Source organism: Galendromus occidentalis, unplaced genomic scaffold (assembly GCF_000255335.2).
Source record: "Galendromus occidentalis unplaced genomic scaffold, Mocc_1.1 scf7180000076319, whole genome shotgun sequence".
In the NCBI taxonomy this organism is placed as follows: Eukaryota; Metazoa; Arthropoda; class Arachnida; order Mesostigmata; family Phytoseiidae; genus Galendromus; species Galendromus occidentalis.
In genome coordinates, this window is record NW_003804308.1 from 661,489 (window position 1) to 800,021 (window position 138,533).

At 52.3% G+C, this 138,533-nt stretch overlaps 2 protein-coding genes and 1 pseudogene across 2 annotated transcripts; 1 reads left to right on the forward strand and 2 right to left on the reverse strand.

Moving 5' to 3' along the window:
* Positions 1-476: 476 nt before the first annotated feature.
* LOC100903344 (putative neural-cadherin 2) lies at positions 477-57,819 on the forward strand. Its single transcript, XM_029113112.1, is given in 23 exon segments — positions 477-543; positions 44,656-44,793; positions 46,200-46,243; positions 46,386-46,526; positions 47,099-47,213; positions 47,741-47,875; positions 48,133-48,299; positions 48,878-48,985; positions 49,080-49,183; positions 49,382-49,574; positions 50,619-50,842; positions 51,263-51,413; positions 51,943-52,210; positions 52,792-52,848; positions 52,851-52,883; positions 53,138-54,510; positions 54,664-55,050; positions 55,114-55,702; positions 55,760-55,913; positions 56,122-56,366; positions 56,496-56,633; positions 57,347-57,523; positions 57,605-57,819. Coding segments are annotated over 23 exon segments (5,223 nt in total).
* Positions 57,820-77,469: 19,650 nt separating this feature from the next.
* On the reverse strand, positions 77,470-78,988 carry LOC100903488 (uncharacterized). Its single transcript, XM_018641834.1, has 5 exons — positions 78,762-78,988; positions 78,403-78,593; positions 78,189-78,221; positions 77,942-78,091; positions 77,470-77,830 (listed from the first exon to the last, which is right to left on the reverse strand). The coding sequence occupies exons 1-5, from the start codon at positions 78,781-78,783 to the stop codon at positions 77,696-77,698; spliced, it is 531 nt and encodes a 176-aa protein (XP_018497350.1). The 5' UTR covers positions 78,784-78,988; the 3' UTR covers positions 77,470-77,695.
* Positions 78,989-116,005: 37,017 nt separating this feature from the next.
* LOC108865126 (uncharacterized protein K02A2.6-like) lies at positions 116,006-120,314 on the reverse strand (annotated as a pseudogene).
* Positions 120,315-138,533: the final 18,219 nt, after the last annotated feature.

Consider the following 138,533-nt stretch of genomic DNA (forward strand, 5'->3'; position numbering starts at 1 on the left):
AGGACTCCTATCCCTCGCAGGTTCCTGGATGGAGCTTATCACCGAGCATTAATCAAGAATAATTCTCTTCGTCCTCCCACCCAATGCTGAACTACTACGAGCAATGAGCGAGGGGGAAAGGGGGACCCGTGCGCCGACGATAAAACAGAGAAAAGCTCGCGAGAGAACTTCCGAGGGGCGCCACTTCTTCAATTGGCGCTCGAAAGAGCCGGGCTTTTCCGAGGGAGCAGCGGAATCCGTGGTATGCGCCCCGGACGCTGCACGGTCTATTTACGCCACTGACTAGGATACCCTGATCATCTTTCGACTGTGCTGAGACCTCATACTGTCAGGAGACGCTCCTCAGTCTTGGCTGTGTATCTTAGGAGCGACGGATTTGAGCGTCCACGCACGTAAACTCGTGATTCGCCGGAGTCTTCCCTCGTTCAGCGTCCCCAGCCTGGGTCGAGCCATACTGCTACGATCTTGCGCCGAAGATGACGGCGTCCTTGACGATGCGGGACAAAAAGTATCGTCTCCAGAACAGCTGCGAAGTTAGAGACGGTAAGCCAGGTCGTCGTTTAGAGCAGGGATGCGCAGTCTATTCTGTTTATGGTTTGTGGCGATTTGGACGTGGGCAGCATGCTCAGCACTCTAGCGCCAACTGGCGCGGATCGGCAGCGGGCGATCTCTATTCTTGACCCGGCTGAGAGTTCTACCGAGCCTGAGGTTCCTCCTGACACAGGACGTGCGTTCAATTTCAAACGTTCCTTTCGATTCGGAGAAGAGCTTACCACTTGAGGACCAATTCTTTATCCTCTCGGATGGTTTGCGAAGTGATTCCGAAGTAGGAAGATGGTCTCGAATTTTTAGGATACCGCGCTTGAAAGAGAAAAAGAGAGAACCTGTGACAACTTCCTCTAAAGGTTTCCCTTCCGGGACATCCAGACTACTTCACAGCTAATGACCACTCCGACAGACAATGACCGAGCCGACCGAAGGCCGAGGCTAGAGGCAGCCCCCTGCGCAGGGAGACATTTCCCTCCTCATCCCCATTCCCGCCGAGAGAAAGCTCACGGCGCAGCATCGGTGGGCCGTACTCGGGGACTCTCGTCCCCCACACAATCTACAAACCACGCGCTTCTCTCGCTTGATCCCGCGGGGAAAAGTTTGAGACCGTTTTCATTCTGAACCGCAGAACGTTCGGAATCCCTGCAAAGTTGCTCGTTAGCGGGGAACAATATCTCGCAGCTGGAAATGTCCGCCAGGGTTTGCCATGGGTCGCCATGGGGAATTATTTCGGTTGTCCCAGGGAAGTATTCCCAATGCTTTTGTGATCCTCGGGGACCTCGTGTTGAGCCAATCTTGTTTCTCTCGAATTTGATCCGGATAACCTGTTCGAAAATCTCGAGGAATGCAAGTTCACATCGTCCCCCGACTCATTCCCTTATTGCCCTTATTTCGACTGTCCGCTGCCGAGAAATTCGTTCGTTTCAAGCGGATGGCGCACGTCACTGATCGGATCTCATGAATAGACACCGACTCCAGAAGGAAATTAAGTTTTTGGCCCGGGTCATGCTCCAGGACAGCTGTCAGAGGAGCGGGTTCGAGATTCATGAGATGACGTTCCTTCCCCCGTGCCGCCGCCACGCCGACACAATCCATCGTTGTGTCTGTTCTCTTGCTCGCTCTAGAATCTCGGCTCACATCGTCTCATCGGAAGTCGGAGTTGCCCCCGTCATCAGCATCTGATTGAAACAACAGAGGAATCCGAATGATCTGCAGTTTGTGTTCCGGTCGCCCTTCGTCTGATCGCCGTGGCGGTCCACATCGTCCGCGGGGGGGGGGAGCGAGATTGAGAAGGGACGAGCAACGCGAAACCTTACGCGTTCATTCTCTTTGAAGTTTCTTTTAGGTTTTTTTTTCTCGACGACGACGTCCCCTTCATCCGCTCGGTCTGTTCTCCGCTTTATTTCTATCTCTGGCGCTCCTCCTTGAACCGTTCAATTGAATCAAAGCTTATCGGGCAAAAAAAGAGCGTTGCTAGTCTTTTGTCCGGAGGCTGTATGTTGTTCCGGAGAAGCAGAGCGTTTTCTCTCTCCCTTCCTCCCCTACGACGAGCGAGGATGGACGGTATTGGAGTAGACATTCAAACGAAGACCGCGTGCTGCACTGCACAAAGGACGACCGGAACGATCGCGGAATGTCAAGGAAACGTATTTCGCCATTTTTCATTTATTCGTCCATTGTCTAATCTTGGGGGCGGTCGCGTGAAAATGGTAGAACTCTCTGCACTGGGCTCGATTAGCAGATGTCTCAACCAGCCGATGGCCGAAGATATCTCGTAGCGGGTTTGGAAAGTGAATGGGTTCCGGGCGGCCTGGTGCAGTACCGCGACCTGTTCGAAACCGGAATCGGTGACACGGATGACGCCGGATTGCGCGTTTGATGACTCGATATCGGCGGCTGTCGAAGATTGATACGGATCTCATCGCGCTCACGTTCTGTTCTGGTTCGCCTCGCATGAGCCGAGTTCTCGTGGAGGAAATTCGCTGAAAAGCGCTCAATCCGCCTCCGATGGTGAAATCCAGTATAGTTGATTTTCCTCTGCGGTTTCTCTCCGACCGATAACTATGCTTCTCCGGTGAATGATTGGATGGAACGAACTCTGAACACTCTGAAGCCAAACTCCATCGAGCTTAATAAAGCCGGTAAGATTGATTCTCCTGCCCACTTGCTCATGAGTTATTCGATAATTACATCTTCCGAGGGGGCGCCGAGAGAATACCATTGATCCGATCGCGAATCGACATTCCATGACCCCGAACGGGATTTTTCCTTCTTCGACCTGGGAAGCATCGCACAACGACCCTCAAGCGGGTTGCGCCAACCGCTGGGAGTGTGGTCGCCACGCAGTCTATATACTATACGAGCGTCTATCTCAACTCAACTAGGACACATTCCGCGCTCCGTGATAATCCGGGCATTGCGCCCTCCAAAATTCAGCAGACGCCCAGAACGAATGAACGGTCGAATCAGCCGCCGCACTGTTCGGCGATGTGAGGGAAAATAATCACGTGAGTCACCTTTATCATAGCGAATGACTCTACTGCGAGCTCCCGTATCTGAACGGCGCAGCGGCGTGGGAACAGCATGCGCGGGCTCGTTTTCAACGGCCATTTCCTCAGTTTTCTCCGCGGCCGCTCCCTCAGTGGAGCCAGCAAGCCGCCGGCTTCCATTCGTTCCATCAGGAGGCTTTGCAATCAGAGCTGACCGCCATGTCATCGTCTGTTTGTCTCTCCAACGTCCATCCCGAGACTCGCCGTCCATTCGTACACCAGTGTGATTGTGGTTCAAATGATGATGGCGACAACGACGACGGAGCTGGCGACAACGACGACGGAGCTGGCGACAACGCGGAAGGAGAAGTCTGCGAATAATACGGCCTTACACATCCATGCAGCAACAAGACGCCCAATGCACGCGAACCTTCTTTCTCTCGCTTGATGTTCATAATCAAAGGCCGCTGCCTGCACGCGTCGATAATTACGGCCGGAGAGTTTATGTGAATAAGGAGCACCGTTGCCCTGGAGTTGCCGGACTCCATGATGCACTTCTCCCTCACCGACTAGATATCGATCCAGAAATCTCAGCGGCCGACTCCAAACAGGGCCACACATGATCGTTGAGTCACGCAGACTGGAAAATAGGGAATGGGCGCAGCTCTCGATATCTGCGGACTCGATTTACGTCTTGCTTCACAGTATCATCATTCGGCCTTCGATCTGCAACGGTTTCCTGCCGGGCCCCGCGGATTCGCTCGGATGTGAATAATTGATGCATTACACCTTCGAATAGATTGCTTCTACCCTGCAGTACGCGAGGCGAAGGGAGAAAATACGACGTATGGTACTCGCTATTCATGAAGTTAATTACATCCATTTCTAAGCCGTCCTACACGGAACTACACGTACTCTCGGAACGTTTACGGCAGCCATCGGTCGAGCCTCCATCGCGCGCCCGTCGTTTCGCACTGCGCGCCGATTTCGACCTGTCTTCCTCAGCTAGCGCCGGGAAAAAGCCGGGAGTTCTCATCAAAGCATCGCGGAAGTGTTTTGCTTGAAGTTGCTCTCGTGTCAAAAACAGCACCATATCACCCTCACAATCAGCTCAGCGCAACACGTGACGAGACCTCGAAACAATGTCGGGGAAGCGCCTGCTCGAACTCTGGAGCTCTTGAAAACGCGGCGCCTCTCGAATTATCCCTCGATGTTCTCAAGCTTTATAAATCAAGCTCAAACTCTTGATAGTCAAGAATTCTGAGGATTTCCTGCACTTATCGCTGCCGTATCGGCGGACTCTGAACATAATCGCTGCGTTCATGACCTCTAGCGAACTGCATTTCATTAACCTGATTTCCTCACCGTTTTTTTCGTCCTCGCAGAAGTGAAGAATCCGTCCGTGCCCTTGGCTGCGCGCGAGACGGTGTTCTGCATCATTGCGTCTCTGAACGTCGTGAGCGGACATTTTCTTCAGAGACTCTCACTTCGGTGCAGGCTGCCAGCAGGCACAGTGTCATCCGATGAACGGAGCTCGAACGCTCCGGAGCTCGCTGTTTACGGCATCGTTGCGATCTGGGATCGGCTCCACTGGACGAATTGCGATTTCGTCTTTGGATGTCATAACTTCCGATGCTCATTCCCCATCCGGTATCTGGAGGGAAAGGTTCTCCAGAGCCTCTCTGAGAATCGACCCGCTCGCGGAGCTGGGTACATACATTTCCCCACCTGCCAAGCGCCAAGATGGAGCACGGCTTACCCAATCACTCGTCTGGAAGTCGGACAGGGGTTCGACTCTTTCGTCTTCGGTGGAACTTTCCGTGGCGGGACGACTCACTGACACGATGCTCCATTTTTTGTGTTCGAGCGAGCTGCGAGACGAGACCTCGTGACTGAATGAGGAACCCTACACGACCCATATACCTGCACCGACTTCGGGATCACATTGAACGAAGTCCGTTATTGACTATTATGAGTCGAAGCGAGACCCCGGGAGCCCAATTTCTCGAATTCTTATAAGAAAGTAGAATTTCAGACATTCTCTACGATTCGGTGCGAAACAGTGACTTGGAGTGGGACAGCAGCCCAACATAATTCTTCGCTTCCTTGTTGAGGAAGTGGTCGTTGGCGCTGAGGATGCCCTTGTTTTTCGTCACCCAGTTCTACGCTAACCGCCATTCGTACTCAGGGCTAGACGACACGACGCCGACGCCTGGCGTCTCATGAGACCTCAGCCTGCTCCCACACCAATTTGCTCCGCATACTCGAACCTGTCGAGTTCCATCATCGTGTTTTTCCGAAAGGAATTTATGAATGAAGTCTCTTACGCCGCGCCGTATGAATTCGAGATCTCTCAACAATCGCCGGAATACCCAGAGCCAGAAAGTCTCTGTCGGGAAGCGATTCAAGCACGAAATGAGCGACGAGGATGCGCTCTCGAGCTCCTTACTCGCCGGAGCGGGGCTCGGACTCCGGGGGTTCTTCCACGCGCGAAGCTATCCCCGATTCGCTCGTGACGAAGGAGCGTAATGACTTCGACCAATGCTTCTCTGATTCGACTTTCGGATTTCGCTTGCCAGTGGGATGGAAGTCGCATGAACGAATGACTTCTGAGCCCGTGGGCGGATCCGCCATCACGAGAGACAGATAGCCGACCCAGCCCAAAGCGACTGACAAGACTCCACCGCCCCCACGGTGCCGTATCTCGTCGCAGGTTACAGTATCCGCCGTTCCCTCTCCTCTTTCCCTGCCCACCTCTTCGTCGATGTTCTTCCTGTTTCCCCTGTTCGTTTTTGTCGCTGAGTCGCTTCCGTCAGGAAAGACAATTCGTTTTAACGAGCGCCTGTCCTCGGACGACGTAAACTGCTACTTCCGCCTGGCTGATGCCATCATCTGTTCAACAATCGTCACCTAATTCCGGAACTTGGTTTCTGGCTACTTTTGCTGAACGATCGACCTGGATGAAAGAGTTCAGCTTATTTTCAGATCCAACCGTGTCTGCCAAATCGCTCTCGGGACTCACCGGAATCGGTGGAAGACTCCAAGGTTGCGTAATCGTTCGGAGTAAGATCCGAGGGAGCGATAAATATTCGACCGGCGCCTAATCCGTACGGAGAGCTATCGGTCGCCTGATTGAACGGCTCTCAGTGTTTAGTTTTCTCGTATTGCCCCGACTGATGGGATCGAACGGTCAGTGTAGCTCTATGAGAGGGGATTTCTCGGTGTTCTCGGGAGCCGACGAGTTTAAGCAGACTGACTCCTTAGTAAGTTTCAGCAATTTGGCCCGGGGCGCTTCCCGGCGGATGAAGCTTCCTTCGTTAAGACCTCTTAACAGAGCCAGCTCCCCACGCACGTAATCAAGTGGTCAGTCGGCCGTGCGCACGTTCCAGATTTTACGCGATTTGCTTTTTTCTGTCCGGACACAATCTAAGTGACGCGACAGCTTCGTTGAGAACGTCACCGTCTCACGTTCGACCAGGACGGCTTGCTCCATTCACATCACTCAATTACCCAGGTGAGCTCCGCAGAGGTCGGATCTCTGCTGCTTGAAATTCTCGAAACCAGGCTTATATCTCCCACCTCAAAGAGCTTCGGTCGAAGAAAAAGGAGGTACCTCACCGGGAATATGACGGAAAATGAGTTCATCATCATTCATCATCGAACCAGCTCGATTATCCATCGACGCTGCTCAGATGACTCCGACATGGGTCCTCGTGCGAAGCTTATCGCCAGGTTGTAAAAAAATACGCCACCGTAAGCGCTTCTTTGGCTGCGCGAGTTTCGAGTCAATTCTGGCAGGAGACTACTTCGAAAGGAGCGGCTGGCCTGGAATTCATTGCTTCTATAAGATGATCGATGATCATAATTCCGACTTCTATACTAATCCGACGAAAATACCTACTGATGGAGCTCGCTGACAATCCATGGTGATAAGAACGCCTCCCATCAAGATGAGCGTCGCTCCACTTCAAAGCGAATCGGGCTTGCTCGCTACAGCATCCGATCCCTTTACGTAATCAATTTAGCGTATTATACAATTTTAATGAGTGTATCTCTTCAGTCGATTGTTACATGACCCTGATCGCCCCATGTAGCACCGGGAACATCGATATCCCCGGGCCCATTCGATCTCGAATTGAAGGCCATCAAGCGATTCATTCGAAGCGCACTATTCCTATCCGAAGTCGAACATCGAAGTTGAGGGATGCACCGACAGAGTACTCGACGTTCTCGATACGAGACGATTCATATGACGAACTATCGACCCGAAAGCGGCCCGCTTGATTTCGGCCCCCGTTGCCATTCATTTTGAACGGCGGGAGCTTCCTCCTTGTCACTCTCGACTCGGGGGGCCGTCACTCGTCGACGACGCCGTCGAAGACGCGGCAAGCGATTGTCGTCGCAATTGATTTCCGATACAAAGCCGAGGAACGCAGAAGACACTTTTTTGTAAAGCACACACACAAACACAGATTTGGCCGTGACGACAGTTCTTGATACTCGATCCGGACGGACGCGTCCCGTGCAGACCCCGGGCAGCGTCTCGATGGGCGAGTATTGAGGTTCGGGCGGACCTTTCCTCGTCGGAGTGAGTTAAGCGACACGCGCAAGGGGAAGGAGTCGCAACTCATCCACTGTCTGAGAAGTCAAGAAAGGCTCGAAGAAGAAAGACGAAAACTTCCTGAATTTGAATGTCGGAGAGCGAGCCTGCGACAAGTCGGAAACGGAATAGAGATATGAGGAGAAGATTTTAAGATATCGGAGTTTTTATCCCATTCAAGAAGGTACGGATGTAGTGATAAGACGGCGAGGACATCCCGGAGTAAAATCTTCTCTTTCGAACGCAGTTCTCTCCTCTGCGTCGGAGGTTGAAACGGTGGGGCTCTTCTTTCGATCTGGAGCCATCGCTCCGAGGAAGATGATCATGAAGCCGAGTCTATCAAACTGATATTGGTCGAGCTGAGAATCGAGAAATGGGTGACATCTCATTCTTGTTCGAGAAGGGAGGAAGGAGGAGCGGGCGGCGAAGCGGATGGGCTGATCGCGAGAGAGGGTGTCTAATGAACGGAACGTACACGAGGATGTTCTCAAATCAGCAGAAGACGGAAGCACGACGGAGCGCTGGGAAGTGAAGACGAGCTCTCCCACGGAGCACCGAGCGATCACATCGGAGCGAGCGAGCGAGCGACCACCCGCCGGAATGAGAGACACGCTCTCTCTCAGAGTTGGAGTACTCAGTGATCCGAATGATAAAAGTCCGTCATTAATGTTTAGGGCGCCAATTTAATCGGCTCTTCGGCCTGCCGTCGTATATGGGGCACCGGAGTTTCCTCGAGAACGATGAACGTCGCGTTTCTAATAAAGCTGCCCGGGAACTTCACCTCCGTGAAGTTGGAAAATCCCTCAGAACAGCATCGGCCCCTCACGGAGATGATCTCAACGTTTGCCACTAGCTCGCGGTCCCGGCTAAGCAGTTCGTCGATCGGGTTCTCGCGAGAAGAATTCAGGGGCTGCGAAGAGAAACCCGGAGAGCTCGCTGGGCGGCCCAGTTGGGGAGTCTCGAGGAAATTATGCGTGATTCCTAGGGAATTCCCGGGCCAGAGCTGAATGATCTCACCACTGAGGGAGAACTCGTCGCCCATATAGAAGGAAGTTGCATTCATCAAAGGGAGCTTAGCATCAAAATTCACTTGCCAACACTTGCAGCTATCTCCCATGGCCACTCCCTGTCTCTCTATCCCTCTATCCTTTCTCCTCAAGCCGGTTTAGTAACAAGTTTTGGTCTCATTAGAAGGTCGTTACTGTCGCGACGTTGGGCGAGCAGCGGACTTGGCCGTCATCAGGTGCTTAATGCTCGCATCACAATGGCCGTTCTGTGGAAGATGTTCTCTTTTCTTTCCGGCCTCCTCCAACGAGCCGCCAGCCACCGCGCGCACCGCCGTCCCGCTCGAGTCCGGACAGCGACTCGCTTTCGGTGCACGTGTGTTTGGTTTCACTCGGATATTCGCTCCGATCGAAACTGTGGAGACTTTGCTCCTTTCGAGGGGTCTATTCTCGCGTTCTGCAAGTTCCGTCTGCCGGCTCAGCGAGGTGGATATTCGGAAAGAGTATTCGAGTCTACAGGACAGGGCCAATCTCTAACGGAAGCCTCATACCATGGATGAAGGCTGACGGGCCCAGCTGAGTTCAACAAGGCGATTTTGAACGAGAAACAGCGGTATATGGCCTCACGGTGTGCATCCAGCTGTCTCCACGTGTTGTCATCTTATGCAAACCCTGCTTCAAAGAGAAGCTGCTCGACCAGTGCGCTTCTCGTGCCGTCGACCTTTTCCCACGGGACCGTCGCGTTTTAGCGGATTTTTTGACCACACGGGATGACCGGAGTCTTTCCGAGCACATCATCATCATCTGCATTTCATTCGAGCTCCGAGCTAATCAGGGAGCGTCGCTCAAACGACGCACTGTGAGTTCCCGACCCATTTTTTTGCATCCTAGCTCAGCGCTCCTTCCAGGGTGGTTCTGCAACCCCTAGACCGAGACTCGAGGTGATCTGGTTTCATCAAATTTCACACGTCATAATCCCGAAGGGGCATCGGAGTCACAATCAAAAACTTCGACTATGGTTTTTCCCCGTCGTCTCCGAGTGCGAAGTCCCGATCATACGCTCCGAACGTACTGATCAATGATACATGTGATTGTTGATAGATGACCGCAGATGGCTGGACAAATATGTGCACCTCATACGTATGTTTCGCAGGTTGCCGGAAACGGATGAGCCGAGGAACAGAACCTCGGGCCGAAAGTGAGCTCAGCTCTCTCTCGCCAGTGGGAGCAGCAAGAGAACTCCATTTTGAATGTGACGGGCGTCGGCTGCACTTACCTTATCAGCGAAGGCTCCTCATTGCTAAGCCAGAGAAATGGCCGAGGGCTTCTTATGACCCGGCACCGCGACGGCAACGGCCGCTGCAAGGGTGTGAGCTGAGGAAAAAATGTCTGCGAAGGAAATGAAGCAAAAAGTGTCTTTGCAATACTGTAGCAAGTCAGCTCTGGAGCAGAGGCGACCCGCGAGAGAATAAAAAAGACGAATGAATCAGAAGACGGGACTTTCTGTGTGCGTGCGGTCGAAGGAAGGAACGAGCGAACGGAAGCCGGCGTCATTGATTCGAACATTGAAACATGACAACTCCGTCAAAGGATTGCGAAACTATCCGAGCCTCCGGGGCGCTCTCACAGAGAGACTCGCCCGCATTGAATTCCATCCGAGGGCATTCGCACGCGAAAACCAATGAGAGGAAGGTGAGGATTCCCTTGAATTTCCCGCCCGGTTCGTACCGCGGAGCGACGCTGGAAGTATCGCTTGTCCTCCGAGCTCCTAATTATGAACGAGGAATGCACCGCCCTCAATATTGTGCCCAAGTCTCCGATTTATCGTGAGCATTCCATGTTCTCTCTCTCGTTCAGTCTCCTCTCTTATTAATTTCTCGGGACGTTCCTCGGTCTCCAACGGAAGCAAACTTTAAGTCTCTACATATTTGTTCGAGGACAAATAAAGCACGAAGATCACAACAGAGCCCGAACTAATTACCACGGTAAGGGGGAAGAGGGACCAGGCCGTCGTCATTTGTCATCTAGAAGCGGGTTCGTTCGTTCATTACATCGGCTCAGTCGATCACCGAGAGACTGCTATTCAGTTTCTGGTCCGTTCTTATTCGCTACCCATGTTCTGCAAGCCACAGCATGATGACACACAGGTTTACGAGAAAGTAATTCCCGCGAGGGCATCGCTGGAACTCGGCGGAAGATTCTTGTTTTGCGGAGAAGCAAGAAAGCGCCGTCGGTACCGCCTGCAGTGCTCCGCGTATTGAACGCTATCTCGCCTAGAGTAAATCATTTTCTGAGCTGTTTCGCTCTCACTCTAGATGATCTTCTAAAAACTTTGAAAATTGAGCATATCGGAAAACTAGTAGAAGACACCCGTTCGAGTACTTTGTGCCATGAACGTGCTAAAAACGCCCTAAACGATGGAAGGAAAGCGTTGATTTTTAGTAGGGAGCTTTTTTCTTCCAGGGGGTGCGACTCCGAACATCACGACGAAGCGGTGACCCGCTGGCTGGGCGACCGACCGACCGAGCGATTGATCGACCGACCGAGCGATTGGCCTGTGCTCCAGGAGGAGGCGATGCCGGAGGTCGCTCGTTCCAGATTCATCGAGCGCAGGAGCAGGCCGACGACATATTACAAGGTACATACCATTCCAGCTCAGAGTATAAGGATCGTTACCGCTCGCTAAAAGAATCTCACGCGCTGGCACCCACACTCTCTGGGACCAGATTCCTTGGAGTTCGATAAGCGTTTCGCTATGAGTGCGAAAAACAAATAATATGAATCGGTTCTTCTCCAGATCTTCCACTAATTCTCGTACATTTGCTTCACCGTTGTTAACCCTTTGCTATCTCATTGTTTACTCTATGCTGAAGCCTTATGTACCGTTATCTCTAATTACCTTCCTCTAGAGGGCACTGATCCCTTTCTTCCCCACGACGTCGTCGCTTTCTTCCGAGTGAAAAAACACTGTTCGAGCCACATCGACCGACGCACATATCAGTTCGACGTGCGGACCCGAATGGCCCTTCAAAACTACCGTGTTTTGTCAGAAGGGAAACCTTGCAGGAAACCTTGCCGGGAAACCTGACGAAAACCGATGGACACCTCACGACGGCAAGAAACTACGCTGGAGATTCACACGTTCCGATAAGCTCCGGGGTTCCCAGAGCAGATGAGTCAAGGAAATACACGCGAGCCGCCGCCGCTCAAGGCTGTAAGGGTGGGCGCCGCCGGTTTCGGATCCCGGGAACAGAAAACGGGGACTCGACGAAGAACCCTCCTCGAGAATGATTCGCGACATCAAGAGACTACTACGGCAAAGGGAGAAAGAAACCAATAATATCAGCTGAGAATACTCGCCTCTGAAGTGGAAGTTCCATTTGAAATGAGAAATGTGAACTTGATAACTCAGAAGAACCTGAAGACAGCAGAACTACAGCTGTCTCATGCGGTTCACTTGAGTCTGTCCCATGAGAAAAGCGCGTGCGGGTGGTGGATCGAAGTCCCCGTGTTAAATCCCTGCGGCACCGGAATTCCGACGGCAGCTCACCCAAAACAGAGTCTGTGCGCTCCGGCAGAGTTTTCAGCCTGGACTCATGCATCCCGTCGCGTCGGCTCAAGTGAACTTGAAAGCGTCACCTATTCGATCGCCCGGTCGCTCGAAAGGAAGTCGGAATAATTGTTGCCCTTCCGCGTGGATTGCTCAGCCCTGATCGGCAGCGGGAAAGTTTAGAGGACTGACTTGCTAGAAGGGTCTGCTCTGAATCATGTCTCAGTAAACTACAGTTTTCCCCTCTGATTTTAAGTCTGTCCAATTTGGTAGCGGACGTCTGCGAGGCGTCTGCATCTTTCCAGCACGCGGCGAAATCCACGGCCGTAGAATCGCGGAGACCTACAGATGATTTGGTCTGCTCTCCGGAGATGAAACTCCGAGGGAGTCGAACGACGGGGAAAAGCCCTGTCGAGAAGGAACGCTCTCAATGACGATTGATATGGAGCGCGCGCTCATGAATGAATTGACGCACAGACAATCCGATATCCCGATCATGCGGGAGCCTTTTTGAACTTTCGGAATCGCTCCAGAAACTATTGAGATGGTACGTATATTCCGCTCTGTCCTAGGCGAACAACGATTCAGACTCGCACAGGATCGAATGGTCTGGCTTTTCCGGCCGAGACATCGGGAACGACCTTCGCCGTCGCGGGACAGACGACCAAGGAGACGATTCATCACGACAAGAACGACTCGCTGGTCAATTGGGAACAACAACGAGATGAGAGGAACGGACGTCGGCGGCGTCCTCCTATATCCCCTCGTTGTCCGCGGCTGAATGTATTCATCATAATGACAGCGCACGGAGCACAAAGGTCGTTCGGATAATAAGGACGCAAACGAGTTTTTAATTTTGTTTCAGCGAGCGCGACGCAGATAACTTTCCCATATTCAGCCCGCTTGAGCTCTTTCTCTCCCTTTTCTGAAGAATCTTTTCCCTTAAGAAGCTCTTCATGGATTCTCCGCGCTGTTGAGTTTAACGAGTTCGAGAGGCATCTGACTTTTCGGGGATCGCTCCCGGGAAGGATCGTGGTCTCGATAGGCTCCCGCGTGGCGGATTCCTCCCGCTTTTCCGAGTTGAGGGAAAAATTTAGCGCCCTTCGATCTCTATCTGAATGCACGGTCGAGAAATGGGCCTCTCTAGAAATACCTAATCGCATCTTCATCAATCATCACGGAAAGCTCGGCAAGAATATCGCCCGCTAGAGCTCATGCTCACACCCCGACCCACACATATTGACGAAACGGAACGAGTCTAGCCGACTTTCATGAAGAACATCCTTTCCAAGTTTCTCTCCTGTTCTGGGACAGGAGCCGTGTTCTCTTCGGTGCTCGCCGACGACAATTCCTGTGGGAGATTCCCACCGCGGAGAACGAATCAGAGTCGGGTCCAAACAGGCAAGCCGTAGGACCAGCCGAGAAGTTATGTCACCGAGGGGGTTTCAGAGTCTCTTTATTGAGTCGACTCCTCGAGATTGGGTTTCGTCCTCCGTGTTCTTACCTTTCTTTTTCTTCTCTCTTCCTGACTTGGCTTCGGATTAGATCCGGCGACTCCACGGAGGGGCTAAACACAATCTGAGTCGAGGTATAAAGCTATACCTTCCACTTTTTAACACATCCCTCGTCGGCCCTGAGCAAATCGAGATCGGGTAAGAGAAGCCTTAGATCGACTTCGGAAGCTTTGCCGGATTCCGAGCCTTTGAAATAAATCACTTCTAGCCGGAGCAACTTCATTCCTCTCGATCGCGAATGTGTCGCACAGAAAGTATCGGAGTTCCAGAGTTGATCGATAGGTTCGAGAGAACACACAGCGCTCTACATTGCATTCCGGTGCGTCAAGGGAAGTTCAAGCTCGGGGTCGGAGCGAATCTCTCGGTCGAAATTCCGAAACCCGTCGGGTTTGTCATTGAAATTCAAAGCAATTGGTCGGTCAGCTCTCGAAAAGCGCAGCTGCCCCTTCACACAGCGCAATGAGTCGGACAGTCGGAGGGGCGGTCGGATCAAACGGAGCGGAGCTGGCGGTCTGAATTATAACCGACGTTCCGCGGAGGAGCGGTCCGCTCGCCTCACTCGTTTCGTTTCTCCTTCGCCCGCAGTCGTGTTCCTTCTCGTCGTTCGGCTCTCGGAAAGATAATCAGATAATCGGAAGCAGTCCACTGGTTCCGCCAGTTCCCCACTGTGACTCCGAGGTGCGAGACTCCAATTTGGCGGCAACGAATACCGACCAGAGCTCCAAATAGAAGCACTCGCGCCGTCCGAGCTCTCACCTCGTGCCGACTTAATACAGGGTCCTAATGACATCACCGAGAGCCCCTCGGACATAAACTATCACGCTTTCCGACCGAGTAGAAAGGAGGGCTTCAAGTGCGTTCAAGTCCGCCCGCTCGAGTAATGTTCAGTGAACGTCGGAGAGAAGGTCATCCTGGAGTTGTGGTCAGGGGCTCTCTGTACTCCTACCGAGCCGAATAATTGATTCGAACTCGATTCCGTTTTCGAAGTGTTCATCAACGTGCGATTTTCCATTTACGACCGATCCCATCAGGGAGTCGAGAAACTCGATGGTCGGCGAGGCGCTTCTGTCGGCTTGAGGATGTAGCTGTAAGGTCAGCTGTACCGGAATGAAACGGAATCTCGTGCGTGTTAGCAATATCTGAGTGACCGGTATGAATCAGCGGAATCTGGTCGCCGACGTCAAGTTCGTAATTGCTGCTTCAAGTACCCTCGAAGTTTCGAGAGCTCCTTGTGTTTCTAGCGGTGGAGTCAGAGGAGGAAATTTTCCTCAAGTCTGTCCTCCAATCTCCTTGCTGGAAGCACCGTTTTAATTTTGTACACTCGACCACAGACTCCAAGTGGATATTTCTCTCGTGATATTTTCGACCCATTCCCCGTTCCTCGGAGATTCTCAGAGGAGACGTATCCGTGAGAGTTGGACGGGTTTACTGATTTTCGATCGCGAGATATATCTCCCGAAGGTGGTCGCCGGCCGATCGAGTTGTGCTCAGCATACGGAGGTCTCAATAAGACTGAGAACTATCACTCGGTCCCAGCTGACCCCAGCCTCAACCCGACCCCCTTCCTGGCCGCAAAATCTTTCGAGATATACCCAACATCTCGTAGGTAACAGAAACACCTCCGGAATTACAGGCTCAACATTTCTGTTTCAATCGCCGATCGTCCATTACTCGACGGTTCCGTCACCGACTGAAGGAATATTATGTTCGCGCTCATAGACTCCGGACGAACTTCCACCGGGACATTCTCCGCGAAATACTACGGCTGCTGAGCGAGGGAATGCTCCCTCAGTTCGGGTGGATAAGGGACGAGGACGAGCGAGCAGACGAGAATCCAGGCGAGAACAGCGGGAGGTTGCGTCTTGATCGTCAAGACATTGGCCGGTTGCTGCACACGCTCGCTTCAGCTGCTGACAAAGCACAGTCTTGTTCCGTGGTGAGAAAAGCCTTTCCTGTGAGCGGGGCACTGGTGGCGGTGGTCGTCGTAGTAGTAGTGATCGCTCGGTTGGTTGTTGCGAACGGAAGGAAGACATTCCTCATGGAGTTCTCGCTCCTACATTATCTCTCATTCATTCGGGGCCCTCCAGCGAGGGATTCCGTTTGAAGACCCTCTTTAAGCTAAACGCGCGTTTCCTTCTTGACAGCGATGACGTGGTCATTGCCGGTCCGAGAGTTCGCTTGCTTTCGCCGGTTATCGGTACGCCACATGGACCCATTTCCTATGCTGAACCGGGAAGAGTGTTCCCGCTGGAAAGATGCCTCAGCTTTTTTCGGTTGCATGCTCTCGATTGTTTGCTCATGCTCGGAATCTCACGCCAGCGCCGGTCGCCGGGACTCCGAGCCGAGCGACCGGTGTAGGATTCCAGAGTCACAGAGCCCGGTGACAGCTCACCCCATTCCCTAGGACGTTGAGCGCTGTCAAGATTCACGTCAGGGTTATCGTTTCGAGATCCTCGGGCAGGTCTCTTCGTAGGAACTGTCGAAGAATTATTTCATTCAGATATGTGAGACAGGACCCGGGCCATCGATTCAGTGATGAGTTCACGAAGAGAGTAGATGCGTAGCAACATGCGCAAAATCTTAATGGTGTGTGCTCATGTCTCATCGCTGAATTTTCGAGAGGGAAAAAATATCCGTTAGGGAAACTCCTTCCGATTTGAATGAGGCAATAACCCGCGCATTTCGACCTCAGGTTCCCTTTCTTGGGATCGACCCGAGATGTATCCTGAGAAGGAGGGAGTTCCTGCCGATCGAGAATATTCGGAGACTTACGACCCGCACTACCGTCGCGTCGTATGAGCCCGAGCCCTGGGAGCCCAAAGCGTAGCGAGAGACGAGGCCGCCGAAATGGAAAAAGAGTTCTTGAAGCGTTGATTCCTCTAGGAGGTCCCAGCCATCACTGATCATCTTCTCTTTTTTAAGGCAGCTCTTTTCTCCCTCTCGAGCTTTCAGCAGGATCCATTCGCCCCACCCGACTGCAATCCGACAGCCGATTGTTCAGCTTCGTGAGCAGCGTCATCGTTTCTCGAGAGGAGCGATGCTTTTTAGGACCATTTAAAAAATTAGAAAAAAAGCGATGAGAGGAGGGTTCCTTAGAGCGGAAGCTTTGATATCGGTCAAGCGAAAGCTAGAAGGGTTCAGACACTTCCCCTCCGAACACGGTGACTGCTCGACGTGATTCGTTTCTCACATTCGATCGACGAGAACGATCCGGAAACTAGTTCTGCCTCAAGAGATCCACTATCCGGTTTATTCACGGCTGTCGATTCAAGTGATCAAATGAAATTCGACGTTGGGTCTCCTCGTCTCCGTATACGTAGGAAAATAACTTGCCACCGCCGGCTCCTCGAGGGATCCTTCCCTCGATCGGTCGGCCATCCCCTTATTCGCTCTCGAAAAGTACAGATGGGAATCACCGGTAGAACATTGAATGGGGAAGCATAGATACGGGAATGATTCCGTGGTCTCCGGGTCCTAAGGGCTTTGCGTGACTCCCGATGCCCCGACGGAATGGAGTATGCTTCCTCCTGCGCGTAAAAGAGCAGAAGGATCAACGATGATGGAGTGTCGGCATAGAGAAGACTCCGTAACCGAGTTGAGCTTCTGCTACCGTCGGTCGTCACCACCGCTACTGTTGCGGCGGATCCTTCCGTTGCCCTCGCAGACAGGCTTTGTCTATGCTGGAATGACGACAAGACGGCGGCGAGTCTTGACATGCATAGACATAGAATAAGAGTGTTGAAGGGTATAAAACGCTAGCACGTCAGCTCAAGCAGCCCGTGATGAAACACACGCGGAAAAACCCCTCGAAGATACTTTGTATATAGCACGCTATCGTAGGCCGCGGCCTCCCGTCCAGGAACACTCGACGGGAGCGTTGAGTACCCGCGATCGAAGCCTGCCGAATCTCGACCCTGTGGTCGGACGCGGATCCAGGGCATGGAGGTGTGTCATAAAAATCCCTTCAGAGGATTCTTACTCCGAATCCATCTTCTCACACACGTGCCTTGATTTCTTCTCCGCGAGAAGAGACCTCAGGCATATTGACCGTGACAATCCATTATAAAGGGAAGAAAATGGACTTCAGATAGATATCAAACTGACTCAATAGAGTGGTGGTCCATCTCTGTCGAGCAAGGCAGATAATTGGAGTGTTCATTCTCTTCCCCGTGTTCTTCCAGCCGATTAGATATCTGCGCAGCCGTCGGTCGAGCAGACAATACGCGGCGGCTTTGGGAAATTCTATCCTTATCTAATTAGAGTCAGCCTGGCTCAGATTCTGAGGGTTTTGGATCATGCTTTGTGCGCGTTCAATGTTGCGACGACCAACTCGAGACTTGAGTCAGATCGCTTTCAATAGCGAGAAGAAAAGTGAATTTTGACGGGTTAACTTTTTCCAATTTTGGAGGAATCACAATTTTACGTTCCGTTGGCCGCGGTCCTGGAATCGGCCAAGCGTTTTCGCTATCGGCGTCGGCTGCTCCGCAGACACTCAATTGCTGGGGGACTGGATCGAGAGGACAGACGGATCCTAGCCCAGGAGGACGATCTCGATTGCGACTCGCCGAGAGAAGGAGAAAACCGAACAACTGGACGCTGGAGTTCTTCGAGGGTTTTCTCAAAATCGTCTCCAGGTCTTCCTCCCACCAGAATTCGTACGTTCCCGGAACGGTAGTGCGCGACTCGCGACTCGAAGCGGCACATGTTCCTGTTTTTCTCCTGTTGACGCCACGCCGCTGCCGTCACCAGCCGTCGATTGCTCCTTGTGGAGGACGTTTTTCCCCCCGTTCTTTGAATCTGCTCCGGAGACCGTGAAAAGTCCCTCTAATGAGTTTTCGATAATCGTCCTTGCCCTTTTCTCCTTCTGTCAATAAAGGAATTCTGTTGAGGCATTCGTCGGAGTCATCCATTGACGCGCTCTGAAGCTCCTCTCGGAGCACCCCTAGGAATTCCTGATCCTTCCCCCCCCCAAACGTGATGCCCTCCAAGACTGCGGCGGGACTCGTTGTCGGACAAACCGCTGCTCTTCTCAGCCGAGATCACCCGCGCTCGTTCGCTTCTTCGCCAGTCAGTCATTCATCCAGACAATCTCGATTTTCGCGAGGGGAAAAATCACGGCTCGACCCACGGCTCCACTTTTCTCAATATTCAATCCCTTTAAGCGATCTGACCATCTGGCTTTTGCAAATTCATGAGTCAGCGACTTGAATTGAGATTAATTATTAGGTTCTGGGATGAGCTGAGATGCTGCCCGAGTCGTACTCACCCAGATGGCTCGGAACAGAAAGGGACTCACAGAGCTCGTACCACAATAAGGTTTTTGTGCCCTTCCATGAGAGTCGATGCTCGAATGCAATTCACATGTCTCGTTTTCTGAGCCGTCTATCTCCATCGTAATGTTGACTCTTATCACACTCCATGATCAATCCTCCTTAGGCGTGCCTTCTCCGCTTGTTGCTCTTAACATTCTTCTTCCTTCGAGCTGGAAATCTCGGCCGGACTTACTCGAGGGCGAAGAACACTTCTGGAAATTCACACTTTTAAACAAAGACAAACGAATCGTTCAATTCGCGATACCGCCGTCCTCGGTAAGACGAACAGGTGTTCCGAACGATGCGTTTTGGCCGTAAAGGACCCGCGGGCGAGCGCTCCGAAGTCTCGGATTCGGATCGTCCCCTCCCACGGAAGTTTGCTTCGCGTCGATTCCGACTCAAATAAAGAATCGCGATTCGAGGTCAGACTTCGCGAGCGAGAGAAATCCTTGTGGATTTCGTCGTTCGTCGACGTTGACGTTCGCTAGGAAGACTTGCACCCCCTCCCAGGCCTGGGAAATATGCGAGAGGGGAGTTGAGAGAATTATAATCGGACGCCCTCTCAATGAACGGCCGAAGTCTCCAGCGTCCGACCCTAATTCAGCACTCTGACCTCTTGATTCTGAAGCTTCGTCCCTCTGTTCGAGCCCTCGGTTGTGGGGGGAAGTGATTATAATCATAAAAGAATTCGCCTCGGCGCTCCGACGCGCTGAGCGCTGTCTCGGAACTGCAGAAGCCTTTTGCCTTATCCTGTCAGAGACTCCATGCACAGTAAGCTGAACGGGTTATCTGACGGAGGCGTATATGAATGCGGAACTCCTCTATCTGGGGTTCAGGGGAGCAGGGGTGGGGGGAGGAGCTACTGGCCGAGCCGTGAGCTAAATCATCGTTTGACACCGAGGTCCGGTGGTAGCTGTTTTGCGGCTGTACCTCCCGCTCGTTCCGCCAATAGACGAGGCCTAATCATGTTAGCGGTTATACAGAAGCGAGCTGCAAACTCAAGCGGGCAGATCCAACATCTGGTGCTATCCTCGCAGGGACAACAAGTAGACATTGTGTGAGTATCGCTCATGTTCCCCCGCTTTGCGCCACGCTCTACGTGACAACGAAGAAGACGAGCCATTCATGCCCCCTCTCTGTTGCGACACACGAAGCAATCTCAGATGAGCGACGATACTCGAGCGCGAATGTCATTGTGGCCTCTGATTGGATATTCCTCTCTCAGGATATTCCCGTGGAAAGGTGAATTTCCCTCCGGTGATCACCCTGGAAAGGAGTTTCGGACAGCGTCCGATATTTCTTTTCCTCCATCGCTTGAGGCTCCGTCTCCGTATTTCCAAGTAGCCTCCATCGCTCGGCAGATTCCTGACTGAGTGTCAGACAACGGAGCGGCTCATCGATGAACGGTGACAGGACACTCTGCTCTGTGAGAATGGGCTGGATAACATGAAGAGCCTGATCGGGAAGCCGATCTTGTCTTTTCGCACCGGGAAAGATTCCAGATAGCCGACCTCCCCGACTTTTGGCGAGATGCGCTCAGCTCCTGAGATTCATGCCTTCCGCACGGAGGCATTACTCTGGGAATAGAGGGCGAGTTTTTTTGCCTATCACAACTCCCATACTTCGGTGTAGACTGTCTAGAAATTATTGGATCAGTCAAAATCGATTGAAACAGGCATTGCCCCGAATATCGTGAGGGCACGGGACGATGCTGAGGCTCGCTCCCGTCGAGAAGCTCGCTCGGGAGGGAGTCGATCGTCGATGTCCGCCTTGAAACGCAAGCGCGAAGAACTTCCAATGGTCTTCTCGCTCGCTCCAAAACAGAGAAGCAGTTCGAGTGCCGAAGCAACGACAGCAAAGTGACTCTGGAGCGAAGCCCCTGATTGCGAAATGATTCTTTTACTGCTTAGAACGATTCCTCTAACTCTAAATGAAAGCTTCTCGGACTGTTCTCCGTTGAGCATTTCGTCTCCTTCTCATGATCTCGTCGCCCGGCGACACCGTTCGAAAACCTCCCGTATCTCATCGTCTTCCATGCTTTCAGCGTTCTCTCGTGGCTTGTTACCGTGGGTTCTTGAGGATTTAGAGTATTCGAGAAGAACTTTGTTTTTATATCATGAAATGAAAAAAAATGAGATGAATCGGACGCCTCGACGATTTAAAGCACGATTAGTGATGAATAATAATTGATGAACGAGATGGGATCTTCGGGAAGAGGAGCCTTCGTTCCGACCTCCATCTCGTTCATGGGAGAATCTGGGTTACGGAAATAAGCCAGGGAAATCGTGGCTCGTCGACCGATTACGTGGCGATGTATGGCGCACGTTGCAATGAACCGAATGGCTGATTCTAAGAACTACTAACGGAGAAATAGAGACCAGAGCCGATCAGGTCGGAAGCCGATGGTTAGCCACCTCGAGCTAACCAGCGAGCCTCAGCTCAGTGCCGGCAGGGAACAATGAGATAGAAGTAAATGACGATCACATCGGGGCGATGGGATCTACGATGAAAGGTACCTGACTTCGCGCGCGGCTCCTTCCGAGCGACCAATTCGACCGAAAGGAAGAGAAAGGCCCAGGACCACTCCAAGAACAGCACTGAAGCTACATGGCACCGGGAAACTATCGGAACTCGGCACTGTCTCGAGTCTCGAGACGCTGCAAAACGAGGAGCTCCGGCAGTAGCGATGGAAAATACGAATTCGAAAAAGTTTGGAATAAATGGAGCAAGCCTGAACGAGCGCGTGGTTCAAGGACGCGCCTCGACAGCGACTGGGCGACGTCATTCCATCGGCTGAGGCAAACACCTCCGCACCTCTGTCCAACTTTGCTTTTGGACTCGCGTCAGCTGAGGACCAGCGAAGGATGGGCGAAGCGACCAGGAGACTTGTCCCTAGACCTCTCCTAGAGCTCTCTAAAAGAAAGGCTAGTTGCTGACAAGTTTCGCTTGACCTCGAACCTGAGGTTCAATGTCAACTGATTTGCTGTAGCTATGCCGCAAGGATCATCTGTTCCCTCCCGGGGCCTCCGGGTGGAAACGGCGGCTGCCATGAGAAGAATCTCCAGAGTCGGAGAAGGGAAAAAATCTCGAGTAGGGATTTGGGATCTTCGCTGAATGATTGGTTTGATCGTGAAGTTCTATCGCGAAGAATGCTCGGATCGGGAGACTTGTCGAGAGACCATCGATCCCGTCTGCTGATAAAGGCTGGGGGCTGTGATAACATTGGTGCGCATTTATGGCGATAAAGCTCAACGGGCACATGTCCCCTCATAGAGACAGGGAGCCCAAGCCGCGCAATAGGACAGATCATCGCGCAGAAAAATTGGCCGTTGCGTCGTCAGAGATAAGCTAAGTGAACAGACGGAAGATTCTGACCCGGCAAGCAGACGAGCGGTATTCGGATCCACCGTGGACACCAGAAGACCGAAGCCCAACGCATCGTTCTGAGGAATCCCGGCAGTCGACCGCCTGAGGCTCCGATACGGAGAATATCTTCGGAAATCGCACGCGACCGGCGAAATAGGGCTGCGAGGGAATTCGGAAAGCGCTAAAGACGAGCGTGAGCCCCACACTCCAGTCGAATTTCGCACTCTTCTCGATCGTATCATATGTCGAAGCATTTTCTATGGCTCTTCTACTTCCCCGTCCGATATTTCTCCTCGAAAAGAACCCTCCCACAAACAAGACCCCGTTTTTGAAGTCCTCCGAGCGTGCATAAGGTCGTGTTTAGGTTATCTGATCACGGAGCGCGCGAGGAAGCGGGTGGTCGCATCCTCGCTCATCCGTCTGCTACTCTGGGTGCATACAATTACTCGAAGTCCTGTCGTTTGCCGCTCCGCTGGCGGGGGATGCGCCTGCCAATGGCTGTTCGATGGCTGCCAGTTTCGTTAGTCAAGCTAATATCTGACCCGGACGACAGGCGCGTGGTCCGTCCGTCTGGTTAGTCCGAGCAGCACCTCGACCACACGAGACGGGGGGGGGAAGAAAAACGAAGGGGCTCTTCGGTACATTCGGGGAAGACCATGTGTGTCCTCGGCCAACAAACACTCGAGGAGCAGCGTATCTGTCGTCGTTGTCTCCTCCACCGAACGGAGAAATCGTGAGCTTTGCACAAGCACGAATGCATGTATTACACACCCGAGCCAACAAACGACTTCAGTGAGAGCCATCTGCGGGTTCCTTCGATCCCGATGTCCGAGCGGCAGCAAAAAATGAATTCGGAGGGTCAACCATCAATAAGATTTTCTATGGAGAGCTCCGTGTGATCACCTGATCGATGTACATATGTCGCGGAAGCTCCGAACGTTTGGGAGCGAAATTCCCCTCCATCCTACTTGGTCGAAGCCAGATCCACTCAAATGAACGAGGAGTCGTTTTCGTTTTTTAATTGATTCCGGCCCGGGTTCCCGATATCGCACGAGTAGCTCTGGTGGGTGAGTCGCCCGAGACGAAGGGGGAGATACTAAACAGGACCAGACCGAGCTAGGGTCGGGAGGGAGAGCGTAAGATAAAACAGAGACAAAAATTCGAAACCGGGGTCGCGACAAAGATCAACGAATCCGACAGCGATTTGCACTTTTTGTGAGCTTGCTCACGAATGAGCACCAGTCCCCCTTTGCTTCTGTTATGCGCTGATTGTGCTCTTCATTAAGACGGATCTCAACTTACCTCCGCTCGTCCCCCGGCGGCCCAAGGTGCTAGACCGCAGCGGTGAACCGACCACAAATGAAGGGAGTTGAACTTCTCAGACGGCACTTTGTCCCTCGAACAGCCTCGGCTTGAACGCACCAGGGCATGCGATTTTTTGTCCGATAACTCCAGTTGTCCAGCTCAAGACGATCGCCTCGGACCGAACCCGGGCGAGATATTCGATATAGGCTCGTTTTCTCGTTCTGTCGGCGGGCGCCGACAATCGGCGGATTCGATGACGGTGTTTGCCGAAGGTGGACATCTCCGACGCTATAGGTTCGGCGAGAGTCGGAATAGGAGCGTATTATACTGCCGGTCAGTCCATTAGTATGACAAAAGAAGCCCATGCTAAAATACGATACTTGCCTCGTTATGTGTTTCGCAAGCTCTTCTCGGACTCTCACCGAGCAGGGGTGTTTTTCGCACCACACAAACTGCGGTGTCAGATGAAGAAAGACCGAACATTTCACAAGGGACCGTAACGCGTTCGACCGGAACGGGTTACCACCCCTCGTCCGGGTCAGGGGCTCGGACGCGAATATTATTTTCCGGGCAGAGCGAGGGCAAGCACCATCCAGCATCCCTCTATGGAATTCATTCCCTATCCTTCAGCTCGACGTCTCGGATTTCCGTTTTTCTTCCAGGTTCCCCGTGCTGCTCCGCGAGCCGCCCGTCAGAGTGGGTAAGGGCCGCGTTAAGCCGCGCAGAGGTTCGGCAGTGGACTAATAGTAGTCCATTCACCTGGAATTGGGTCGTACAGAGTTCCGGCTGCAGTCTAGTAGCCCATTCACGTCGGGTCCGAATTCCACGTCTTAGCTGAGATGACAGCGACTCAGATGTTCGTAATCGAATACGCTCTCCGAGCTAACGGCGGGGCGGAGCCCGATGTCACAATGATGCGATACCGGGATTAGTCCCGGATCAGTTTAGGCTGAAAGCGTTTCCAATGGACGGGGGTTCGTCACCGGAAAGATGCCGACTCGACCGGAATTCATGCCAGGAGTCTGAACAAAAGGCCGTCCGGCTCGCTCAAAAACAATCTTTGTTTCAATCAGAGACGGAGACGACGCTTATGCTGGAGCCAATTCCCCACCGTAGGATTGCCTTGCCAGACGGAGAGGCGGGAATGAACGAAGCACGGATGATGAATGGACGGACGGAGAGCGTCTAAGCGTTTTTTCCCCCTGTCGTCATTTTTCCTGCCAGACCTCTCACTCCCGCTCGCTTATGCTTTATTTCGCGGGATTCTTTCCTTTCGATCAGAATCCCAGGAAGAGCTAGCGAGAAGAGATGAGCTGGTCTGTCTTTCCATCGCCACAGTCAGAATGAGTTATTGAGGAAGGAATAACGTGCCGCTGATTTTGGAGGGCAAGGCTCTCAGGAGAGCCCGAGATTCGCGTGCTTCACACGAAAGTATCCGACCTCTCACGAACAGTGAAAGTATGAGCGAACAGTAAACACTACGTGTCTAGGGCAGTTGAAGTTCTTGAAGAAGTTCCCCGCATTTCGATTATTATCGGTTGGAGCGGAAGCCTGAATATTCCAAGCGATTTTTTGAAGGATGCTCCGCGACATGCTGGACTCGCTCGTTTCTCGTTGTGTGGTGCTCGTTTTCAAAACGGGGAGTACCTCCACGTCGTCGCCGTACGCCGCCGTTAAGGTAGGTCGTAAGTATAACAATGAATTATTACGCGATGTCGGTAATCTTATTAAATCAACGACCTGGCGCTGGTCACGCAACGCTGCTAGCCAACCGGCGGCGGGTCCTCGAAGAGAGTAGTGACCCGACCACGAGTGAAGAGAACAACGACCAGAGGAATATCCGACGTCGTCAGCCGATGGACTTTTCCGAAGCCGCCGTAAAAGTCTGCATCGCGGGTTTTCTTGCTCACAGCGGAATGCAAAGGAACTTCGAGTCATTCTGTTCGTGCACATTATTATTATCTACCCGGCCATTCTTTCGGGAAAACATACACCGATGAGCTTTCGTCGTGAGACCTCCGACGTGCGACAGCTCAAAAAGTCGGATCTCGACACCGACGCCGATCAGTGCATCTTATCGAGAGTCCGTTTCCGTTTCCAAAACCACGGGACCACAGAGATTACGGGGAGGGCAACCGAAACTTTGCCCCGCGAAGCCTCAGTCTCCGCTCGACTCGTTGTCAGTCGCCGTGTTAGGCAGATTGCCTGCTCGCATGAACTTTGTCGTGGCAAACTTTCCCATCGTCGGGATGATCCGGAACTGAAGCGTTCAAAATGACATCGTCTGATTATAGCGGCGATCCCGGCACTATTCCTTGTTCGGTTGAAGCTCTCGTTGAAGGGTTCGCGACGCGTGACTTGATGACCAGGACGTCTTGTGGAAACCTCCACAGATTCTCCTGCCTTCATACTTTCGTCCGGAATGCCTCCGCGTCCAATCTGTTATTCATCCGACTTTTTTCTCACAGGCGATTCTCTCGAGCTGTCCCCGCGGCGCTTCTCGCGTTCGCCCGTTCCGCTCGCCGGCTAACTAATGGCTGGAGAGTTCCGCACCCTAATTTCACCGAGTGGTGGAGTTCGTGTTGGTCGTTGTCGCCGCGGTCGTGGCTTCCGTCCTCGACGCGCGCCGTTTTCCATCCACTCATTTGGGGACAGCGACCACGCGGAACCGAATGCGACGCCATGTTGGTGGCGATGAGTGCTCTCTTTCTGCTTGCCCTGATTTCTTCCTCGAAGAATTCCTATTGGAGAATTGATGTCGACGCGTTCTCCTTCGTTTTCCGCGCGAGCCCACGCGCGAACTTCCGACAGAATGGTGCTTCGCATCTTCCGGGCCTCAATCTCTGTTCTTCTCGCAACTTATGGAATGAGGGAAGACTTTCCTTCCGAAATTTGATACGTTCCCGCAGCGAGCCTTCGGGCCAAGGTCCGAGAGCCCGGCTCGCTCGTTTTCCACTTCGTAAAACACCGCGGGAAAATGTCTATGTCGTGAGCGCGCTTCATTGCGATTTGGCAGCAAAAAAACGAAACAACGCGGTCTCCGCGTCAGGACGTCGAGCATCACAGCCGATGGCTGCTCGAGGAAGCGAGCCGTTGTTTAAATCTTTGATGAGCTAGAGATGAGGCAGAGGTCTTCGTGGTTTTTTCCCTCCGAGGAGATTCTGCAACATTGTCGCGCCGAGGCTCCACAGTCCGCGTTCGCTCAGAGCATCGCGATCAAGTATTTACGAGGTTTGTCGAAGGGAATCAACTGTGTCACACTGTGACAAGAATGTCGAGAACTCACGCCATACCATCTGCCGGTCTAATCTTATAAGCTTCTCCACGATAGACTTATTGCGACCCTTGTTGCTTCATATATCGAGGAGCTCTTCCGATGTATTCGTCCGGGGCTCGGCGATCGATAGAGCGAAGAAGCGAACAAGGCATCAGAAGTCAAGCACAAGTCGTCTTATATGGCCGAGGCGGCTTAGATTCTGCTTTTCGGCTCCTTGAGAATTCATCTCGCTGATCACTGAAGGTCAATTCCCTGATAGATCCGAAGAAGTTGATTCTACTCGAACGTCAGGGAACGGGATCGCGAGACAAGACAGCGAGCAAGAAAGGACCCAAAATCACCGCATTGCGTAAACAGTACTCGCTTCTGCGGTTGTAGACTCTGTTTTGCATTATTCAGTCGCGAGCCCATTTTAGAGGCTTTTCATGAAGTTCCTCTTCCCGCTCGCTGTTCTGCGGCTTCATAGCAGCGGGCGTGCATCGAGCATCTCTGAACGTTTCCTGAAGCAAGAGATTGTGGGCGAATCATTCCTGAGTGGAATGAATTCCTTCTCCGCAAAAGTGAATCGCTCACACAGATCATTGATGCCACGCCCCGCCCCTTATGGCGATGAGCAAAGAAACGGGAGTTTCGGAGCCTGCATCGCAACATAGCAGTCTAGTTGGGTGGGGTTGACAGGTCGAGAGCCAGGTCCACATATTTACGTATGGTAAATGCCACTCCCTTCGCGAGTCTTCTGTTGTTCAGTGTAGGGGAATATACGGCGAGGATGGCCGCGTATCCGTCCCCGCGGGTCGCTTGTGACATCACAATTCCTAGGGCAGCATTCGGCGAAAATCTCCTTGTGACAGTGGGAACATTCCCTTGAGAAAACGACAAAAACTCACCAGTCATCACGATTTTCCGGGATCTACTCCTGCTTCATGCCGAAATATTGTTTCTCTCCGATCCGTGAATCGCCTGTAGAAGCCATACGTATCGCTATCTCATGCTTGCGAACACCCGGAAATTTCCTCGTGATGACCCGGTGCGATCACTGGAAGGATGAACTGCTCTGAGCCCCGGGGCTCCCGGGGACTATCGAGTGAGAGATTTCGCTGAGGTCGTACAAGACCTAAACGACTTGCTCCATTCGCCCATGGAAAGTTCCTAAGCCATCGGCGGGGAAAACGGTCGGGAATAGCTTCTCAGAGAAAAACGAGTCGCGGCATTTTGCATGCCGATTTTTATGCGCGTCGGTGAGGCAAGCAAGCGCCATCAACAAACCAGATCCTGCCGACGAACAGCTCGACGCCTCTCCTGTCGTTAAATCTCACCATGAGTTGCATGAGGCTGCTGCCGCCTTTGTCAGGTCCTGGAGCACGCAACTGTTCCCTCACTTCTGGTCCACCCTCTCGAGCGTCGCATTTGAGCTCTTGCCCTCGACAATGAAATTCTCGGAGCCGCGACGTTTCAATTGCGGGAATCCGCAAAATAGCCGCTGCCGGAACTCGTGTGAGCTTCCCGGGTTATCGCACCCATTTCCGCACCCGGTTCCCGGGTTATCCGTTTCCCGTTCAAAGAGCTGCCATTGCTCTAGTCCCCGATACTCGTTCTGCCCAACGATGAGTCGCTTATACCGAAGCACAGAAAGACCTCTACCTGGAGATATTGCCGGCCGACAATATGCAATGACGCGGCGCAAGAAAGTGCTGATCGGTAAACGGCGACGCGTGCCTTCCCGGGTCAGCGCTGTGTCACTGTACCCGTTAGTCGGCAGGTAAGTGATGACGGCTCGCCTCGTCGACTAACTACTCGGAAAGGAATTGATGCCACGGTAGGGGGTTCTGTATATGGGCAAGTTCGAGTCGATATTTCGGTCGTCGACTTTGTGAAAGCGCCCGCGCCCACTCCGACGATCCAAGGTCGCTCCGAAGCCCCACCGTGCTCCTCGTCGCGTCGTACCTCCGTTTCTCTCATGGACCGATGGAAGGACCTATGGACGAACATACGAACAACAGTCGTTAATCAGGAGCTTCTCTGCGCCCGCTCGGGCCAAACAAGGAATACGTGAGGAGAATTTCACGGAGCCGTCTAATTTTTCTTGTCTGTCTTCTGCGTTCTTCTAATCAGCTGTCTCCCGCTTGAGAAGCGAGGCGGACGAACTATCACTGCTGAGCAATCGGGTCGAGGCACTCCCATCTCCCTTTCTCTCGTTCGGCCTAGATTCTCTCGGTGAACCTCTTTGAATTGCTTATTATCGTAGAAAGCGAGCAGCTGTACTCGGTCTCCCTCTCGGGGACGTCCTCTCCGCTCTCGCGAACGTTCAGGCTACTCATACGTTGTACGAACATACAATGTAAGGTATTCAGGGATCCGGTTACGGAAAGAGGAGCGCAGCGACAATCGGGAGCTCACTGGCTGAGCTCCAATGGAAGACTCGTCTTTCGATCTGGCCGCGATGAGCTCGTCAATTGTTTGTCGGCGAGCGGAAACGGATCCCGATCAAGTGTCCTGCGCGGTCGGAAGTGATCAATCGATCGATCGGCTGCTTGGTTGGTAGGTCGATCGCGCCCCATTGCTGGAATCAATCGTGGAGAGGTGGAAACAGAAGGGCTTCGCAAAGAGAGTCGACAGCAATTTACGAGCGCTATTTGCAATTTCAAATAGGTGCAATTTGGAACGATCTCCGAAACGAAAAGTGAACGGCTTCGAAGATTGAGCGGAGGCAACTTCTGCCGGCGTTCTATTTATATATTGGATAGAGAGGGGGAAGGGGTAGTTTGGGAGGTATCTCTTTATCGGGCGCTTCCCGGAAGATAAATAGCGTACGATAATACTACCAGCCAGCCAGCCAGCCAGCCAGCCAACCAACCAAACGACCGACCGACTGACAAACGAACCCACCCGCCGACCAACTAGCTGGTCGGTCGTCCACGAACGAGCATATTAGGGACGCGGACTTTTTCTCATAAATCTCATATTTCAGCCATTGTCTCCGCAGTGTTTCTCCTTCTCTTATCCTCCTGCTCGAGCATCTACTGGGCAAGCGAACACGCACGAGAGCTCGCAACTCATGTGAACCCCCAAGCTAATCTGACACTTCGGTACTCGCGGTTGCAGCCGAACCTTTGCTAAACCGACGTCCTCTGATTTCAGAGAAGGCAATTGCATTGTTCTTCCGAGGGCTGGGTCAGGGCGGAGAATTCCATTCTGACTCGGCGTACCTGTAAGATGCCTCGGAGAAACTGAAATCTTGTCGAGCTTCGCAGTCGAGCATTCGAGACGAATATTATTCACAAAATCAAAGACCAGAAGCTTCCTGTCGATATGGACGAGACCCCGGGACTTCCGCGGTAGATGCGAGTGTTTTCCTGAGTCATCTGATCGCGCGGTAGAATTCGATCTCTCTGATTCGAACTTTGTTTCCTCCTCGTACAGGTTCGACGATCCACTGTGTTCCTTTTCCAATGAAGCTGAACGATCGACCCTTCAGGAAGCGCAAACTCAAATCAAGCTCCCTGTTTCAAATCCACGGAATAGTTCATCGCTCAAGGTCGCCTCGGGAGTTCAATCCGTTTTTCCTCGCGAGCCATCGTTTCATTATCAATAAAGTCTAATACTGTGCCTTCCGTTCCGAATGAGGAATCCAATAGCTCATTGCCCCAGGGACACAGTGAGAAATGGGTGCGACTGAGCCGATGAGTTCCGGCTAAACAACAGTCACGAATCCTCGCTCTATTGCTAATAAGAGAGCAAGATGGGCGAGAAACCGAGAGCCAATGACCTCTGCGCGGGATCCCCACGCAGCCTTGAATCAAGATGAGGCTGTTATTCCTTCCCCTTCGATGCTCGGACAGTGTTGGATCTGCGCCGGCTGGCAGTCCGGAATTCTTTCCGAAAATCAAGGCTCCGCAGCTGCTCAAGGAAGTTCCATTCAATCCGGTCGTGCCGTGATGCATCAAACTTCTGCAGCGGGAATCTGTTTTGTTTTTTATCCGCTCGCAGACGATATCTCCCTCACAGAACGAGTAGCCAGCCAAACGGTTCTGGTGGGGACGGGAGGCTCGCTCTTGTTTTGTTCATCTTTCTCGAGTTGCTCGCGGGTATTCATTTAATGAGAAAGGCCTTTCACGCTCCGTTCTCCGAAATGACCATCTGTTTGAATCGGAGGGAATTGTGCATTGTTGCCTCGTGTTCTATTCAAGTAGGGAAATCTTGGTCACAAAAGACCACCGGCGTCGAGGGACCGCGGAAGCCCATGAGAAGAAGACCTCGACGCATAGAGTGGCATCAACGATGAAGACGACGACGACCACCAGCAGCTCCACAAGCCTCTCCAGGCGCGGATGACGACAGCTACGATCCATAAACACTACATGCGTGTCTTTCCGTTCGCATTGAGGTCGTTGGTGTGCTCCAAATGTTGCATCATCAGTCGTGCTCGCCCATTCCGACACTGGACCGCATCCTGCACTTATAACAGATGGGCCACTTTTTTACCGGATGCTTTATTCCACCGTCCTGGTGAGGTTTCCATGTTCTCCTCCGGGTCAGGTCCTCTGATCAGTGGGGATATCTCGCGAATTCCGTCAATTCGACCAATGATCGTAAGCAAGTGGATCGTTATCGATTACGCGAGGGCAGTGGCAATCATCTTCCCTCTCAGCGTGAATGCTAATGGCACGCCGCAGTGAACGGGCGATGGGGAGTACTTAGTAACACCAATCGTGAGAGCTTGAACGATTTTGCCGTACTGATAGACCTCGACGTGTTTCGCGATGGGTTCCGGGGTCGCACCGTCGCTTTCGAGGCGCTTTCCGTGCAGTTGAGATACTTGTTCGTTTCATCAATCACAGCTTCGTAACGATATGACCAGCTCGCTCCGAAAACAGGTAGCACGGACTAGGAACGTGCAATCTCATTCTGACTAGCGAATCTATACACCGTTTGGGTTCTATTCTCATTCAGAACTGACATATGAATTATCCGCGCGAGAAAAATCACTCATGCCGCCGCAATCACGGCACCAAGATGGAATGAGACTGGGGCTCGAGCAAGATTTCTCTGCTGTAGACCATCGCCCTACGGCTCGCGATCACTCAAACAATCGCAGAAAGGCTTTGGCAAGATAATGGACTCATTCAAACAGGCCCGTGGAACAAACAGGCTCGTTAGCGATCATCAATATTCCGTTCTACATCGCACCTAGGCATTTGAATAGGTCAACAAATGGCAGTGCTTTTGTCCAGAGGCAACAATAGCTTGGAGAAAAACTGTCGAAAGTTTCGGTTATTAATGAAGCCTAAGATTATCGGATGTTTTCCAGCACGAACTCTATCAGGCGCCGCTCTGAATTTGTCTCGAGGACCCCGCGGCGTCGATGGTATGGTTTCGCCGAGGGAAATGGATTTCGCTTCCGACGTTACTTATTTGACTGGACCTTCTTCTTCACCGTGGGTCCCTCAATTTAGACAGCAACTTCCAGCAGGAGTTCGAGCCTGCTCGTTTCGATTTGATCTCCTTCTGGAAGCCGAAGTAGAAATCTTCCCGAGGTTCGAGAGCAACGCGGAAAACCTCTGAGGCATGGCAGAAATCATTCCGTGCTGTCGGCCTTGTCATCTCAATCGTTCAATTGGGGACGCCAACTCTCAATCTCCTCAAAATAAAGCCGTTATTACCCGTCGAGGATCTCCGATCGAGGATGGAATCTCCGTCTCGCAAGATGACTTAATCAAATTCAGTCCAATCGGTCTCCTTCCAATCTTCTTCTGTCGCGAGGAGAAATCGGGGAAACCTTCGATCCTTGGCTTTGCGGCTAGCTGTGATTCGTGGACCTGCCGCCGACGAACGACTCGATTTCCCTTTTGCTTGAGGCTCGTCGCGATCCGATCCGACGAGTTGATCTTCGCAGTTCTCGAAATCACGGAATTCAAGGGATTCTCATGACGACAATATGAGGCAAGAAATCTCTGATTGGAACATAATGCGGTCAGGAGATGCGAGTTGTCCCTACCGACCAAGCGTTGCGGATTTCAGGCGATGCTGCCTGTCCTCACGGGGGTACATAGATATGTACAAGACTCTCAATTGTGGACAAAAGGCTTTTCTCACGGCCGAGCTGTTCGCCGGGTTGTTCGAGGAATATTCTAAAGAGCTCAACGGCGCTCAAAAAGCAGGCACGCGAGCAACACTCGGTGTGAGTGCGCAAGATTCTGAGGGACGAACATTCTCAAGCATGATGGCTCCCAAGCCTCAGTCAACACATTCACAGAATCCAGACTTGAGAGACAGCGTTGTACAGCTTTTTCTACGCAGTCAGCTTCTGTTCTGATCAGAAGAGATGGGTGCCCTTTTCGGAATAATCTTGGAGGGATATGTCGGCGCTTATATGTACAACTCTCGAAGTTCACCGTAATTAATTTTCATCAGCTCCGAATAGCTCCGGAAATTTTCGCCGGATCTACATTGTTCCCTGATTCGGAATGATTCCATCAGATCGAGACACCGCAATGGGTCCTTGCTTCTCTTTTGTTCCGAGACGAGTATTCAAGAATCCCGCCGAGCTCGACGCAGCTTCGGAACTCGCGACGCTCCCCGTCTGGCGGCATCCGTCCATCTATTTACGGTCGGTGTCGTTTAAAAGTTTCGGGGCCATCTCACAATCCGCTTCGGGAAGCCTGAACCCAAGGAGCTGACCCGAGCTCTTCTCCCGGGACAGGTTCCCACCATGGATGCTCGTCCCGACAAGTCGAAGGCAGAGCTGTACCCTTTAGGAGCGATTCGAACGTCTGAGCTCGTGAGATTCGTAATTTTTTCATCTGTAATTCACCCTTGCAAGGGTTTCCGATTTCACAGATTCACGAGCCTTCGACAAGGCGGATACACAGTCCGAGACTCATCGAGAGAGACGCCGGCGAGCTAGAGAAATATAAGCCGATTAAAGTCGAAAAAAAAACGGACTCGCTGACGAAGATGCATCAGTGACACTGGATCAGTGTGTTCGGGAGAAACACCCCGAGATACGGATTCGCTCAGCTGAGGAGCATCTCGGAAGCGATGGAAAATTTTCCGACTGTGAATTCCCGCTCGCCCAAGTTTGCGAGACATGAAACTGATAGTGTTCACCCTCAAGAGACCACTCTTCCGACGTTTTCTACTGTAAGAGTAAAAGTAGATTGCGAAAGCACTCGCGGATATTCAAACGTGTTTTTTTTTACTTCCCGTGGGATGGGATCGGCTCCGAAACGTCGAGATGTCGTGTTCCTCGAACTTCTTCACCGCTGGATCGGAACCCAACTCCATTTGATTGTTAGACGAGGAAACCGATTCCGATACGGGAGCGGGTCGAATCGACAACTGAATCCGGAGCGCTGCCGAGCACTCATGTCTGCTCGCGTACCGAAGGTATTCATCGATGTCCCGCCTCGATCGCATAGAACCAAGAGCGTTGGGGTTTTTTCGAGAGTCATCAATTATTCCATCACAGCTGGGTCTTTTCCACAGAGATGGCCTCGGCATGGTGATATCAACTGCGAAAAGCGATGGGTCGGGAAATTCTTCTCGGTTCGAAAATGCATCGATTCACGTTCTTTCAAAGTGAGCTAACTTTGTTTCAACGGTTTTTTGGAATGAGGCATAGTCGGCAACAAGCGTTGAAGACGGATCGCTTCCACCGAGAATAGGGGTCGTGCGAGTCGAGGAAGATCCTCTGATGAGGAGATCCTGGAATCGGTCCGCTGATAACAGCTTCCCGTCTCGGCCAATGGCCGCCGCCATCCTCCAACAGGCTCTACACTAAGCCGATCACGAATCGACAACTCCGGAGGAATACTAGCTCGGAAGACAGTGCGACGACCGGCGGTGGTGGGAAGCGTGGCACCGGCGTCGATCCTCTCGACATCGGCGTAGACTGTGGCAAATCGAATCGTAATATCTATTTACGTATTCTCTGCGTTACTTGCGATGCCCCGGAAGTCTCCGCGGAAGTTCGATTTCCGAGCCGCTATCTCTCGCCGCGTCGGTCGCATGAATGCATGAGTGAGCATCACGCGGCAGAAAAAAACTTTTCGGTTTCATCGAAACACAGCCTCTTCTCATCAGACGTCCGCAGACGGGCCTGATCGCACAACATATCTGCCTTCGTGTTGACTGACTGATGCCTACTCTTATCCATTTCCAAGACGACGGCTTTGCGCCAGTCGCCCATCAAATTCCAGGGCATTCTGCCGTCGAAACGTTCTGAAAAGAGCTCGGCACGTATCAGAGCCATAAGTTTCCGGGAAGCGTGCCAACCCGTCTGCCTCCACCGACCCCGGACCTTTTTTCGGTCGTCAGGACGAACTGGGTGGGCGGGCAGCTCACGCAATCCAGGAACGACGGCCACTTTTGAATTGTGAGCGCTGCCCCAGCCGAGACACGTGTTTGCTTCTGCTTCCGATGTTCTTCGATAGAAACTAAACGCCTCTCATGATACGGCCAAGTATTGAGCGTCCTTGCTGCTCCGTTGTTCGCGTCACGATATTTTCCCTTCGCCGGCAATCCACCCCGCGCACTCCGCGGTTCAAACCTCGGGACGGAACCCTGCAGCTGCCGATTCCGGCACCGTTCCGCATCATGGGTTCTATCAGTTATATCGTCAGCCTGATCTAGCCGATCCCCTCACTTGCGAGCTGTACGGAGATCAGATGAGCATGGGAAAATGAACGGGCAAGTGATGGGTATGGAGCATTGGAACTAACTGTAGCGAGCGATGACTTCCAGGCAGAGCCAGATGTGGGGCATAGCTCACAACCACCAAGCTCGGAGCCCCCAGCGCATTGTTGGGACGGAGCCCCGGGCGGCCGAATTGGAGGGATCAGAAGTTCTCTGCCTCGCGATTTACTCGTCGGTTTTCCGGATCCAGTATCGAACAAGAAGACTCAGTCGCAGAATCCTCTGCCAGAACTCAGGCCGTCGCGTACAGCGCCCCGCTCAACGATAGTCGTTCCGACCATTCTTGAGGTTGAGCCAAGCATGTGTGTGCCCTCATTAGCGTTTTGCCGTTTTCCGTTGAGAGAGGGCGAGTTTCCCCAATTTCGAAGATTGTTTAAGGGGCTCTACTGTTCCTCCTGTACTGTTACTCCTCGGTCGAGCCAAGCGTAGGCATCGCTTGTTCTCGGCGAGCGGACGAAAAACGTCGCAGAATGAGATTCAGAGGAAGCTTGACGGGGGATCCACTGGCGCCGCGGAGGAGGGGGGCGAAGACATCCTACACCGGTTTTTGCTGTTTTTCTTTCCAAAAGCGCGGGTTGACGGGAAGCCCCCTTGGACTTAGCGTCGGATGCTCCAGCACCGGAGGGAGCCAGATGCGGTGTCTCGTTTGAGACAGCGGAATTCAGCCACACAAGTAACAACACAGCGATTCGACGCAACCGATAGTGTGCATAGGGAAGATTTCGAGACGGAGGGTATGAGGGTGAAGTGTCCGATGAGAGTGAATCAAACACGAACAGAGACGAGGAAGGTAGGGAAAGCGATAATAATCGATGACACGTGGCATCGAATCTGAGAAGAAGGAGGGACCGTTGCAAAACGGAGCATGCACGGAGCTAACCGCGTCGAGGCGGACGAGAGATGCGGGGGAATACGGAGCAAGCGGGTTTTGAGGGCAGGGAGAAGAAGCTTTCGTCGGGTAGGCGAGGCTGGTGGAGATGGATAGCCGACAGACCAGAACGGCGTGAGGATCAATCGCAGATTCGCCAGGACCCCCTGTCCCGTGCTAGGTATCGTCAATACAAATTCAGAATCCGGCTACTTGTCACCGAAAGAACTCGCAAGAGTTTCCTTGCCCTCATTCCCTCCGAATTAGGATGCCGGTGGATACTAGACCGCTCTCAAGTGGGCCTTGATATTGCTGCTTCGCGCCGAACATGTCCGACAGCTTTCTCGCAGGAGGGCCCGGAGGATGGCTACACCGAAGGAGAAGAAGGGACTGAGAGGGAGTGACGGCAGGTGAACTCGAGAGAAATGCTCGCGGTCTGAGTCATGCGTGCTGAGGAATATTGAAATTATTCAACCACCCGGGGCAACGCGGGAGAATTTCCCCCGTGTGGTTGAATGGAGCAAGGAAATTATTCAGAGAAAAGACTAACACGGTGGAGAAGGAATAGGGAAGAGGTCATGACAAAGCTTCGCTAGGAAACTTCAGCGGAACTTGTTCTAGAATACCTAGGCTGTTTCGAGGGAGGACTTCCCCCCTTGAGTCGGGTTGGGTCCAGCATCGTTCGGATTCGTCGCTGCATCGAATACCCCACTCTGAAGTAGAGGACCGAACACGTGGGTATCTGCCAGGGGGCGCAGCTCTCCGAAACTAGGAAAGGGCTTCCTTCGGAGGAGGACAGGACATTAGGCTCCAAGTGATGCAGTTCAGCCAGTGATACCGGTGCGTGTAGACCACAAGGTTCCTGTCACGTGAGACTCGGTGTTCTCCATAGGAGGAAGTGTACAGAACCTCACTCTATCTCTGGATTACTCCATGACTTGAGATAATCGAAAAATGGACAATTACCCACCGAAGAGCCCATTGTACATATGCGGCTTACCGTTCCTGAGAGACAATTAGAACTTCGATCGGTGTTCCGAGATCATGCCGGTGTCGGATATATTAAAATCAAGAAGAGGAATTGTGAAGTAACCACGGTGACTATTGCGCCATTCTGATTCCGGACTCCGACTGGGAAGCGAATTGGAGGAAATGTTCGATCAACTCAAAGTGCTGTTCGTGCTGACAGGAGCAAGCACTTACCTCGGTGAGTTCCTTGCCGGTCTTCGGTTCTCGCTTGAGATCGGTCACTGAGAAGAGTTCTCTGCCTCTCATCGATCGGCTGGTTTCCGGCTGGGAGCGTGCGAATCTGCGTCCGATATCCCCGAAATAAATCTCCACTTCTTGCTTGCGAGAGTCTTCACGCAACAGTGGAACGACGGAGAACACTCATCTTTTTTTTTTGGACCCAGCCTTGCTCAATGGGAACATCTCCCCATCTCGCGATATCGTCCCGGAGTTCGGATCCAGAACGGGACCGGGGAAGGATTTCCCAGGGCGTCACAAGCGAAACAGAACGCCTCTTATTGGATTCGAGGAGTTTTCCTTGAACCGAGATCAACTTCCGAAAACTGGAAACTTTGTTCATCCGGATGACGCGTTTTTGATTCGGATGAAAGGCTCTCGGATCAGTCTTTTGCGTCCGTCTCCCTTCCCACATCAGTAGCTCATGCGTCTTGAGCCAGGGATTTTCGATCTCGCGCGGAAAAAATGGCTTGCAGCCGTTTGGAAGCTGCGTATTGGTGGAAAAGGGGGAGGAGGGAAGGGAACACTGCGATTTCGAGATCCTGGGCCCGGGTCGACACAACCGCCGTCGTCAAGCGTAAGATGAAAAATTCGCTGGCTTGAGCGAAAGTCTAAGTTCCGCAATCGAGAAACCGAATCCTGGTGCGGAGTCTCTCTCTTAACGATCTGCGTTCCCCGATTCCACGACTGCCGTGTCGCTGAGCAGGGACCGCGGGCGGTTCCTGAGAGAAACTTGCATTCGGATGCAGTGGACCGTGTGGACGAAAGTTGCGTATTCTACGGATTCCAGATTCTTATCTCATTCGGGGCTCTCTGCGCCGCACGCGACTCCGAAAACTCGAAACAATAGGGTCCACAGCAAACTTGGAATCTGTTCGAAAGTCTCGAACCGTTCCCCGGAATTTCCTTTCCTGGTGGCTGACGTTCACCGTGATACTGTAAACTTCACCGCATTTTTCAATGGGAAGGCGAAGACACGCCCAGAACTTTCCGAGACTTTCTAGACAGCTTACATTCAAGTCTCCTTTCCGATGGCTCACATGGAGGAGAGCGCTTTCATGGGGACATGTTGCGCAAGACCCATTAACTTTCCGCGTCCTGGCGCAGTTTCGTCTCGGCCGGAAAGACTCGAAAAGGCTACAATAGGTGAAAAGCCTTGGGAATGAGCTGCTGTCTCACTGCCTGCCTCGTCAGAAGAGCTATGTCAGGCCGTTCCTCCTATTTGTCCCGTCCAAGAATCGTTCGCACAGCGTGAAGTAGAGAATTCATGGGCGAATAAATTCATGAGCCTTCAGCCGGACCTTTCGCACATCCGAGAACACGATTTGCTCCAACATCCACGGTAGGGGATCGGTGCTTTCCTAACCGTTTCGGCAACTCGGTCACAGCTCTCCGAGACTTTCCCTAGCGCAATTTATGCTAGTGCGTATGGACGGCCACGACGGACTTCGCGAATATTCCGCTGAATCCGTGAGATCATTCATGCCGAAACGACTTGTTGTGGTTGGCAGCGGCAGCAGGTACGATCTCCGTTGCTCGGTCAGCTCAATTAGGCAACTCTTGCGATTCAGGGTAACCTGCAACGTCGACAGTTCTTCAACATCCTGATTGCCAGATCGAGTGATATCGAAATTTTGTTTTCAAAACATCCGAGATTTACGAGGCTCGGGAGACATCTATTGAATTATTCGAGGATCATCTCTGGATCAGGTGACGAAGATGCAAGAGAGGCGGAGGACGTCCTCGGGCTTTCGATTCTGGTCGCTCGGATATGACGACGCATTATGCCCCGAAAACTGAAGCATTTTCAGCCGAGGACCTTGGCAAGGAAATATAGTTCAATGGGAGCGTCTCGGATTAAGCTATGAGCCGCTCGTTGCGCAGATGTAGATCGAGCCTGTCGATCTTCGGAGATCCGGAAAAAATCAGCGAGGGTCTCAGAGCTCTGACTCCCGCTCGTTGGTGCTCGTTGCGGGGCAAAAAATTCTCGGTCGACGTTCCGCTTCTCCATCGAAGCAATGAATTACGACTCGCTCCGAACGGATCTTTTCCTGCTCGATTTCGAATCTCTGCCTCCGGGATAGCGGTCTCAATAAACTTGTCAAGTGACGCTCCGTGAGAGGAAGGACTGTTCGCTTCTGTTTCCCGGAGCTGATCCCTCTGGAGAGTCTTCGTTTCCGTCGGCCTTCGGCGGAATAATAGCTCAACAGTACACTTCTGACCTTGTCATCGGATGGCTTTTGCCTCAGCTCCTTCTGCGGTTCTCGGAATCACGGTTCCCCGCTAGCTCTGCCGTTCCATGACAGTCTCAAGCAATTGAGACGATCGTTTACACCCACGCCAATTGGAGCACACGTAACTCGTTGTCTAACGGCACAATAAATCCCCATCGAGCTGTGCGGTACAATATATTGTCATCGGTGTAAGACCGCGGTAGGGGTCTTATCGGAGTGCGCGATAAATCGTTTCCTCACTGCGAACCATGTAGCAATCCGATGGCGTAACTGTCCATCAGCTGAGATTTTGAGTTTGTTTCCGGGACGGCAAGATGGACTCATATGATGTTGACGAAAAGAAGCTCCCTCAGCGCCGTTTTCTGGGATGCTAAGCGGACCTGGAGGCTGTCTCCGAAAGAGACCAATATCAATCGCCGGAGAATCGACGCTCTGGAAATATTCTTCCGGAAAGTCACTTTTTATTGGAGTCGCAAGCCACGAAGCTCCACATTGTGCAATGTGCTGCGACGCGGCGCACCATCTAGAGAGTCCTATTCTAGCTTCCCAAAAACTCTATAGCGATTCTTAAAATTCTAGTGCGCTCTGCAATTTATCGCACTCGTTCCGCGTAGCGTGTAATAGTCCCCTCTAGACTTTATTCCAGCCCGGAGAGAGTGACTGAAGGGGGACTCCGAAAGTTCCGTCCCATGTCGTACAGCCAGACTCGAGTCCATGCATCAAGCGGTGCTTTCAGCTTGCTCGCAAACCGGGGGGACTATACCCGATCATCGTCGTCAGCGGAATCCGTAGAATGTCTAAGACCTTCGAGGAACTGTGTACTGGGGGAGACGGCTACATGAGGGAAGCCACCAGGTATCGAGACCCATCTGGTCCCGTGACGTCGCGCCTCTGGGCGGTTGGGAACGTTCCGCGGGCTCTGATCTGGATTTCCAGCACACATTTTCGGAACAATGAACACACCTGAACTTTGAGAAGGGAGACACGATTTACGGAAGCTGTAGGGGAAAGCGGGGATCAGAAGCGCGGTCTCGTTCAGTGGTTTCGGCTGATGCATTGCAGGAGCAGAAGTTGTTTGACTCGTTGGATTTTCGACAATTTGATCGGGAACTATTCACGCGAGTGCGGATCCGACAACTTCGTAGAATGTATTCACATACGAGCCGATGTTTGGCAGCGAGGTGCTCAGACACTCACACGGAAACAGCACGCATGATAGTGACTCGCCTGGGCTTGTGTCGGTTTCCGATGATTAATTCGAGCGACGCGGGCCGAAGCGACTCGCCGTCGTTCCACTGTCGGAGTGAATGGAAACGCAACGAGTTCCCAAAAGAATTGGGTCCACAATTACGAAGTTCTCGTCGTCTCGATGCGAAGTGTGCCGACTCAGTCGCTCCGTGTACATAATATAATACCCTGAATCTGTCCCTGCAAGCGACTTGGACCATGTCAATTAAATCTGTCCAACGCTCGTTCACGCTCGATTTGGTGCCCTTGTGAGCTCTGTCTCGACGATCACTCTGTTTCCTGCTTTCGCGAAGTCGGTCAACGGTGATTATCATTAGAGTACTAAGAGCCAGCCGCCCCGAGTGCAATCCGAGTCTGCATCGATTTTTGGTCACCGAGACAGTTTTGCTGTATTAGAGCTCTCTCCTAATTCGATGCCCACAGTCAATCGCCGAAATTGGGGGCGGGACGACAGGTTCCCGCTCATCGCTGGTCCACGAGATGCAGAAGAAAGGAATGCTCCAAACATGGTCTGAAGTCGCGAGAAACATGTGATTCATTTGAGCTAATCGATCATGGTCTGACGCCATGACCGCCTCGCTCGGCAGTAGCCAGGCAACGCGCCTACGAGCATTCCCTGAGAACGTGTTAGCCATCAGGCAACATTGTTGGGTGAATTAAGGTGGAAACTTCAGATGCGAGGGAAATTCCGCACTTGGCGGCGTGAACGATTAACAAACTTTGGCACCGACGGCCGTTCAGACGATTTGGTCGATAAATCTCGCGAAGGCTTCAAATCGTTCGCGCAAATCTCACCGGATATCCCCTTCGAGTTCTCTGACGTCTACTGCACTCGGATATGAATTAGGTCGAAATAATCTTCACAGTGCAGATGCATCCCAGTCTGGATAAGGCCGTTCCGAGGTTTGGAAACTACAAACTACGACGTCGGTGTTTCGCTCGCTATGGAGAGAGATAATCGAGGCAAGATTGAACTCGAGCGATAGGTCGAAAAAAATCGCCTGGTGAGGGAAAACTTTGGGCTCCGTTTTCCCCATCACGTGCTGAGGAGTTCGCCGTACTCCTGCAGCGGTATATAATGCGGCCACATGACAGAGACGACGACAGGCGACACACACCATGATCCCTGGTTCCGGGTTGAGCTGTTCATTCTTCGAGACTTCCCTGGCTCTCGAACATAATCCGGAACGGGATAAAACTATTCGGGAGTTCCACATAACCGGATCATTCTCTCCGACGTTCAGAGTCGAAACCTCTCTCATCAGGACCGTAGTCGATTGTGAGATTTCCAATAATTGCTCATCTGCTCCAAAAATTCATTCCGCTAATTACTAAGCGGGTAATAATACATACACGACAGGAGTAAACTTATCATCCACCCGAACCGCATGTCGCTGAAATTACGCTCAGGGAACGGGAAACTCGAGTCCGGACCGATGAACCTTGAGAGAACGATATAACGCATACCCTCTGGCAGCTCCATCGGCCAGGATCCGATGCTGGCGGAGCTTATAAATTCCCTCAAATACCAGAATTTCATAGAAACGAGCGTGAGGTAGGACTTTCTGATGGTCGATCCGATAAGGATCCACCGCTGCCCGTTCCGCAGCAGAGAAGTCAGTTCTGGACTCTTGACCTATCGAGTTTTGTATTCGAAAGGATGCCGCGAGTTCCACACCGCGACGAGATGCAGAGCAAGTCCAGATTCGCTGTTGATATTCGTCACTAGGCTCCGTGGAGGCTTCACATTCCGCCCAACGATAGTCGCTCGTGAAGGACATCCTTGGATCGCTCCGAGCAAGAACTCCATTCACGGTGTCTCCAAGTGCTCTACCTTACTCCGTAAGGCTTCGAAGCCCCGCGAGAACCTTCTCGATCAAACAGGCGGCAGAGGAGGCTTCGAGACGGAGCACGAACACTCCTCGGCCTGGCGGGCGCGCGTAAGCTCCGTTGGTCGGCCGAGTCGATCCAATGAAGGAACGAGCGAGCGAGCGAACTAGTCGAGGAGAGGGATAAAACAGCGCAACAAGCACGTAGCCTACACCACCACTAAACGTGTCAGGCAATTGCTTCTTTTTGTTCAAACAAAATGACCTAGCTGTTCGAACGGAGCGGATTCCTCTCGTTAATGGTAGTCTCGCCCAGGATGCTCCTCGGATTTCGGGAGATACAGTAAGCGATTCTGGAGAAGATCTGTGTCGGTGAAGGTGTTCGAGAGGCAGAGCTCGGGGGGGAGGGGTAATGCCGTTCGTCATGCTAAGTTTTAACGAGGTTTACTGTCCCTCCCCCGGCGTTTTCTCATCATAAGGGTTTCTTCTCCATTATGAAGGGAGCGACAACCCCCTACATGTCCTTGAGACCGGATGTTGGCAAACGCAGCTGACCAGACGCCTCTGCAGTCTGATGCGAACGACGACCCCGGTCAGACCCTTAGGTCTGGCTTGTGAAATTTGTGTTCGAGCAAAAAAACCACGTCGAACGCTAGGCACATCGAGCCTTGTCTACATTGGGACTCTCGACATGTGATTCCTCCGTCAGTACTCAGAGAACCATGTGCGACATGAATCCAACAAGAGTCTTTTTTTTAAGCAATTATGCATTTCTGTTCCGACTCTCCAATCATCCGCAGATTCAACCCCCGCAGAACTATTTGATTGTGAGTTGTGAGGTCCTGCACGCGAACTTCTCGATAGAAGTTAGCGAAGAGGTTGATCGTAAATTAGCGTACACACTCATGAGTGTTTGTCGTCTGCGGGTATACTTTAGAAGGTCCGAATAATAGACAGCGAAGCTGTCTCAAATCTTCGATACGTGATCAACATATGGGATTTCCTCGATTTCCATATGAGGGTCCAATAGCGGCGAGGCACGGCGAACATTCGGTCCATCGTCCTGTTTTGGGTCAAGGGCCACGAGTTCAACTCGAGAGAGCGCCAACACTCGTCAGAGGGATTCCCAGAGCAGTTGCGTCGACTGAACTCCACGATCTCATCACTCGGTTGGCCTTTCATGGCCGCTCGAAATTTACGTTTTCCGCCGTTTCGTGGCAGGAGCCAGAAAGGTTGCTGCTCCCCGGAGCTCAAACGCAGCCGCGAGCGCCATCCGCGTAATTTAGTGCCTCGAGGGTGTAGCCCAGATGGACATTGGGCTTCCGTAATGACCGCGACTTAGCTGTTGTTGAGAGGCAGTGAAGAGGCTGGGTTCGGATCATGAAACCTACCGCACAACCTCATTGCGACCCTCGCCATGGAACCATTCTCCGAAGCATAGGGGAATCATTGGGGAAGAATACACTCAGGGTTCCCGCAGTCCCAAGTCCGGCAATGAATCAGCGCTCTCAGATACCATGAGAAACATGTTGTATTGATAAGTGAATATCATAATTCTCTTCTTTTCGTAGTGTCGAAGAATGGCTTGCGGACATCGTCGGATTCCAACGAGACGGCGCCTGTCAGGTTCAACAAAATCTTCGCAAACGGAACATCGTTGCCCTACGACTTCGACGACAGCACACCATTCGACTACGACGGGAGCGAAGGTAAGCAACGAGTCGGTGCGGACCCAACTCGCGGGGACACGCAGAAGAGGAAGAACGCGGACGCCAATAGCTCAACTCTCACTGGAGAAACGAGCAGCCGAGGACTCCGTCGCTCAAGCATTCGTTAATGGGAGCGCATAGACGTTGTACAGTGATGAAAAAGGGATATCGCATTGATAGAAGTATCGTGAGCTTGCATGGGGCTCGAGCGTTGGAGTTGGAGAGATCGGGTTCTCTTCAACATCGCTGAGGCCGGAAGATTAATTCGTAGCAGTGTAGAATTTGCGGTCTTATATCGGGAAGCGGGAAAAGGCTGGGAAATAAATCCATCCCGAAGAAGTCATCCGGTACGAATACAAGACTGCAGGCTCGGAGCTGGGGCTCCACAGTTTTCGTGACGGTTCGCCATTGCGTATCACGGTAATTATTCGATTTACATGGAGTGAATTCTGTTGCGTACTCTCCCGCAAGGATCAGCACCCTTGTCAAGAGCGAAAGCCGGTCCCTGAGATTGAAGATGCATGAGGGAGAACCCCGATGATCATTTCAATGGAATACAAAACAATCGTCGGGAGCTCCTCGCGAGTGGATCATGGGTTTCGCTCGTGTCTCCCTGCAGTCAGGAATGGAGAGGTCCCGCACTCCGTGTATCGAATGGCTACCCATTCGCTTCCCCACCCAAGACTCATACGCTCCAGGACTTCCTGCCTATATGTCCACCCTAATACTTCCAGTAGAGAAATGATCTACCCAATCTCCGCCCGCTTGTGGAGGACTTCATTGTTACGTCATGGTGATTTCACTCTGGAGTTGAAACTTTCTCAGCGCTGGCCCCTACAGTAGCGCGGCATAGACCGCGGCTCTCCGTCAATCGGAAGCATGCCTCCCCACTGTCGACAATGTCAGGAATTCATTTCCTCTTGTGCGCCGACTAGAAGAAGGATCGAGAGCAACGTATGAGGTCGGGATCGAATGCCGAGTGAAACGAACACCCAAACACGTCCGTTCCGGACGAAGCTTACGCCGGCAGGATACTAGACCTCGAGGTCATCCGAAGGCCGGCCAGAGAGCCAAACGTGTCGGAGGAGATTCTATTAAATTAGAGTTGGGTCAATTGCGATTGTGGTTCTGAAGGTCCGAATCGACGGCAGAACTCCGATGCGGCCGTTTGATCTGCTGAGTTATTAACGAAGGCCGAGATTTTTCCCCTCGAAGTATCATTGATAGATCGGCGTCGAATGAGCAGCCGATGGAAAGTGGGTGTTACTCCACTTGGCCTGGCTTTCCGACTTCCGATTGAGCGTTCAGATTTCAAATGATCTTTCCCATTCTCAAAGTTGATTCAGTCTCTCTCCTTTGCTGGTCCCGATTGCCGATGCTATTCCCTCTCACTCTCGAATTTTCAGACTCTCATCAAAACCATTCTCTACAATCAGCTGAGACATCGGGGGTAAGTGAACGGAAGTGATTGTGGCTAAAAATGAGACGAGGCAAAGTGGGATGCTCTGGGAAATGACTCGAGACCGGGGCAGAGAAATCCGACGATTTCCGTCGACCGTCTCAATGTCCTCAAATCGACCCTGCACCCTCAGAGCTCCGGGGCGGACGGCTCCGAGTTGATATCGGACTTCATCCGGAGTAAGGATTTGGACGCCAAACTTCCCGATAGACCCAGTTACCACGTGGAGCTCGTCGAGGAGAACGATCGTGAAATACCACAGAAAATCCTGAGGGTACGTATCCCACGGGGGTAAACGAATGAACGTCTCGGAACGAGGAAAAATGAGCGCCCCGCGTGCCACGAGTCGCGACGTAAATCTTTCCGTTTGCCGGAGCGTCGGGAAACGCTCGTTGGCGAGAGGGTTCACGCATGTTGAGCCGACCAGCCGTCTTGATGAAATGTGACAAAGCCACAGAGCCACGTAGACATGTAGTTATTATGTCCCCTCTCGAGCTTGGCGCCGTCTCTGCGAATTCCGCCGTCCCGAACAGTATCCGAGACGTCGTGCAAATGACAGATGGACTGCTCTTCTTGACAGATGTGCTCGAGGTTGACAGATAGGATATTTTTTCGCACGTTCGTCTTTCTCCTCCCCGCCCTTGCTGTCTCCCCATTCTCGCCTCCGCGCTGAAAGATGACTCGTTGCTCTCGCGTGCCAGCTTGTTGAGCCCTTAGTTAGACAGTCGAGCGGTTTTGGTCGGTCGTTGCCGTGTGGTGGGGGGTGGAAGGGGGACAGTCTTCTGGCTCGCCATGGTGTGTTCATCCGACCGCTGCTCAAGTCATCCGCCAAATCGCACTTCACAGGTTACGGCTCCGGACGGTGTCGTCGGACCCGTGGTGTACTCAATGGAAGGACCTGAAATCAATTCGTACAACGGCCGCCAGGAAGACCGGAAATTTTCAATCAACACTACCACGGGTGAGTTCCATAATCCCGTCTCGCTCAACGTACGTGAGGCCAGGGTCTTGTTGGAGATCGACTGGGCCGGCCCGGATAAGGTATATGATATCGCCGCCGGCGTCTGCCCTGCCCGGGAGGTCAGGAGCTTGAGCTCTTGCTTGTCATCAGCATGTTCTTCTAAAAACGGCGTCGTGAAGTCTCAGGAATAATTAATACGTTCGATTCGCACGTGGCCGCAGACGCTGTTCCGGCCATGTCGGTCCTCTATTCACGAACAATATATCCATTGATCGCTGTCGGAGACAAGCACGGCAAAATTCTCCTTAAAATAGCTCAATCCTGAGTCATCTTCATGTTGAAGGCGTCTCCCTGAACACATTAACTTCAGACGCTCGGGGTCGGCAGGTGCACGGCTCTGTCATTGGAACAACACCTCAGAGAGCCACGGATGGAAGCGCTCGCTTGCTCGCCGTCGGCGGCGACGGACGGCGGCGACGGTGACGGCAGAACAAATACTCACTGACGAAGATTCCCTTTCCGATCAGGTGAAGTGTTTGTACTCCGGGCACTAGACAGGGATTTTCCCTACGGTCAAGCGGATTACTCGTTCACGGTATTTGCCGAGGACGCCCAAACGAGAGAAAAGCTCGGCAGCGCGAACGTGTATGTGACGCTCAAAGGTAAAATGATGAGTCTGCGTATTGCTGCGTACTGATGTACATAGTTTGCTTCCCACATTGTCTGCGAACGCTTCGAATCGGCCGCTGCCGCTATGGATTTGCTCCTGTTCTCGCGGTGTCTCTGATCCGGAGCGGGCCCGAGAAGACTGAGACGCCGTAATCGGTCCGGGTCCGGACTCCGCGAGGGACCATCCGGGAATGCAGTAATCGCTGTCCATGGGCCGCCCGGAAATGAATACGCCGTGTTTACGTTGCAGATTTGAATGACAATGCCCCTTTCTTCTCACAACACATGTATCAAGGCAGCGTCAAAGAAAACGCGCCACTAGGAACCCCAATCCTGCTCAATATGAGAGCCCAAGACTACGACGATCCCCACGAAGGCACAAACGCTCGTATTACGTATTCCATAGAACAGAATCAGGTGGGTTGGCACACACGGCTGTTTCTCCTTCTCCCCGGCGAAAGGGAATGCCCTCGAATGAGTTTCCAGACGGCGAATCGTAACAACCTGCGGAGAGCTAAGCGAGGGAGATCTGATCTTCGATTTCAACGCCGAACGTTCAGTCCCGGTTCCTGCAAAAGGAATAAACGTGCGAGGGAAAGGATAAGAGGAACTCTTCCTAATGTTGTGGGGATCAGTTCCAATCGAGAACGCTTTGTTCCGGAAGTTCGTGGATTTTGTTCAAGTCCGCGACATCTTTGGTCTCGCGGTCTGATTCGGTTCCGTCGTGCGAGGGTTTTTCCACTCCTCTCGAGACCGGGATCAAAGGACAGATCGCTTTCGACGTCGGTCTCGACTCCCAGAAAAGCGAAAATGTGGGTTATCCGCTTGTCGTCGGGAATGTTCGAAAGTGAACAAAGTCGACGTCAGAAAAGGGAGAGCCAAACAGACCGTGGTCAACGACAGGGAAAACGGTAGACGAACCCGAAGACGGAGTTCGAGAGATAAGCTGACCAGTTCAATCCGTGGAGGAAGTTATCAGAAGCCTTCTTTCAAAGGTGAATGACAATGGGGAACTCATTTTTCGAATCGACGAACACACGGGCACCATCTCCACTTCCGTATGCTGTCTCGATAGGGAGCGAAGTGCAGGCTACGTGATAAAGGTCAGTCCATCTGCAGATGCATGAGCTTGGTTGTCATCCTATACCGCGGATTCCTCGGGTGTTTTTATGGTCTCATATTGATATTTCCCGGTAGGTTGTGGCTATGGACGGAGATCCCTCGCACAAAACAACGGCCACCGCCAGCATTCAGATTCTCGATGAGAACGACATGAGCCCGCAGTTCATCAAGAAAGAATGGTACGCGGGGAAAGAGAGGGAACTTGCAATCCCCGGAACAACCGGATTCGAATATAAGTCGCAGTGGGGCTATTTAATGCTCATCGGTCCGTAATCGATGAGCATCCAGAGCTGTTGGCGAGCGTCACTGTTTCCGGATGGGTCGCTGAGAAAAACGGGCGAATGCGGTGGATAATGAAGCACTTCTCCCCGGAATAGGGTGCTGGATATTGATGAAACGGACGGTGACGCCGATCTCCCGTCACCGTCGATCCTCGACGTCAGCGTCACCGACGGAGACTCGCCGGAGACGAATGTTTTTCGCTACAAAGTCGTCGAGAACGCATTTGGGGCGGATAAGTTCGAGATCGTCACCAACGCTGATGGCTCGGGCTCTTTAAAAATCATCAAGGTTAGTTCGAACTTTCCCAATGGGCTTTCGAGCAAATCTTCCACGGAGAGAGTGGGGCGAATGTGCGGCACTTTGGCAGTTTCTACCCGAATATCGGAGCGTCCCTGCAGCCTCAAGCTGAACGAAAAACAAAAACGGATCATGAAATCATGAAGATATGATCGTGAATATTCGGAACAAGCTCGGGATTCCTGCTAATGATTGCAGCGTTCGGCCTAGGGGCTCACGCCGGCCTACTGGCCAGCCTGAAATCCTTCGTGAATCGCTGATCTCAAGTCACTAGCGAGGAGTGGGGAGATCCGTATACCCGGAGCTCCATTTCTTTGGCGTACGGTGATCACCGGGGATTACCTGGAAGAGTAACTCAGGAACGAATAGGATTCGGCTCGGTTGGGTTCAGAACCGGAGCTGTGGCCGTCGGCGAAGATGTGACCTTCCTACGGAAAATCTCTCGAAAGCTGAGGACGCACCTAGCGTCCTCACTTGGAAATTTCCGAAAAGATTCCCCTCTGAGAGACGCCTTTTCACGGAAGGCGATCTGGAGGTGAGGATGAAGCATTCCACGGAGTGCAGTCTCGAAGGGGGAGGCACGTTCTCCGATTTGATTGTGAGTGCTCGGCGCGCTCCAGGCTCCACCGTGCCATCGGTCTATAGCTCGTCATCGCGGAAGCAATCTCGCCGAGAACAGCATATCACGCTGAATTCGAGGCGACAGCTTCCGGGTATCACTCGGTCGGAAATCTTTTTCCGATCCGCTAGGTTTCGTATTGTCCTCTCAGCTTAGCTCCCGTCGGGTGTTCACATCGAATTGCTCTAAACAGCCCCAATGGGAAGTTTAGGAGTCTCGTCGACTTGTACCAACCGTGGGAGTGAGGTGGAAGTACTTTTGAGTCGGAAGGGACAAATCAATGCTCCGTGGAGTTTGTTCGAGAGTTGTCGAGAGAAGTGGAATGGCGGGTCGAGGGAAAAGACGCCGCCGGAGGCTGCGTTGCGTGCACCTTCGCTCTATATTGAGGAAAGTTTTTCTTCCTCACGCCTCCGCAGGAGCTGGATTACGAGGTTGCCTCCCAGCGGAACGGTTTCAACCTCACCATCCTCGTGTCCGACGACGGGAATGTTCAGGGTTCTGACCCACGTCACCTGGACTACGCAAAGGTTCAAATTCGTATTCGGGACATCAACGACAATAGTCCGAAATTCCAAAATCAGCACATTCAAGTCTCGGTGCCAGAAGACACCAGAGTGGGATCCGTCGTTGCGACGTTTCGGTGAGTAAAAAGGCGTAGCAAACTTTCCCGGGGAACTCCGGGCCGGCAGAGTTTTCCCTCGCGGACGAGAGGTCAATGAGCCGGGGAACTTTTCCAAGAAGTATCCGCTGCTCCAACAGGTTCATCAGTCGAGAGCAGCGCAGCGGCGGAAATCCGCTCCAATCTGTACATTGAACAATGTCATTGCTCAGTCCTCTCGATACCATTGGTCGCAGCTGGTAGATATTGCGGAATAACATATTTCGCGATCGCACGACGGTCCGCTGACCAGCCAGCCGGGCCGCCGTCTTGCTTGTTGCTCCCCGGCCGTCTAAACTCGACGTCGTTGCCGTCGCTGTCGTTGAACAGTGTGCAAACGTCGCGGTCGTCATTGCTCCCGCCATAAACGTGTTCCATTGAGTCGGCTGTTTATTGTCGCAGGGCAACGGATCTCGACGCTGCGGGACAAAGCCGTGTGGTGTACGCGATAGAGAAATCTTCCGATCGACGACGTCACTTCAGAATATCCCAAAACACCGGGATCGTAACACTCCAGCGACCATTGGATCGGGAGAGGTCTCCGCGGCATCACGTAAGTCCATCCAAAAGTTTCCGCAGAGAAGTCTCTCTCTGACAGGCCGGCCGAAAAGACGTTCGCGCGGAAGCCTTGCTGGTTATCGAGCTGAGGGTCGATGGGAATATCGAAGCAGATGAGGACCCGAGTCAGACAAGTAAAAAGACAGACGATCTGAATGACTTACCGACCGGCCGAGCGACTGACCAACTGGTCAGATCTTCGGATGGTCGGTTCGCCCCGAGAAGGAATTGCGGCAACTCCGACGGGTGGACAGACGGACTGAGCGCTCGATGTGTCTCCTCATGAATATTTATTACATTTCGTTAGAGCAACAAGCGAGTTGGGTGAGATTGTCAATTTGCTTGAGTGTTAAGCAAACCGAATACCGCTCTGATCTCTGTCGATGTCCCATCCCCAAGGACGGCAGGATCGGTGGAACTCGATTCGGAAAGCTCTCCCAGCGATCGGGCGGACTGTCGACGAAAGAATCGAGTCTGAAATCATATCGACTCACTTGAAATAAGATGCGCTCCACGTCCCGCAGGTACGTGTGACGGCGACCGACGATGGAATTCCTCCGCGGACCTCCACGGCCACCTTAACTCTGATCCTATCGGACGTCAATGATTGTGAGCCCCGCCTCAGACAAGATTACAAACCCGTGGTTCCCGAGCATCAGGGGGCGATGAAGGTCCAAGACATCGAGGCGGTCGACGACGACGAGGCAATCAACGGGCCGCCATTCCTCTTCTGGATAGATCCGCAGGCACCGGAGAGCATCAAGAAAGCGTTCCGGCTCGAAGTCAACCCAAGTGAGTTGTCGTCAATCAGGAATGACTGATTCCGGAATATCATGCTTCGTTAGCCGCACGATCCTTTGAGGAAACGACTCCGCGACTTCCCCTGGGCTTCCACGTCACGTTCCTCTCATCGCTCGGGCGGCTTGAACCGAATCGCAGCAGCCGCTAACTGGGAACCGCGGAGCTCGAATCGTTTTTATCTCTTGCCCACTTGAAGTATCCGATTTTTGATCGGACAGAAGCTGAGTCGAGATTGTTGGGAGTATCTCACCCAGTCGGGGAAACTCCATCCGGTCGACTGGACGAGAATAGGGAGAAGGATACGCTCCTAGGGAGCGCTGTACGTAGAGAGATACGAATAATCTCCGTAGAAGTGGAGCTTGCGCTCGGCGACGTCGTCCTCATTCTTGAATGCACTCCGAATCTCTCCGGAGGCGAAACCATTTAAGCAAAATAACGCACACAAGGACGCGCAAACGACACAGCTGCCGGAAGGGAGAGATCCGGGAAAAAGGTGGTGAATTCCGCCCGGGCACTGGAGAAACGGTCTTCCCGTCTCTGAAATTATCTTTTTTGCGACGACGACGTTCCAGATGGAAACGGCAGCGCGGTCGTGTACTCGAGGCACGCGTTTGACCGGGAACAGAAAAAACCTACGCGGTCCCTATTCTCATCAAGGATTCTGGTGAGTTTCGCATTCTATTATTTCCAAATAGTCTGAACTACAAAAGAGACGCTTGACCTCTCACGTGTTCCGAGGCAGCGCAAGCGAACTATTCATCAAAGCGCGGGTTTTCTCTCTCCGAATCCATTCACGAAAACACAAAAGTCTTCCGATCCAAGCTCCCGTTCCCCGTCTGAATGAATCGTCGGGATGGATCCGACGGACAACAGTCGCGCGCACGCAACGTACAAGTATAAATCGCAGAATAATTGCAGGTACGCCACCGCTCACCGGCACCAGCACGTTGACGGTCACGATCGGGGACAAAAACGATCATAGGATGTTCCCAGGCTCCAAGCGCATACTTGTCTACTCGCTCAGAGGATCGAGGGGAATGTTCACCGTCGGCAGGGTCCACGTCGAAGACGCCGACGATTGGGACTTCAACGATAAATCGTACTTCTGGGAGAACAATGTGGCGCATCCGAATTTCAATCTGGATCAATCTTCGGGCGAGATAGTTCTTCGGAACGCTACTCCAGGCTCTTACTTTTTGAAATTTCTCGTCTACGATCGATATCACACGATGGAGGTCGGAGCCAACGTGACCGTTGTGGTGAGGGAAATCTCCGAAGAGGACGCTCGCCACGGAGCATCGATACGTTTCTCGGGCGTGCTGGATGAAGATCTCGTGCGCGTGTGGCTTCAACAGACTCAACAGGTTCAGGTGCAGAAGCTCGAAGTGCTCCGCGAGGTCTTGGCGGATTTAGTGAAGGCCGATGTGAATAATGTCCATATCTTCTCTGTGATTCAACGGCAGCTGAAACCGGTGCCAATTACCGAAGTGTGGTATTTCGTGCGGTCGACCGAGGACGAATACTTACGGCCGGAGATGCTGAATGGCTTCGTCGAGATGAATCGTCAGGCTCTCAGCCGAAAGCTGAGCCTGGATATCCTCGAGGTGGGAGTGAACGAATGCCTTCCGGAAGCGGCGACCGATACGGAAGACATTTGCGACCAAGAAAGCTGCACAAACCACTTAGTTCTCGCGGACGACAGCCACATTGTTGTCAACGCGAACCGTACGGCGTTCGTGGGCGTTAACGTGACGAGCGTCGCCAAATGTGAATGTGGGGCGCGCCTGGCCCACCCGGGCGCTGGGCAAAAATGCACCCGGCACAGCTGTGGCGGCCGGGGTAGGTGTGTTCAGGACGACAACGCGATCCATTGTGAGTGCCCTCCCGGATTTAACGGGGCCAACTGCGAGCAAACGACGCGATCTTTCCGTGGAGACGGCTTCGCTTGGTTCAGCCCCATCGACAGTTGCGAACAGCTTCACCTATCGCTCGAGTTCAAAACCTCCAACGAAAACGGCTTGTTGCTATACGCCGGACCGCTAAGAGCGGATAGCGAGGCGAATCTCAGGGAAGTGTTGGCCCTAGAGTTGACCGAGGGCAAACTCCGTCTAGTGTTCGGTGTCGGAAGCGGGACGACCGAGGTGACAGTGGATAGCGAGGAGAGTCTCGCTAACGAACTCTGGCACCGCGTGGATGTTTTTATGAATAGCCAGAGCAGCCAGTTGATGGTTGACTTGTGCGGTGACGGTGGCCGGAAGTTCAGCTCCGTGGGGTCCTCTTTTCCGCTCCCGGTGAGACCAACTCCTTTGCGCTCGTGTCTCAACCAGACGACTTTGCTCAGCGCCAGGGACAGCGTTGGGGCCGCGGCGGCGTCGGCAGCTCCTTGGAGGCCGTCGACGCCGCCGCCGCCGCTTCCGTCGCAACAGCAACGACGACAACCGCAGCATAAGGCGACCGCTACGCACTCGTCCCTGCCGACGGCCCCGTCACTGCTCAACGTCAAGTATCCCATCCAGCTGGGAGGAGCTTTCGTCACCACGAAGGACAAAGCTGGCCCCACCACCAACAGCCGCCATCATCAACACGTTATCAGCACCAACAACAAAAATCCCGAAAAGAAGCACAACGACTTGAACGAATTCTACAGTAAACTCGGATGGAAACACCGACCCGATCTTTCGAAATCCTTCACGGGCTGCATACGACACGTGGTCGTCAACTCGCAACTGGTCGACCTTGAAAACCCAGCGTATTCGCTCAATAGCCGAAGCGGTTGTCCGTCAGACGAGCCTTCGTGCGCACAATTGCGCTGCGTTCACGGAATCTGTGACGTCGACGATAGCACAACGAATAGCAACAATCTCAAGGACAACAACAACGGAATCGACACGAAGAAATCCGGAACGAAAGGCGCGGCTTGCGTCTGTCAGCCGGGCTGGTGGGGCACGCGTTGTGCGCAGGAAACGCCTTCGCGGATGCTTCAGCAGGCGTCGTTCATCAAATTCGCGCTCAACTTCGACCCCGATCCATTCCGGACAGACGTTCAGATGCAGTTTCGCAGCCGGCAATCGGGGGGTGAACTCATCAGTTTCGCTCCAAAACAGAACACACGCGAATACGCCCTGCTAGAAATCGTCGAGCGGAAACTGCGATTCCGTTTCAACCTGGAGCGCGTGGCGGTGCGAGAAAAGATATTGCATCTCGACGCCATACGGGTCGACGATGGCCGATGGCATACGGTGAGAGTGCGACGTTTCGGGTGTTTTGTGTACATGCAGCTCGATCAAGGTCAGGGAGCGTCACACGTCGAGCTCGTGGACGAGCTCGATTGCTCGAACCGGCTGCTTTACGTAGACAGGCAAAGGGTCGTGGTCGGCGGGAGCGTTCGATACACCCACGGCAGCGTGGTCACGGTCGACAACGATCTCAACTCGACTTGTGTGCGTGACATACGCATCGAGGGACGCCTACTCTCCCTGGAAGATCCGGCGACTCCCGATCGACAGGCGATCGTTGCTCGCGACGGAGGTCCGAAGTCACCGTCGAGCGAATCGAATTCGTTTGCTCCTCCGGCGGGCTATGTCCTCGAAGCACGTAACGTCATACGGGGTTGTCCTTCGAACAATCCTTGCCACGGCGTTATCTGCAAGAGTCCATTTATGTGCATCGATCAATGGAATGAGCACGCATGCAGGTTCGTTGACCGCAGGAGATTTTTTCGACTCGTTATTGGCGGGTTCCACCAAAGAGGTCACGTCTCGATCGAAATGTCAAATCATGTCCAGCCGGTCCGGGTATCGGCTTTCTTGACCCCGACATGCCATTTATACTAATGATAAGTCCGCTTATCTTTCCCGATCCGTCCATCCCGGTCGCGCTCCGACGCCCCGGTGGATATGCAGATGTCCACCCGGTTTCCGTCAATCAGGACCGTTCAACTGCACAGATCTCGATGAGTGCGAAGCGTCGTTCCCCTGCCTGAACGGTGGCCTCTGTGTTAACAGACCCAACGGACGAGGTTTCAGCTGTACTTGTACATCCCGTTTTCGAGGCGAAACCTGCGCGGAACCGATGCCTGTCGAGCAGATGTACAGCTTTAATATGGCGGCCGTATCAGCTGTAATTGTGTGTGCACTCAATCTCCTAGGTAAGTGATTGCGTCGAGCTGAATTCGCAATCGGTCCAAGACGACCTCGCCGCCGTCGGTCGTTGTCCGCGGAAGGAACGAGGCCAGAATATCTGGCGCCGCTCTAATACGCGAGCTTGATCACCGCAGTGCTCCTTTTGATTATCGCTGCGTATCTCCGGTCACGTCGACCCAAAACCTCGGACCAGCAAACGAAAACGAAAGACGACAAAAAATCAGGCGAACATCCAGAGATACGCGAGACCATCATCGCATACCACGACGAAGGTGCGTATGGCGTCTGAGCGAGCCACAGGCTCTATTACATGTGGAGTATAGTACGGTGTGTCGAGTAGGGCTCTCGTCGAATGACGCTCCCCAGATGACGAACAAGAGTTCATACTTCCGATATGTCTCCTTCGTCAGGGGGACAAATTAGGCCAATAATAATCAGCCGGTAGATTACATGCGACCCATCCAATGTTTGCTTGTTTCCTACCCGGAGGCAATAGCGGAAGCGGCAGCAGCAGCTAGTTGGGAGCGCGGGTCGCAGAAAGACGCCACCCGGAGCCATGGAAGTAGGCTTGACATCCCGCTCGCCCACCCACCCGAACAGCGTTCGAGGGTTTCCGAGCTAGCTAGCTCGCTCGCCCACCTGCCGCCCGGCTGCCTTCCTGCCGGGTGGCCCGTTCAGATTCAGGCGTAACTGTATCCATTTGATTACTTGTTGCCCTCAGTTTCCCATTTTCCTCATCTCTCGGTCACCTCTGCCTGTCCCGGTCTGTCCCGGCAATCCAGTGGACCGTGATTCATCGAATTTGAGCTGGCAGCCTCGTCCGCTTCAGCGGCTTGGAGAACGACAGGGCAAGCACTGGCAGCAGCAGCAGCCAGCCAGTCAGTCACTCCGTCAGTCAGTCAGTCAGTCGGTCCGAGCCGCCACCTGTACGTCCGTCGGACAGTTCCCGACTCGGGGCCGAATCTACGGGCGCTTGTTATTGCAGGGGGTGGCGAAGACGACGTGCGATCGTTTGACATCTCGCAACTCCGTATCCCGATGGAAGAGGAGCAAAGGAACCAACACCAAATGGATGTTTTGCAAACAACCGTTAGGTCGCCGATCCGCAACGACGGCCCTCCGCCTTCCGCGTACACAATGTCATCGTCTCAGGCTTCTCACGGTGAGCGATTCTCTTTCGTACGTTTGTTCGTTCCGGAGTCGGGGTTTTTCGGTAGCGTCGTTGACGATGCGTCCTCTCCAGGTCCTGTTCTGCTGAGCCACGCGTTGGTGCTGGAACAACCGCAGATCATTGTTGAAGCTCAGGGCGTGAGCGGGAACTATCCGTACGAGACGCGCGCAATGCCGATCGCGTCAATCAATCCGGAGAGCATCTTGAGAACGGGCTCCATGCAGAGGAACCCGCAGTCGCTCAAAACTTTCAACGCGGAACGACATTCCACTTGGAGTGGTCATTAGAGTTGCGTAGTCGTCGCCAGCGGAGGGTGCGGATCCAGCGTTGAAATGTATTTTTTTAGTTCTACGCTACAGTTATGGAAGAGACTCGCAATCATAGCTATCCTCCAAGGAACTTCTGACACCAGCAATTTCCGCTGGCGCGGAAGCTCGGACACGAACCAGAATATAATTCACGTTCGAGTCTGCGGACAAGCGAGATTGCGAAAGGACGACTCTGCATTGCACATGAGAGACCGAAGGATGGGGGGAGGGGGTTTCGGGGTCTAAATGGCAGTTGGCGAACGGCCCGTCGTGGGATGGGGAAACAAGACGGAGCAGAAGTTGCTCGGATGCGAGCGGCAGGAACAATGTAAAGTCAACATACATGTGTATATGAATCAAATGTATATTAGATTGTACAAAGTAATCGTTGAAGACGGGGTCACCGACTCCTCGGGTTGTTTTTTTGTATTTCGATTAAAAATACGCGAAAAGAGATTACCTGTTTTCCCTCAATGAAAGCCTTCCGAGCTCTCGATCATTATCAGCTTATTGTTTGAGCGCCCAAAGATCATGTCGGAAATCCGCTGGATGAGATTTGTGGAACCCTTAAATAGAGGACTCAAAGTCATCAGTGGCGCCTGAGAGAATCAACACGAACGATAAGTCTCGCTAATAAGTCTCGCTTTGGATGCTGTGCACCACGAAAATCCTCGGAGCCGCGCCGGCCAGTGTCGGGTTAGGCGTCTCAGACTCGTAATGCGGATACTTCATGGGAATTTCCCAGGACATTCACCTAAGACCCTAAGACTCATAATTCCACGAGAACCCATCCGAATCAACTCGTTCGATGCTTAAAGCAACCCAGTTTGCTCCAACCAAGCATTGAATTCCGACCGACCGCAAGCGGAAATCCGGCGAGACGCGATGCGCGAGTTGCGGCTGGAGTTAGGAAGCCAGCGCAGCGACTACTCTTCGTGAAGGCGAGACCGGTCTGAGAAAGCTCGTTGCTTCACCGCCGCTCTTCCACTTGTGAAATACATTCCTCGGTATCACCCTGAGGTGCTCTCCGTCGATTCCCGAACTTGGAACGTCGACTGCGGCTCCACCACCGCGACCTACTCCTGAACCGGGTGCAAACTTTCCCCGGTGGGCCGAAGGGATTTCGCCTAGAGAAGCGAAGGAGAATTCCTCTTTTTTTTTTGGTGAAGCAGCCAGGGAAGACTCTCCCTGATGGAACCAGGCTGCGAGGGCCGGGGCCCTGTTAGCAGAACTCTGGCCGCGTCTGGTCGCTCGCAGCATAAGCAGTTCGAGGTCAGAAACTGTTTATCCGTGGTATGCATGCGCACCGAAACCAGGAATTGATTTCTCCACCACAGAACTTGCTCGGTTGCTGGGCTCGCAACGTCAAGCTCAATCATTCCGAACGCTCAATGGACTCCGCCTAATGGGACGCGAAACAGAGTAGAGTCACGCAAAACCGTTCCGTGATTGTTGAGAGGCGGCGCCCTTACGTTGAACAGGAGTCCCGAGTAGGGACTCCCGACCAAGAGAGCGTCAAGCACTCTTGACGAAACATCAGTCTTACTCCCTCTTCCAGGCTATTGTCATGCTGCAACGATGTCCTGTCTGTCAGGTTGTGGCCCTCAGAGCCACTAGAAGGGAGCACTCTGCAGAGACTCTTCTCTCTCTTTCAGGAGACGCTAAATGATCCATCGGCGCTGTGAGGGTTTTTGCTCCATAGCCAATTGAGCATGGAGAAAGTGGGCGTGAGCAGTATGAATGGCTGCTGAGCTCCTTGCATACAGTCTATTGGCGTCCGAAAACGATTCCTTCGTCTCGGAATGAGGAAACTCGATACGACTCTGCCTCGAGGGCCGAGTCCTGGATCAGATGTTGAGGTTCCAGTCTCATGCTGAATGAGGACCAGTGACGAAATGCAATCTCTGCCGGAATTATTCGTCCCGGTTCCTGTCTGGAGCAATCCTTGGTTCATTTTCTGCGACCGAGATTCTCACCGATGATCGCTGAATGTTTGGAGACTGTGGGACTGCCATCTTTGGCGAGCAGGTAGCGATAGGGGTTGTCACATCGATGGTGGACAGACCAGCTGAATTAGTCTCCGGTAAGTCAGAGAGAGGAGCCCATGAGGATCAAACAGGGAAGCTTAGTAGACTTCATAGAGCGTGATATGAATCTAGCGAGCTGCCAGATTCGAGGGACACAAGGGCGAAGCTCCAAGTGAAAAATATACGGATTTTCCAGGAAATCAGACTTAAGGTAGCTTATTCCGAGTCTGGACCTACATTCGATGTCTTCCCTCAGTCGGAGATCTTAATCTCCATTGAAGTTTTTCAGAGAATTTTCAAATATCAGATGAGCGCTGTCTTCCATCCGACTCCGTTCTGTTTGAAGTCGAGCTCTGGGTTACCCTATGAAATCATGTATAGGGAGCAAGGAACCTCTCCTAAGAGTTAAAAATCCCAAGAGAACAAGGTCGCGCATTTTTCGAGGCAGTGGTTTCGTTTCTGAGGCAGGACTCGAGTTTCTGACGACACGGCAGTGAAGTTCCTCTATACATCGTCGGACTCCTGCATGTTTCATCTCAATTGCCGCATGTGGTGGAAACAGAATTCTTGAGACATATGAGCGGGGGCTCCGCTTCTCGAGGGCTCGCGGAGCTTTCCCTGAATAGATGAGATAATCTCCCTGTGGATCGATTTCAGAATAAGCTCGATTGGCTGAACTAATTAAGTCTCCTCTCTATATTCCGCTGGAATCGCCCTGCAATAAATCCACTCAGAGCGATTCGAGGGATTCTCAGCCTTAAACTGTGGAGTCTCCCCCCGTTCGGAGCCCGCAGTTGTGATTCGCAGCATAAGACACCGGGATCGCTGGTCGTAGTGGATTCGTCCCGCAGTAGAATATTCGAAGGCGTTCAAGGTAAGACAACACCGTCGAGTTCGTGGCTCTCAGGGGTGCTTGGACCAATTCACAACCCATGCCCCCCTCCTCCCCCAAGCGCGGAGAGCTCTCCATTTTCCGTATATAGAATCATAGCTATCGATAGCACCGACGACCTCTCTGTATTCAGTCAACCTCGTCGACACCTATTTGACAATTTAGGTTCGAGAGGCGCAGGCGTTAAGACTCCCAGCCACACTTTTGGGACGAGAAAACTACTCGTTCGATTCTTCGCGGGGGATATGGTGAAGTTAAAGGGTTTGTTAGGCCTTGTACCGATGCCTCCAGTCATCATTGCAAGTGTACTCTTTGGGAGGGAGATTGCCGCGAGCCCAAGAATCGTCATCGACGGCCACAAGCCGTGGAAAACCTCGATCGCACTCCAGCTCTAAATCAAAGGAAGGCCGAATTCCAGCCCCTCGTGGCATTCCTTTCAAATCTTAGTTTTCGTATCCAGCCGTGCCTGTTCTCGCTTTTTTTTCCAAGTCCTCCTTTCGACTTCATCGTGGATTCCGCTCAAGTTATTTGTTTCCACACTCACTCGGTCGTCGATCTTCTTTCCGATCGCCGAACATAAGGCCGACAAGGTACGGGAGGGGGAAACGGAACCAAGACAAGAGTCACAGGAGCGTTGCTGAACAGTGGACTATCAGCGCTCATGGATCCATTCAGGTCCATCAAGGCCTTCTCTAATAAACAAGGTGTTCCTTCGCTGCTCGTAATGGACCTGATCCGATGGCACTTATCAATGATTCTACACATACGTACAAGGTCATTGAAGGCTTGGAAAGCGTTTCTTTCTTCTGCTGACGTCTCAATCATCCGAGCTCGAGGGGAAGTCTCCGCAGAGCTTCGATCAGAGGCCAGCGGCCTCGGTTTGAACTTTGCGGCCTCGACATTCGTCATCGTTATCCAAACGGGTCGAGCCATGCGGCGACCCGGCGACCGCTCGTTGAGCAGCTTCGTCTCGCTTTGGATTTCCTCCCAACCCCCGTCCCCGTTCTGCCACAGCAACAGTACCGGAGCGTCGCGTAGAAATCAACAGAGCGAAAACAGCGCTCGCTCGCGGAATATTCGCAGAATTGACTGACTGAAAGCGAAAAAAAACGCTCTCTCAAGGGAAACTCCAACGTCGGCACCAGACTGCACCAGCGGAACGACCGCATAGAAAGGAGTTCGGAATTAGGCGTCGCGTCGGTCCGAACGACACCGAATGGCCGCGTTGCGCACCGGAACCTCGGAGAGGAATCCGTCAAGTCGCTTCGTACCATAAAAGAGGAGAGACAAGTCTACCGTTCTATTTCTGCGAATGGCGGTGTCCCGACATTCCCATTCGGGAGCAACATGTGAGACATGTTGATGAAACAGAGATTTACATACAGTAGACGGAACCGAGGGTTCCACTCTTTCTTGGCAGAGTCGCATCTCGGGCTACTCCGTTGCCGCTTGACAATGGCCTGAAGTCAGAATGCGATTCGGCTATCGTCCGCGAGCTCCCCTGAGCGATATGAATACTTGTGAGGGTTCACAAGCATCGAAGAAGAACTCGGGAAAATCTCCCGATCAGAATCCAGGAGCTTGGAGTCCAAAACAGGTCATTCCATCCGGTGGCGAGGCGCCGTTAGAAAATGTTCTATTTGTCCGGGTCTGTATTGGAAGGACCGATAAGGAAACTAGTTGTCCGGCCAAGTTTCCATGACAATCGCTCAGCACTGTTGCCAATTAGCCGCTTGTTGCATCGGTGCCAGCTATCAAACTACGCTAGGCTGGTGTTTCCTGCTTGCTTGGAAGGCCTGCCACGCAGACAATGGCGCCGAGGGGGTTCGTGCAGTACGAGTTGCGGCGGGCGGGCGGGAACTCAATGAGTTCGGGGGGACAGAACGCAGAGTTGCGGAGATTGCAATCAAGCAGAGATGGGGCTGACATGTCGAGCTGGTCGAGCGGCGTTTCAAGCGACGGAACGCCGAGTGTATATCGAGACAAAAAAGAAGCCATGGACTCGGCTCGAAACGCTCCGCAGTCGGCAATCGGCCCGATAGGGAGCATACCTCGGATACATTGTTATTCCCGCTCCGGACAGGGAATATTCCCGATTCAACGACAACCGGAACGGAAACAAGAATGACGGGAGGCGCATCTAACGCTGTCAACGATCCCAGAGGCTGAGTTCGGGTAAACTGACTGACACTCAGCGTGGGTGGGCGGAAGCCGAGAAAGGGAGAGAAGTTCCAGGCACTGGTTGCGTTCGGACGGATGCGCTCGACCAGAAGCTATTGTATTGCGAGATACGTATCAGATTTTTTGGACAGTTGAATTTAATGAGCCTTTGCGTGGCCGCTATTCCCGACGCGATGTTCCCCGACAACGACACGAGCATCCCGGCGCCCGCGACTACAGTTCCGCAGAGCAGCCCGCCCCCCTGTCCCGACAGTTGGTCGATACTCAGTTTGTTGGGACTATTGTGACGCAAGCGGCAAAACGAATTCCGTTTGCTCGCGGGAAACGGAATGCACCGCAGCTGACAAATCGTCCGAGGCTTGCTGCTCTGATTGCTGGTGACATTCCAGCACGGTCATGGTCGTGTACCGACGCCATCGAGAGCACGCAGCCATTGAAAACAAAGTTAGAGGATGGCAGGTTTTCCGAATATCAACGGACCTTCACGACAGACCCAAGCAGAGTTATAAGATCTTTCTCCCGCACTGTCGGCAGTTCTGTCGACGTTGCGTCGGTCGTTGTGTTCTCTACTGCTCTTGCGACTGAATGTCTTTGAGCGTCGGAGAGAGGTTGATATGCGACGGTCGACGCGGAATGCTCGCTGGCTGGAAAGGAGCGCGAACATGACGACCATTCTTGGAAATGCATCCGAGAATAAACGTGCAGGTGCCATATCAAAATTTGATTCTAGAATCTCCAGTCTCTCTATAGCGTTCCACGAGCGATGGGGAAATACAGCGAAATATCGTGACGAAGAGCCCTGCGGGACCGGCGAAATCCGTTCATTTTGATTTGTGATGAATATTCGCTGCAACATTTTTTTCCTAGCTCCATTCCCGTGGTAAGAAGGCAAAAAAAAGAGAAAATTCGTTTCACCGAAAACTCGTTGCGACGGAGTACGTTGTCGCGAGATTTAACTAAATACAGCGATATACAAACATTCCCTGCAGAGGTGGAACCTCGCACCCTCCAGAATCGGAGGTAGGAGAGAGAGGATCATGCGAATCTTTTACGTAATGTCAGGAACGTCTCCGTTCACCGCTTCACCGGAGAAAACATTTCTCGAATCTCAGTCTATAGATCTATCTTTTGGACGCGCGTTCGGCTTCAAGCTATTTGAGGAGCCGAAACGTCCGAAAGCGTCGTTACAAACATCCCGGAACAGAGCTTCCGGTCCGAACCGATGGCGAATCTCCTCATCTTCCGAACTTTCCAGGGCTGGGCTGACCTGAGGAAAACTTTGGAGCTCCGCTCATTATGAAATACGAGGCCGATTTGAATGGGGCGAAGTTCTTTCGCCCGCGAGAACTTCCTCGCGTCTCATGGAAAGTGGTCTCTGGTCGACCTAAGGAAACATTCGTGCCATACGCAAGCATTGAGCGTGGGGAGAGTCGGGTAGGTCATTCGCCGTGGGTTTCTGGGCCTGACGAGAGAGAGAGATCGGACCCACGGGCGATCCCTTGACTCCGGATGGGGGACGCCGACAGGAGGCTTCGGGAGAAGAGGAGCTCAGACGATAGCGCTCCGCCGTGGCCCAGAGCAGCGATTAGCTCGGTCCGTCAAGGACGGAATCCCTTGGCAGATGTTCTCTGTCTTTCGAAGGCGACGACCCCGGGAGGACCTTCTCATCGATTGAGACGTCCTCTCTCCCCGGCCCACACTTCGCAGAGAAGCCATCGAAGTTCCCGGCAACTTCTCCCATTGAAAGAGGAAAACATCTTTTGCGAGAGACAACAGGACCAGATTGATGATGCGCAAGAACTTCTGTCCGGCGAGGAGCTCCTCGAAGTGAAGTGGGAAGATCTTTCGTGGAGACTCACACGTGAATCACAGCAGGCCACTGGTTTCGCTATTCAATCAAGATCTCAATGACCTCTGTCAGGAGCGGCAGCGAAGCGCTCAAAGTCAAACATTTTGGCACGACCCCTGTCGACTCGTGTGAGGCCCGACAAAGCTTTTGGTCACAAAGCGAAATAAAAAGAGAGGAAAAAACTCCGACATTCCGGAGTTCAAACAACGGAGCCCAAATGACGTCCTCTCAATCTTCGCAGTGGAGGCAGCGGCAAATGCCGCCGCGCCGCTTCGCCCTCGCTGCCAAGATTGAAGACATCTGGAACTTGCACGGGCTCTCCGGGATCGACTGGGAAACAAGGAGAAATTCTTTCTAGTTCTCTATTTCTTCTTCTATCCTTCGGCCTGTAAAATATTACTGGTCATGTCAGACGCGCCAACTTCGTAACCGTGTTGGACGAGAACATTTGCAAAAACTTTTCCTTCCCACTCTGAGATGGCACGGTTCCCTGGCTCACGGTTCCCCGAGTAATTCTCTGGCGCTCCGTCGGGGATGAATTCTGGAACTCTCGCGCTTTACCCGAGAGTGCAAGCTCCGAGTTCCTCGCTTCATTTTCTGGACAGAGCAGAAGTAGTTTCCTGATGACGGAGAAGTAATTTTTGGAGGACATTCTGATTCGCAAATCCTCGAGTGTATCATCCGAGGAGTTCCCGAGTCCAATCCGATAAGACTTCCGAAATTTAGCGGAGTACTCGTTCAGGCCGAGTCAGCCGATTTCTCATTCAAAGACGTGAAGACCCCGTCGGTCATGAGTCATGACGTGAGACACGCGTTCTCGATCACTGTAGGAGATCAGTCCCAGAGTTTGTTCTCCGCCGGATTCCGTCACTTCTGGAATCTGAGAGGCGATCTCGAGCCCTAATTCCAAAAATGTAAACGAAGTCGAAATCATGCCGATTGGAGACGTCTCTCAACTCAGTCGATCCAGGGTTCTGCTGGAGAGATGTTTGATCGGAAAACTTCAGCTGTGAAGCTTGCTGATTCAAGGCAGGGAATCTCCAGGTGGCAATTATCCATACCACACTATCAAAGAATGAATCGGAGCACCTGTTCCCGGGAGTGTTTCCTCTACTTAGGATCGACTGGGAATGTGAATTTTCTCTCGATGTGAGCTATCTTGACGAAAGAAGCAACCCTACGCGGGACTACCTCCTACCAGCACCTCGCTGAATTGCTGAAGTCTGAATATAGCAAATCGCCGGGCGGTTTCGCGGTGGGGACACGATGTAGGCGACGAATATTGAAACCTGCCACACCGGAACCCTACGGTGATGAAAGCGGCGCGGGCGTTGACGGCCAGACTGCCATCACGCGATCGATGTGAACGAAAAACACGCGCCGCGTGGTGTGCATATGTCATTTTGTTTAATGGCGGCAGCATAGAGAGAGAACGTTTTGCGCCTGAAAAATAAATGAAACAACGTCGACTTTCCCTCGCTCGCTTGCAAAGTTTCCGCTTCATTTGGAAAAGCGACGCGGCGACGGCATCATCGCTGATACAACTTGCTCGCAAGCAGGAGAGAGAGGGGTCCCGTATGCTTGTCTGGTGCTTGACTCGCGCAAGCTCGCCCGGCAGCACACGAGTGAGTCGTCTCAGCTCGAAGACTCACTCGGAGGCTGTCGACGACGACGGTTTCCCGAAGCACCCCTGACGGCATTGCTCGCGGACGAATGAACGCTGGAGCGAACTGCGAAGTCATTTGAACTTCTGTTTGCGGCGAGAGCTAATGTCTTCAGGGGACAGATAAGCGTCCAATGTAGTTGGGCGCGACTTGCGTGGAGATGGGTTGGCTAAGCTAAAACAACAATGCTCAGATCAAGCATTCCGAATATCGTATAGTCAGACTGACCGGTTCAATGGGGAGGGAATAGCGCGAAATTCCACGGCTGGCGCCTCTCCTCACCTTCCTTCCCGCAAAAGCTCGGTGAATTTTCGAGACTTCCATATCGACTGTCAGCGCCATCCGAGACCGAAGAAGAGGGCGTTATTTGCTGGAGATCGATCGCGTCTTACCACGTGGGACACGGCATAACATCGCGGTGAGCTTGGCCGATCCATCACTCATGTAGTAGACAGACTGGCGATTATGAGCGAATGTTGCCCGAAAGGATAATATCATACTCTCCCGACCCCTCCAGCGAATGAGTCCCGGGGGAACCGAAAACTGAGTCGGCACTCTCGTGTCAGCAAGTCGCTGCCTCATTTCAAAGTCTCGAACATTTGAATTTTTTTCTCCGGAATATTAGGAGTTCGGATGGAAAAGTTCTCACCCGACGTCATCCATTTGAGCGGGAAAACGCAGCTCGAGTGTGCGGCAGTGGCAGTGGTAGGAAAGCACACTTTCAGGAGCCCGAGTTCGCGGCAAGATTGCTCTCATTTCGATCGGCCGTAGGTCGGCATTCCAGAATGTGTGGCAATCATCGAAACTCATTCCAGAAGTAAATTCCTCCTCCCCTGGTTAGGCAAGCCACTCCCCCCCGCTCTCTTACTCTGAATGGGCATCTTTGCCCTCGAGCGTAGATGAATGTGAGCAATATACTTACTTTTTATACGACGCAATACCAACATCGCTACAAAAGCTATTTATACTCGGGGTGGGATGCCTTGTTGCTATTTCTCAGTCGGGAGCCTATGAGCAGAAGTCGACTCCTTGCTTGACCACTCGTCCGCATCATAGGAGCTGCATCTGACGACTCCCAAGTTTCTTCGTCTATCCGCTCTTCTCCACCTACTCACAGTAGAAAAGTGAGTGAACTTTCGGTAGCAAGCCTTTTCGGACCAGACAACAGCACGGGATCGAGTGCCGTCGGGCGCTGCTGTCACTGAACTCGGAACAAAGCATCTGAAGGTATGCGTACTACTCCTCCGTGGTGGAAGCCCGTCATTTTCCCCATCACGGGACTCGTGTCTCACCATGGTCCGGATCTGCGCAGTCGAATAGGCGTTTCTCGCTTTTAGGTACGGAAGTCTTTTCGGCGGCGGGGGGAAGGGGGGGGACGCTGAGGAGGAATCCGAGGGGAGCCGACGAGCCGAATGGTAGACGATGGAATCGCTAAACAGCCTGGAGCCAAGGAGAACATCTAAGAGAAATGTAGCGCATTTGCATCAGGCGGAGCGCCGTATCCGCCGGTCTCCTCTCGGAGGCCGTAAACACGATCCCCTGTGTCTCGAAGTCCATTTACATGGGTTTACTAGCGACGTTCAGGAGAAATCGCCAGTCTTCCCTTGCCCGACTCGCGATCAGGAGTTGTCAGCCCACGTGGACGAGTAAAGTCAAGTTAGGGGCTTTGATTTCCGCACTCAAGGTGGACCGGCGCACGTTTGCGCCGGACGGTCGCTCGCCTATTCAGTGCTGCATCAGGCAGCATCAGGAGCTCGGAATCGAGCTACTGATGCTCATCGTCGCTGTCGCTGATCGTTTTGGGCTCATATTCGAGGAGTGCGAACTTCCGAACGACTGGGTACCAATGTTTCTTCTGACCGAGCGACGAACTTTTGTACGGTGGAGGGATTGGGCTTCATCATCCGCTTCGCCGTTCAGACTCACCTCCCTGTCGGATCAGGGGACGATGTTTCAATCAAAATCCCCGAAAACAGCGACCGAAATATTCGTATACGGCTCGCACGGTCGAACATATTATTTGTCGCTTTCCGACAATGATTCCGCGAGTCGAACGGTGACCATTGATGGTCAACGCGTTCCCGACGACAGCTGCCAATCAGGTAGTCGGCGGATTAGGTTGTCCCGTAATCACTCGGACAGGCTGTGGATACAACGTAGCGCTGAGGCTCCCGGAAAATTCTCCTGGGATCACGCCAATATCCAATGATGGAAACTTGGGCAATTTTCCACGTTGGTCTCGTAGGAGGCGGATCGAGTGCAGACACATCGGAAGAAAACTCGCTCGCTCGCTCGCTCAAACTGTAATAGCGTAGGCGAAACCCGAGGCCCAGGCGGCCAGTCCATGATCAATAATGTAACCCGAGGTGACCGAATGGGTACACAGTCGAGTCAGCGAGCCGCAGCCACCAGGAGCATGGGGTTTACGGAACATTCTGTTCCCAAAGAGCATGTCTTCCCGTTCGGGCTGAATGTGACGCTGAGAACTACGCTGGTGATGTATTTCCGCAGACGACTCACATCGGTTGAATGGCGACTCCCTTCGCAAATGTTATCGCCACCGCTGGTATGAATTAATATATTACTTCAGATGTGCGTTAGGAGGCGCCGTCTGCATTTTCGAGGGAGAAATTGTTATTATCGAGAACGAGTTTAGATCTTCCAGCTCATTTCCTACCCTTGATGGACTCGGCTGAGCGGACGGGGGAGGAACAGGCTGCGATTCTCGTACAATGGCGATACAAGGCGAGCCCTACCGAACTGCCGAGCGACGGCTTCGGTGGTGACGGCGAAACGACAGCGTTAAGTCGCGAGATACCTTCATCGCTCGTCTCGCACTCAAAGACATCGACACTTCATTAGAGGCAGCGATTGCTCCAACTTTACTCCGACGGCGGCGGCAGAGAATAGCGCGGAGCCACAATTCGAGGAAGAGGCCATGTAGCCGCCGAACTTTTCCTCTATTCCTAGATCAATCGCCTCTGTTCCTCGAAGAAGAAGAGCCATCGCGGAACTCAGCGTTTCACGGGCGTCCCGTCGAAACTCGCGCATGCGTGTATTGGACCAACATACTGCAGTTGACGCGGAATCATCGCGTGCATAACAGATCCCTCACGGTTCTATCGTATTGGAAGTGCTGCATTTCCCAGAGCTTAACATCCGGAGCTGGAATAATGCTGCTGCCTGCTACCGAGCCAGCACTGTGAGAAGTAGTTGGAGGACTACTTGTGCCGACCGTGAGGAGCGGAATAGCTGTCTGGACTAGTCGAGACGGAATTCTTTGACTAGACACGCAAACGGACAGATATTCGTGGGAACAGCTGTTCTTCGGAGTTGTAGATCGATCCACGGAAGGGACACGAATCGCCTACTCTCAAGACAGGAGGCTTCTCTCGGCAAGGGTCAATCGCTGCCGTTGGCTATCAGATCTCACTCTATCATGGGACCGAAAGAATCATGGGGCGATTTCCCAATCATCATGGTTCATCATTTTTATCGTTGACTTACACCACCTGGTCCGTGAGACGGATTTTCCTACCTCCACGGCATATTGTTGAATGGACTTGGGCATCGTCGCTATGGATGCGAAGATAATGATCGGTTTCGGAAGTTTTCGGGAATCTCGAAGACCACTGGTGTTGGAGTTCGCCGCATGGTATTCCGACGACAAGGACCCAGAGAGAATGTTGTCAGTCAGCATCCCGTGCGCGGAGGCTCGCTCACGGAGCCCGCTTGAGCTCCGTTGTGTCTCGCCACCTCGCTCGGGAAGATTCTCAACCGTTTGATATCCCGTCTGAAGTTCGACTGTGTGCTATTTATCGAATCCTCCGCCGGGGTCCTGTGTTCCGGTTTAGCAGTTTAGCTAACAATAAGCGTTTCCTTGTGGCCTTTGATAGCCTCCATCATCTTGGGTCGCGAATTTTGACTTAGGACTGTGGGTTTCCATGAGCACCGTAGCGGGAGCAAAAAATTCAGAGGTAGCAGCAGAGCCACTACCGTGTAGAGGACGTGAAACGTCGTCGGAATGGCCATTCGTAAGACTCGAGCATCGTCATTATCCTTTTAAACTCAGCTCGTACTTTTAGGTCTCATTATCACTGGTGAAGTCGAACTCTTCACCGAAGTTGGGAAAATATCTCCTTCTGAGTGGAAAATATCTTCTTCTGAGTGGAAAATATCTTCATCTGAGTGTAAAATATCTTCTTCTGAGTTTTGAAAGAGGTGCTAGCCATTGGGCCGTTACGCGCGCTCTGGAAATTTGAAATCGCCCTCTCCCAGGACCAGCCATGATCACGGGCGAATAGGGCGCACAGGGTGTCATTCTCGCCTCCAGGAGTTGATCTGGGCATGTGGGAATTCCGTAGGAAGGATATGAAATTGATGTGCCGTAAATTTGCTATCTAAAGACACCAACTGGGTGTCGATCGGTGTAGAAGGCACGGAGCTGCAGGGCGTAGAAAATGGACAAGTTTCGTCACACTTTTGGTGAAATACTAGGCCAACCTTTTCAAAGACGTTTCACGTCAAAAGCATCGGATGGAGTCCACATACGGTAGTTTCCTTTCGATTCTCCCGGAGCAGTATCGCGTGAAAGGCTCATTGAGGTAGACTTCCCTCGCGCCCTCTGTTCTGTTCGGCAGATGGGAGCAAAGAGTTTCTCTTCACACTGCTCACACGGTATGCACGTCACGGTATGCGAGCATGGAAGGAAGTTGAAGTATACGGCGAGATTCGTTCTTTATCAATGCGAAGTGACGTAAATCGGGCTCATCGACATACAACACTACCTAAATATCATCTTGAATTCCACACAAAAAATACACGTACGTCCTCTAGAGAGCGAGGATTCGGCTTGCTCCTCTCAATGGTGGACAGGCGGGACAGAGACGGACAAGAGGTCTTGGCCTCTTACGGAAGCCTCACTTATGGAGCCATGAATAATATGAGAACTATTCCCTCACCATGTTCTGGTTAGAGACAGATCCTCAAGGAGTTCCAATCTACGGCAACGCAGTCCTACGAAAACTGTCTCTCCCGTAAAAACCGGAGCGGCGCCTGCGTCTTTTTTCCCATATGTGGACGGACTTTTCCTTATGATAGACTCCCCGCATCGTCCGCGTCCGAGCAGTCAACCCCATTTGGCTGATTCGTTTCAAGGTATCGCAGGGGACCAGGCAGGACAATCTGCAGGTCAGATGGATCAAGATTCCTTGCTTACAAGGGCTCTCATTTCCCAGTGGATCTATTTTCCAGGGCTTGCCTTCGTCTGTAATGCAGTCGGTGGAGACGGCCGCAGGGGAACGGCGAGGCGACCTTCGGACGGACGAATTCGAACGCCGACGGCAGCACGGCATCCGAAGAGAACACTACATGTGAAAAAAAAATGCGCAACAAAGACAGCGGAGTCATCCTGCGCTTTGAAACTTCCACGGGGAGTTTCTGATTGAAATTTTCCATCTGTTCATTCCCTTGTCTGTTGTCTGGCTCACTCACTCAGTCGTCACCGTCGAGAGCATCCTGGCGTTTGTGGGAGTCGGTTGTGGTGACGGCCGGACTGGGAAGGCTTCCTGCTGTTTGTCAGAAAAATCTGACTGACTGAGACGCTTCTCTCCGACGGGACTCCAGCTCCACGAGGGTTTGTCGCAACCGAAAGCACAACTTTCACTCCCGGCATCGATCCGCGCATTGCGTCTCTGAAGCTTCCCGGACGAAGCGTGCAGATCCGACATCGTCGACGTTGTCGACGGTTGCGGATACGAAATGGAAGCCAGGCCCGCGGTCCTGTTCGCATCGCGCCGCAACGACCGCGGGAATATAGACTGTGGTGACATGTCGAGTCGAAAAGTCGCTCCCATTCACATTCAAAACTGGACTGATCACCCTCGGAACGAACGACTGAGCAGTGTTTGACCCCAGCCGACGAGCCTACGGGATCCTCCCGCGGACCAAAGTAAATATTTATCGAAGCCTAGGAGCGTTCTGATGAGGGGCGCATCGTGAATGGCTTCCCTCTTTTTTTTGCTTTCCACACGCCTCTTGTTGTATGCCTCTAGGAGGAGACGAGGAAAAAAGACAGGAAAAAAGCTTCCAGAGTTATTTTTAGAGTCCCTGCTCATGGTTGTTATGGCCGAAGCAGCAGCAGCAACATCGGCGGTGGTAGCATCCAAGGCGAATACACCGCACTGTGTCAAGACAAAGCACTTGTATCCCTTCGAGTATCCTATACTATAGTTCTCTCTCTCACGTTCTTTTCTGCCGCCATCGCTGCAGAAAACACCGCATGCTTTCTGGACATGGTTCCGGAGTGTGTGCACAAAAAATTCCAATGTCAACGCTATTGCTAGGATGCCAGGACTCGCCATCATTGCGTCTGCAAATCATTGAATGGGGGGAGTGGATGCTCGGCGGGCGGGAATCCTCCGGAAAGTCAGTCGCTTGATCGTTTGGTGGGTGGGTGACGCGGACATTTTTGCTCGAGTCTAATGTTCATTTAGCTTGGGGATTAGATTAGGAACTTCGAGGAGGGGTCGGTCCGGCGCCGGCGTGGAGGAAAACACGACTGAGTGAGAGCAGGATGGAGTGAGCAGTACGAAAAGAAGATGACGAACAGGACGTTGTGAAGGCGAGGAGTAGCAATCATCTGTTAGGCTTAGCCGCGTCGCCGTCGCTAGCAAGACGGGGAGCTCTCCTTACCATTACCGCTCGAGTCGTGTTGATTTTGAGCCACCTATGTATGAAGTTCCGCGGACGGATAGCCTGTAAGCTGCCAAGTCCTTATAAATGGATGGCCGGATACTCGAATCTTTCGGGTCCTTTCGAGCCGAAACTGCGGAGATACCGAGGCGAGTCCCCACTGAAAATGAGACGTGAACACCCATCGGATTTCCAGTTGGGGTTTTTAGATGCAGATTCGGGATGATCTTGATGAATTAGTAGCTCTCCGGGAGCCTATCACCGGAGAAATTCAGATTCGAGACCCGCAGTCTCTGGGGGTCTGCCCTGCCATGTTCGGGAATTCGGAATTTCGCGAGATTCAACCTTTCTTCTTCTTGGATCAATAAATCCATTTTCAAGCAGGTCATGGTGCGAGAATTTCAGAGAGCAAGTTTCTTCTAGAGACGAACGACATCAAAGGAGCGGGATGTCGTATGGTTCCGCAATAACTCCAGGATCGGAGCCTTATTCAAATCAGTAGAGCTCGCCGCGAATCGAGGGGCTCTCCCTGGAAGAGTGTCCGTAAGGTTCCGCGCTCGGAAACGAGCGCACTCTATTAGAGGCAGGATGACATTGATTTTCGTTTGTTCTTTGACTTTTGTGCGCCTCAGAAGCCCGTGTCACGTCGAAGTTATTTGTCCGCTCTTCTTCTCCTGGCTCCTCCCTCCCTGATGAGAACTGAGCTCTTGAGATACGTGACTATTTTGAACGATCCCTGTTCGAACTGCTGAAGTGCTGACCGTCGTCTCTAATGATTAACGAATCGGACGGAAAGACTCATTATCATCGAGTCATAGTTCCTTCTCGGGCAATGTACCTCAACGTTCCTCGGACCTCAACCTTCTTAAATTTCAAGCACAACTCCTTTCGCGATGCTCCTTGAGCTGGCGCATTCGGGAAACTCGATAGTTCGGGGTAAACTCCGCTGGAATCCTTTGGAAATGCAATCGCTTCCAGTCATCTGGCCACCTGATCAACGCAATCGCGATTATACTCCTCCGACTCAAATCCGGGGGGGATGACGAGAACTGGAGATCCTTCCAGCTGAGACGCTGCGTGCTCGAACCGATGAGTCTGGCTTGGAAAGTGAGCCTCTGGTTTATTCTGACTCCCCATTCCCCCCGTTCTGACCTGACTCATACGAGGGGAGGCAGGTGAATCTGTGATGAGCTCTGGCCGTTCCGGGCTGTCGCTATGTGACAGAACCAAATCTTCGAATTTCGGATAACATTCTCTGAAACCATGCCTATAAACAGAGATGAGTCTGATTGGTACACATCAAAATTGCGAGATGGCTCAGCGATCCCATGCAAGAGGCAGACCTTCGTTCAAACGACGACGCAGACATTTATCCGCAGGAAATCATCTGGCGCTGTGTGTCGGAAGTCTGAAGAGAGTGATCTTCAGAAAACCGCGGGGGATTTTCAAATTGCTTGACGAATGGGAGAACGAGTTAGCTTCGAGTGCAACGAATCCGAATCGGTCATTGCCGTCGTCGAGCAATGGACTTTTGCTGGTCAAGTGAGCGCATTATTGAAGCGGAAATTGGTCCTTGGCCCCCTGAGCTCGATTCAAGGCCTCGTTCGAATGAGAAATTCTCGCTTCCGACAGAAACCATCGCTCACGCCCAGCGGTTGTCAAAAGAAGTCGAAAACGGAGCTCGGGAAGTGGAAGGAGAGTCGAGGCCGCAAGACACCTCTGGTTCACCCAAGCGCAGAAACACGATTTCTCAGCTCACTCAACACACCGTCTCGACTCCTAATCATCATATGGAGCACACGACTCTGACATTCCCGGTTCGATAAACCCTCGCGAGGATTTCCGTTCATCGAATCAATGAGATATAATCCATTCGATTATCAAGAGAGAGTCGAACCATTTTGTGCTTTCCGATTCTTTTCGTAGGGCTCTCTCCATCCCGGGCGGCACGGAGCGACCTTCGAGATGAATCATTCCTTGAAGGACAATAAGTCACTATTTTGAAACATCGTAGTGAATTCTCCTCAGCCCCACGGAGGCGTTTTTCTCATTCTCTCCTTTAGGCAGTGCGATGCATCCGGGTAGTAATCGATCGGAGCTTCCTCTCAACCCAGCTATTGTTTTTCCTCCTCTTTCTTCTTCAAACTCCAAGCCTGTGCTTACAATGTCGCCAAGGATATTTGCTTGTTTGCAGTGGGTTCATTCGGTCGCTCGATATTATTCCAATATCAGTGTATCATTGGTTCTGATCTACCGATAGCGAATCGATTATTAGCCTCGCCACCTGACTTCGAATCTATCGAGAAAGCAGTTACAGCCGACGAAGACGGCCGAGGACCACTCCGGCAGACTCGATGACTTGACTGAGATTCTCCGAAGAAGAATCCTCACTCCGAGTTTGGTGCGCGCGTGCTGAAACGTCTCGAAATCTCAAGAATGGAGAGAAAAATTGCTGCTCCGCTGCGCTGGCTTAAGAATCGAGGGGCTTCAAGAGCTGGAGCAGACTTTTTGGTCTCAAGAGGTTGTCTTCGGAGCGATTTTCCGGTCAGCTTCGTGGAAAGAGATGACTCTTGTCACAGAGAAATCATTCGCACACCGAGCAGCGGCCCGCATGCGAAAATCTATTCATCAGGGGGGAGAAATGTCATCCCAATACTCCCAGACTCGCGACCTGTACACTTCATCCTCAATTATTTCCCAACTCCCGACATTGTGATCGCCATGGACGCTCAGGCCTTATCGAGGAACCGATGTCGTCACCGGATCGAAGTGGGGCTCTCAACTTCAAATCTCACATCTCGACTCGGATCGACGCGACGACGCAAATCGCATCGAGAGCCTGATGAAGAACGAGCGCAGTAATTCGCGGCAGGAAAACGACCTGCGAACCTCGAGGGAGCTGGAAATTGGTTGTTATCTCCTTTTTAATATTTCTGATGCCTTCATACTCTCGCTGAAGCCGAGACAAATTATGATGTGGGAGAGGAGAATACCGACGGGTGAACGAAGTTAACCATTGCGAGGGGCTCTCGCTTTTGACAGCCGGCTAACCTCTTGCGCAATACGTAGTGAAACGAGGCGTTGCGACATTTCTATTCCCTCCCGGTCGCGACTTCGACCAAACATCATGTTGGACTCCCCCGCCCGTCGCGTTGCCCCGTCTCCCGCTGCTGGTTAGGCTGTCTTCAGCGGAACCGAATTGGCCTTTGTCGCAGCGGATTTTCTACGGGAAACTCAGGAGAGCGCGTAAAATAATCCGCTTGCGGAATGGACCTCATCCCAATTGAACGATCTTCGATTGAGTGTGTTTCCGCCCCCTCCTCTCGGGAGCTACAATAATAATTGAAGGCTGGATCATGGACCATAGAATAAATCAAACCGCGTCAGGATTCCGGCCCTGGTGGATTCAGATGAGAGTTGATCCGAAAAATCGGTCCCGCATTCGGATTCACTGCATTCTTCTTTCGATCGAGGGAGTTTTCGAAGCTTTGGTCACTTCCGTCCCCGAACTCACCTTCTTTCAGGGTCGCGAAGTCACCGTTTTCGTTAGCTCGATTTCTCGTGTCAGGGCAAGGAGACGGTGGCGGAGAGAGATGCTAGAATGGCAAGTCGGGAAGGACGACGTTCGGCGGAGCCAGCGTGTCGGACGGGGAGTCACACCGCCGTATAAAAACCATGGAGCGAATAAACCGCCTAATATGTGTATTATTGTTTGCTCATACTTGGCTCCAACCGCTCTGTGTACAACATACGGCTGTCGGTAGACTAATAAGATGTCAGACAAGGTGCTTTCATTCTGCTGAGCGTGCCGGGTGATAACGAAGCCAACAAAGGAGGAAACTCTCGGATCGAATTAAGTAACAGCTTTCTACTTCGCGACGACAGCGCATTCGCTCCGAACACCTCCTCGGACGGCCTGGGGGAGCCGCCTCCGAGTACGAATTGCCACGATGACATTTTGTCATTAAGTAGAATGGGCAGCGATTTTCGAAAGTTTCGTTCGCGGTCTCCTCTAGGGACGAGAACCTCAGCGCCGAGATCCCGCGAGGATGTCATTATTTTGCTCCAACGCCCTTGCCGAACTCGGATCAATTCACAAACTACTGGAGCTGCTCTCGCTCGCACCCTGAGGATACTTCCGACCCGTGATACCGAGCCGCGGCCCCACTCGCCGTCGACCCTGGGATGTCGTTGAATAATCAAGAATTAGAGTTTGTTCCAACCTCCTCTGCCAGGAATCGAGGGAGCGCGTGTGATTCGAAGATTGAAGGGGTCAGTTTGTCCGGGTTCCCTGAGGCGGAATCAAGGACTAAATACCTGATGAGGTCATTTGATTTAATGCCGTTAGGAAAGAATCGTATAACGACGCCGAGGTGGCCAAGGAGTCCACTTCGGAAAGTGTCTAACCCTAAATCGCATGGAATTCATCGCGGATGAAGGAAATCTGCGAATATTGGATTATCTGACTGTTCTTCTACTGGGACGACCCGTTCCCGAACAGTTCGAGTGAATCCAACTCCTCAATTGGAATAGTATAGAATCGATTCATTCAGCGAGGTCGTCTCTTCAAGCTGTTTTTGGAAGGTTTAGTTTTTGCTCGAGGCGGCGTTGACGAGGGTGCCGGAGTAGATGATCCAATTCCGTTTTTCGAGGGACGAGGAATCACAATACGATTTTTGCATATCTGGAAAATACAGTCATCGACGAAATTAGATGATCATTGGCGGGTCGGGGCGCTGATGATGGCTGATGAGGGCTGAGCCCGGGTTGCTTCTATTGCGAGCTGTGTACTGACCTCTCGGAATCTTTCCAGCATGCAGATGGTGAATTTAATTGCGGGGAGCGGTGCTTCACAGTCCAGAACAGCCTTCTCGAAACGAGTGCCTTTGAAATCTCCAACGGCCGCGAAAAGTGTACCGACGTCTACACTGCGATCGGGCCGAATCTGCTCAAACATCTACTATTGATTCCACAGCGTAGAGTGGCCGGAATCCCTCTCCTGTGAGAACAATCATTATTTGCTCCAATTGTCATGGACTTACCGCATTGGCGAGTCGAAGGATGCACTCGAAGCCCTGCGTTTGGGGAAAAAACACGTATTCGCTTTTTCATGTCTCGGGGCCGCCGTGAACGAAAGATACCACCACGTGCGTGAAGCTTCCGGCCGAAGCAGCGGAGTTTTGGAACGAACTACGCAGCGCGGTGCTGGGCGTTGCGATTCCGAGAAGCGACATCTATCTATATTTCTCAACTTACATTGATGAAGCGGAACAATGTTCCGCTGGAAGAGGATGCGTCAACGCACTCCTGGAAGCGTGGGGATACCGTGGCGGGATGTTCCTGAGCTACGCAATCGAGGAAAGTAAATTTCTTCTGGGCGCCATCGACTCCATTGTGAGTGAGGTGCAGGCAGCTCAGGCTCAGCCAGGCCAGGAGGAGAAAGCATCCTGGAAGCGTTCGGACAGAAGTCACAACCCCCAATGGCCACTCGATGCTCGGGTCGTCAGCGAAATGGAGACGCACAATTTCGCTTCGACTCGTCGGAGCCGACGAAAATCGCCGGTACATACTCCGATTCGGCACTTGAGAAAAAGTGCTTCGATTGAGTCGCTCACCGTAGATGGGGGAACTATTCATATCTCGAAGGAGAGTCCGAGAGCTGCATTCCCGGAGAAATAGTTTCACAACTGGTCGGTGTCGGCTCGGATCCTCTGGATGCACTGGCACTTCTGCTGTCGTTGCTCCGGTCCCGGTGCGCACTGAACTCAACGCTCGGCGTATTCAGCGCACGCTAGCTGATAGTCATACTCCTACGAATGCAAAGGCACAACACTACGCGTAGAAACGACCAGGTCCCTGGTGAGACTTAGCGGTTCGAGACCACGTTGGTTCTCATTGAGCCGACGGGTGGCTTCGGATTATACGCTCGTAGATTTCGTACGCTAAAAATTCAGGTCGACACCCCGCAGCTTCTCCGTAACATTTCAGCGTGAAAGATACGCTCCGGTCGGCGTGCTCCGTCGACCACCCACGAATCACATGCGATAGAGTGAAGCCCGCCTGCGTATAAATTTTGAGTAAGGGCTGCTGGAATGATGGTTTCTGAAGGTCGTTGTTTTCGCATCTCCCGTAAAATATCGTTTCCCAGAATTGTGATAAGGTCAGGCGACGCGTCTCAACGTGATGGACCAGCACATCACATAATCTATCATTCGAATTCCGGTGCGTATTCTGGAACATCGTCGCCGATGCCGGCTGAAGTTTTTCGGAAGGCATGAGAAGTATCGTTAGCGAGTCGTTGATGGCCCGGGATCGTCAGATCGAGCGTAGTCAGTCATCGGATCCAGCATCCTTCCGCTCCTTCCAGAAGGCCTCAAGTTTCGCATCTGACATCAGTTTCTCAAAATCGGTCAGTGTTTTTTTTTTCCATCCTCCATTGACATTTCCGTTCTGCGATTACGGGCGATCGGGAGAATGCCTAAGGCCGGAGGGTTCGACGATTGGAATCATCTACTCGAATACCCTGTGCAGATTCGAGCGGTCATCGTCACGTAATTTCGAGTCGGGAGTCACCGAATACTCTTCGGGAAAAAATATTCGTGGACAAGACGCTGGTACCTGAATGCGGCGGCATATGTCGCTGACGGGTTTAGCCGGAGTATGACAGGAGAGAGCGCACGGGGAACTTCAAAAATAACTACGACCTATTTTCATTTCGGAAGCTCCCGTATCGGTGATGCAGGGGATTAATCGAACTATTTTCTGCAGAATTCTCCCCGAGTTTGCCCGAGACTCCGGGTCGGAGGCACTCCACGGGAGGAAGGCGAAGACAGCATCTGAATACAAATCTATCCCTCGCAGAGTAGCGAGTTGGGCTTCTTCCTCCTCTGCCCCGACAGCATCGGAACAAGAGAAAGAACGGGAGTCTCCCGTCGGGCCCCTTTGTCTTCACGTTCCGGAATGAATTCGTTCTGTCTCGCTCTCTCTTCCTCCCCCGTGAGGTTCCCTCCGGAGCTACGTCGGCGTCGCACGCAGGCTCGCCCAGCTCGGAGCAGGCGAGCTGTAGACGTGTTCCACCCGGCTCGGGTCGCGAGCCGCATCCTCACCGTGTGCCACCGGCTCGATTTTCGATGATGGAGCTCGAATATCCCTGTGCCGACGGGAACAGCCGAATCAGTGAAGTCACCAGATCAAGGATGAGTGAGCTGGTTCCCTCGAGTCCTTGAGCTTTCCTGAACGCGGAAATTCGTGCTGAATCAACAAGCCGTAAAATGCGAGACTCCGTCGATATTATGATCATTGTTTCCACATCCGGCACCACGTATCACCGAATCTGCTCGCGAACCTCCGAAACGACTGACGGTTCCTCAATTCATTACACTGGAAGAACGGCGATAGCGTAGCCAGAATGTCTCTTTCGATATCTGAGCTCCGGAAATGACATCTTCCGCTTGTAGATGACACAGGCATAGAAGGAGCCATCAGTTGACGGGATCCGGCGTTCGAAGCCCGACCCAATCGAAATTCCCCTTTCACAGAAATTATCCCGGTCTGTGATGTTGACGTGATATGTTTACCTCCCAGGACGCTCTCCAGGTAGAGAACATGCGCCATGGGTCCTCGCACTCGGCCGGTGATGTGCGCGAGAGGTGAATTTGATCTCAGCCGTCTAAAACGCTTGCGGAGTCGGCCGTCGCGTCAACTACCGACAGTGAACGGACCGATGATTTTGAGTTCGGAAATTATCGATTGGCCAGCTCGGGATCCGCCGCGAACCTTCGTAGGCTCGCGAGTCGCGAGTTCGCCAGATCGTTTGTTTCACGTGAAGCAACGGCGATTCGACCAATTGCCTCTGGGCAGCGGGTTGGATGGCCTTCGTTCGGCTAGTCGGTCGCTTGGCCGGATGGAGAAACGATCGAGAAGCCAAGCATGCTTCAGTTTTTCCTCCTTCGGCAGAGCTCACCGACGGCAAGGCACAACAACCTTCGGTTGGCGTCTGTGGCACAATAGCCCGAGGTATCCTGGACCGCGGCCTAACCAATTGGCCATGGTAGCGAAACGAAGTCCCTAGTCGCTGTCTCGCTGCTCCGACGAGAGGCTGATGTTCTATCCAGTGGTGGTGGTGGTGGTGCTTGTTGTTTGTGATACGATTGTCGTTACTGCTCACTCTGTGCAAACAAATAGTCTCCTAGTGCGATTTTTCCATTTATCATTATCCGAGCACATCATAGAAAAGAGGTCTCGGATGCACGTTTCATGAATAAATAACATACAATGAACAAGAAGCATTAGTCGACTTCGTACTATTCTGTCGATTCACTCTCCATTCCAATTGTTGCCAAGTTCTGCCGGGGCAGAAGCTCGGAGGGGGGGAGGGGCAGGGAGGGGACTGTAATTCGCCCTAATTAGTCGCTTTGGACTTCTTTGTTCTAATTTGATTGACGAGGGGGCTACAAAATGTATCGATCGTCTCCCGGACTTCATCGTGACTCGTGAAAATCCGGGGAATCTTCCTCTCGTTTCTCCACACCGGTCGGTTGGTCCACGAACAAGCAGGATGAACGATGGCAGCGGTCACGTCATCGACGACCACAAGAACCAACAATCAGCCCGGATCGTACACGCGCACGCCTCCGAAATTATAGCGATCCTCGAATGAAGGGCCACGAGGCTACGAGCCATTTCTCGATCCAGGTGTTCTCAGGATGCATTCAACGCGACTACGACTCGCCTCTTTGTCATTTTCCCTCACTTGCGAGAGAATCCGAATTCGTCCTGAAAATCGCGAGTCATTTGCACATTGAAATCGCTCATCAAGCATGGAAGGTGTGGGTTTGAACCAGAGCTTGTGATATCGGCAGGATGGGTTTCTCGCCAGTCCATTTCTTCCCTTCGCACAGCAAAGGGAGGTGAAATTAAAAGTCCGGAAGCATTTTTTCTTCCTCCATACTCAGCGTTGATAGGCGTAGATGGTATCACCGAGAAAGCATAATCGACACTAGTACCCAGTGCTTGTGTTCTGGTTCGGAGGGATCTCGTCCTAACTGTGCGGGGGATGCGAACGCTTAGCGGGCTCTCAAGCATGAGGAGGTCTCGAGACATCGGCCGACAAGAACAACCAAGTGGGCTGGACTCCTATGACAAACCTATTAGCGCGGGTATGAGCCCGAATGAAAAGAGCGAGAGGTCCTCCTCGAAGCACAAGGTCATTCGCTTGACGTCGGTTTCGTTGTTCGCGAGGGGTCTCTGCACAGGCGGCGGTGGAGCAGGAACGCTCTCGTGGTGGATGGGTCGTCGAGAAGAGGAACCACTTAGGAATTCTGGCGCATTCACTTGAAGCTATTGGATTATCCCATCGATTCTCTGAAGGGGAGCGAGATGAGTGGAGCTGCTCTGAGCACCGTCTTCCACTCAATCGGAACAATCATTCCAGCGACGCGACGGAGATCGAAAGCCAGTCCGATTTTTTCGCAGATGAATTGAACGCATCGCCGCGTAGGGATCACTCCGAAAGTATGTGCTGGACGCTGCTGACTCATTTCGTGAAATCCGCGGAATGGAAATTCGAATCAGGAAAAAATCGAATTTCGCACAAAGCGGAGTTTCAGGTGAGAAATGGACCGCTCTCGTGCGAGTCGTCCGCGCGGGAGCGAAGCTCTGACGACGGACTTATTACGGCTAGGACGCGTCCCTCGTGGGACGAGACACGCTCTCCGCAACTGATTGTGAGTTGTTAATGGATAAGAGATGAATGTGACGACGACGACGACGTGAACGAGAAGATAATTATTACTTGCACGGGTCCCTAGCGGGCTTCTCTGGTTCAGCTCCAAGCCAGGGCGCGATTGAGCGTTCCGAGCGAAGCATTCAGTTAGGCATGCGATATGAGACAACCATTAGCCAATAACATTGATGAACTGATTCCCGATTTGGAATCTTCGACAGTGAGTGAGAGAGAGGGAAAGAGTGCGGAGAGAGAGGGGAGATGCGCAACACGATCCGATCGTGCTTCGTCTGAGGTTTGGCCCCCTCGCTCAATCGTCGGCGGATGGCAGCCGATAGGGGTCGGACCCAGGTAGTCCGTTCTCTGGAATCGGAGGACGATCAGAGGATTGGAATCGGAGGATCAGCTCGTTCTCTGAGTGAGCGAAGTCGAGAATCCGCCAGTACAACTAACCTGTTGGTTACAAAATTCACGTATCCAAACTTTCAGCGCTCGGTTACCTTAGAACATGCGGAATCACTCCGCGGCTCCTCATGAATAATTTTCGACGTTCGCTCTCTGGGAGGCATTTTAAAACTGCGCGTCCTTCTCTTCTTGTAGAATTTTATAGCAGCTCCTCTGTCCGCTGACAACACTATCAGCGGAGCCTCCACCATATTCTAACTCTTCCGCGGCCGGGAATCGAGACCCGGATCGTTCGGGGATGAATACTGACGGAGTCCAGAAAGATCGTCATCTACTTACCTTGGCACCGTGTGCCGGGCTACAGGCAGCTGCGGTTGACATTGGAAATTCCCAACAGCGCATGCTTCCATGAATTCACCTCGTCGTGCGCTAAGCGTCGTCTTATCGCTGTAGGCTCGTTCCTCGACGGAGCAGGAATAGACATCAGCGGACCTCCAGCTCGCCTTATCCTCGTGGACTCGCTGTCTTCGCGAGTTCCCCGGCCCCGTATTTCAGTCACTGGACGAGATAAGACGCGCCCGTGCAGTCGTTGGGCCACGCCATTCAGCGTGCATGTGCAATACAATCAAGGCTTTTTCAGATGGAACTACTCCCCGTCAGATGAGTTTCGGCGAGCTCGCAAGTCGTAGCCCCGAGGTCGCGTTGCTCCATGCCTCGCCTGTCCTCCAACTTCAGAGGCACCGTTCTAGCTCAGCTCCGATAACGAAATATCGAGCCCATGATTCACAATACGATTAGTTCCCTAGTTTTAAGACGACGATCACGTCTCAAATGAGAGCTCCGGGATCAGTCATCCGCTGTGAGCGTTCTCGCCTCGCGGTCTCGCCGAAAATTCGAGAGAACTCCCCGCTCAGCTGCGAGAGCGGTGCGCACTCCGATGCTCTCCGTATACTATATGGTGACACGACATAAGAACGAACGAGCCTTCTTCCAACTTGTGGATCACCAAGTTTTATATCGAGTCGTAATTATAAACACACGTAGCACGTATTTATTAATACACCATGCACGAAATACCATTGCGTCATACGTCTTAATCCGCCACCGGAAACGGCGGGCCTGCCGACCTCGGAGAAGAACTTGGATGGCATCGTGAAGAAATACAAGCCGGGGCCTCAATGTTCCGAGTCAAAAGGGGCGTGATAAATCGGATGAGCCAAAGATGAGCGAGAAACCCTCATGAATCGCTGCACTGACGGGTGATGGACTCTCGGGACTCCCTGAGACTCGCGATTTTTCAGCGGAATCTTCGCTTGAATGGGAGAGAGATCGAGATTCCGGTCGGCTCCGCGCGGAGCCCCGCTTTTTCGAGCGAAAACATGTCCCGATCCTTACAGGTGTGCTCTGAAAGCAAGAGAACCAAAGGGAAACCGAGTGAATGGACTCCCTGTATTATATTGTCCCAGTTCTCAAGGAGGTCGATCCACGACGCAAGCTCGTTGCCGAGTGCGCTGTTTCCGCTGTTTGGAAACGTCTGGAGGAAACTAGCGGAATAATTGAAACAGATTTCTTGCGCCGCAACTTCCTTCCGAATCGGGAATTCGTCTGTTGCACCGACCGTCCGGGATACGATCCGATTCAGTCGATCAGCATATGGAGCCGATCGGTCGCCCTTTCTGCGATACCATGTAAAATTTCTTATCCAGATGCTTTCTTCGAGCGGAGCTGTATCTCATTTTGCCAACAATGGCAGCCTCCTGCCATCATCGTTCAACAATATTTTGCCACTCAAAGAACAGTCGTTGGAAGTCGTTTTTTTCTCCCGGCTGGAGCGCCCACTTCCCCCGCTTGCTCCCTTGACTAGCTGTCTGTCCGCTTCCCTTTCAGGAACTCTCTCCGATTGACGTCTGAGCTGTTTCAAATTTTCGTCCGAGTTCACAGATGCCCCTTCAGCTGCTGGCGGTCAGCTGGCCGGCCGAGAGGAATCCATAATGCACTCGCCGTTAGTTATGGAAGTGTCTCAGAACGGCTCTTACTTCTTCTTCGTGCGCTTCTCCGCCCGTGGATCACACGAGTCGGTGGGCGCCTCCGGAAACCCATGTGTCTAGTTCCATCCACGATATAGTTTTGCTCCGCTTTTTCGGGCATCCATCTGGGCAAGGCGATAAGTACACAAACCTTGAGCCTCCCCTTCCGTCCGGTGCGACCGAAACCCGACGTAAATTTCCGACGGAATACATCGCTTATTTGTTATTTACAAGCACCTCAATAGCGCCAAGTACCCCAAGAGCTCCATCTCACTCGATCGGTCAGACGATGCCGACCGGCGAGTCTAACGCACAAGTGAAACCTTTGGAAGGCTGACCTCGAAGTGCTCGGCGTCCGTCCGCCACGGCCTTGGCTCTCGACTAGTGATCCCTCTCATCTCCACAGCCGTGCCTACATTCCATGGGTTTCTCATTTGACTGGAGACTATCCGGAGAGCGGGGAAAGGGGGCTCGATGGAGAAACGTCAGATGTGGGCTGGATATAAGCCACGCTACATCTTGTTGATTTTCCTCCAGGGAGTGTTGTTGTTCCCACATTGTTGACTCAGCCCCAAGGATAACGGGCAAACGTTACCATCCACCTTTCCAGGCATTTGTTGGAAGCGATGCAGCCGGAAGGATATCAGCTCGAAGAGCGCCTCGAAAGTTTCCTTATAGGTTCTTCTTCGGATACACTATCCGGAGATTATCGGAGACGAAACGAAATTCTTCGTCTTCGGATAAAGTAATTTCTTCCCCCGAGAGGTTACTCAATGAGCCGGAGAACGAATCGTTCTCTTATCGTCTTGCCTAATGCCGATGGTCACTGTGCCTCTAATTGGATCGAGGTCATTCGCTGATCTTCCATCGCGTTTCCGGCTCCTCTCACTCTCGCAGTATTTGCGAGTACACGTCATGGCAAGGGAAACGGGGTTAGAGGTCTCGTTGACCCGATCGTGACGACTTCAAAATCCCAGCCGACCGATCCTTGCAGCAGTTCCCAAGTTTGTAATCCATCTAATCAGAACTAACTCGATGCGCCCCGTATCACTACGAAACCTCTGGCCCCGATTCCGGGAATGTCTTAGAGCCTATCTTGGGCCCCGTAAGTCAAAGTGAAGGATCCGCGACGGGGAATCATCATTTCTCCGGGGAGTTACATGCGGATCTGCGCGATCCAGCTCCATTGCCAAAGCGCCAGGAAGGCCTCCTGGAGTCCCACCCGAGGAACGGCGGCGGTGCGATACATGCCGAAGATCCCAGAGGGGACTTGTCCAGCTCGAGAAGAAGTTCTTCCGCAGGATGGGTTCCCGCAAAAAACACCTAAGTCTCGATTCGAGTCCGGGTTCTCTTATTCCTGGAGTTTTCATTCGAAGCCCAAGACCCGACTGAGCATTCGTCCCCTCGAACGTAGTGAAGCCTCTTCGGGTGCTTTTAGTCGTGCGGCGCCTTATCTACACACAGTTCACCCCGTTTCTGTGCGGCAGCTCATCCGATAAGCATTGACAGTGCTGATCTTTAGCGGCTGCGTTGCTAGCAAGCGCCCGTCCGTCCGGATCACAAGCCCCGTCCCAGAGCATTTTCCCATTGCCGATAGCGTAGTGAGCAATCTGTTTCTTCCCTGGAAGCTATTTCGCGCGTCTCGAGTTTCGTTTTCTCATTCCAAGGACTCTGTGGGAATGTCGTCGACCCTCGAAGCGAGTCGGAACGTATTCGCAATCATTTGTCGCATCCGGATCCTCCGAGCCACAATATGCTGGCTTGTCGTCGCTCTCGTGACCCTTCGATTCAAGTCGGCTACCACCAAGTCCCCCAGATAGAGGAGGCAATACTCGCGACGCGCTATCGGAGAAATCTTCGGAAACTCCCTCGAGCCCTACCAGTTTGCATGTCGAGCTCGGAATCTGAACTCGTTTGTCTCCGCCTCCCGGAGTGAGGGAACGAGACAAGGGCAAAGTTTATCGGGGAATGATATGACAATCGTGGAATTGACATGGTCGAGGGACGTTCGGAATTCTCGCGGAAAGCGTTCTCGCCTTCTGAATTAGCGACCGGAAGATTTCTGCCCCGAGTCTCACAGAGTCGAAGGTTCGTCCGACTCGTTCCGATGGCGACACCATCATTCATCTGTCCGCATTTTCCGTCGATATCGTGACATCGGATCTGATAGCTGCGGCGATCGTCTCGGTGGATCGAGAAGAAGTTTCCCTTTGGGCTACGAAGTCCGATGTCACGTCCGTTGTAAGAATAAGTGTTTCCGTTGATGAATTCACTCATAGTGTGACCAACGATGCTTACATGAGCATTCCGAGAACGTTGGGCGACGTGAATAGATGAGTGACTGTCCGCCTTGGGGGAATGCGGTCCCGAGAACAATGTTGCTCGTCCCGTACACGAGACGGCTCGCCATTTTGGCCCGACGGTCACTCGAGCGACAGCAAGTACACAGAAAACTCCTCCCTTGCCATCGCTGGCACGGCATCCGGCCACTTTTTTCTGTAAGTCGCCCGCGTTTCTCATCAGCAGTGCAAGGCGAATCACGGATGCATCTACCCCGAGCCCATTTATTGCTCAGCAGCAACCTGTGAGACCCATTCACATCAGTTTCGAGGAGGCACGCGTTCCTCCCAGGCACGCCTCCTCCTGGCACATTCTTGAACTCTCCGGTCGGGAGCTCACCAATGTGGTCGTCCCACAGGTCCCCTATGGCAACCGTGAAAAACATGATAGACAAGATCGATACTTGGAGGATTTCTCATGTCGCACCGGTGGAATACATGAATGGAAGAGTCACAGTTCCGCGGGCAGAACAAGTCATCCAAAGTTTTACGTCTCGGCTGCTGCAGAAGTTTTGCTATCAAGAGAGAGCGTTCCAGAGAACGAACGAAGCGAGCTGTATAGAGTCGGTACTTCCATGCTCCGCGGATAGCTTGGATCGGTCCCTGCATGCGTATTCCGCATGAGATGCTGGAAGCACCGACTACTCGAGTTTTCCGTCGGTCAACCGCATGAGACGGTCCGCTTCCCACCGCGCAGAAGAAGATTTACGTCGGAGTTCCCTGTGGAGTTTCACAAAGGTGTTCTGTCGACAGATCCGACAGGAATTTCAATGAAGAGAAAGCCACGCAAGGCTATGACAGACACTGGCAGGAAACCGCGCGGCTCCCGAGGTAGGTACTACAGTCTCTGAGTGATCCCTGGGGCGTATTTTAGAAGGAGACGTTCCCACAGGCGAACCGGTCGATCGGTGAGCCGTCCAACGGACCGGCTTGAGGATAGATGGATGAACAGACGGACGCAGGGAACAAACCGCCGAAGAACCGAGGTCGCCCGACAGTAAGGGACCGAAGAAGTAGTAGGAGCTCAGAATGAGGGAAGGCGGCTGGTTCGAGTTGCATCAGACGAATACGCAACCAGAAGTCCAACCCGCGGGAGCCGAGACCAATCAGGCGGTAGTTTAAGTAAACGATCGGGTCTGCTTGGTCTGCCTCCATAAGTCGAATACATAACATAAAACTAGTCGCTCATGGATATTTTCCCCGCCTCCGTGGAATACACCTTGACCGGACGAGCGCATTTCGCAACTTCTCCACAAGGAACACCGAAACCGATTCAGGGAATTTCACGGTCGGGAAGACGAAACGACGAGGAGGAAACTCACTGGTAACGTGTCCACCCCGATATGTTGCCTCTCGGCAGAGCGGACGGAACCGATCCATGAGGCTCGCTGAGAGTTCTGAGAGAGACTCCGACACAGGGCGGGCAAATGGTTTCAGCTCCGCGGCTCTCGGGACATCTGAGAGGTGCTCTCATAGAAATTGCGAGAGGCTATTGGAAAAAACCGAATCTATTTCTTTGTGGCTATTTCCGTTTGCCCGGTGAACGATGAATGAGCCGATTATTATCGACTCCTGTCCATTAGTCGCGTTCTTTCGTGCGTTGCTCGTAATGGAACACGTAGAGAGCGCTATGATCGGGTAAATTTCTTCTTATTATTATTATCGTTATTATAATTGTTATTATTTCAGCGAATGCAGCCGAAAGATTGTGGAGATTCTCACGCTGACCACCAGCCGAGCGGAATGTAGTGGCTCCTCTACTCTGCCAGCCTAATGAACCGGTAATGATCACAGTGTCAAGCTTGACGTCTCTCTTCGTTTGTGCTCCTCGCCTTCCGGTGTCACCATGCGTTAGCGAAAGCATTTGAGAAGCCGTAGTACTCGCTCCCCACACTCAGCCACGGGGAAAACAAGAGATGGGAAAAACTATGTAGAATGACGGTCCGTCTGTATTGTCAGTCAAGCACGGACCAAACGGCAGCACGGCACCTCCACGATCATATTTCTGGTCAGTCCACCGGGAATCGGTGACAAGTCGGATTAACGCGAATACATAATGAGCCAGCTTTGCCGAAATGCAGCGGCGACTTGCGGCTCCCCTGCAACTACGACGCTCCGACCGAGCGAGTCGTGGCAGATGACGTTTTCGCCAAGTCTCGCGACGTCTCGATGCTCCCCTGGTCCTCCTCGTCCTCCCTGTTCGTATCGGTCAGCTCCTGCCTCCTTCCACCTGAGCGGGCATTGCCATCGACGTCCCGCGGACGAGCCCACGTTTCTCATGCGGCATTGACTGCTGTTTACCGCCGGAGCATTGGTTTTGAAACTTATGTGATGTGCTTTGCCATTCAATTAATGTCTGTGAGGTGACTCTGGGCGGTCTATGGGAGCCGAGCGAAGGCGTAACTTGATCAAATCAACACAGGAGAGAATCGGATCTCTTATCAACTAAGCTGAAGGATCCTCTCGAGTTTGTCTTCAATACCCTGACTGGACCTCCTCAGTCAGGTGTCCTGTTCTCAGAAGGCATTCCGTTCTCTCCCATCGTTTCTCTCTAGCAATCGATTCGTGCCTCCATTACAGCGCATCCTACCTCGTCCAACTTCGAATGTTGTACGTTCGTTTGCTTCGAAATGAAATACGCGAATCCTGAGAAGAAGTAGTTACTCTCCATGGTTTTCCATGGCGGCATCAGGGCATTCCACCCTAGGGCCCGGAAAGAGACTCCGACAGCAGAAAGGCGGCTCGCTCGAACTGCCGAAGGGGAGAGCATTTCGAGAGCCAGACAGAGAGGAGTAGCGAGACCGAGGCAAATGGAAAGGATAACTGGAAGAGGCGAATTCCCTTTTCCCGACCGAAAAGGCAGTCTTTTCCCGCCACCGCTCCCAAAAGCACCATGACGCTGCCTCGCTCGACTTGTCCAACTCGGAAGAAGTGTGTTCGAGCGAGCTACGCCGCGCCGGCCTCCGCCCGCTGCCTCGAGGAGACATATCTTATACTGGTCTACCATCCGAGGAGGCTAGGACGTCAGGATTGCTAAAGCAAGGCCAACCTTGACAACTGACTTATTAGACGCGTCATGCCGACTCATCCAGCCGCTGGGCTGTACCCTTCCTCGGTAGGTGAGGTTTTCCTCCTGAGCTGGACATCGAGGTGGAGCTGGAGCACTTGACCACACACACGAAACGGCCTAACGAAGTGCAATCTTGATCACCGCCTCGAAATGCGGCTCCGAGTTCCACTCCGATGGCATTACGAAGCAGGTCCTAGACCGAACCAGGAATATGATCGATGCGCCGGCCCCGGTGAGCGACGCTTGTGAGCATTCCCACTGATGTGAATCGCACTGCTGTCTGCTATGCAGGTTCGGGGCAAACCGTCAAAATGAATACGATCCTCAAGGCAGAGAGCTCGACGTGGAATGGAATCTGGATCTCCGAATCCCTTCAGTGCGATGAGCTGAAAACCAATCTCGTGGTATTTTGTCGTGGCTCACCGATATGAGAACGCGAGACTCGAGAATATTCGCGATAGGATGCGGTAGGATAGACCTTGCGGGCAGCGAGCGGTCGGAGGCGGGATGGATGAGCTAAGTAGACGGCCCAACCACGGAATTCCGCTATTGCATAATCGAGGAGCACCCTGGCTTCTTTCTTGAAGCCGACAGCGGGGATAAATGTGTGGATGCTGTTTTCCTTACTGACTTACGTTTGTGCAGGGAACCTTTCGGTCGTCAGTCAATAAGCTCGACTCGAGTAAATAAACAGCATTTCCAGGACAAACAAAAGCTTCCAGTTACAGGGGCGCGGCGGAGCGTCTTGGCAAACATCGCTCGTTGACAACCACGACGACGGCGAAACTGGTTGCTCTTTGCTCCGAGTCTCGGAAAGAGATGCTCTGGGGTCGAGAGAAAAGTGATCATTCACGGTTAGGATGGGACAAATCATCCAGGGAGTGAAAAGCTGATTCTACACACATGATACGTGCTTGTCGCGGCATTATGGAAGGAAAAAAAATACAGAAGTACGGAGCCGTAATCAAGACTGACGCGTGAGTTAAATTCTTTCGCAAAATCAGAGAGAGACCTACGAAATGGGTGACTGCAGAACACTTTCTCGGCCCAGGAGTTCCGCTGATAACGGTGGCGAACGCCGTGCCGGAGACCTCGTGTATCTAGAGACTAGAGATGGATTTGTAATACCGAATCCATCCGAGAGATTCCCCAACGATGAATCTCGAACAGAGACGACCGTAGGTACCTATGTAGAGGTATCATTGCATCAGAATGCATGACCTGAATGCTCATCGGCTCATCGTTCGACTTCAGGGAACTTGTGTCGGGGGTGACAGGGGTTCGCTGAGGGTAGTTGGAAATTCCAAATTGTTGCCGACGTGATAGCTTGATAGTTGGCTTCTCTGGGTATCGAGCATGATGACTCCAGATGCGCTCGGGCTCAAATTTGCACGCTTGACTCCCCAATGAGGATGCACCAACCCTTTCCTGAAAACGGGCATCCGAAAGGTGATTTCGAACTCGAATAGTCACCCAATCAAAAAAGTACGAAAACACGAAGGATTCGACGGAGCATCCCCCAGCCAAGGGAAACAGGCACTTCTCTGATTCCGCGGACCGAGAGTCTGCATTGTGCGAGGGTTTCTTTCATCACGGAGCCAAAGGCTCACTGCCACACCGGTAAGTACTGTACATCTCTGCGAGAGACTCCGTTCAAGTCCATGATCCGAGACCCGCTGAGAACTGAAATTTCTCCTTCGTCAGTTCCCTTCAATGATGCTCAAAATGAATATCAATGGGAGCCCCGTCACACAGCGCATCGCGCAGCTGGGCCGATGCGTTTGGTCCACCCACCCCCTCCTTCTAGAGTCAGGGGCGATCCCCGAAGCTGTGATAAATGTTCTCGAGCATGGAGTCCTGATGGATAGTTCAGAAGAACAGTGCATGATTGTCCCAGCCAAGGTTCGACTGTCGCTCAAAAACGGATTCTCTGTCCGTCCGGTGCTTCCGTAGGATACTTCGACGAAATCTTCATACGACGCAAGTGGTGGTTTTCATCACCACCATGATTCTCTTGGTTTCTCTTGAGCCTCTTAAGTCATGACGCTTGATCAATGGTGGGGGGTAAAGGAGAAGAAGTCCAGCTTTCCAATCGTCTATCCCGAAACCAGAGTTTTTTCGGAAATGTGTGTCGTTTACGTGCTCATATCTGAAATTAACGCCGTGACAGACACGGCGACAGCGTATTGTTCGCGCCTGTCGCACAATAAGCTGCCAAGCTTGTCTGATCGGTGGCTAGCCCCGCTGTTCATTGGCGGCTGTGGCAGGTGGACTCGGGAGACAGAACGCTCGGGTCTCGGACCACCGGACGGTCGCTGGACCGGTGTCTGTCGGCCGGCTCTACGCTGGTTTATGTAGGTGAGACATTAAACCGGACGCATTGTTATGTCTTCGGACAATGTACTATTGATTTACGATAAACTATCTCGCCATCATGTTCTGACTTACAGGCAGGACTGTACTCCTCTGCACGAATGGAAAAGGGAGCGAGCTCTGAGCGATCCCGTGTGCCCGCGAATCCAGTGCCAACCCGCTTAGAGACTTGGTTGCGCCTTTGGGACTCACTCAGTCGTAAACTACTGTATGGGATTCCGAAGGCAAGAAGCATCTCTTCAGAGCTCCCTCCCTTTATTGCTTCAAACTTCGGGCGGCCCACTTCTTCTTAGAAGAATTCCTAGAAGCCTGAAGCCCTACAGATGTTTGATATCTTTGGATCTGATGCTTGAGAGACCTGGGAGATGATTCGAGCTGCAGCCCAGAGAAAAAGATAGGTCGACGACATTACGTAGGTACGGTAACACGCGCTCCAATGCTTAAGCAGCTACTTTTTTGCATGGTTCTGCTTTCTCGGAAACCAATATTGGTTTCCTGCAGGGGCCGTAGCACTCTTCCGCTATGTGAGTATCTCGCTTTTGGAAGCGTTGAAGCGATAAATCACCCGGTAGCCGGAAACCAAATTGTGGCGGTAGAACCGACGAAGATGAATTTCGCAGCTCGTTCTCCCCCGTGCTCTGTCAGTTTTATGTAGACCAAGGAGATAGGAGGCATGGAGCCTCATATATATGAGCGTCGAGAAATCTCCGAATTCAGGGGTCCTGGTTGTCACGATGCGAAGGCCGCATTCGATGTTATGGAAATATGACAGAAGTCAAGTCCGAAGCTCGTTCAGCATAGAGGAACATTGGGTGATCGTTGAGGACCTGAAACTAGCGCTGAAAGATCCAAGAGATCATTTCTCCATGTATAAAAAAAGTCTCAAGATCAAATAATTATCAAGCGATCATAAGGTGTGATAAGTCATCATAAGTCATCACACGCCGCTGATTATCGGAGTGATGGTTCTTCTCCTTCGGGAGTATATCCGGTTGATCAGGAGTGAATGTGGACGTTGAAAGGAACTAGACCAGCATACATCGAAATCATCGCCCTCGTAGCTTGGACTCTTCTGTTCTAGCAGAGGCTCTAGTCCCTCTCACCGCAACGGTATATATGTATATATATAAGGGTTTCACCACTAAAATCAAGAAGTGTTCGCTCTGCATCAGGATTGAGCGCAGCACCCGAGAGGATTGAGCGTTTGATGAATCACTCAATATCAGTATTTTCCGTGAAGTCTCTTAGTGAGTTTTCTTTGTGAGGATTTACTCTGAGCTAAGTTCGCTCCTTCCAGAATTAGGTGGAAGCCGTAGGTGGTCTCGGAACACGATCCGTCAATTTAGCGAATGCTATTCATGAGTCAGCTCGAGAAAATTCAGATCCTCCGCGTGGTGTCTTGCTGAGCAAAATAGAGAAGTTTCTACGTAAGTGAGGGGACCTCATCCGATCGAGTCTCTCAGGGGTCGTCCATTTCTCCCCACTCTGGGTATGCATGGAGCGTGAGTGTCTGTCTGCCGTCTTCTCGTTGCCCGCGTATCCACCAGGGCTCTTGGGCGATGCATCTCGCCAAATGTTTCAATGAAGACCTCTTGGGATCAATGATTCGACCCTCATTCATACTCCGAAAGACGCCCGGTGAGTGATCAGATCAAAAATATCGCGCGCGCAAGCCGCTCCCTTGCACAACCGCTCGCGAATGACCCAAGTGCCCCTAGCATGAGAGAAAAAATGTCAAGAGACCCCTTCGAGGACAGAGAACGTCGACTTCAATGGAAAGCTGGATATTCAGCATGATATACAAGGTTCATCCACGTACCCTCTCTTATGCGAAGCAAGACTTTCGTCTCGAGAATATCACTTCGATATTTCCTCGGTGACTCTGAATGCGGGCGATAAGAGCTTCTCCCTTGATTCACATCCTCTATGAGGTAGTGTCTATTGTAATTTAATTCTTTTTCATTTAGCTAATTCTTGGTGATCCTAACGGTTATCATGCTATTACCCAATACGGAGCGATTGTCAATAGGATACCACTAGGGTAGAATCAATAGGATAGTATCCCTCAGTGAATGGATACCTCTTTCCGTTTCTTCTTCATTTTTCCAGAGGCTTCCCGGCACACAGAAGTGCTAACTCACAATCCGATTTTTTAATATGTCAGACGGCTCGTAATAATTGATCGTTCCGAGCACCGGCAACTCCCGAGCTCTGATTACCACCGCAAGCACGGATTGTCAAATCCTCGGCTTTCCCCCAGACTGAGGCGGGGAATCACGTTTCGGATGTGAGGAATGCGACTGACAGAACGAAGCGAGGTTGGAACAACAACGCTCAATCGATGCGATCCCGAAGATTCCGGATGAGAGACTCAAGCCTGGAACGGATACTGATGTGATATGTGGGACAGTGGAGCTGCGAGGTCAAAAAACTCGAAGGGCGGAAACTTGGCCTGTCGTACGGCTCTTGGACGCCCCTGTATCATGGAATCCCGAGTGCACGCTCGAAACCCGCGATGCAGGCAGCGAGTCGACAGCAATTTAAATAGTATAGGACTACTTGTTCGACGAAGTTCGCTCGACGGAGGCGATAGCCCAGGGCCATTCCTCTACTGTCGAAACTTTTCATCGGATAACCTGGACTGGGAGTGACCGAGAGAGCAATCAATCGCGGAATAATGAAGCTTATCGAGAGATTTCCCCATCGAACCCGACGCCCGAAAGTTACTGCGAACCCGAGAAACCAGAAATTGGAGGTTCCCGGCCAGCGACCTAAGCGTAATCATGGAGGGAAGAAGTTCTGACCCCAGTTCCACAGGAATTCGCCCGCTCATGCTGATGCTCTCACTGATGCATCTCAATCATTGTTCCGGCGGGAGGGTTTTGAAAGAGGTTCGTGGATGCATGTCCATTCGATGAGACCACGGGAGTAGCTGGACGGAAGCCCCGAGCAACACCGACGCTGGATGACGTAATTCCCCCAAATTAATCAAATCTCCGATCGAATCCAAAGGGGACACAGATAACTAACGATTCTATGGGCTTTTGAGAGGGGAATCGTTTAGGTGGTTGCACGAGCCTTCCCCATCCAAGAAGTCTACTTCGAATGGAATCCTCCTCGTTCTACTCTTCAGCTGGCAAAACGTGAAAACGTCTTCAATTTCATCGACCATACAGATCGAGGGTACTTCGTCCTTCGCCTCAAGAATGTTGTAACTTTTCTCTGCCTTAGATCTCGGAAACCCGGGAACGTAGAACTTTGTAGCTGGTTTCATGTGAATGCGAATTTACGGCACAAACTACCATTCTATTTTGGTATCATTGCACCCGCAGTCGACGCGTTCGTCGGGGATGAGAAGAAAACGACTGGGACTTACTCATCATGCGCGTGGCCTTCCGCATCCATTCATGCTCCGAGATTCATCCAGGAATGGTATTGATTAGGCTCCGGAGTTGTGTACTTTAGGTATTGGATCAGATATGTGGAAGAATCGTTGATTGTGGTTCGCGACCTCCCAGCCCTTGTTACGAGCTCGGGAAATCAGGGAGCCAAGGTGCGAGAAGGCATCATGGATCAAGATCCAACGATACCGACACTTGCACTCCTCTCTCCATCGCAATCTGACAACATCCGAATTATGATGCCGTTCTTGCTTCCCAGACATCCCGAGACGTCGTGGAGCCTGTTGTCTGCACCCATTGCTCACTCATCTATTCAGATGCTCGAACCGATGTCAACTCTGGTCGACCCCGGAGCTGCGCGGTGCGTCTCCAACAAAATTACAGCGTTGACATGTTCGGTGGAAGAGTAGCTGCTCATTGACGAGGCAGACGATGTGCTCTCGGCCTCCCAGTGAGTGACTTCACAGAAGGACCGCTTCCTTCGTCAGACTACTCAGTCTGAGCGGTCCGTCGGTTGCCTGACAGCCTGAGCCAGCCGTTGTATCTGATTCGACTCTCGGGCAAGGCCGTAGGGCAGAGAGGCAGCCGCGTCACGTTCGCATTCCGAGCTCGTAAGCCACCACCGTGATTTAGAACAAATATCTAGACGTGACATCTGACCCGGGAAGGCGAGAATACGTTACGGAAGAAAAAATGCGCATTCACAGCATAGCTCTCCCTCGCCTGAGATACAGAACAAGGCTGCAATGACGCAACACGGAGCAGAGGCATGTCAATAGCAGAACCTCGACCGGGTATGGGCTGGACGACCGAGCGAGCTCGTCGATCAACCGATGAAATCGGCTTGTCACTGAGCGCAAACTCAAAATTCGGCCTTTTTCCGTGGCGTGGTGATCCTACCGCTCTCGGCCCGATTTCCTCGGAATCTCCCGGTATAGAAATACATACGTATAGAAAAAATCACCCCGAACTCGACTCCTCTTTCGCTCACCCAGGATCGACATGAGATCCTCTCCGATTAGAGGCTTCGACCTTCAATTGCCCACGGGTGCAGCGAAATCCTTCGTCAGTGAGAACTTGTTCCTCAATCGGAAGAAATAAACTTCACCCAAATGCGAGAGGAGGCGATGTCACAACGCTCGCCTTGAGAAACTGTCGGTAGGAGCTTCCGAGTCCTGACTTGATTGCTTCGGCCTTGGTGGGGTTCCCTCTCAGACTCTCAACTACCCTTACGCCGAGCATATACAGAGTACGGCTCGAATGAGCACGGAATAGGCCGTTCTGACCGGAAGGACCGAAGGGTGGACTTCGATGCGACAATTTACCGACATTCCCGCCGTAGACTTAATTAGGCCCCTTGTTTACAGCGCTGCGAGGGATTTTCAATTTCTAGAACGGCCGGGCTAACGGGTTTCAATTTCTCCCTATATCGCGGAGTCAATGCGTGGAGCGTTCTCTACGCGACCTCCTCCAACCAGGAGCTCGCTGTAGTGATCCTGCGCCACTCGTATTGAGAGCTCAACCGGAAATCATGCCTCGCTCCACAGACCATATTTTCCGGCGTCCGAGTACTCGGTCGCGTCTATGCCGATTTGCGAAGTTGCCTCCACGTTCAACATAAACAGCTTCGGGTCAATTCGCGACGAGGCTCATCGCCACGATCATTCTCGCCCCTTCGGAGCTTCCCTACCTTCGAGCAAGATCGCCTTGCCTCATGTTCGAGGCGTCTGCCAGCGCTTGGGGCCAGCTCCGGGCATCGATGTCTGTGTGGGAAGGATTCCTGTAGAATGTGGTCGACAATCTTTCCACCCAGGGAAAGACGCTGAATACTCGGGCATCCACCGCGTAGCATCGGAGTTCGCATAAGAAATAACTTTTTCCGTTGCCTTGGTTCCACTTAATCCATCCCTTACGGAGACTGGATCTGTCGGTAGTGGAAGATACATTCGATCCGGTGGGGGAACTTGCGACCACGCATTACGGCCTCAATCGTTGCTGTTCGATGCGGATCGTGACGGCCAATGAAATTCGTGGGACAGGCTGGTCCGCCGATCGATTCTAGCATGCTTCGCGACATGTAGGCTGGTTATTGGACTCTGAATAATTATGTTTAGAGGTTCCCGCTGGTTTCGGGGCTCGTCCCCTCCCGATATCGGATCTTGCACTTCGGAGAGTCCGTCACAGCTACGCGCGTCGCGACGTACGACTTAATGGACTTAGGCGTTGGCGAAGCTATGGAGGACACTAAGAAGTCTCCATTATTCGAACATGGTTATTTTACGGCTCGGAAACACAGCTCCGAGATGCGCAGCTTCATCTCGAGTTTGCCCATCTAGCACGTCAGAGCAGACACTGGTCCGAGACTCCATGGAAACGTCGCCTTTGGAGGGAATCCCGTTCAGCAATGGCGAAGCGCTTCGGCGGGAGTTTCCGAAAAAGTCGTAGATGACGCCCGGACTCGAAATTCAGACGCTAACTCTCGACACCGAGTTTTATTTGGGTTGTTACTTGTTTTTATTACTTTCCCCATTCCTCAGAGCGTCCCTCGACGATTCATCGCATGACAATGGCGTACTTCCGACGGCCAAACGTCCCGGCCGGAGTTCGATCGCCGACCCGTTCAATATCACGGAGAATACGTGTAGTACCTAGCACAGCGGAATCGGCATCCCTTGACGAGACAATCGAGGAGGAGGAGGAGAGCGTGAAATGAGCGACGATGAGCTCGCCCCAGAAGCTCGTCAATATGTTCCACGATCTTGAATGATTTGCAATCGTTCACGATGCCTCCGATCGGAGGAATCTAGAGCTCGGTTCTGGGGTCGAAGTTTCAGCCAGCGTCGGATCAAGGAGTTCGAACGCGGCTCCGGTGAGGGGTGACGCAGACTCGGATCCGATTGTCTCGACAGGACCCGTGAGATGCTCCGAGAGTAAATCGGAGAGAACGAGGAATTCTCACGAGATCGGTAAGCTTATTAGCGAACTACTTGCTCGCGAGTTGAAACTCGGTGTTTTGACACTCACCCCGTAGCCATCATGGAAATTTCCCAAAGTTTGGAAGCAGCGAGCTGTCGAGCCGCTGATGTCGAAAAGTTCGAATCGGCCGACAGGGAATGCAGCTGATTCTGATAGCTTCAGAGGTAAGACGCAACTCGAGCGTCAAAGTATCCCTCGATCAGGGACGTGATCCAACTGCGTCCTGTCGGACCCATGGATGGTGCGGCACGGCATAGCCTGCAAAGAAGGAAGAAACAAACACTATCACTTAATTTGTCAGTTGCTCTCTCTCACTCTCTGTCCTCTACGTAAGGCTCCGGGTCACTAGACCCTGGACTGATTTATCGAGTCCGGGGCTTCCGCAAGTGGGAGCTCCGCCTGCTCCAAGTTACCAAGGAACGCTTAGGAATGCCCTGTCGGAGAAAACGTTGCGGATTCTGAGGCGAAACAAAACGGCTACCTAATCATTGCTCCGTGAGTCGTCGTCATACGAGACCGGGCCGATTTGAACTTTTCTTCCGAGACACTAATGATAGACTTTTGTTTTCTTCTTGTCTTTTTTTTCTCCTAAACGAGAGCTTGAACGGAAAAGCATCTGATGAGCGCTCTTGCTGGAATCGACGCTATCTGCCGCTCATCTCTCTATTTCGCTCTCGAGTTCCTCTCCCTCGACGGAGAGACTCGCAGGAGCCGAATTCAAGAGGGAGCCCTTCAACAAAATCGACTTTTTTACTACTTTTCTGGACTCGTGAGTCGAGAAGGCGTTTCCCGGCAGCGCCAACACCGCCTCCAAGACATTACGCTGCGCAGGAACGACTGAAGCTAAATGACCAGGGTAGGAACAAAGCGCAACGACCGAAGTCGGAGGGGACGGCGGAGTGCTGAATTTTAAATACATTTACCATGTTCACTGTCGACCAACGGCGGCAGCGATCTCTCTGCGATCAACCGAAATAATGTCCCGATTCGAGCGGTACAGCCGGACGCACGGGCCGCTCATCCGATCCGTTCCAAGCACAAGATAGTCGGAACAACCTTCGCCGGACAAATCTCAGCGGAAATAAGTGAAGTACTCACCGTTGTCGATCTTATCTGCTTTTTCCAGGGAATCCAGCAGCTGTCGAGCTCTGATTTAGGGCGAGCACTCGGTGGCGACGACGCATCGTTCCATGCGAGCTTCGCCTCTGAAGCGAAAGATCCAACGCCGAAAGTGTCCGGGATCGAAAACCTCGTCGTCGGATTGCACCGACGGAGTCGTCGCCGTGCTTGCACTCACAATTTATTTTTCGATTCCGGAACGTCCGGACACGTTCCCGGAATTCCGCGACCTCATCGATGCCCATTTCGTCTAATTGGGAAGGATGTCTATACAGAGCTCAGGGTTATGGTCATGGAAGTCACGAGAGTGAGCTCAAAAAAGACATGACTGCTACGAACAGCATGATTCTCTCGCATAGATACGGTGGTTCGACTTCCCGTCGTAGGCGCAGCTGGGGACACATAGTTCCAATCGGGGCCACTTGAAGCAACAGAATTTGCGTCGGTTTCGGAAGCCGGGATTTTTGACATCGATATTCCTGCCGTTGATTTTTCACCTGGATCCTCATTCGGGGAACTTCCACCCCGGAGATTCCCTCTCCCCGCGGAATATGACTCGCCTGCGGCGGACGATTCGTTCGAGCCCGGCCCTGTTTCGGTCATACCGGAAACGTTCGATGATTTCGCGAATGTGCAAAGCAGGATTGCAAAACTCGTTGGTCGATTGAGCCTTTGGGCAGAAGTTTCGCTCCTCGACCAGCCACCATTGATGCTCTCCGACGGATTTTCAATGTCTGCATTGCTTCCGGGGGATAAATCGTCAACATTCGTGGATTCCGTGTACGGAGATTCCGTTGAGCCGGTTCCTGGTCTACCTGCTCCTCGCGCCCTATTGCTGTTCCTCGTTGCTCCATTAGCAGGAAACATTGCTGATTTCGTTGCAGCGCTTTCTGCAGCGTACATGACGACGCGAGCGGAATCTTCGTTGACAGCTCCCTTATCCGTTTCCCTTCTCTCGCTTGCGATCTCTGTCGTTTCTGGTCGACTTCGACAGTCTGTGGGCTGGAAGGGACGGGTCATGCGCAGGGAGGATAAGGATCCAAACGTGGTGAATGATCTCCAGGCGGGAAAAGGTCGCCTTACACTAGGTTTCGGCCTCGAAGTGGGTACTGGTCGGCTTCTAATCGTCCCGATTTCTATGGAAGGAGCCGTCGGTGCAGATTTTTCGATTCCGCTGTATGCTCTCGTCGTAACACCGACCCCTGAGCTTGGGGTAGAGGGGCGTTCCGTTGTAAGCACAGTCATGTGACTGACATGATTTGTGACACCATTGCGCATGCTCACTTCTGTTGCTTCCACCGTCCTTGGACGTTTCCTCTCGAAATGATCATGTGCCTTGCGATGCTCATCAATCTGCGATTGTAATCTTTCATCCGACCTCTGGAACGGTCGATCGTGTTCGAAATTCCGAGAACGATTTCTCGAAAATTTCGGAGTCGTAAAGTCCAGGTCTTTCCTTTCTACGCTGAACGCTGAAGAAGTCGAATATTTACATTGAGATGCCGTCTTCTCGACAGATGCTCTCTGGCGAACGGCGACAACGATCAGACTCTGTTCATCTAGTAGGAGCTATTAAAGGTCTCGCAGTACCAACCATCATGATATATTTTGGGTCTGGAGGGCGGCGATTGGCCTCCTGAGTTCCGCGTTGCGATCCGCAGACTCTGATACCGTGTTTGTGAATAAGACCGTCCGATCATCCGGTAGAGCTTCAAGGGTTTCTTTTGCACGCATCGTGATGGCACGCCTGGAGAGAAACAGTCGTTCCGAGAGAACTCTTTCGATTCTCTCCTGACTCCTGTGAGATGGGTCTTCCATGAGACTCGTGCTTTATGATCTGAATTGATGGCGGGGCTTCTCGAAACTCGCGGAAGGAGGATCGCGGAATTCGCGGATAAACTGGGTGCAAAGCATGTGTTCTGACCAGATAGGGCGACAACAAACATTCTTTTTTTGCTCCCCCCTTCCCCATGTTTTCATCTGCAGAAAGCTTCTTGCCCTTCCTTATCTGATGATTTATAGCGCAGCTACGAATTAGAGGAGAATCCATCTCGCCGAAGGTTTCCTTCCTCCCTGTCGGGAATTCTGTCTCTATGACGTATCGGCTCAATCCCGGAAAACTCTTGCTTCAGAAATCGGCGAGAAACTGGATGCAGTCGGCGTCGCCAGCGAAAGCATGTTTTCAGCCCGGAGATCGGCCTTGACCCTCCGGGATGAAAATACTCGGACGCTAATTGCCTCCCGGGAAAGCAGAACGTACCGTGAGCTATGAGAAAGAAGATCATCATCAGATGGCACTGGGTTCGGTAGCAGCTGGACATTCTGGGGACTATGGGAGCAGCTCACCACGCACGTCACCGAAATTTCTACCATCCACTTCTCATTTAGCGCCCGGGACTCATTGTTCTAGAATCCGGTCGAGCTTTTCGAACCCATCGAGTCATCGATTAATTACGCATCATCTGCATAACATGATTGAATGAGGTAGAGTCACGATCAAGCCAAGCAGTCGCGGATCCGGATGACGATCTGGCTCTATGATATGTGACCAATCACGTGGACTTAAGTAATCGCGTTGCTTGATCATTCGATTCTCAGACTAAAGACAACGTAGCTTCGGGGAGAATTCTCGGTCCAATCACTCGTCTGCGAATCCCGGCTTCGAACAGCCGTCAAAAGCGTCAGGATCCTGGATGGTCGGACGATAAGCCGGCCCTCCTTCGATTTCTTGCTTCCGTTTGCTAACCCTTCCCTGAACTGTGACTGGCTGTCTTCTGACACTTCTGACGATCTACGACACGAGCAGTAATTCCCATTCCTCACAGCGAATCTTCCCTCCTCTGGTCCGGACTCCCGACCGAGCATGGCGAAACTACTAAAATGAGTAACGAGATGTAAATGATATTCCTGGATTTCGGTCTCGCTACATGGAAAAGCAGGGATGCAAGATAAGGCGGGAGCGCGGACGCGGGGCAGTCGGAGCTCCATTCGAAGCGGCTCCATTTCTGAATAGTGAAAATCTGACCATCGGCACAATTCAAAATACTAATTTCCAGCTAGAAACTTCGGCTTTGGAGGCGAAACGACAGACCATATGTGTTTTGATTCACGTCCGAGACCCGAATAAAAGACTCGAGCTCCGACATCTGTCCTTCACGAGGATCACATGATACTTGGCTCGCGTCTCAGAGAATCTACCGCACCGTTCCGCCGCGGACGGAACATGTTCGGTGAAGTGGAGGTTGATGAAAACGGAGGCTGACTCCTCGAACTGGAATGATCGCAGAACGAGGACATCGAGTCAGCTCGATGTAGAAGCGATGAGCCGAAGGATGTGTCGGGGTTCTTGTGTTCTTTCTGCCTGAATCATTCAACTCGCTCCCGCTGTCTATAGATTGAGGAACTCAAGATTTGAATCACAACTCGATGCATGGATGCACAGCTTCGTAGGCCACTCGGTGAGCCCCAGACCCCACCGTGGACGACTAGTTCTACTTCTTTCGCGCGGCAGAATCACACTCCAAGACCTTGAGGTTCCATTACGTGGACGGATTCGCCCGTGGCTCAGATTATTGGCAGCGTCATGCAGGCCGCATCTTCGGCAAAAGCTCCTAAGTCGCTCCTCACTATTTTTTTCGAATTCCACGAGACGTTCTGAAAATCGTCGAAGCTTGCGTTCTCTTCGCAACGATAAATGCGATTTCTCGGTCAGAAGTAACAAGTCAATTTTGAGTGTGATTATCCGAGGAGAGCGGGATTGGAAAGGGAAAACTTTCGTAAAACTTCTCGGAGACTCGCGATGAGATGCTGCGGCGAGCCGCAGGGGAAGACGCCGCGGGCCGCGTGTTCTGCACCCCCGCTGCACAGCTCTAGACTCTATCCAGAGCGTTAAGTTAGTCGACGGACGCAGACTAACAAGCATGTTAGCTCTCTTCGAGCTGTGGGAACGGCCGCGTACTCGCGGCTCCTGCGACGAAGGCTGACAAAAAGCCTCAAGCCGAGCGCGAAGTCTTTCCTGACGACATGCCATAATTTGCGAAGTGAAAATTCCCTCAAACCTGAACCTCCTCGACGAGTGCCCTCGCGGGGGTGACGTTGAGGTGAAGGATCAAAAACTTCAATTCGCAGAGCGACGAAATCTGCGAGGGTCAAGCCTCGGAAACTTACGATCGACTCCGTCGTCCCGGAACGAGATTCCAACTTAATCTTTCCCCAATCATTGGAAGTTTTGGTCGAGATTCCGACAGAATGGGAATAAGGGTCGCGCGTAGGGGGAAGGTTCCCCGGATCCTACTGCAAGGTCGACATAGGAATCAAACTTAAAATGTCGAGCGATATCGTCCATCTGATCCTTTTGTCCTGACAATTCCATAGACGATGTAATGGGCTCATTTCTCTCGATGAAGCCTCCCATAGAGAAGGCGGCCCAAAGAGGTACATGATCTTGTCTCATGAGGAGGCTCCATCAAGTCCCCTGCCGGCGGTCGCGTCGTGCATGGACGGGCCTGTCACATGCGCTCCAGACGAGATATTGGAAGCGCGCAGAGATGAGATTACGAGAGCTACCGTCTGAGGGCGTCCTCGGGGTTTCCCTCCGAAAGACGGGATGTATCCATGATTCAGCAGCGTAGTGATCTGGGAATCTAGTGTGAATTATTTATGTCCTGGGAATACTATGCCAATGACTAATAAATATCTGTAACTTCGGGTCCCCCGGTAACCGCGTCAGGTACTGTCGGTCTCGCGTGACGTCACCACTGCGACGTCGCGGCGCAGCCATCTAGAGGCGCGCGAACAGAGATAAACAGAAGGAAAACAGAGGTAGCGGAACGAGCAGCTCGTATCCAGAGCCCCAGTATCTTTGGCGCTTCGCGACCTCAACGATCAACGAGCCGAAGCTCGGAAATCCTGACGTGTTGCCTAGGGCCCGAGTTCAGTTCGCGACTATAACCAGGTCCCCTAATTGCATGCAACAGGGCCCGGGAACCTCTGAAGGGTACGAAAATTTTCTCATCGATTCTCGTCTGCCTCTTCCTGCGAAGAACCCTGATTTGCGATATCGGTCCTAATAGCGCGACGCGACGCTGAATTATGCTCCGCTTCGACATAAGCTCCTTCCCGGCTTCTTCGAACGATCAATGAGCGTGAAACATGGCCGAGCGGGAGGAAATCTCGCGAGGAGCGAATGCCGAAGGTGCCGTCAAAGGCTTCGCGTCCGCAACTCTCGATCAGGAAGTTCTAGTTGGAACTGCGCGCTACCACGGTACGGAAATGGCGCGGGGAGCCTTCTGAATGCGAAGGGAGCGAGCGATGCGAGTCCCGAGCTTCGTATTTGTCAACCATTTCCCGACGTCGAGGAGATAATCAATTTCATGGGTGCATACTCATAGTCCACATTGGGCCACGAGTCGCGACGTGATTTTCCTCTCGGGCGACATCCCAAGTCCTTCTGGAGCTGTAGCAGTCTCGATTTATGCCCATTAGTACGGAGGCCCTTCAAGGCGTCCATCTCGTCCCGGGTACCTTCCGGGCACTTATCCTGGCGCTCGCATTGGTAGTGCTCTCGGTAGTCTTCCACACCCCTATCGAGTGGGACCTGGGCACTCTTGGGGGAGCGACCTGGCGATTCACCTCATCGGCAGCACCCCCCGGCAGAGCACGAGGGAATATTCTGCGAGCGTCGTTTCTTGTTTCTGTTGGTCGGCATGGAGATTCTCCATGCCAATCAAATCCATTGCTCTTTGATCCTGTGAAGGAAAATTCGCAAGAAAGACTTTTTGAGCATAGAACGTATGGACCGCAGGTCTGTCGAGCGGGAGGACCTACGGGAGGGAAACCATACCAACACCAGCTTCGAGACTGGGAATATCCTGCATAAGTCCTCTCGCAATCGAAATCAGATGAGCCTCTGTCGCAGATGGCGATATGTGTCCGACAATGATTCCTAACGAGTCGTATTTTTTCTCCAATTTTACTCCAATTCCATTTTTTTCCCTCCCTACGCTAGATATCCGGAGCCTCCTGGTGGGACCCTTTCGAAGGCTTGGACTCTCTCTAATCGCAAGTGCTTTCTCTCCTACAACGAGCTCGAGGTCACGACTCGTCAGTCACGCCGCATTTGGGAATTCGGCATGAAGTCTCCGTGATAGTACCGGTTGTATGAGCCACGAGCCGGCATCAAAAGTTGATACGTTGATGTTTCTGCGCGATATTGCGAATATGTGCACCATAGATCAGGATTGAGAGAACGGTATGAAATTCCTCCGAATCTATCACAGGGTTATGTACACCGGTCATCCCCGAGATTTCACTTCACCCGATCGAATGATTCTCACGAGTCGATCCTGCGTACCTTCTACGAGGGTCGAGAAACTCTCAAACTCTGAATTGTCATGGCTTGAATTGGGCGTCATGGGGGCCGCGATATCCGCGTTGGAATTCGCGAGCTGCCAACGAAATCGCCGCGATGAGTCCGCGAACTCCGAAAAAAGTCCGGTATACACGCCAAGCCGGAGCATTCACATCGGCAGTGTTTCCGCTAGCGTTCCACAGGTTGATGTCGCTGCTTGGCTTATCGTGATGTCCGCCGCGGAGGTATTTGGCTGCAAACGCGGATCTTCTGAGTCCCGAGCTGTGATTAGAACTCCGATAGTTTCTGAAGCTCCCATCAGGAAGATTTCCGGAGTTGATTTCCGTCACAACGCGGCGTAGGCTCCATGTTGGGGAGAGCAGTCCGATTATTCTCGGGTTCTGTATCCCGAGACTTATCGGACTTTATTCTCTCGAAGGCCCTGGTCTCTGTCCGCTTGTCCCCTGTTGATATTTGATGATATTTTCGACACTTTTGACATTTTCTTGTTTTTCATCCCAACGATTCTCGGAATAGATTCTTGTAGGGACTCAGACCTCTGATGATAAGGCTCCAATGGCTTCTGGATGCTCAATCCCGAGGATGCTCGGACTTTATTGTTCGAAGGGATGAATGTTCTGCGGATAGAACTTCGACATTTTTTCGGATTCTTGAAAAGCCCGCCATCACCGCCGCCATATTCGCCAACATGGCCGCTCCTCTCGCTGCTGTAGTGCAGTCCGACAACCCGTCCGACGGAGTCGGCCGGTTTCCGATGAAGGCAGAGTAGTGTTCCGAACTGCGGAAACAACATAAGTTAGAATTCGGTTAGCAAGTGGAAAGGTCTCTGGAAAGAAGCGTGTACGTCAGCGCGAAGTGCAGTTGATCTGTTGGAGCAAGGTGCAGCTTCGTCCGCTGTTTAGAGAGGGTATGTAAACAAGGCACTCGTACCCGATCCCATGTGTTCCCGGGGTACGGCGGAAACACCTGTCAGAATTGATGGTCGCGCGCAGATGTATGCAGAACGGAAAAATTCGAAACGGATTAATTCTTCGTTGTATCTCTATGTCCGGGGCTGTCATCTCGAAGAGAGGAGGGCCTCGGAGCATCGACCGATTCTCCGATGAAACCATGTCTAATCGGAGTCTGGCTGCTCGATTCGATAATACTTTGCATAAAATATTTCTCCGACCGTCATGCTTCCGTAATCAGACCTTTTCCGCGGTTGATGGGATGCAGAGCAGCATTCCAACGGCATTCGAAATGGCTCTCAGCGGTGCCATCCGGAATTTCGAATCAAGGTATTGTAAGGCCTCCAGAGACATATTAGTCATCACGAATGGTTGTTTGCCTCTCTTGATCCGAATTCCCGAGAAATCATCGACAGGAGACCAAGCCGAAATTAGGAATTATGCTGCGGATGCACGCGCTCTCTGGGCTGCATTTACAGCCGTAGCTAGCGAATCTCAGCTCTGAATTGCCTCTTCCGACTGGGATAATCCAATAATCCCTAAGATACGAAGCGGATGAAGGTGTCTAGATCTCCCAGGGAACGAGATTAGGATTCGCCGATCGCTGCGAATGACTCGGCGGAAAGCCGTCTTCACAGCGAAGGCGGGCGTTCCCACAGATTCCGATCCACAGGAGCTGCCGTCTCCTGAATTATTATTTGCTCTCCGAATAGGGTCCGAGGCTCGCATCTCTCCAGAATACGACATATACGACGTTCGTCCGTGGTCCGATACAAAATCGGGGAGTATCGGAGTCAGGTAGCTGGCAAATTTCTACTTGACCTCCGGCTTCCCAAGGCTCAGAAAAACACGTGACAACGTTCTCGGTGCAGCGGGAGGAGGCCGTACACCCAAATAAAGCTGCTCGGTCAGACTTCAGCTGATTCAGCGAGCAATGAGATCATCAAAATTTTCTGGGGAAAATCTTGGTCGCGCCATTATTCGAGAGATCTCGTAGCAGTGAGTCTTCGGACGCCTCGCCTGAAACTAGAAGGGATCTTCCACTCTAAGCATTTCGCAAACTCGTTCCCGTTGCCGACTCGGCGGAAGCGCGGCCCCTGCTCTTGCTGAGATCATCTCCGCCGCGGAACGACTCCAGCGATTTAGGGCGTATGGCTGCGCAAAACGATGTACAGAACGAGCTGATCGGTGTCGTGGGAGACGAGAATCGTGCACGAAACTGACATCGATGAGCGGAGCAGGGGTCTTTCTTTGTTGTTCTCGAATGCTGCGGAGCTCGTGATAATTTTCTGGGCCGGGACCTTCGAGGTGCCATTCTTCTACTAGAGAGTTAATCGGAGAGTTCAATGCCACTGATACCGGGGTGTGCATTCCATGATCGATTCGAGATTTGATCCGAAGAAGTTGAACGATAGGACCCTCTAACGATGGCGATTTTTCGAGAGCGGTGGGTCGGCCGACGGCTTCTCCCGTCTCGGTCAACGAGTCGAGTGTCTCCGAGGAAACAGAGCGGTTATGAGGAGGGACGCCCCAGTATTTAGGACATCACAGGCGTACTCGGGACGCTCTCGTCTCTTATATTCCTCCTATCGGGACGACTGCTCCAGCGTTTCTCCTAATCCAGTCGTGCGCTGTCCTCGCAAGTCTTCTCTGATCCGATTCCTCGCTGAGGATCTACACGAACAAAGATCTCACGTAATCAGCAGTCGTCTTCGACTCAGCTTGGGACGATTTCAGGATTGTGAAGTTCTCTCGCGGCGGATCGTTTCCCGCGGTGAGCCATACGAGAGACCGATAGCGTGGAGGCTCGGAGCGCAGATCCGCTCCGCTCGTATTACAGCTCGAGAGTGTCGTCGTCTCAGGGAGATTCTATCTGCTGTTCTCGATATTGTGCAACAACCTGTTGCAGAATCGGATCGACCGTCGCTGCGTGTATCGAGTGGAACGGATTGATTTCGGACGTGAACCGCTCGATGAATTCTGACATGCGAGCGCGTTATTGCTTCTCGACGCGACGGTTTGGGCCTGCCACGCCTGAACTTGATACTCCTCGCGTCCTCTCGTTAATTCGGCTGAGCCGTCCCGAGTCTCAAGCTCTGATTTCTCCATCTAGGTCCACGGGTCGTTCGATCGATCGTTAACTCGGACGCTCTAATTATTCGTATTGATAAAGCGTACTCGACTCTCAAGCGTTTAGACTTGTTTCTCTCAATTGTCACTACAAGTTGTGTTCGCTTTGTCGGGCTTCATAATATAAGCTCTCCAGATCGAGGCTCTGATCCTCGATCAGAGATTCCGCATACCAAGTCTAGAGAACTCTGATTGCTGTCAGACCTGGAGCATTCTCTGAAGAGGTCTCCCTCAGGTCGTCGGGAGCGAGGTGCATCCGAGAAGTAATATTGAATTCATCAAATCTCAATCCGAACCGCTGTCGAAATTCCTTGATCTACCTCAGCATCCGGAGCACGCGCCGACTACCACGCTCCTCTGGTGGTCGAATGATAAGGCATTAGCTTCCGAACGCGTTCCCTGAGTCCCTGCGCCGACAAGATTCCGTTGGCACTGACTGAGTGAATTACTAACGAATATACAGAAGGCAACACGACGAGGAACTCCGATCTGTTGAATGTCAAAGCCTTTCACTTTGGAATTACCTAGCCTACGCGCTCCGCGAGACTCGCTGCCGTACCAAAGGAACATCTGCTATTTTTAAATTTGGACACCGACAGGAATCCTCCTTTCGCGTTAGTCATCCTTCCTGCGACCGGCTGAGTGTCGGGGTCAACTTTCAACAGCAAGCCCCCTGTCTTTTATAATCATCGTAAAGGTCCGCAGCGTGATAAAGCCTCGAGGAGGCGGCGCGGCATTCCCGGATTCGTGTGCCCTATGTCGGGCGTCGTGATATTTCGAAGTTGAGCGACCGAGCGACTCAGGCGGTTCCGCGGCTGCCGATCCCAAACGTCAACAACGCGTATACTGAGTCCGACAATGTGGAGAATCGACTCTCGATCGAGCCCTTACCAGCTGGGGGTCGAGAGAGCCTCGATCCGTTGGCCGTTTTCAGGCCGATCCGTTCGTCTCCGAGCAGCTGATCTCATAGTGCTACTGTCGATTTGCGACAAGGGATTCAATCTTTTCAACAAAGCGGCGATCTAATCCTTCCGCCCTCGTTCCACAGAAACCCATGCTCCACTCGGATCATTATCGCTAACGGGATCTTTTTGATTTTCAGCTTGTTCATTTGCTCCTTATTTTGAGTTTCACTCTCCGCGGCGAAAAATCGTACGCAGCTCGCTAGCTGCAGCTCCCGAGATCGTCACTGTACTATAAAGCAGGGTCTCTATCCCTCGAACGAAAGCTTAGAATGGCGAACGCCGATCCCCTGGCTGCAATGAGCGAGGGTGAACAACTGCAATACAAGATCAACCAGACCGGAGATGAGGTAAGTCCGGTAGTCTTAGTCTCAGAAATCCCGGAAATGAGAGAATCACCTCTCTTCCATCGGACGGGAATGCCGTGATTCAGGAGGCAGCGATTGAAGCGATGCAGCGATTGAAGGAGACCCACTCAATCGAGATGGACGGAGCTTCATAACTACGAAATCGGCTCTATCCTCCGTTGCTTGTCTTGGGAGTCGTATTTCCCGCGGAACGCATTGGCAAAACGGTCCATTTCCGGAACGCTTACGGCTCGCGGCCATCCGGCAATTATTGCTTCCGAGAGCCAACCCTGTGGCGGGAATGATGCCTGCAACTGCCGGGAACAGCGGGTCTGGCTCGCACCGATTCGATGGAACGAATCCGACTCCTTTTTGCGCCAGCGACGATATTCACCGACTGATTGAGTGGGTTGCGTAACTCTCACGGATGTCTTCATCGGAGAGAGACCGAAATTGGTCGTGGATTGAATAGTATCCACAATATGGGCGTCTCATTACATATGCGCATTGCTTGGGATTTGTCGTCGCTTCCATAATAGGTACTGATTCTAGTGACTTCGAAATGGATCCGCCGAACGAATTCATTGAGTTCTCGGAAAACATGAAGGATCGCTACGCCTGTCTGGTACTTGAAGAATTACGAGGACTCTCGCTTTTTCATTCCGTGAATCCTTTCGAATCGATTCCGAGTTCGTGGCTGGTAGAAGAGTGAAAACGGTACAAGCGATCACCATGAACGAGTGGAGTACTATCAGTCTGTCCTTTCTCCACCCTGCTCCAGAACCCCGGTCCCGGTCGATCCCCTTGCTAGGGATTCGGGACCGGTCTTCCCATCGTATCTCATCAGCCACAGCTCCAGGAGCTTGGAATTCGTGGAGCTTCTCTTTGGCGTTAATTTTGATTTTCACACATTCCTATCGGAGATTCATGGAATTCGATTCGTTCCCGGCACTTTTGTGGACTATTCCATTGTGGGTTCGTCTCCTGGGAAGCCGGTCTCCGAGGGAAGCTCTTGCGGTGCCCTGGCTCCCGCTCATGTGCCTACGTGCATAACCGAAATCAGAATTTCGCAGTAGACGTTTTGGCAAGGCCCTCACGAAGCGTGGTACAAATTGCTCTCCTTGTTGAGTATATTACGTTTCGGAGCAGTTTTCCCTAGCGAGATTCCCCCAGGTCTGATGCCTCCACGTTCCTCTACCAATCGTCGCTCTGCAGACTCTCCACCAGAGACAAGATGAAAAGCGTAACTTGTGGCCGTCCGGTGGTCGCGACGCAAACTCAGCCCGTGAGAGCATCGTATTCCCGCTGCATTTGAGTTTCCCATCCTCGTTCTCTGGATAGTTCTGCTTTCAGGTATCCTCAGAGGAGGTCGAGTCCGAGGGGAGAACCTTTGCTGCGGTTTCAAGGTCGGCTCTTTATTCCGACCGTACACCTATCTTCAATGCTCCCCAGCTGTGCTTCAAGCCCTGGGCAGTATTTTTGTAGCTCACAAACTGGTTTCCTGTGAGCCGATAACACCTCCTCGAGATTTAGAATCCCAGGCGCCGAGAGTCTCGGAGCGCTTGACATGCGAGCTTTTCTTCGACGCCTTGGCTACTCCAACAAGGCACGTCGTCGTCAGAACCAATCGTCTGAGCCTCCAGAGAGGAAAGGGGTTTTTGAGTTTTAGAGAGCTGGCTTCGCGACTCGTCGACTGTCGGAACTCGATGTCTCCTGAAATGGTACATGGGCTGTTACTTGGTGTCGTTCGACGAGGTTCAAACGCGTGTTCCGTCTATCTGTCTCGGTACAAAGCCGCGTCTCGCTCTCTTTCTCCCTGAGAAGGCTGATTGTCCGTCATTTCATCTTATTCCTACGATGAATAGATCCTCCGGCGCGAGCGCGAATCCAACGATTCTTCGATGAGGCTGTCGGGAGCAGCAAAGCCGCAACGAGGTTTGTGCCCCGCACCGAGTGGTTCAGGATGAGCTCCGAGACGCTCGTTTTCAAAGGGACGCGAAGATCCTCCCCGGAAAACTGAACGATCTCCTCGACAGGCGGGGGAGGCGATTGGTTTCGGTCACGGGGATCGAGGAACGATCAGGATGACTTTTCGGAAATCTCTCCGCTCCCCAAACATCCTGGTGGTATCGGAGAGAGTGGCGGCCCTTATTCCAAGTCCGGCTTTGTGTGGCGAGGCGTGCTTTGTGTCAACACAGAACAGGAAGTGGACCAGTAGTGGTCCACTCATCGGGGTGCATAGGCGAGCTCTGCATTATGATATCACGAAAAGCGACTATTTCGACGCGGATCCTGATAGACGTTGGCGCTGGCTGAGCGGTGACTCGCTGCTGAGCTCGTCTCTGAAATACTTCTCGAATCCTTTGCACTCTAGTCGCCGCGACCGCCCTTAAAACGCGAACTAGTTCAGTTAGTTCAATTATTATTATTATTATTAGTTAGCGAATTAGTTCAATCAGTTTGGGAGTCCTCAAACGATCGCACGGAGAGCTCGTGGACGTGGAAGCCGCGCTGTCTCAGAATCCACAGCCGTTCGTGGTCGCTATCGCTATTCCACGGCGACGATGGCGAGGCATTCCGACCAATACGCTCACCCGGAAATGGACGTCGCGGGCGAGCCTGATAGAGAGTGTGTCCTTGCTCGATTCACTCCGATATTCACTTACGTTGCGATTCTGCGATGGCGGACGCGGCGGCTTCGAGCCGGAGAAAATCGGGCTTCGGGCCGAGGCCCGGTGAGACCCGGTGAGAGTCGATTCAGCCAAGCTTCAAATCCACAAGTCTACTCTCGGTTTAATCTGCGTACCAAGGGGCACCGGCGGGGGAGTCGTTATCTGCGAACGGACTCCGTCCGAAGCCCATGGAACCGTCCGCGTCCCTTGTAAGGTTCGCGTCAGCGTATCCAAACTCCGACTCTTTAAGACTTGGTCCTAGAATTTCCTCCGGACGACGGGACAGATTCTTTGACGAGTTCGCGATCTCAGCTCAATATCCCGATCGGATGACTCGTCCCGCGTTCCGCACGTGCACCTAACATGTGCGATGAGACAAATTGAAGAAATGGTTTGCTGCCTCGGCGGAATAAGTAGCAGGGTGTCGGCTCCGTCTCCGGAGTCCGGATCTATTGAGGCCTGAGTATTCTTTTGAGAGCGACCGCACTTTCGGAGAGTATTAGAGAGCGGACAGCGAATTTTTCGAGATGGATCGTATGGATATTTCTGGAAGGCTGCGTGGAACAATCGGAGCCCGTCAGCGAAGAGAGGAGGTAGATTCGTTCCTATTCCGCGAGAAATGACGCTCCGCGGAGCTCCCTCTACGTAAATCCGTCAGCCACGACTTCTGTCGGGACTTCAGAAGAGGAAAGTTGCTCCTTTCCATACCCGGGAACCCCCCCGAACGCGACCGACAGTATCTCACCGAGGTTCACCCTCATCAGAGATTGCGGAGAAAGGGCGCCCACGCACGAACTGGTTCCCGGAGGGCGATAATTCCTCCCTTCCCCAGAGCTACGCGACAAGTGCTCTCCCCGAAGAACGAGAAGCTGCTTACGTAGAATCCAGAGATCTTTCACTGTCAGTCTGTACCTCTTCCCCCCCCCCCTCGACATTTGGGATTTCCGAGGCTTTACAGTAGAAATCATTCGAAATTCAGCTCCAAGAGCTGCATCTCTGTTCTTTTGTTCTACCGCCTTTCAACTTTCGGCAGCGGTTTGTGTTTTCACGTGATGGATGAATGTCACTGCGGCGAGCGATCGGAACGGTCCGCTGAGTCAAGCACCCATTCCGTGTCGATTCCTGCTCCAAAGGGTCCGCCTCCGTAGTTTCAAAGGTCGCCGGCTCGCATTCGAGCTCAGACCTCCTGAAAGCGTTGTAGACTGATCCATCAACGAGTTTCGATTGTCGGGACGCGGGGCTCCATTTGCGAATGGAGAAATCACATCGGTGAATTCGACGAAGAGGAAGGATTGAAGCTGATAGAGGATGACGGGATGTATGAGAAGATATGAGCTGTAGGGGAGCTCTCGCATGCGTCAGAATTAGCCACGAGTTTCCCAAGCCCCAACGTCGCCGAAAGTCTCGTCATCAATTCGGATAAGTGGAACGATAACAGAGACTGATCAGGAAGTCATTGAGCGGCCGAGCCGGAATAAGCTCGTGGTTCGTGGCTGTTTTGAGCCGAAAGCCGAGCGACTGGGGCTCTAGTAAGACGGCCAGAGTTTGGAGAGCGGAGCCGGTATCCACTCGAGTTCGAATCGATGGGATAGGAGCGTCAGCATCGAGAGGAGCCAACAGTCAGACGCCTTCTCGCCTAACCATACAAATGCGAAGGGACTCGAAGTGATTCGCTGCGGATCAGGAAGCCGAACGGAAGCGGACTGTAAGCCTCTCGGAGCTAAAAGAGGACGGTTGAACCGCAGCTTAGAATTGAACAGATATTTCTCTTCCGCCTCTTCCCTTCTGCGAGTTGTTCCCGAGTAGTTTCTCGGGTAGGCGTGTGATAACTCTCACTTCGCTAGTCGGATACAGAGCTTCGTCGTTACAGGATGGAACTGAACTGTTCCGGGCTTATTCCTAGCCCTTTTATTCGTCATCAAATGACTTGAAAGTAATGATTATTATTTGGGGAACTCCCGCGTTCCCACACCTCCCCTTCTAGAAGAGAACCGTTATCCTTCGTAAGATTTCGCCGACGGATCCAGCTCAAGTCTCGAGGGCTGTCGAATCAGGTGCCGGGGTCTCAATGCATTGAACCAACGCGAGACCAGACTGCCTTCTGACGCTGACGACTCCCCGGGTGTCGACGAATATTCCTCCGGCTCAAACGCCGTCTCTTCCCTGTCATCTCGAAACTCGTCCGACCCAATTTCATCGTCGCTTCCATTCATGGTCGCGCTGTTGCCTCTTGCCTCATCAGCCGGGGAGATTTGGACGCCCGTATCACCGAAGACGGGTACGGGGTTCGGCTTCCGAGTCCTTTGAGCGATGGCAAAGAGCAGAGACCGATTGGTACCAGAATCATCAGAGGAATTTGAGATTAGTGGAAGGGTCCTGACCTTAAGCTGGTTCACGTGACGGGTCCATACATGACCGTCTGCTTCCACGTCGTAGGTCACCTTACCACGGTGACGCAACACTCTAGCAGGGGTCCAGCAGGGCTTGTTCGGGTTTCTGAAATCCTTGACCCAGACCAGATCCTGTTCCTTGAAGGTCCTCATTCTAACACCGTGGCGCTGATCGAAGTATCTCTTGTAAGAGCTCGCTTGGGCGGGTCGATCCGAACTTTCCGTGGTACCCACCTCTGGGCGTAAGAGGCTCAGCTCGGTGCGGACCGGTCTACCTAGGAAGAGCTCGGCCGGAGTCTTCCCCTGAGGGTTCGGCGTGTTCCGATACGTCTGTAGCATAATGTTCAGAGCGTCTCCACGTCCTGTTCCCCCCCTTCGCAGTTTCTTGAACGTCCGCTTGAAGATATCGACGAAACGCTCCGCTTGGCCGTTCGAAGCCGGATGACAAACCGGAGCGCATAAATGACGTATTGCCCGACTCTCACAGAAACTCTCGAACGACTTCGCTTTGAATTGCGCTCCATTATCAGTGACGAGAGTGGTCGGATTCCCAAAACGAGCGCATAATGCGGTGAACTTGTCTATCGTCGACGCTGCCGTGGCAGATTTTAGCTCGAAAATCTCCGGCCACTTCGAATAAGCATCGACCACGATCAGATACATGTGGCCGTCCAAAGGACCGGCGAAGTCCGCATGCAAACGTTGCCACGGCTTCGAACACGCTTCCCAGGGATGCAGCGGTGCCTTCCGAGGGTCTCTGTTCAGCTCCGAACACGCCGAACATCCGCGCACCAGCGCCTCGACCTGTTTATCGAGCTTGGGCCAATAAACAAAACTTCTCGCGAGACGCTTCATCCTTGAAACACCAGGATGACCAAGATGTAATTGTTCAAGGACTTGAACTTGGAGTGCTTCTGGTACAACCACTCGATCCTCAAGCATGACGCAATCTTGGACAATCGACAAAGAATCTCGCCTGTTGAAGAAGAACCAGAGCGGAGTCTCTTTGTCCACTCTCGTAGGCCAGTCTTTCCGTATATTCTCCTGGACTGCCTGTAGCAATTTATCCTTCGATGTGTATTCCCGAATTTGTTTATGAGTTGTCGGAATACGTCGGATGCATTCATCGAGCACCGCACAGACCTCGGCCTCAACGCACCCGATCACGACGTCCTCTGAGACCTTGTCGTGTTGCTGCTGAGCAATCAGTCGTGAGAGACCATCTGCTTGGCCGAATTTCGTCGTCTGACGGTATTCGATTTCGAAGTCATATCCAATCAGCATCGTAGCCCAACGTTGAAGTCTGTTGGCCGAATATACTGGGACGCCGGACTTGTTGCCGAAAATTGCAAGCAATGGACGATGGTCCGTGAGTAGTGAAATTTGCGCCCGTATATGTACTTGTGGAATTTCTTACACGCGAAAATTAACGCAAGACCTTCTTTCTCCGTCTGCGAATAATTTTTTTCCGTCACTGGTCAGTGAACGGCACGCGTGGAAAACTGCTTTCTCAGTGGAATCCGGGTATCGATGCGACAGCACAGCGCCGATGCCGTAGTTGCTGGCATCAGCCGCAACGATCAGGGGTAGTCGAGGGTCGTAGTGTGTAAGGAATAGATCCGACTGTAGAAGGGTTTTCAGCTTGTCGAGGGACTTCTGGCACGCTCCCGACCATTCGAACTTAGACTCTTTCTTCAAGAGCTGATCGAGAGGGGCGCGTAATTCTCGCATGGAAGGCATGTACGCGCTGTAGTATGTTATCATGCCTAACAAGGCCCTTAGCTCACTGATGTTTGTCGGTGCCGGCATCTTGATTATTGCTTCAATCTTTTCCTTGTCCGGCTTCCTCCCGTTTTCCGTAATGCGCTGCCCTAAGAACTTGATCTCCCTTTGCAAGAAAGAGCATTTCTCGAGCCGAACCCTCAGACCATACTCCTCGATCCGTTTGAACAGTTGGTGGATGGACTCGTTGTGTTCCCTCAGGTCTTTGCCAGTTACGACAATATCATCGAGATATGCTGCCGTATTGGGAACCCCCGTGATCATCGTATCGATCATTTGTTGAAATGTTGCTGGGGCCGTCTTGACACCGAACGGGAGCCGATTGTATTGAAAGAGCCCCTTAGGCGTATTGATGCATAACATCTTCTTACAATCGTCCCTTACCTCGATCTGGAGGTAAGCTTCAGCGAGGTCCACTGTCGAGAAGTAGACACCCCCATTCAATTTCGTGAAAATGTCTTCTGCGGTTGGTAGTGGATGGTGGTGGTCTTGGAGTCTCTCATTCAGCCCCGTGCTGTAATCTGCACACAATCTTATGTCGCCAGTCTTCTTCTTGACGATGACCACTGGTGCAGCAAAATCGGAATGTGTGACCGGTGAGATCACCTCGTTGCTGACCAATCGGTCTAGTTCGGCTTCCAGCTTCGGCAGACTTGCGTAAGGAACAGGCCGACTCTTTCGGAACACTGGCGTAGCGTCTTCTTTGAGTTTGAAGAATGCCTTCATCTTTGTGCATTTTCCAAGACCAGTCGCAAAGACATCCGCGTACTCCGCCTTGAGTGACTCAGTCAGTTTTTTTTTCCTTATCTAAATCTTCGTTTTCGATAAGTTGTATTGAAAGCGACACGTCCCCCTTCAGTAATCGCCAGAGACGCTCGTTCTGTTGTAGCCATTCGCACCCAAGGAGTCTGTATGGGTGTCTGACAACGTAACAGCGTCCGTTGGCCGTCTGTTTGTCGACTGTGAATTTGCATTTGAAGTAGCCCAAGCAGTCTAGCTCGCCCTCGTTTGCGGCTTTCATGACGCGTTCGCTCGGAAACAGGCGCGGTTTCCCCAGCGACTTCCAGTCGTTCTCGCTGATGACAGTGACGTCTGCGCCCGTGTCCATCTTCATGGGCAACCTGGTGCCATTGATCACTACATCCTTCATGATCCTGCTTCCATCTGATGCCGAAGAGTGGAATCCTTGTACTTCAATTGTATGTACGTCTTTCTTCGTGCTCCCGTCCCTATTTTTGTGTTTAGGATGTTTCTTCGAACTGAAATTCTTGTTCGCAGTTGAGCTCTCTTGTCGTTTCTTGTAGCACACCGCTGCGATGTGGCCTTTTCCTTCGCAGTTCCGACAGGATTTGTCACGGAAAGGACAGGCTTCTCTGAAGTGCATCTTTCCGCATCCGCGGCAAGGACGTGATGGTTTCTCTATGTTCACCTTGTGGATCTCATGTAGACTCCCGCCAGCGATCGAACGTGAAGTGCTCTGTAGCCTTGTGAAATTTTTCACATGTTGATGAAGTTGGCTCAGTGTGGACTCTGGTTTGTCCTCGATAAATTGTAAGGCGAGTTCCCGAACGTCGTTGTGTTCGGAACCCTTGAGGCCACAGATCCACACCAAACACTTCATCTGGTCAGCCGTGATCTTCGACATATTTGATAGTTCGTGTCGTTTGTTGACTAACCCAGTATAATCGTCGAAGGTTCCTCCACTGGTATTCTCGCATTTACTTTGGAAATACTGATACCTTCGGGCGAACTCCGACCCTCGGTGTCCAAACAGTTCCTTGAGTTTTGAGATCGTGTCTGCGAAATTCAAATCGGAGTACTTTTTCGGGAGTATATGGGCGTCGTATTTCTGGAATGCGTCTTGATCCAGTTTTTGTACGATAAACCGGACTTTCGCAGTGTCATCCAGTGCTGCTCCTTCCTTCTCGAGCACACTCTCGTAGCGGTTGAACCACAAATCGAATGTTAAACCATCTTCGGGGTCATACCGGAACTCGGGGATCTGTCTCATGAGAAGGTTCATGGTCGTCGTTTCTGGAGTAGACCGTGGGGTTTCTGATGAGTTCTTGTCCCTCCGTATCTCCTTCATCAAGCGTGACATCATCGCCTCGAAGTCTTCCTTGCTAATCATCCTCGTCGCCAGTTGTGATAACTCTCACTTCGCTAGTCGGATACAGAGCTTCGTCGTTACAGGATGGAACTGAACTGTTCCGGGCTTATTCCTAGCCCTTTTATTCGTCATCAAATGACTTGAAAGTAATGATTATTATTTGGGGAACTCCCGCGTTCCCACAAGGCGCGAGTTCGTTCGGCGTTCAAATCGCGAAAATCCTCCGTTGTGAATCGATGTCGTCAACATTCAGGGAGGGCGACCCCGGATCGTTTGAAATGGACGGCGATTGTGTTTGTGCTCCTCGATCTGAGACGTGCCTTTCTGCGCGGGGCGTATCGTCGAATCGAAAAGGGGGACCATGTACCATGGGCGCGAGGCTTATCTCGAAGTCCGCCAGAGGAGACTGATTCATCCTTCCTCAAGCTCGAAAGATTGACGCTCATTCTCCTGGAGTATCCATCCGGCACCCAATCCGGGAGAAATCTTGTCCGCGGGAAGGGGCGCGGACAGATTTCCCTCTCGTCAGAATTGAATTCCGCTGATTTTCTGTTCCGTCGACAGCGCCTCTTACGAACCCCGACGGGAAGAACGAGGATTCGAATCGGTGCGCTCGACAAGAGCCCATAGCATCATTCGAATTCGAACACTATCCAGCTTGTAAGAGTTCTCGTCTGGCGTCTGAAGAGTCTTGTCCTCGAATCGATCTTGACGGTGATAGGTGATCATCATTCCGGCTGATCACCCGCGAAGAGCTGAATTCCCTGCTCGTGCGATTCGATTGTTCCAATGCCTCAGCTCTAACCCGTCAGCTTTCGCCGAATTCAACGCGTGGAAGGTCGGCATTCGGTCGAAAATTCGGTATGGGTTCAGGCTCCGATCCCGTATCGGAATGAATCGGGTAATTCTCGGGACAATGAAGCTTCTCATGTCCGCAGCTTCTCTCTCGGAGTTGGTAGAGGCATATTTATCCGGTACACTCCCGATTCCCCGAATCGCATCCCCCAGAATCGCATCTCCCCGAATCGCATCTCCCCGAATCGCATCTCCCCGAATGAATCCTCCCCCAATTCGGGCGCGCTGCTGGCCTATTCAGGTCTGGTCTATCCATGTAGGCTTGTCGCTTCGATGCCATGAGAATTAATCTCTGGCCTGGCTTGATTGCTGACATCATCATCCTAGCAGCGATTCGGGCATAGAGGTCCACGGAAGCCTGGAGACCAGAATGATCGAATGTCAATGTTTGTGCCTGTTGAGCGCGACGATGACTCGGAAGTTCCGGGGGCCATCTTGTCGGAATCCTGACAAATAAGTGAATTACTCTATCGGAACCGGAGAAATACTCACCGTGGGACGGATATTTTGCCCAGACTCCCCGGGGAGGCATGTCGATATTCCATCCCCATAATTGTATCCCTGAATCTATAGGTTGTATGAGGGGGTTTATGAAGATGTACTTTCGATTGGCGCATTCGACTTCGGATACCAGGGCCGACTTGTCCGCTCGATGCACCCCTCGAGTTGAGAGCAGCGGCTTCCATGAATGTAAGATATCTTTTTCGAAATCATTTTCTGCGATTTGTCCTTGGAAACTTCTCCCGCAAGAAAAATGGAGGGCAATATATAATACAGACGTTCCGATGTAGTCGAGGCGAGTCCTCCGATTCCATACGCCTCTCCTTCGGCGTCTCCCTCCGTGTTGCTTCCTTGGGCCAGCGCGGGCTGTTCTCATGTTTCGCTTCCACGAGAGAGTCTCTTGCGGCGATGCTCGAAATTCTCGAAGATAGGTATCCTCGGATCTTGGTCTGGCCGAAGCTTCTCGGGAAATGAGTGAATCGAGCCGTTTGACATAGTAACGAAGATGAACATGAATGCAATTTGGATCATTACTCCGGTCCATCGATCCTCATTTCGTTCTTCTCCGGAGCGACGTTGATAAAATATTCGTTTTTTATCTCGCACGATAAATCGTTGTTACTTTCGCGACTGAGGCGAACAAACGCCGAGTGATAATACAGAAGGAGAGAGGGATTCTACAGCTCCGCACTTTTTTCCATAGCCACGTATCGCTGATCTGGACCGAATCCGACTCGATAGTTCTCTCTTCTGTCAAACAGTTTGACGTGATCCATTCGACTCGGCTCTGCGTCAGATGCCCTAGATTTTTTCCTACGCCCAGCTGTTTATGATTTGGGAGTTCTGTCCCTCGTCATTCAGAGCAACCGATGTCAGCCAATCTCGATCGGCAGAGGCCGAGCTCGGAGTGGCTACTTGATAACCCTAGCGAACGTTGCTGTCTCGTATGTTGAAAAGCCTGCGAACCTCGGATACTATCTGTGTCCGATGCTCTTGTCAGAGTCCTTCGGGTGTTGCTCTGGGCAAAACTCGGCCTGTGGGGCTGCTCGCTGTCCGAAGCTCTTCTGTTTCGGTCGCCGAACAGCTTTGGGAAAAACGTGATCGCTGACCTAGCTCCACCGATGAGACCGTCCGGGCACGTTGCCGAGCGTTGGGAACTCTCTCCGCTATGTTCCTGATTTTCCTCCGTATTTCAGATACGGGAGCAGTCCCGGTCGCTCTTATGAGCTTCTTCCGGCTCTTCCGGTTGTTTTGGAGGCATTAAAACACCCCGGTGCTTTATTCCTGCTCCTAGCTAGTGTGCGATCAGCTGAGTCGACGAGGAGCGCGCTGTAGCGCCAGAGGAACGATACTCGACTCGCTATTTGGACGTCGGAAGTCCCATATCGAGCAATCGACATCTTCGTCGGACGAGCCAGCGGCGGTAGCTGGGCGGAAGAAGAATCGATCTCGGGTCGCGGAGCGATGTCAGAGCGATCAGCTCGATAATTAGCTGGAGCGGCACCAGCCGTGTCGGGCTCCCGATCAATGAATTACTCCAACATCAAACCACTAGCTTGCCTCGAGAACACTGGAAAGTACGGTGGCCACCCGAACAGAAGGCACCGAGGGCTCTCGGGGAGCGTCCCTCGGCCCAGTAATGCCGTCCGTTTCGATAGAGTGTACGGAACTGCATGACGCGAGTCCGACCCTTGAAGCTTGCGTAATAGTCCCCTGCCACCGCCCGTGTCGATACAACACACAGCAGCTCAAATAAACTTCATGGAGCAGTGGGTTCCGCTCGCTTCTCCCATCGGATCGCCTCCGGCAAGAAGCATGGCACTCCCAATGATCGATAAGTTCCTCTCCTCGAGCGAATTACGATACTTCTGGATCAGGGATCGTGTGCGCCGGCCGCTAAACGAAAGTGGCAGTCTGTCGATTCGGATCAAGATGTCGTGTATCTCTTTGAAGCGAGCTCATCGACGCTTCTGAGCTCCAGCGTGAAGTTTCCACCTGATCCGGAGGAATTAAGCTCCGGCTTCCACCTGGTCCGGCCTCCTGGATACGTCGAAATCCGGAATGATCTGATATGCGCAGGCGATTTCGCAATAGATATGCGACTCGCGGAACAATGTTTTTCTCTCGCTACAGGCCACCGAGTTGAGCGTCGCCTCTACGACGAATCATTTTGGGGAGGGTTTCAGGGTCTTCCCTGGAGCATCTCGTCCACCCGGGAAATGTTGAGCTTGGCTGTTCTCCCCAGGTGAGCGAGCGTCTCCTGTGCTCCGGAAGGCAGTATTATTTCTTCCGGGGGGGGGGGAGCTTCGCTTTTATCCGCTCTTAATCGTGCTCCCCGCTGTCCAAATCTACCCTCGCTTCCGAACGCTATCCCCCGAGGGGGTGAACGACGTTTTTAATATCGGTCTCGGAGAGTCATCACTGTCCGTATCATCCGACAATTGCATACGAGCTCAGGACGGTTCCGTGAAAGACGGGTCGACACCGCAGACGGAGACTAACTCGTAAATGACGAAATAGATCCCGACAGTTCTTCCGGCGTTCGCGATCCTTATGCACCGGTCGTTTTATGGATCTGTCTGTCTAGCTGCCCGGCTCTGCTTCTCCCAGCCATACAGTCCATACAATCGAACGCGTCAAGCTCCATGCGACTACGTTTCTCATTCCTGCGATCGCAATGACTCGGCGGTCAGACGACGACCGTCCGGAGCTTCAACGTCGAGGGAAAAAGATAATCCGGACCGAGAAGTTTTCGGTTCCTCAACTCGGGAGCCAGACACGTTCCCTGTAATGAGTTTGTGCCGTCGAGCGCGACTGCATGTGGGCTCGCTGGTTGGACTAGTAGTTTAGCATTACCCGGTATGCGTCATGTCTCAGAGGTTCGGTCTAAGGAACGCATTTATTTTTTCCCGTGGACCGTCGCGTTATCTCTGTCGGTCCATCACGTAGGCGAGGGATGCGGGGCCTTGACGTTGTCACCAACACAGCTGCGAGAGAAAATTGGTGTCTCGACGATGTCAAATGGACAACAACAACAAGTGCCGCACTCCAAAAGCGTCCAGTTTGACAGGTCCGGGCGCAAGGCTTCGAAACACGAGTCTAGGAATCCACGTTCTCGTTCACCGAAGAGCCTCCCTCCGCTCGAGCTCGACATCCTAGAAATGTCGGTACGACGCCGACGCTCTGAAATTCGCGGCCGAGCTGTCGAGGAAGAATGACAAGGAAGAAACGGTTGAAAGCAGGACGGTGTCGGGAACCCGCCGCAATCTCGACCCAGTGCGCGCTCTTCCGACTCGATCTGCCTGCTCCAATCGTCGACTCCGCGTTATTAGCCCACGATGATCCGGAAGTACGATCCCTCGTCGTGATGGTCTTCAAATAGGCTGCGTTATGACTGACTTTCGTCCAGTGCCAAACGGAAACGCTCAAACGTAGCGGATGTACGTGGCCTCTCGAATCATTGCTCCTCGTGGTACGCTGCGCTGTTCAGGTAGCTTCCTCTGGATAGAACGGAATATATTCTCATCAGTACCGGCGGGGAGGAGGCTCTTCGTGTACCTAGTCCGAATAAGATCCGTGGAGCCCTTCTGTTCGACTGCGGCCGACGAACTTCTGTCCTTCGGCCTTCAGCATTCACAGGGCGAAGGTATTATGCGCTGGTTCTTGTATTTTCATTTAGTGCTTTCTTGTCTTTTCGTGGTCTTCCGTTCCCGTCTCACGTTTCACACAGGGCAAATATCGTCCGCGGACCAGGAGTAAAGTCGTTGAACCATTAGATAGATGTCCCGTCAAGAGAATTGGAGCTCGCGCCTAAATCACCGTCCGCCCCACACTTCGAGTTCTCTTGTCATCGCCGGGAGCGAAAATCTCCTCAGGCTTTCCGTATTCGCTGGAGCTCTTAATTCCGGAAATCTATCTCGTCGCCCAGCATCCAAGTGTGTGTCGATTTCGACCAAAGGGTCCCGGTGCCGTGTCGTGATTAAGCAAGCCACAGGTCACGAGTCGCGAGTGACCCATCCGCAACCCCCCCCCCCTCCCTGTTCCTCGAGCATGAGCATCAGGCGGCAATCGACACTCTGATCTCGAAGGATTGAGCATTGAAGATTTTGATCGATATGACGGGGCGGATGTGCGTTCCACATGAGAGATTCACCTCGTCGAAGTCATTCGAAGAGGGATCGATTCCACCTGATCGAGATGGAGATTCCTGACCTCGGCTCGAAAATTGAGGATATGGCAATCGTCGCTCGCGGAGCATTGCCGTGTCGAGCGGCTTGTCAGCGAATCTCTCGGAATCTGCTCTGATCGAGAGAGAGAGAGGAGAGAGCAGACTCTCTCCCGTACAAAACATCCGAAATCAGATCCCGACTCATCTCCGACCTATGGGAGAGGATTCTACTGGAATCCGCGGAAAAACGACAATTCAGTAGTCTGCCGATGAGAAGCATGCGTGGAACAAATATTGTTACCGCGAGCTTCATAATATATCTCCCCACCGCCATGAGTTTGCCTGGTGGAAGATCGCTAGCGAAGTCGGTCACCTTGATAATGCGCGTATCCGGGCACAAGGAGGAAGTAATCTTTTCTGATGAATGAAACACCACGTCCTCCGACGCGTAGAGCAAACTCCTCACTCAGCAAGCGAACGAAGCGCTCAAAACGCTCCTCCGAAGGAAGAGAGAGAGCTTTCCCCTGGACCGAACTCACTCAAGATCAGAGAGATTCTCGTCTTATCGCATCGCGGGATAAAAAGTTCGCGTTCGAGATTTGAGTCACTGACGCATCCTTGAAGCTCCCAGAAGGCGGACTGGGAGACGCTGGCGGACAAGTCGCAATATTGCTTATCTCGAAGCCGTCACTCGGCGCAATGCTCCATACCAGAAAGCTTGCGTCACGGTTATACGGTCTCCAGTGGAACCCTGAGGGGCACAAGGCTCGGGGTGCGGGCTGAGGAGCCTCGGATGAGTGCTCCGCTCCCGTCGGCGTCTTGGGCGTTGGCGTCTATGCGGATAAGCATAGTCACTCGTTTTTCTATACACCATGATCCGCTCAACCCGTGGAGAGTTACCTAATTTTGCGTGGAGTCTCCATGAGAGACGGAGGAGTGCACTTCCTTTGATCCGAAGTTGAACTTTAGAACTGGACTCAGGGTCCAGATCAGCTCCTCTATCCACTGGAGAGAGCTCCACGCGGCAGGGAACATCCGATACTCTCGAAATCATACCAGAACCTCGCATGGCACATAAGATCCACCGAAAAGCCGAAATGTTCCTATTTTCCCCATGGCGAGCTCTGACGGTTCGAGGCTCCGGCATGCAGAAGCTCGAGCCGAGCAAGGCGGACGAAATCTTCAGCTTTCTCGCCCAATATCTGAAAACGCGGCTTATATCTCAGCGGCGTGGCGGGCCGGATTTGGCGGATTGCCGAGCGATGGTGAATTTTTTCAAAGACGGCGACTGTGTCCGGAAGAGTTCGTGGAATCGGCTCCGCTCAGGTTTCCAAGCAATTGGTGGCAGGTGACGATGTGATGGACGCGGTCGATTCCGAATATCGGAGCCTATTTTTAGCAGTAGCCTGTTCCGTACCTGTTCGAGCTGGAGACCGACTCGTTGAGGAAGTTTCCAGTCTGGCGTTGTCGGTCCATCGAGCGCAATCTTTGGATGGTGTTGGAATTCCCAACATCCCCTCCCCAATCTCATACGCGACAATGAAGGGAGATAGCCGCTCCATCCGGTGAACGTTAAAAATCTGTATTGATTCCATGGAAGGTCATCTAAACCCTGGAATGAAATCTACCGTGCGTCGAAGAGACGCTGCTCCGTAATTTTCTCGTTAGGACATTCCTGCATTTTTCGAGAACTCGTTTCGCAGGGTGCGCTCCTCGAGGGCGATGTGCGCGACTCGCACCAGTTTGAGGAGAGGGCTGACTTTCCATGGACTCCGGAAATGTCGTTGTGTCTCCTTCGAAGGCAGGAGCATTACACTTGCCTTCGCGTCTTCGAGACGAGATTCTCGATGCAAAACTCCCTTGAAGCCTCGGAGGGCACAGCGAAATATCTGAGCCGTTGACGGCATGGAGCTTCTTCACAATGTGGCAAGAACCTGCTTTGGCTGATGTCGGCCGCATTCGAGAAACAGGATGCGAATCCAATGGAATTCTCATGCGATGGGGCGAAGGCGGAAATCCTCGAGTTTCCGGTTGTGCGGTGCATACCTCCGCGTGGATGCCGGAATCGGAGAACCTCTTTTTCGGTGACGGCCCGTTCCATATTCGAACGAGCTGAATCGATTCGAATTCTGGGAATCCTTGCCTAACCGAGAAATCTCGTCTCTCGTCGCTTCAAGCAGACTCCACCTGCGAGACGCACGGCGGGCATACGAACAAAAGGGCAGCAGCATCCACATCGGGGTCAGAACTATCTCGCATTCTCCGCGGGCCACTGCCTGATTCCTAAATCCAAAAGGACTGGGATCGAGCCACATAGAGATTCGAGCCCGCTCACGGAATATGCGAGCTCCTTTCCTTGCACTACCTAGGGTCGCGAGGTGGAACGCGTGTTCCGCCCACGCAAGGCGAGACGCGCTAGCCTGCCGACCATATGTCGGCAGCCTAGCTCAGCGAGAGGAAGCGTAGGTCGATGAAGGTTTCCCATATTAAGCATTGCGAGAGTAGGTAGTCGCCAAAATTCAGAGGAAGCGCAGCTCGGTGGGTCTGGCCGCCTAAATCGGATAGTTTGCTCTCGACGCTGATTCCGCATCGCTTCACCTGTTCGGAGGATCCTGCTAGACCTTGTTCAGTCCCAATCCGGTATTTGGGGCTCTCGACTTTGCTTGAATTCGGAGTCCGCGGGATCCTCGAATTCGAAGCGATCAGCTTTCCGACCGGATCTACTAACGGGCAGCTGGGCATGCTTTTCGGAGTCTATGAGTTCCCTGAATGTCTCGGCGACTTTCTACAACGGGAAAATAAGGAAGATAGAGTGAATTCCTTCCGATTTAGTGAATGTGTGATCATGGTCCGGAAATTCCTCGATCAAGTCTCGAGAAGAAGAGAGGGACCCGGAAGATTAGTTTTCTGCCACCGTCGACTAGTTTCCGGGCTGGCAGGAACGCAGCCAAGCGTTTCTCAGTTTAGTCCTGGAACTTCATTGAATATTCAGGCGACAGATTTTTTCTCCCCGTCATGTCAGCTCTCCAGGCCGTAAAGCAGCATGTAATCGTTCCGATGTTCCCGGGAATGTTCTCTGAATTTAGAATTCATTCTATCTCAGCACCGAAGGTACGGAAGTCGATTCTCTTCACTCGACGAGAACGTGGATAGGATTCATCTTCTGGGTAGAAAAAAATTCCCCCGAATTCCGATACCGTTAAGCAAAGCCCGCTTTCCTTGCGGTCATTCGGCTGACCCGTACCCGGGAATGTACGGAGTGGAACTCTGCGGAACCCTATTCAAGGAATTCAAGACTCGGTACACAAGGCACCCGAGCTTAATTGGAACCTTCCTCAGATGAATATTAGACTCTCTAGTCTGGGAGTCGATTGCACTATTAAAAGGATCCTTTGTGCTCCTAGCATCCGTGTGACGTCACCGGGAACGACGGCGACAGGGGAGCGGAGGCGGTCTACAAGGACCACGACAAGGTCAATAGAGGAGATCTTTACGTTCAACTAGATCTCGTAGCTATTCTCCTGGAATGACCCTTCGACTCCTTCGTCGTAAAGCCTCAGGAACTTCCAGCTGCATCGTAAAGGCCACTAGGGGTAGGAATGGTCCTTCTACCGAAACAAGGGCTTACCCCGTGATGAGAAGCGACGAGTAGATATCTCGCGAGTGATTGCTCGGGAGACGCTGAAAGTCGCCAATCGCGGCCCGCTCGGCCGTTGTCCGAGCTCTCCCGATCTAGAAGCGCATCAGGATCGAAGGTGCGCGAAGTCGGATGCGGGCGAGCATCAAGTATAGATGTGGGGGATAGAATTTGAAGAAAGAAACAGAAGCATCCGGACCTCGAAGGGGGTCGTCTCTTGTGATTCACCTCCCTCCCGCTCGATGAAAAAGTGGGAAATTTTCATCCCATGAGATGTCTCCTTCTTCGTTCCTTTCCGCGCGTAGGCTTCTCGTCGGAACGCTCATGGTGCTCAGCTCGATCGAGGCATAACTTTGGTGCCGGAATGCTTCGAGCCCAACAGAAGGGCTGCATCGCGCATTTCAGAGTTCTTCAGGCGGTAACATGCCAGACGGGAGAGTCTTTACGTCGTCTGACGACATTCTAATCAAGGGTCTGATGATTTTTTTCTTGAAGCGAATATGGTTTTTCATTCTATCTAATGAATTGTTAGGAAAATATATCTCACTCCTGCCTTCCCGGCTCTGACCGTCTCGCCACGCCTCTTCCTCGATCCCCTCCCCTACGGAAAGTCTCCACGTGGAAGCTACCGTCCTCGGCATCGGGCGAAAATATACCGGGCATACGATCCGGGAAGCCGAGTCGGAGAGGGACAAAGGATAAATGAGACTCAAGATACGTAGGAAGACTCCGTCTCATTACGCATCCCGATCTGATGAGCATCCCCAACGAAGTGATTGTGATCGCTGTGCGCTTCGTTACGATGAACACGTGACAAGATATGGAGAGCACTCGAGCCTCGAGCGCGCCAGCGTGAGCTGCCGGCCCCAAAAAGAAGGCCGTGGCGAGTAGAGCCCGATATGCGGGAGAGTGTTGGGGAGATAGGCTAGAACCCCTTTCTAGGGACTCCATGGGGCGATTGCCGAGCGATGGTCATTCCTCCAGCCTAAGTGTCATCCTTGTCGGTGACTCTCTCTTATCCAATAAGCATCTCGGATCGTCAAGGATTCCGTTCTCGTTCGGCGAAAATTAATTTCGATATCGCTCCGAGACTGGTGGCTGAATTCATCGGACGGCCGGTATTTGCGCAAAAGCTACGTCGACTCATTGCTTCGTCCCGATCGGATAACGTGCCCTCTCGAGTCTTGATGCGCATTTGAGCTGATTCGTCCTGCGGTCGGATCGCTCAAAATATTCAGGGAAGCATACGATCGATTCCCTCGATGGATCAAGAAGCGGATGCGTGGAACGGAGCAGAAAAACAAGCACGAGAGCTTAGCGCTTGAATGCTCCGAGTTTGTGACTCGAAATCCTTGCGACGCGGAGCCCAGGCCTCGGAAAAGAGATTATATATCCAAGAGGATTCCCGAAAGTTTCGGAGGTCGAGTGTTCCCCAGGATCGTTCAGCTGCGATGACGAAACAGCTTCTAGCGCTGATCCTCGATTCGTCGAGTTCCCCACCGTACAAGAGGGATCACTTGCGTCATCACGGGCGCTCCCTCCAGCACCCCATGTGTACTCGATTTAATTCAACGTTCAGCCTGCGTGATGTAGGCTGCGCGGGTTATTGCCGGTGGTCGAAACTCAGACGGCGATGAAGCTCACTTATCATTCCAAAGCCACTTCCAAAGCGAATATCCGAAATCTTTTCCGTCATCCCCGGTACCTCCAGCTCCGCTAATTGCGAACAAGAGAAACTGCTCTGTAGAGTCAAGTGTTCTGAAGCGGATTCCTTTAGCCCGGATATCGCCTCACAGAAGCTGTGATCCATAATGGGAGAAATTTCTCGTCGCCCCGCTCGACGTGAGGGAGCGTTGCGTCGGGGGCAAGCTCTTTAGGACGGAGGCAGATATCCGCTGGTCCGCTGGATATTGAGTTGCTTCCCGGCGCGGCGATCCCGGCGCTTTTCTGCCCTTTTTTCATACTGCTCCCCAGCCCCTTAGGCTCGGTATTACTTCTACTTTCTGTATCCATCCCCAGAAGTATAACTGAACCGTCTCGTCTCGAACTTCGAGGAGCATGGACAGAGTGAAGTTCCCATCCTTTTGGAGACGCTTAGATACGCCAACAGCCTATTAGTCAGGCAGCGTGCTGTCCTTGAACGTGACTTGCCGATCCCTTGACCCCCGGGCCAGCGATGTGCGTGCTCCACGCTTGCACAATAGACTTGAGTTGTCTGCGGTGGTTCGCCGAAGTGGCTCGCTAGACTCTCGTCTGACAGCCATAAGAAGAGAGCCAAGAACGAGCTTGTATAAGCGAGTAAATACACACATCCGACACCGATCGAACGGTCGGTACCCGACGACTCGGCAAACCGCCCACGGGACGCTTATTCTTGGTCACCGGATCATCCGTTGACACTCATCCGGCTCGTTACTGATCCCCATTGATGAGTGACGCAGTCATTGGCCGGTGGCTAAGAGGATTTCATTCACGGAAACTTCCCTTGGCGAGTCTCGCATTCGCCTCAGATAGGTCCCCCAGCCCCCACGGAAGTGATTGGAACTGGGTTCCGGAGCCCAGGTATATGGGACCTGAAGAATCACCCGATGAAACTGAAGGGTCGAGTCAAGGGAATTCATTGCCCATTACCGATGCTCGTGCCTTCTTAATTGCCTGGTTGAGACAGGATACCTTGACGGTTTACGCTTTTACGTCCCTCAAGCATGAGTTTGGTCGAGACGTCGAGAGAAACAACCATTCAACCATCTATCATCCTGAGGCCCTCAGTGGATCGTTTCCGCACAACAGATTCGGAGTGTGTTCGTCCACGGGAGCTCAATTCAGTTCATTTTGGGGCTTCAGTGTCTAGGAATTCCTCTGCTACCAGTCGATTCGAGGGATGAGACGTTATCAAGCTCAAGCGTCGAGCGGAAAATAAATCTCATCAAGGTCGAAGATGTGTTGTGGCGTCGCTTCGCCCCAGCTTGCTGACTTAGAGCAGCCACTGGCAGCGAGCTCCGGCGGTGGATTCAGCATTTGCTTCCAACGAACCATGCTGCGATGTCTCCCGGGGGAAACCGTGGGTGTAGGAAATAAAATCATACGTGCAGGGAAAACCCTCTCCGCGATTCTCGGATTCTGTAACCGGCCTAAATATACGAAATGGCCTCCGAGGGAGCATATGATTCATCTCGGGCTTCGAAGAATCACTGAAGGTAATTCAATGATCTTCGCTGAGAGGGAGAGATGAGAGAGACGTTCATCTCAGCGACGCGACGGAGCGCTGCACAATCGCTTGAGAAGCTATCGACCTCGCATTAGGAAATCCGCGCACGACGGTATGCATAAAAGAATTCTTCGCGCCAGCGCGGGACACCGACGGATGCTCTCCGGACCTCAGCCTTCCTAAGTATGTAAGTGAGATTCGAATAATTTGACATCGGGGAGCTGGCAATCAGGGAGGGCTTCGACTTGTCGGTTCATGACAAGTTTGCATTACGGCCTTAGTTACATTATTATTATTATTAAATCGTCATTGGTGCAAATCGTCGGTACCGTTAGAATCATCGGCCAAGATATCGTTATAGAACGTAGCGTGCATAAGTGTCCTTTCTGTTTTGCTTTGGTCCCGGTTTGACGCCGAAATTCTGGTTCCTATCGCGAGTCATATGCATGATCGTTGTGGCGCCCCCACGCGGTGGCGATCACAGACCCTGAGAGAAACGCTTCGGAAAGCGGACAGGGAGGGCACCACTCTCGCGAAAACACAGACCCACGAGAAGATGAAATCAAGAAGCTTGCGGAGCAGCAATCATCCTACAGAGCCTCCATCTAGCGAAATTGTCTTCAGTCGAAGCTAGAAAGCTAAGATGTAGTGATCCATTCCCCAAGACATTCTGAAGTTCCCTATTCCTCTTTTTTTCGAAAGAGAAGATGGGAGAATCACAGCACTGTAACTCCTACGTCGGTTGGGGCACCCTCAATAAGTCATTGAACTTCGGTTCACCTCAGAAGCTCAGTCAGCTCATCTGTGCTGCCAACCGGAAGAAAATCATACAATCAGCGGGTTTGCTCCCTGTCTGATTGCGATTCCTGTTGCGCAAACCTGTAGCGCACTCCCGAGGGTACGCAAGAAGGAAGACGAGCCGCCATCCATCAAGCGAGCCGGCTGTGCAGGTGTTGGACCGGCTGAGTGTAGGAGAGTAGCGCCCTCGCACTTGTACAGACCGCAACTCTCGCGGAGAACGTTCGAGTTTCAAGACTCGCTCGCGCGGCACCGCTGACGTCGCCTCCGGTGCAGCTACGCCATCATCCGCAGTGGACTACGCTCCGGTCGACCGTTGTGTTGGTCGAGTTCCTCCGAGCAATACATGAATCGTCTCCCGCAAAAGCAGCCGGCTCGGCGGCCGGCGAGAACTTTACTTCAGGGAGCGGGAATTCCCGGGGAGGGGCCAAGGTCTCTCTGATATGTGCCCTGACGAAACGAGCACTTCGCCGTCTGCCTGCTCGCCGGCCGTTTTTCGTTGAGCCAAATGACTCCGGTCTTCAGTGACCGATGCAGTAGAACACGGGAGCGCTGTCTGTGAGCGTTTAATCGTGTTTATTGTACGTGCCGATCCCGTAGAGTCCCGTCGATGAGTCGGAGTCCTCTCAGAACACTGATCCGCCGACGTGATGTCTGAGAAAAATGAGCTGACGAATTATTTAGGATTTTCGATAGGCTCAAACAGTTCCGAACTTCATGTCGCTCGTTTTTTTTCTCGAAAACGACAAACAAAAGCTTGAGTCTCAAGAATAAGGAGCTCATATAGGTTTTCGGATGGATAGGTTTGTCCGAAAAGGGAAGGTTCTGCGAATCTTCGGGATAGCTCCGGCTCGGAAACGAAACTCGATCATTCGATACGACGAGAAATTCCCGCTGTGAGCAAGCCATGTTGGCAATCGGAAGCATTGTTCTGGAACGAGGCAATCAATTGGTCCAGACCAGTGATCTCGAAAATGGTCGAACTGCGATATTTCTCTCTACAACGACCTCGGCTGATAATAATATGATACGATGCAGAAGATCTCTAGGAAGTGTCGGCCCGTGTGCGTTCATCCGGGGATCATTTAATCTGCCCATCGTTGCTCCTGCGGATGAGTATATCCAATGATGCTACTCTCGGTGGTTTTTTTCCCTCCGCCAGAGAGTACCGAAGTTGCCTGGGGGTGCAAGAGGTAAGTTATACCAGGCGGCGGCCATAGATCGCTCTCCTGATCGACATTCGTGAGCGTCGCATGACAGGCTCTGGCTCCCATACCGGGATTCCCGCGCTTGTGTGACGAGGAGGAACAACCTTTGATCTGTGATATGGAATAATTCCGAGAGCTACTCCGCTTCTTTTCGCCACTTTCCCGGACAATCGAGACTGTGTGGGGACTTCCGACAAACAGTCGATTCGATCCATCTCCTTCAGAGTGCATATCTGCCGGTTTCTTTTTCAACGTTCACCGTGCTGTCGAGCTCCGACTCTCCTTCGTCCACCGAGATGTATGGAGTCAGGGTCCGTTTTCCGTTGAATTATCGAAAGTTAGATCGTGGACGCGTCCGCGAATGGCGGGGTGGACTTCCAGGGATTTCTTCGAGTCCGGAGACCGATCAATGAAGCGACTTGTAGCGTGATGGAACTTTTAGCGTTGGAATCTTGAGCGACTTCGATACTTGCTTGCTTGCTAGCTTGCTTGAGGGGACAGGAGCAAGCGGACGACAACTGGGCCTCATTTCCGTCGTCTAGCTTCCAGGAAGAGATCCAGCTAATGAGGAGGGAGCCACTTCAGGAACTTATCGATGAATGCCACTATATTGAGAAGACTCGTTGAGGGAGTGCTCTCGGAGTCGTACTGCACGTGTTGAACGCCCGATGGCGATGAGTCCCGAAAGCCTAGCTCAGGGAGCTCAAGTTCTTGAGAATCTCATTCCACCGAAAGAGAGTAAAATATTGTCAAACGAGCAGGATGCTCATCTCTCGCATCAGAAACGTTCCGCTGAGGCACTGCCTTGGCGGCAAGAAAGCCGGGCTTCACGAAACGAAGGAACATGAAACGATGGTCCAGCTGCGGTGACAGGGTCGAGAACAGCCGATACTGATGTCCGAGTCTGAGCAAGCTGGGAAGTTAGAGAATTCCGGCGTGAAACGTCTCCTAAAGCACCGGGGGTGTTCCCACCTGAGCTTCGTCTTCTTGTGACGAAATCTTGTCCGCTTTAGCGATCTAATAACTCGGTGAATACGTCACCAATTATCATGAGTTTTCCCCCGATAGATGGTGAATTTACGGGGCAACAGCCCTGCATTCTCCCCAAGAGATCGTGGAGCTTACGTTTGGCAAGATAACTGCGATTCTGACCCCTCATGTAGTGGTGCCAAAAACCGTATGAATAATGGATTCATCCAGTACCGGGTCGACTGGTCAGTGCGGCGAGACTCTTGTAGTCGTATCAATGTAGGTCTCGCCAATTACCGTCGGAATTTCAACATTAAACTCGCGAGAACCGATTGAAAACCGGGGATGAAGTAAGAAGTCCCGTCTACCGATTCCACCGCTACACTCTTTCCCATCGAGGTGTGCACCATCGCTCCCCTGACCTCTTCCAGTATGCGAGTCACAGATCTGGTTCTGCAAATGATAGAGCGGCGACTGGCGCGAGAGAGAGAAATTTCGGGAGGGTCGCCGAGACTTCAGACGGAACTGTGGTGTGTCACACGATACTTTGAACTTAATCGTCGCTTTTAGTGAATCAGAGGAAGGCTGAAGCCATTAGGAAGAATTCCTGTTTACCGCCGTCAAATGGGCTCTTGGAATCGGATTCCCAAGGGGGCCTCGGACCTAAACGAAACTGCAACACTGAGCCTTCGCTCGGAAAAATCAGCTTATGATGTGACGTGATCGTGATATTCTAGTTGATCTTTGGAGGGATCAGATGCATGGGGAATCGAAGCGCATCCATTTTTCCTGAGGTCGATTATGAGACCGGGAAGCGGGAAGTCAGCGTTATCCCTTATACCAGGGCTTCCCGAACGGTAGTCCATGGACCACGGGTGATCCATGGTCAAATTTCGAGTGGTCCACGGATGATCACAGAGTAGAGCGGAGAATTTCCTCTCCGAGAGCGTTGCGAGAGCTCTTGTCAAGAGCGAGAATGCATGTGCGAAATTGGGTTCTCGTCTATAGCTGCTGTGAAAACTAAGGCGCGGAACAGGTTGGAGTTGTCCGATTCGCTGAGATTGAAGTTGAGTAAGATGGAAATCAACTTCGATGCAATCATTTCGAACAACAGAGGGAGAGCTCGCGTCTCTCACTAGTCATAATTGAGTCTTGGGTTTGTAAACAAGACTTGGAAATAAACTAAGTATCCGTAAACTGAGGGTGAAAAGCTCCACCAGGCCTGCTCATCGTCAGTTTGCCCCTCCTTGATGGTGGTCCACAACGGGATTTTCCCGCGAAATGTGGTCCACAGGTGGTCCGTAGTTCGGAACCCCTGCCTTATACACTCCTCGATACACATATGTATTTCATGGCTCGGCTTCTTCAGAACTTCACAACTTCTGTTCTCCCTGGAGATCTCTGAGGAGGGTCTGCCTCAGAGCTTTTGATCAATTCGACTCCACCATCTTCGGGAGCGTTTCGAGAGTCGAGCTGGCCTTAGCTGCGTCGCGGAGTAGGCTCTAGAACAAGGAATAGCGCTTCACGACATCGAGAGCCCCAACGAATGATACGTGCAGAGTTTTTTCGAGGTCTGCCAGGTCAGGATCGTACATCTCTCCGCTTACGTCAGTGTGACCCTACAGAGATCGCCGAGATTATCGGCTCCGTCTCCATTTTCTCTCATCCTATCGTCAATGTCGGCAACCTGAGAGACCTCTCGTTCTAAGTTCCCAAATTATATCTTTACTCTAGCGGAAGCATCTCGCCCAATAAGCGGGATACGATAGAGGAGTTCACTGATTCTGATTCAACTGAATAGAGAGGCTCCAGCATTTTTCTCTCATAGAAGAATTTCGCAACCTGCGAGAGTGACCGAATTATAATGTTCACGAGAGCGTGCTTTACAAAATCGAGCTCTGACTGAACATGTCTACCCCGTACAGGTACCCGAATCAATGTGGATTTGCGAGGGAATGTATACCTCGATAATTCCGATGATATACGAATCGAAACCTAAGGATCGCGAGGGGCAATTGAGAATACGTTCCTCGTCCATATTTACGGTAGTGTCTCTGACGCTACCTGCCGGGGACTTTGATTTGGGCTCTTTCACTCTGCATGCGCGTGGAGCCTCCGAGGAGGGATAATTACTCAAGTCATCGCTGGCGGCTCAGACTCGGTGGACCGGGAATATAACATTAATAATGAGGAAGAAATAATTCAGTTATTTGGCAATTAAGTTTCGCAAAGGATTCAGGAGGGCCCTGTTTGTCGCGGCTATCGCCACTCAGGCTCCTCGTTCGCATCATGGGGTGATCATTCTTCAAAGAGTCCGTTTTTCCTTCTTTCCAGGTGAGTTCTTGGGCCGATGATTCTCTCACTCGGGGTTCCCGTCAAAAGACGCTGCTCCTGAGAGCGTTGATCAATGATTTCGTAAGCCCTTGTCGCCAAGCCGAGCGCCCCTTTCATGTCGGTAGCGCGACTTGTATCGAGCCTTCAGATCTATCGCGGGATAATCAGCTTCGAAGGCAGCATCGTCCTCGACGAATACCGGTCTTTTCATCGTATATTCGTTATGATGATTCCTAATAACACGAGGGGATGGAGTTCCGGGAGAAAAGGAACTCTTCCCGCGGTTCCCGGAAGGTGCTCGAGATATCCGCAGCAACGGACACGTGACCTGTGTTCCCAGCCCGTTTCTGACTACCGGATTCGGCTCGTGAATTCGTCAGCTGCAAAACGGTGGCCTCGCTCTGAGCATCCCCCGCGATGACCAGGAGCTGATCGACACCTACCGATGGAGCTCTGGTTGCAAAAAATTGCTCGGGATCGGGCTTGGAGTGTGCTTTCGAAATTGGCGCCAGGCTCCTCCTTCCTACCTCCCGTCGAGATCTTCCGATGGATAGAGCGGAGT

Excerpts from the sequence above, each read along its gene's own strand:
- LOC100903488 (XM_018641834.1), bottom strand. The coding sequence starts at position 78,783 with ATGAATAGTTCCCCCATCTACG. Across the intron at positions 78,222-78,402 it reads CATTGTTCCGCTTCATCAAT|GGCTTCGAGTGCATCCTTCG; the intron begins GTAAGTTGAGAA and ends CCCCAAACGCAG. Across the intron at positions 77,831-77,941 it reads TGCTGGAAAGATTCCGAGAG|ATATGCAAAAATCGTATTGT; the intron begins GTCAGTACACAG and ends TGTATTTTCCAG.